This window comes from Erpetoichthys calabaricus, chromosome 3 (genome assembly GCF_900747795.2).
Source record: "Erpetoichthys calabaricus chromosome 3, fErpCal1.3, whole genome shotgun sequence".
Lineage (NCBI taxonomy): Eukaryota > Metazoa > Chordata > Cladistia > Polypteriformes > Polypteridae > Erpetoichthys > Erpetoichthys calabaricus.
The window spans coordinates 298,320,647-298,464,825 of NC_041396.2; the positions used below are offsets into that span (position 1 = coordinate 298,320,647).

Below are 144,179 nucleotides of genomic sequence, written 5' to 3' on the forward strand. Positions count from 1 at the left end.
ATAAAAACATGGGGTGGGGGGTTGTTGGAGGAGCTACAGTGCATATGATATACAATAAGATCCGGGGATTGCCACTAGACTCTAAAATAAGAGTGCCAAAACGGTTCTTAAGGGCGATGCCAGAAGAGAACCATTTTTGGTTCCCAAAAGAATCAGCCACAAGAAGGTTCCAGAAAGAACCAATGCGGTAAACTAGATCACAGGTGTCGAAATCCGGTCCTCGAGGGCCGCAGTGGCTGCATGTTTTTATTCTAACCACCTTCTTCATTAGTGTGTCGTTTTTACTGCTAATTAACTTCTTTCGCTTTAGTTTTAATTAACTTGACTGGGGCCCCTTAATTGTCTCTTTTTCGTTAATTGGTAGCCAAACATAAAACAAGCCACCATATGACAGAAAAAACAGAAAAAAATCAACAGATTTGGAAATGTCTGCTGTGGCAGAATGAGAGCAGCAACAAGCCATTGAATTAAATAACGGGCTTAATTAACAGCAAGAATCGGCTTCTCATTAAGAGACTGGTTGGAGTGAAATTGGTTGAAGTTTGAAATCCCAGTTTGGCTGGTCATCTGTTGGCTCGTTTCACGTCTCATTTCTGTTTGGCTGCCATTTAATGAAGAAACAAATCAATTCAGAGGACTGAATCCTTAAAAACAGGGCTATCTATCTATCTATCTATCTATCTATCTATCTATCTATCTATCTATCTATCTATCTATCTATTGAAATGAAGGGACAAGGAGTTAATTAGCAGTGAAAACTACTCACTGATTAGGAAAAGGGTTAGAATGAAAACCTGCAGCCACTGTGGCCCTCCAGGCCCGGAGTGCGACACCCCTGAACTAGATGATGCCATATTTATAAAATATCAGTGGGGTGCTTATTTTTTGGATATAAAATAACACAAGCTCACGTCAGGTTTTCTTGATCTATTCGTATCCTGCCTACTATACGCGTTAAACGTTACTCTTTTTTCCACATATTTGGAGCTTTTTTAACGACCAAAGAACCAACTTCATATATGAGGAAGTCTTCCCAGTTTGAAATGGTTGTCACAAAGGACCTATACGATGAACCACATCGCCTAGCAAAATGCCATTAAGGAACCAATTTTAAGAGTGTAGGTGAAGATCACTGCCCCCCGGAGTAGCCTCCTCCCGACGCAGCATTTAGTTTAACCTGGTGGACTTAGACGTGAACATGACGAGTGCTGTTCAAGCCGGTCAATCCAATAGGCGATCGTCAACATCTGAAGGACGACATTATTTAAACGTTAAGGGGCGTGCACTCCGGACACCGGGTGGGGGGGTTCCTCTCCCACGCCCCCCAGTCATCGAAGTCTGACGATACTGAGTGGGCGCTGTTAGTGTCAGGGCGCCGTTTATTAAAGTCCTTTAAAGTCCGCTGCATATAAACGGAGGGGCGCGCGCTCCGGGCTTAGAGTTCTCATTAGACTTCACCTGCCCCGGGTTCAAATCCGCGACGCACAAGCTGTAGGACTCCAGCGCGGTTCAAAAAACAGCGCTCTGAAATTGCAAGACGACGAGTCAACATGCGAGCTTTAAATAGTCGAGTCCCTTTGCTCTGGCTTATAAATATCTGATGTTACGTTTATATAATATCACTTTATATATATACAGTATATATATATCACTTTATTGGTTGTGTAAAGGGCGGCACGGTGGCGCAGTGGTAGTGCTGCTGCCTCGCAGTTAGGAGACACGGGTTCGCTTCCCGGGTCCTCCCTGCGTGGAGTTTGCATGTTCTCCCCGTGTCTGCGTGGGTTTCCTCCGGGCACTCCGGTTTCCTCCCACAGTCCAAAGACATGCAGGTTAGGTGGATTGGTGATTCTAAATTGGCCCTAGTGTGTGGGTGTGTTTGTGTGTGTCCTGCGGTGGGTTGGCACCCTGCCCTGTGTTGGCTGGGATTGGCTCCAGCAGACCCCCGTGACCCTGTGTTTGGATTCAGCGGGTTGGAAGATGAATGGTTGTGTAAAAAATACATGACAGCGACAAATGAGCGCAAAGTGGTGTGGCGCTGGAAGTCAAATCTTTACGTTGTGGGTTCAAATCCTTCTTCTGGCACTGTGTGACAACGAGTAAGTCACTTCACCTGTCTGTTATAGAAAGGAGAGAGAGGCTGGGAGCATGCGCTGATTTTACTGCGCGTTGCCGCACCCACCACACGACTATTCGGATTGGGACCCGAGTGCAGCCTTGCGATGGGTGTAATAGAATTGGATAAAAAAGAAACAGAACCCTATTGTATGTCAAATGTTGTAAGTCACCCTGGATGAAGGCGTTAGCTAAATAATAATGATAATACAATGCCTTTCATATGCATATAGTGTTTAGTGCCTTTCATACTCATCTACATAGTGCCTTCCAATCTATCCATCTCTCCATCAATTATAATAATAATACATTTTATTTATATAGCGCCTTTCCGATGCTCAAGGCACTTCACAGAGTTTAAGATAGAACGGCAGGGTATACAGTATATAGCATTGTACAAACCAGATAAATAAATAAAGAAGATTAAGCCCCTCCTTTAACCGCCACCTTACCGTGGTGGAGGGGTTTGCGTGTCCCAATGATCCTAGGAGCTCTGTTGTCCGGGGCTTTATGCCCCTGGTAGGGCCACCCAAGGCAAACTGGTCCTAGGTGAGGGATGAGACAAAGAGCGGTTAAACAAACCTCCTATGATGAAAAACAATTTTGGACGGCGTTTTCCCTCACCCGGACGCGGGTCACCGGGGCCCCACTCTGGAGCCAGGCCTGGAGGTGGGGCTCGATGGCGAGCGCCTGGTGGCTGGGCTTGCACCCATGGGGCTCGGCCGGGCACAGCCTGAAGAGGCAACGTGGGTCCCCCTTCCCATGGGCTCACCACCTATGGGAGGGGCCAAGGAGGTCGGGTGCAGTGTGAGTTGGGTGGTGGCCGAAGGCGGGGACCTTGGTGGTCCGATCCTCGGCTACATAAGCTGGCTCTTGGGACGTGGAATGTCACCTCTCTGAAGGGGAAGGAGCCTGAGCTTGTGCGTGAGGTTGAGAGGTTCCAGCTAGATATAGTCGGGCTCACCTCGACGCACAGCTTGGACTCTGGCACCAATCTCCTTGAGAGGGGCTGGACTCTGTACCACTCTGGAGTTGCCCCCGGTGAGAGGCGCCGAGCGGGTGTGGGTATACTTATTGCCCCCCGACTTGGAGCCTGTACATTGGGGTTTACCCCGGTGGACAAGAGGGTAGCCTCCCTCCGCCTTCGGGTGGGGGGACGGGTCCTAACTGTTGTTTGTGCGTATGCACCGTACAGCAGTTCAGAGTACCCACCCTTTTTGGAGTCCCTGGAGGGGGTGCTAGAGGGCATACCTTCTGGGGACTCCCTCGTTCTGCTGGGGGACTTCAATGCTCACGTGGGCAATGACAGTGAGACCTGGAAGGGCGTGATTGGGAGGAATGGCCCCCCTGATCTGAACCCGAGCGGTGTTTTGTTATTGGGCTTCTGTGCTCGTCACGGATTGTCCATAACGAACACCATGTTCAAGCATAGGGGTGTTCATATATGCACTTGGCACCAGGACACCCTAGGCCTCAGTTCGATGATCGACTTTGTGGTCGTGTCGTCGGACTTGCGGCCACATGTCTTGGACACTCGGGTGAAGAGAGGGGCGGAGCTGTCAACTGATCACCACCTGGTGGTGAGTTGGCTTCGATGGTGGGGGAGGATGCCGGTCAGGCCTGGTAGGCCCAAACGTGTTGTGAGGGTCTGCTGGGAACGTCTGGCAGAGCCCCCTGTCAGAAGTAGCTTCAACTCCCACCTCCGGCAGAACTTCGACCACATCCCAAGGGAGGTGGGGGACATTGAGTCCGAATGGGCCATGTTCCGTGGCTCTATTGTTGAGGCAGCTGACCGGAGCTGTGGCCGTAAGGTGGTTGGTGCCTGTCGTGGCGGCAATCCCCGAACCCGTTGGTGGACACCGGCGGTGAAGGATGCCGTCAAGCTGAAGAAGGAGTCCTACAGGACCCTTTTGTCCTGTGGGACCCTGGAGGCAGCTGATAGGTACCGGCAGGCCAAGCGGAATGCGGCTTTGGTGGTTGCTGAGGCAATAACTCGGGCGTGGGAGGAGTTTGGGGAGGCCATGGAGAACGACTTTCGGACGGCTTCGAGGAGATTCTGGTCCACCATCCGGCGTCTCAGGAAGGGGAAGCAGTGCAGTGTCAACACTGTATATGGTGGGGATGGTGTGCTGCTGACCTCGACTCGGGACGTTGTGGGTTGGTGGGAGGAGTACTTCGAAGACCTCCTCAATCCCATTAACATGCCATCCAATGAGGAAGCAGAGCCTGGGGACTCAGAGGTGGGCTCCCCCATCTCTGGGACTGAGGTCACCGAGGTGGTCAAAAAACTCCTTGGTGGCAGGGCCCCGGGGGTGGATGAGATACGCCCGGAGTTCCTCAAGGCTCTGGATGTTGTAGGACTGTCTTGGTTGACACGTCTCTACAACATCGCATGGACATCAGGGACAGTGCCTCTGGATTGGCAGACCGGGGTGGTGGTCCCCCTCTTTAAGAAAGGGGATCAGAGGGTGTGTTCCAACTACAGAGGGATCACACTCCTCAGCCTCCCTGGAAAAGTCTATTCAGGGGTCCTGGAGAGGAGAGTCCATCGGATAGTCGAACCTCGGATTCAGGAGGAACAGTGTGGTTTTCGTCCTGGTCGCGGAACAGTGGACCAGCTCTATACCCTTAGCAGGGTCCTGGAGGGTGCATGGGAGTTCGCCCAACCAGTCTACATGTGTTTTGTGGACTTGGAAAAGGCATTCGACCGTGTCCCTCGAGGAATCCTGTGGGGGGTGCTCCGGGAGTATGGGGTACCGGACCCCCTGATAAGGGCTGTTCGGTCCCAGTACGATCGGTGCCAGAGCTTGGTCCGCATTGCCGGCAGTAAGTCGAACCCGTTTCCAGTGAGAGTTGGACTCCGCCAGGGCTGCCCTTTGTCACCGATTCTGTTCATAACTTTTATGGACAGAATTTCTAGGTGCAGCCAGGGCGTTGAGGGGGTCTGGTTTGGTGGGCTCAGGATTGGGTCACTGCTTTTTGCAGATGATGTTGTCCTGTTTGCTTCATCAGGCCGTGACCTTCAGCTCTCTCTGGATCGGTTCGCAGCCGAGTGTGAAGCAGCTGGGATGAGAATCAGCACCTCCAAATCCGAGACCATGGTCCTCAGCCGGAAAAGGGTGGAGTGCCCTCTCAGGGTTGGTAGCGAGATCCTGCCTCAAGTGGAGGAGTTCAAGTATCTCGGGGTCTTGTTCACGAGTGAGGGAAGAATGGAGCGTGAGATCGACAGGCGGATCGGTGTGGCATCCGCAGTGATGAGGGCTCTGCATCGGTCAGTCGTGGTGAAAAAGGAGCTGAGCCGTAAGGCAAAGCTCTCAATTTACCAGTCAATCTATGTTCCTACCCTCACCTATGGTCATGAGCTATGGGTAGTGACCGAAAGAACGAGATCGCGAATACAAGCGGCTGAAATGAGTTTCCTCCGCAGGGTGTCTGGGCTCTCCCTTAAAGATGGGGTGAGAAGCTCAGTCATACGGGAGGGGCTCAGAGTAGAGCCGCTGCTCCTCCGCATCGAGAGGAGTCAGATGAGGTGGCTCGGGCGTCTGATCAGGATGCCTCCTGGACGCCTCCCTGGTGAGGTGTTCCGGGCATGTCTAACCGGGAGGAGGCACCGGGGAAGACCCAGGACACGCTGGGGGGACTATGTCTCTCGACTGGCCTGGGAACACCTTGGGATTCTCCCGGAAGAGCTAGAAGAAGTGGCCGGGGAGAGGGAAGTCTGGGCATCTCTGCTCAAGCTGCTGCCCCCGCGACCCGACCTCGGATAAGCGGGAGACAATGGATGGATGGATGGATGGAAGACAGTAAATTCAGATGGTCTCATACACACACACACACACACACACACACAGGTCACATGAGCATCTTGACAGAGAAGTAAACTGAGAGAAGGGTAATAAAGTCAAGTCGAGCTAAAAGCCTTCCTGAACAGACGAGTTCTGAGTTGTTTTTTAAAAGAATTCATGGAGTCAGCTGACCTGATTAATTTTGGTAGGTCATTCCAGAGTCTGGGCGCTATACAGCTGAAGGCCCTGCTGTCACCCATGGAGTGTAGATTAGTGAGGGGCACAACAAGATTTCCAGAATCAGAGGACCTTAGTGGGTGGGCAGGCACATAGTGATGGAGAAGGTCACTGATGTAGTTTGGCGCGAGGTTATTTAAGGCTTTGTATGTTATTAGTAGGATTTTATATTCGATTCTGTAAGACACAGGGAGCCAGTGGAGACGGAGCAGGATGGGTGTGATGTGCTCGCTGCTGCTGGTTCGAGTAAGGACTCTTACAGCTGAGTTTTGAATAAGCTGGAGCTGTGATATAAGATTAGAAGGGGCACCTGCCAGCAGCGAGTTACAATAATCGATGCGGGATGTGATAAAAGCATGGACAAGTTTCTCAGCATTAGAGAAGGAGAGGAAGGAGTGAACACGGGATATGTTACGGAGGTGAAAGTAAGAAAGTTTCTTAATGTGATTTATGTGGGCGGAATAAGAAAGGGAGGAATCACAAATGACACCAAGATTCTTTACAGTAGAGGCAGGTCTGATGAGATCACCGCCAAGATGGACTGGTGAAGGAGCTCATTTTATTAAGTTGCATTTTAGTCCCAATTTGCAGGAGTTCAGTTTTGTTGCAAGTTAATTTTAAAGAGTTCTGCTCCATCCAGGTTTTAATTTCACTAAGGCAGGTTGTGAGCTGAGAAAGCTCTGATGAAGTTCCACTTTTAACATTGAAGTAGAGTTGAGTATCGTCTGCGTAAAAATGATAACCCAGTCCATAGCTACGGATAATATGGCCAAGGGGAAGCATGTAAATACAGAAGAGAAGAGGGCCGAGGACAGAGCCCTGAGGAGCTCCTTGTGTGACTGGCACTGAGCTGGATCTGCTGTTGCCAAGACTAACAAACTCTTGCCTATCAGTCAGATAGGACTTGAACCACTGGAGGGCAGTGCCAGAGATACCCAGCATGTTCTCCATTCTGGACAGCAGTATGTCATGTCTGACCTGAGTGTCAAATGCTGCACTGAGGTCTAACAGAATTAATATGCTGGTTTGTTCAGAGTCTGCTGCCATAAGCAAATCATTGGTTACCTGTAGCAGAGCAGTTTCACAGCTGTGCTGCGCCCTGACACCAGACTGATTTCAAATTATTAGAGGTTAGGTAATTGGTGAGTTGGGAAGCTACAACACGCTCAAGAACTTTTGACACAAAAGGTAAGTGGGAGATTGTTAAGATTGTCAGCGTCAAGACCAGACTTTTTTAACATTGGGGTTACAGAAGCGATTTTAAAAGTGAGCGGCACAGAGCCAGTGTCAAGGGATGAGTTTATTATTGTTGTAACAGTCGGGATTATGGCATGAGGGCAGGATTTAAGTAGTGTGGAGGGGATGGGGTCCAGTACACAAGTAGTCGGCCTCATCTTACAAAGCAGATGTGACTGGTGAGAACTTAGAGAAGGAGCTGGATGGAGTGGGAAAACAGGGAGAGATATAAACAGATGATGTATTTATGTTGGTTGAATTATTTAGATCGTTAATTTTGTTACGGAAAAAGTGGAGGAATTCCTCACAGACTTCAGCAGAAGAGGTAGTTGGGCCAGATGCGGGTTCAATTAGTTTATTAACTACAGAGAACAAAACCCTTGGGTTATCGTGGCCACTTTCTATTATTCTGCCATAATGGGTGTTCTTGGCAGCAGTTAGTGCTTCTCTGTAAGCTCCTTGGTGGTCAGAGAAAGCCTGGATGTGCACGGTGAGGCCAGTCTGACGTGACATTCTCTCAAGGCGTCGGCCAGCTGCTTTCATAGATCGCAATTCTGAGTTATACCAAGGAGCCGAACGCTTAAAGGAAACCTGCTTGTGTTTTACAGGAGCTGTTTTATCTAATGCTGAATGAAGGGCTGAGTTATAGTGGTGAACAAGACTATCTAGTGTTGGTGGAATAGGTGCAGACAGTAAAATATCAGAAATGGGTCCAGAAAGGATAGAGGGACAGATATTTTTAAGGTTTCTGTAAGAAATTTGTCGTTTACAGGTAAGAGGAGGGAGAGATAATGAGACAGTGAAAAATACTGCTTTATGGTCAGAGAGTCCCAAATCAGTGCTGTAAATGTTGGCAACAGATAGTCCAGAAGTGCAGATCAGGTCCAGTATATGACCACCAGAGTGGGTGGCAAAATCAACATGTGGTGTCAAGTCAAAGCAGTCCAGTAAGGACAGGAATTCATTTCTCAGTTTAGATGTGGGGATGTCAATATGGATGTTGAAATCACCGAGAAGGACAATTCCCTGAGAGTGAGAGCTTATGCCAGGCAGGGCTTTGGATTTCAGTCCCTGATGTTGTGGGTTCAAATCCCACAAGTGACACAGTGTGACCCTGAGCAAGTCACTTCTCCAGAATATGCTCCAGCAAAAAAAGGAAGTGGAGGAATGGGAGCTTGCGCTGATAGCGCGTCGCCACACCCAGCACACGATTAACTACTGTACCTGGATTGGGACCCGATTGCAACAGGTGACACCTCAGCACCACACTGGAACAGTGGGAGGTTTTTGTTATGGAGGCTGGTGTGGCAATCCTGCCGCCAACCCCCAAACTTTCCCTGCAAGTTGGAGGACCTGCTTGGAGGGCTAAATGAAGATTAATGTCATACCCAGGATGGAGCAATTGCAGGTTAAGGGCCCTGCTCAAGGGGCCAACGGAGTAGTCACTTCAGCTGATTGTGCTCCAATAAAAACCAATGCAATCAATTGTATCTCAAAAAGTTGTAAGTTGCCTTGGATAGAAGCTTCAGCCTAATATTTAATTATAATATTGGGCAGCACAGTGGCACAGTGGTAGCACTGCTGCCTCGCAGTAAAGAGACCTGGGTTCCCTTCCCGGGTCCTCTCTGCGTGGAGTTTGCATGTTCTCCCTGTGTCTGCGTGGGTTTCCTCCCACAGTCCGAAGACATTGGCAATCTGAAATTGTCCCTAGTGTGTGCTTGGTGTGTGGGTGTGTGTGCCCTGCAGTGGGCTGGTTCTCTGCCCAGGGTTTGTTTCCTGCCTTACACCCTGTGTTGGCTGGGATTAGCTCCACCAGACTCCCGTGACCCTGTAGTTAGGATATAGCGGGTTGGATACTGACTGGATGAATTATAATATTTATTAAAAGTTCAAATTTATCTACCTATATTGTGCCTATCTACTATATAGTACTTTTAATATCTATCTATATAGTGCCTTTCACATGCATCTGCTATTTAGTGAGTTTCATACCTATCTATCTATATAGTGCCTTTCATATCTGTCCATCTATGTGGTGTAGTGATTACAGCTTTGGACTTCAAACCCTGAGATTGTGGGTTCAAATCCCACTACTGACACCATGTGTCTATGAGCAAATCACTTCAGCTGCCTGTGCTCCAATTGGAAAAATAAAAGAAATGGAACCAGATGGAAGTAGCCTTATATAAAGGCGTCAGATAAGTAATAAATAATAAAACTCATTGCACTGAATATGTAAAGCATACCGACACATTTCGTCATGTGCTATAATTAACAAACCAGAAAATATCTGGATAGCATAACATTCAGGTACATTCGGAGACTTCATTAGCTGGTTTGAAAGCTGAATTTTTTTTTTTTAATTTTCTGCTCCCTTCATCAAAGAGATTGTAATCACAATTCTGTTAGCAGTGACTCAAATTCCATCCATCTATCTTCAAAAATTACAAATGATTGGTGATAGGCGAGCGACACCCCACTTTTTCTTCCTGATTTTGATGGGAAACAGCCGAAGCTTCGAAAACAGCGACATCTGGTGGGTTTGAGGAATCATTGCAGCCATGTGCTGGACATAGCCCAGGTACTCATCTCCCTAGTTGATCGTGCAGTTTAAATCGGACAGGTGCACTAAAACGCTGAAGGCTGCAAGCACTTCTGTGTGTTCATTTCGGTCTTTTGATAATTATGGTGTCATTACTACTTAAGATGTCATGTGTTGCTGCGATGAATATTGTGGCACAGTAGCCACGCTCGCCTGCGCGGAGGGCCAATCTTGTTTTAGAAGGATCGTTTGCTGCTTTCGAACTAGTTGGAACTCATTTTGCTTTTTGGTTTTTCTACACTTCCCCTGCTGCCAGCTCTAAAGCTGTTCATTGTATGATGGAATGCCAACTAGTATTGCTGGTGGCTCCGCCCCCGGGCAGACGTAAAACGCTGTTACGATAACAATTTAAACTACAAAAACTCATCATATTCACCTTCGATGATTCAGTTACTGTATGTGACAGCTTTTTCATTCAGTGGGATTTTTGCTGTGAGACAATGTAAAAGATACAGTGGTGTGAAAAACTATTTGCCCCCTTCCTGATTTCTTATTCTTTTGCATGTTTGTCACACAAAATGTTTCTGATCATCAAACACATTTAACCATTAGTCAAATATAACACAAGTAAACACAAAATGCAGTTTGTAAATGGTGGTTTTTATTATTTAGGGAGAAAAAAAAATCCAAACCTATATGGCCCTGTGTGAAAAAGTAATTGCCCCCTGAACCTAATAACTGGTTGGGCCACCCTTAGCAGCAATAACTGCAATCAAGCGTTTGCGATAACTTGCAATGAGTCTATTACAGCGCTCTGGAGGAATTTTGGCCCACTCATCTTTGCAAAATTGTTGTAATTCAGCTTTATTTGAGGGTTTTCTAGCATGAACCGCCTTTTTAAGGTCATGCCATAGCATCTCAATTGGATTCAGGTCAGGACTTTGACTAGGCCACTCCAAAGTCTTCATTTTGTTTTTCTTCAGCCATTCAGAGGTGGATTTGCTGGTGTGTTTTGGGTCAGTGTCCTGTTGCAGCACCCAAGATCGCTTCAGCTTGAGTTGATGAACAGATGGCCGGACATTCTCCTTCAGGATTTTTTGGTAGACAGTAGAATTCATGGTTCCATCTATCACAGCAAGCCTTCCAGGTCCTGAAGCAGCAAAACAACCCCAGACCATCACACTACCACCACCATATTTTACTGTTGGTATGATGTTCTTTTTCTGAAATGCTGTGTTCCTTTTACGCCAGATGTAACGGGACATTTGCCTTCCAAAAAGTTCAACTTTTGTCTCATCAGTCCACAAGGTATTTTCCCAAAAGTCTTGGCAATCATTGAGATGTTTCTTAGCAAAATTGAGACGAGCCCTAATGTTCTTTTTGCTTAACAGTGGTTTGCGTCTTGGAAATCTGCCATGCAGGCCGTTTTTGCCCAGTCTCTTTCTTATGGTGGAGTCGTGAACACTGACCTTAATTGAGGCAAGTGAGGCCTGCAGTTCTTTAGACGTTGTCCTGGGGTCTTTTGTGACCTCTCGGATGAGTCGTCTCTGCGCTCTTGGGGTAATTTTGGTCGGCCGGCCACTCCTGGGAAGGTTCACCACTGTTCCATGTTTTTGCCATTTGTGGATAATGGCTCTCACTGTGGTTCGCTGGAGTCCCAAAGCTTTAGAAACGGCTTTATAACCTTTACCAGACTGATAGATCTCAATTACTTCTGTTCTCATTTGTTCCTGAATTTCTTTGGATCTTGGCATGATGTCTAGCTTTTGAGGTGCTTTTGGTCTACTTCTCTGTGTCAGGCAGCTCCTATTTAAGTGATTTCTTGATTGAAACAGGTGTGGCAGTAATCAGGCCTGGGGGTGGCTACGGAAATTGAACTCAGGTGTGATACACCACAGTTAGGTTATTTTTTAACAAGGGGGCAATTACTTTTTCACACAGGGCCATGTAGGTTTGGATTTTTTTTCTCCCTAAATAATAAAAACCATCATTTAAAAACTGCATTTTGTGTTTACTTGTGTTATATTTGACTAATGGTTAAATGTGTTTGATGATCAGAAACATTTTGTGTGACAAACATGCAAAAGAATAAGAAATCAGGAAGGAGGCAAATAGTTTTTCACACCACTGTAAATATTTTTTTCCACTAATTTTTTCAGAATAAGAGACTTGAGAGAATAATAATGCAGTTTGGGAAATGTGTTTGCGCAACTGGTTTATAATATTTCTTACATTTACATAACGCTTTGTTCACTACAAAAAGCGCTTCACATAGTGAGTGGGGGCCACTACAACCTCCTTCAACACCCACCTGGATGATGTCACGGCTGCCATTTTACATCAGTCCTCTCACTACACATTTGTCAGTGAGAGACTGGGGAAGATTAGAGGGCCAGGATGACCAGGCCATGATGATCAACATAGCCTGTCCATCAAGATACATCCTACTCTTTTTGAAAGATGCCCAGGGATTTATGTAGAAAACAAGTCAGGGATGCTAGGTGATTAAAAAATTAAAGCCCATAAACTGTTTAGACATAACAAATCTGCCCGAAAAAATAGCCCGATGTAGACAAAATGGCACACCGGAAAATGATGGGCAGCATCGAGAGCGAGAGGAGAAAGGGTATACATGCCATCAAAGCTGGGGGAGGTCCCTACTCTGAGGTATTGGAGAGAGATAGAATGGGTAAACACCACAATCTCCCCCTCGGAGATTTTGCAACGATAAAGTACCCACCCAGAGCAATGGGTGCCAAATGGAGGAAAAACATGGTGATAATGCGAAAGACGGTCGCTATACGTGACAAATAGTCTAAAATACCGTATTGTTTTTTTAAGAGTAGCCTAATTATCTTTCGCGGATGCCAATGAAAACTAGCACAATTGGGCGGGAAAACACCAGACCTGGCAAAGTTGCCTATAGTGGGTTAGAATATTAATTGACTGGTTATAAGTTCAGGTACAGAAAAGTGAATAGTATAGCACGACATCTACTTTATTGCTCCACAACGTCTGGACTCCTCTAATTTATTTCAATATCTTATTTGTTTACTATACGAGCTGCAGTTTCATATCCCCTCTCTTAGCTGGTGGAACAGCGCAAAGCGTTGTAGCAGTCAGAACGCGGCCGGCGCTTCAGTGACAGTTGAAGCTTCGGACGTCATCAGTCACGTGGGTGTTAACGCTTGGCTACACTGTTTCATTAATGCGATTTATGTTTCGACTTCTCGATATCAAACGTCCCACCCCTAAGATAAGAGAGGGATGACATGTAATGGTAACACACATAACGTGTTTAATCGCCTTTTTGCAACATCGTGTGGCCGCAGGTGCTGTAGTTTAACTGGATTATAGTTGACGTGTGAAGCCGTCGCGTTGACCTCACAGTAAAGCGTGCCTGCGACAATTACAGTTGTTGCGGCGCGTTGATATTCTCATAGGAAGCAAGTGCCGGCATTTGGTCAGCATCGCACAACTAATAACGTCTCGGAAGAGAATGCGAGACTCTGCAAACGTAAGAAGAACTGTGTCTGCTATTATTAACTTATGCCTGGTTTATACTTACTATGTAAAGCCGGCGCAGTGAGCGCACCACAAAATGCGTACGCGGCGAGTCACCAAAACAGAGTGCTGCGCGTTTGATCGGAGCGTTGATAGTCTCCTACGTCAATAAGTGACAGTTTTCGGTCAGTGTCGCATAGCTAAGAATGTCGCTGCTGAAAATTTGAGACTGCTGATGGAAAAGAGGTTCTGCCTGACTTTAACTACAAGAAATGAAAAAGGCAAACCAGTGAAAGAAGAGCGAGTGTAATATTCTTGTGTGTGGGAAACTTATATAATGTGTTCGTGTATTTTAAATATTTTTGCATACCCTCCTTGTGTTTTGATAAGCAGTCGCGTCATGTTCAGCACTTCGTTCATCATTCTGGCACCCACGTAACCAGCGTATCCTTTTAATTAACAAGTCGCAAATTTCGCGCACAGGTGCGTGTTTCCAAATCTGACGTTACTTTCGCCGCGCCGCCCTCGCGCCCAGCACGGGCTCGTTAAGTATAAACGAAACTTAATAGGAAATAAAGGAGAAAATCGAGTCTCCGACTCTTTGGCGAAACGCAGGGAAGGAAGGGCGATTATAATACTCTCGTGACTGGTGAGCATTCCCCCGCAGTGTCCAGAATGAGCGGCCGCTGGTGTCTATAGCGATCTTTAAAAATTATACGACCAAGAGTTCTCCCGGTGTTCTCATGCCTGGTGAATTAAAAAGGTACCCTGCCTTAGGCAGCATTATTTAATACGCTGGCCCTGGCATTCTGCTCAATAAAATGATAACTGTGTATTTATATGTCCGTCAGGACACTTTGACCGTCATTCCAATAGCAGGAGTGACACGACCTACTGAGCGCCGTTGGCTTGCCTTTGCTGGTGCCATTTCCCGATCGCTCGTCCTTCTCCTACAGAACCGGATCAGCCGCAATCCTACATCTGCCTTTCTCTCTTTCTTCGATTTTAATTTTCATTCTCCCTTTCATGATCTTTTTCTCGTCTCTTGTCTATCCTGCTCAGGTTCTTTTATACAGCTATGGGCATAGGGGCCTTAATTACAGAGCGCTGATGAGAAAATCACGCGTCTGCACCTGAATACGTCAGCGGTCCATTCCTTATCTGCACCTGGGGCTGCTCTGCCACACTGGCACATCATCACTGACCACCCATTCCCCCCCCCCCCCACCCCCCCCCCCCCCCACCACACTTTAGCACAGGGGAATAGTGAAAGAGGTATATTATCCTACTGTAGGTCCAAGTGTCTGCATTGCTCGAAGTGGCATAGTCGGTGTTGTTAATGCCTGGTGACTTAAAATGTACCTTGGCTCAGGCAGAATTATCTAATGTGCTGGCCCTGACATCAACCTTAATAAAAGGGTATCCGTATATGCGCTGCTCCGACAGATGGCCCATTTCAAACATTGATAGTAATAAAACACGCTGCATTTGTCATTTCAACAGATGGCACAACACAATTATTAAAACTACTTTTCAATAATATCCAACTGCGCAGCCACAGATCCACACCAGACGTTCAACACCAGCAGTTTCATTTATGAAGTTAATGTTAGGTGTTAGTGTGGTTAGAAAACGGTTAAGATTAGGGGTGACGAGGTTGGGGGGGTATGTGTGGTTAGCGTGCAGTACACTGCCCCCCGTGAATCTGCTGGCGTAGAATTGCTGCCTGGGCTCGGCCGTTGAATCTTCTGCTATTACTAATCCCATACCAATGGCAGAGATAGATGCATTGCATAATGTCAAACTTAAAATGTTTTCAGTAGGGTTTGTAACTTTATTAAAAATCAAATACCATAATTGCACACTCACAGAAGTATTAAGACCCTTGATGGAAGAAGTCAATTTGGCAACACCACCAGATTGGTCTTTTTAGTAAGACTCTACACATTTACCACACCTGGATTTGGCCAAATTACCCCACTCTTCTGGCAGATCCTCTCAAACTCCATTAGATTGGATGGGACACATCTGTGAACTGCCGTCTTCAAGTCTCTCCCTTAATGGGGTTTAACGCTGGGATTGGGCTGGGCCACTCAAGGATGTTCTTGAGATTTGTCCTGAAGCCATGATCACTTTGTCTTGGCTATAAGCTTCTGGTCATTGAACCGTTGCCCCGGTCTGTGGGGTTGTGCACTCTGGAGCAGGATGTCTTCAAGGTCCTCTCTGTATTTGGCCACATTCATCCTTTTCTCAGTTCTGACCAGTCTCCCCGTCACTGCATCCCTATACAATGATGCTACCTCCACTATGCTTCAGGGTAAGGAGGGTATAAGGAAGGCAATGAGCAGTGCCTGGTCTTCACCAGATATAGTGCTTGGAATTCTTCCCAAAGAGTTCAGTTTTTGTCTCATTAAACCAGAGAATCTTTTTCCTCCTGCTGTCAGAGCCTTTTAAACTGTCACTGTCTAGACATTCTACCATAAGTACCAGATTGATGACAGGTTCTACCATTTCAGCAGAGGACTTGTGAATCTCTGAGTGACCATTGGGTTCATGATCACCTCTCGGATGAAGGCAAATTTTTTCTGATTATTCAGTTTGGCAAGACATCCAACTCTAGCAAGAGTCTAGGTGGTTCGAAATCTCTTCCGTTTCACAATTATTGAGACCACTGTCTTCATAGGAATATTTAAAGCTTTAAAAATAGTTGAATCCCCCTGCCGATATTAATGCCTCACCACAGTAGAGGTCCTAAAAGAAATTTTCTTAAGTGTTTTAAGGATGGTGTAATAAATATACTTAAAATATGTACTTAGAAAAAAAAATACTTCAGACACCAGTTGTTGTACTTACTACTGGTTAGAACATCCATCCACCCATTTTCCAACCCGCTGAATCCGAACACAGGGTCACGGGGGTCTGCTGGAGCCAATCCCAGCCAACACAGGGCACAAAGCAGGAACCAATCCCGGGCAGGGTGCCAACCCACCGCAGCAGGTTAGAACAAGTACAGATAAATTCTTAGGCCACCTAGCCTGAGGAAATACAGATGGACTGAGATGAAGTGACATGAATAGGCTGTCGCTGGACTGGGCTGAAATGGGGGCAGTGACTGCCTTAGCAGGGTAATTGGGAACGGCACTCCCACTCATTTAAGACATGTGTCAAGAAGTCATACGATTCTTTTAAATTAAGGCTAACAGTCCTAGTCTCTGTGACTTTTTTGTATCCTGAGGAGACCATGTCTGTCTCTCGGCTTGTCCTATGCAGACATGCCTGTTTTTACCATTTTTCATCGTGAAGGTGGGCCATACAGGCCAAGAGACTAATTCAACCTTCTAAGACAGAGAGACACCTGGCAGTATATTGGAAACTAGATGAACTTCTTATTATCAGAATGCATTATTTTACCAACATTCATTGTATTCTGGCATTTTGAACGAATCTACCACCAGTACAAGCCACCTTAATAAAAGGGTGTCTGTATGTCCATCATGTTGCTATGTCTGTTATTCCAACAGATGGAAAATCACAGACGTTAAGACTGCTTTTACAAATCCAATACAAAATGGCACATAAGAGACATGTGAATTGCATTTGTCACCCCAACAGGTGGTGCATCACAAACATTCGTAGTAATGCATTTTATTACTACAAATGTTTGTGATACGCCATCTGTTGGAATGACAAATGCAATGCATTTTATTTCTACATGCATTACAAAATACATTCAAAGTTAACGCTGAAGTCTAGATCAGTGGTTCCCAAACTCAATCCTGTGGCTACAGGTTTTTGTTCCAACCAACTTCTTTTCTCATTGGACTCTTAGCCTAATTACGCGAGTCATTATTTCCCAGTTTCTGTGCTTTGGAGTCAATCTAGAAATAAACTAAGTCTGGTAGATTTTGATTAAAATGTAATAAGCAGTTATATGGGGAATATCTATTTTTTTACGTCAACAGTATTTTCAACCTAATTTTCATTCTGCTTTTCCAGGTGTTCTGGTTATTTAATTGATTTACTTACTAATTAGCGGGTCTGACACTGATGTTGTTGCTGCTTTCATCATCCCGGGTGTGCTAGTTTGTTAATTGTCACTACTTGGGTTAAATGAAGGAAGCAAACTATAGAGGAAAAGGGGAAAATTATAGAAAAACTACAAGAGAGAGTTAAGTATTTATAGCTTTAGAAAAAAAAACAAATATTTCTAAATGTCTTATAAATGTAAAAAACATACTGTTGTATTTTTCTGAATGCAGAATAAGAGAAGAGTAAAAAAGACCAGCTAATTAAATGAGATCAGTTGTTATCGATTATTATCACAGATTGTGCATCTGGTTGGAACAAAACCCTGCAGCCACAGTGGGTTCCCAGGACCGAGTCTGGGAACCGCTGGTCTAGATCAGGGGTGGGCAGATTCATTCCTGGAGGGCCGCAGTGGTTACAGGTTTTTGCTCCAACCCAATTGCTTAATAAGAAGCCCTTATTGCTCAAGTAACACTTCAGCTTCACTTTAGTTGTCTCGTTCGTTAAGATTTTGAACCCTTATTGCTTATTTTAGTCTTAAACAGCTGTATTCTTGGTTTTTAATTGCTCCTAATTAGCAATACCATGCAAATGACAAGAGAGACCAGCATTTCTCCATTTAGCTTGTTTTCATTTACACCTGTGTGTATTTATCACACACTATTTGGTTTAATTAAATACTTGGAAGGAAAGTGAAGAGAAAAAAGTGAAGCACTGAGAATTACTCATCTGTTTTAGACTTCAAATCATTTGGATGATATCCTTAGAAAGGAAAATAAATCTAGGATATGAGAATGACCTGACATGGCAGAGTTAAAACACTAGCAAGCCATGCAATTAAATAATTGACAAGGATTGTTTTTTAATTAAGCAACTGGGTTGGAACAAAAACCTGCACCCACTGCGGCCCTCCAGGACTGAATCTGCCCACCCCTGGTCTAGATGATTACTTAGATATTAGTGCTTGAATAAATGTGTGAGAAAGGACAAGAGTTAAACTGCAACAGCAGTCCACCCTGACAGTGTGCTAAGAGTATGGGCTTTAGGAGATTCTCTTATGGTTTACATAATAAAAAGAGTATAAAAGGGGAGAATAGGGTCACCCTAGGACTCAGTTTTCTAAAAAATATTTGAAGGCAACAGCTTTCAACTCACAATTGGTTTAGGTAGTCAAAAGATTATATGATTTTGTTAAATATTATGCTAACTGCAAGAAATCACTGCATACATAACATATATTAAGTGCCTTGAGCATGGGAAAGGCGCTATATAAATAAAATGTATTATTATTATTATTATTATTATATATTAACTGTGAGTCCTGAACTGTTAAAACAATTAAGCACAGCTAGAATTGGTCTCTGACCTTTTGGCTCATATTCGAGTTTTGACCTTTGGAAAAAACATCAAAGTCGTCTTAGGGGTAGAGTGACCAATATACCCACCAGCATCACACATTAGATCTGGTGATCTTCCTTCAAGCCGTGCTGCAGCTTAGACTCTTGCAGGAGAACGCTTCCATGATTCTAAAAAACAAAACTCAGAATTGTGGTGTCGGCAGATACACCTTCCAGGTTTTAATTACTACAAAGAAAGTCAACCTGGTCTTTACAAAATACAAAATTGATAATTAAAAAGTACAAAATTTATATCAAATACAGAACAACACAAGAAAAGACTGTATATACATTATATATATTATAAAAGGGCATTTTTCTAAACAAAGTTGTTTTCTATTGTCTCTCTCACCTAAGTGAATGTGAAAACCCGTTCTTGTCTCTGTTTTGCTGACAGATATAAGCACAGTATCAGTAAGGCCAAAATGTGTCCCTGTCCAGCATAACCACATCCCTTTGGTGGAGCCTAAGGGAGATAGTGGAACACACTCCATTGTAACAAAATAAATAAGAAAATAGAACTCTGTGCAGGACAGCCAGGCTGTTCTGAAAAATATTTGTCTGGTTGCTTCCCACCCTCCTCCCTCCATTTACAAATCAGTTCTCAAATCATCTTTTGTAGACAGGCACATGGTGCAGATTTAGAGGTCTCACCTCCTTAATTCACTAGAAATGCTTGGCACCGCGAGGCCAGCCCGCTGCCACCAAACTGCTCCAGCTTTAAGTATGTGTCCATCATGATTATTTAAAAATGTTTTTTTTAGCTGCAGGATTGTGCCCAATAAGGGCAAGCTGTCATCTTGGTTACCAAGAATGAAGCAGCAATTTTATGTTGTCCATGTATAAACAGATCTGACCAGTCAGACATCTCCTCAAGGTGCCGCATTCAGAGAGGTTGTCCTAAATGGCTAGAATTCAACGCTGCAATTTCACACGACAAGGCAGGGAAACCATCTCAGTCGTTACAACAGTTTCTTGTTCAGAATCTCCCAGACCATTCTTCGTCGAAAGTATGGCATGTGCTTCTAAGAAAAGGTTAAAAAAAAAAAAAAAAAAAAAAAAAATTATATACACAAAAATTGTATGTGTTTACAGGTGTCAGAACAGGGTCATGAATTATTTTTTAACAACATACACTGTATGTATGGTATTGAGCATCATGGACTTTTAAGTTCCGTATGGACAGTGTTACAAAGGAAGCAAACAATCTAATTTCTCTCTCTGATTTAAAAATGTAAATAGGAATAAAAACATTTACTATGAGGGCGGTTGTGCAGTCGTAGAGCTGCTGCCCTGCAGTTATGATACCAGGACTTGCCTCCTGGATTCTCCCCATGTCTGCATGGGTTTTCACTGGGTGCTCTTGTTTCCACCCACTGTCCAAAGACATGCCAGTTATGTGAACTGGTGATGCTAAATTGGCCCGTGTGTTTACCTTGCGTTGGACTGTTGCCCTGTCCAGGGTTCGTTTCTTTCTCGCACGCTATGCTAGCTAGGACAGGCTTCAGCCAAATACAACTACCCTGATGGTCTAGATCAGTGTTTCCCAACCTCGGTCCTGTGGTCCCCCTGCAGCTGCAGGTTTTTGTTCCAGCCTGCTTCTGTTTTTAATTGGACTCCTGGGCAAATTAAGTGATGTGTTATTTCCCACGTTCTGTGAAGTCCCATAACTTCATTTTAGTTTAATCCCGATGCTCTGTATATTCAATTATCATAACTATTCATGGTGGCTCCAAAATCTGTACTAACCCCTACTCTCTCTTCTGTTTTTTTTTTCCCCCCCAGTTTTCTGTAGTGGTGACCTGTGCCGCCACCACCACCTAATCAAAGCATTATGATGTTCCTACATTGATGGATTAAAAGCCAGAAGTCCACATGACCATCATCATCAAGTCCTTCCATGAGAACCCTAAAATACAAAGAGGACTGTTCATTTATGTTAGGTAGAATGCCCAGAGGGGGCTAGGCGGTCTCATGGTCTGGTACCCCTGCAGATTTTATTTTTTTTCTCCAGCTGTCTGGAGTTTTTTTTTTTGTTTTTTCTGTCCTCCCTGGCCATCGGACCTTATTCTCATTCTATGTTAATTAGTGTTGTCTTATTTTAATTCTTACTTTCTTTTTTTTTTCTTTTCTTCATCATGTAAAGCACTTTGAGCTACATTATGTGCATGAAAATGTGCTATATAAATAAATGTGTTTTGGGAACAATATAGAAATTAGAAAACAAAGTTTGGTAATATATATATATATTGTGGAGGATGGCCAGGGTTCATGCCTGGCCAGGACGTCCCTTCTACTTGTATTCCAGGGGAGCAGCCATGGACTCCTCAAAACCTCCCCCGGGACGCTTGGTGGCAGCCTCCATGGTTGATGATGCCTCAGTTTCCCACAGGGTTTCATGGGAGATGGAGTTCTTCCCAACCCTGTGGGGACCTAGGATGGCCGCCAGGGGGCGAGGCAGAGATGGTTAAGCCCAGCTGGTCTAATCATGGGCCCCACATGGGAATGCAATTGGGAAAAGGTGAGCAAGCACCAAGAGCACTCCCAGGAGGGCCATAAATGAAGCCAGCAACCACCACTCAGGGCCAGAATCGGGAGGAAGAGGTGCCTGAGAGGAGTGGTGGTGCCAACGGAAGGATTGCTGTCTTGAGAAAGAGGTACTTTGGGACTGTGTTATACCTGTGGGGTTCATGGGGAAGATGTGCCCCACAGGTGAAGAAAAAAAATTTGTGTTGTGTTAAGTGCTTGTGGGACTGTGTTGGGCCTGTGGGACACAGGGAAGACGTGCCCCACGGCTGAAGAGAAAATAAAAAGAGTTGTGTTCAATTTATACGTGCCTCAGTGTGAGTCTGTGCCGGGTCAGACGCTTATATAGCGCCTTTTTCACAATATATATATGTATATATATAGATTATATACAATATATATTAAAAATGTGCCAAGCAGTTATATGGGAATAATGTATTTTTTTTCTTTTTAACAATATTTTCATCTTGATTTTCATTCTACTTTTCTAGGTGTTCTAATTGTTTAATTAATCCATTATTTACTAATTAGTGGGTCTGATGCTAAAGTAGTTGCAGCCTTTGATTATTCAGTGTTTGTCAGCATGTCTGCTCCGCTCATTTATAAGATACAATGAAGGGGGAAAAACTGCACAGAGAAAGGGCAACATATAATGAAATCAACAAAAGAGAGTTAAGCATTTAAATCTATAGAAAAAGCAGAAATATTTCTAAATGTCTTATAAATGCAAACGTCATGCTGCTGTGCTTTTCTGAATGTCGAATAAAAGAATAATAATACCAGCTAATTAAATAAGATCAGTGTTACCAGGTGTTGTCACTGATTAAGAATCTGGTTGGAACAAAAACCTGCAACCACAGGTGGGTCCCCAGGACCGAGGTTGGGTAACACTGGACTAGATTAAGCAGGTTAGAAAATGACATGACATTTTCTTTGAAGAACCTGTGAAGAGTCTAGTAGACAACTAGTAAAGCCATAGGAGCATCCACCAACATAATTTAACCTTTTGAAATAAGAAAACCATCTTTTAGGATATGTCTTGTTTATTCAGAGAGTCCCATTCCATATTATAAAAATTGTTTTGGAAAACAGATGACAGTTTGTCTGAACTGGGCACTAAAAGACTGTGCTATAAATCTTGGTCCAAGAGGGTATCTTTAATCTCCCACTTTAAAGAACAATCCATAACTTCCTGGGATTCAAAAGCAGTACACAGATATTCAAGATAAAATATAATTACCCCTATTCCTCAAAAAACACAGATGCTACATTAGTATGCAAGTCTAAATTCCAATTGTCTGATGGGTCTATGTGTGTGCGAGTGTGATAGGCCAAAATTGCCAAATTGCCCAGCCTCCCCCAGAGATAGCACCTGTCTTTGACCAGACAATTCCAGGACAGGCTTCAATACACCACAACTATAAAATTGGGTTAAGTGCATTCTAATATATGGATGGATAGGTAATAAACATGATTACATTTAAAGAATATTCACTTTATTTTTGAAATATGACTTGGATATTTTGGAAAGGGGCGGCACGGTGGCGCAGTGGGTAGCGCTGCTGCCTCGCAGTTGGGAGACCTGGGGACCTGGGTTCGCATCCCGGGTTCTCCCCGTGTCTGCGTGGGTTTCCTCCCACAGTCCAAAGACATGCAGGTTAGGTGGACTGATGATTCTAAATTGTCCCTAGTGTGTGCGTGCGTGTGCCCTGCCCGGGGTTTGCTTCCTGACTTGCGCCCTGTGTTGGCTGGGATTGGCTCCAGCAGACCCCCATGACCCTGTAGTTAGGATACAGTGGGTTGGATAATGGATGGATGGATGGATATTTTGGAAAGAAACAGTGCCATTTCTTGAGAAATTAGAATTTTAACACTGCAGACACAAATAAGGCTTTGATGTCAAGTGTGAAAGATGAATCCAAATTACGAGGCTCATACCAAAATTAATGAGGAATGCTTTTTTTTTTTTTTTATAAATGGGAGTTTTGATGCTTGAAAGAACATGAGTGTCATCTTAAATAAATCAAGGTGTATACATTTTTTTTTTTAAACAAAGTTTCTAATTCTTTGGACAAATTTTTCCCCGTCATTCTGGTAGTTTGAATATTCCCTTATGGAAGATTGCCCTTCTGCTCTCGGACCTGCATCTGATCCTGCACAAATCCAGAAAGCTGGTAAATGGAGGGCACCAGATCAAAAGTTTAAAACAAAAGCACATTAATCCATTCCTTGTTGTGTTCAGTACAAGCTGTTTGATGGCAAATGCTATGAAGCTCATCTTGGATGTCAGTGCAACTATCTTTAAAATACTTCACCCACCTTATCACAGTACCAAAGACAATGCACATATATTGGGAGGGTTGGGGTTGGGGGAGAGAGATCTAAAAAATAAATGAGAATTTTTTTTCTGGAGGCTGGAGGGGCATTAGTTCCAGCGTTTGCCAGTTAGGCACGTGTACTAGACTGCCCTCTGCACCATTTGGCCAAGTGGCGTTCCTTGGGGAAAGGTTTATAAGGTCAGTGTAATTTTTTTTTCTATAGCCTCTGTTGTCGATTTTGTGATGGCAGACTTGAATGAATAAAGTGTTTGCATCAAATTCTGTTTCCTTTTGGGGAAAACAGCAGCAAAACCTGTCACAATGCTTCAAGAGACTTTCAAAGAAGCAGCTTTGAGCCAGGCAAGGGTTTTTACCTTAAGGTGCTCAAGCGATTGCATGATGTAGTGCAGAGAAAACGACCCGAAATATGGAGATCAGGCGAGTGGCTTCTGCATCACGACATCACTCCCGCCCACACAGCATTAAGCGTGTGGCAGTCTCTCACGAAAAACGGGATGACGACAGTTTCTGCTCCCCTCCCCAATCGACCTTGCACCCTGCGACTTTTTTCTTATTTCCAAGAATGAAGAGGGCCCTTAAAGGAAAGTGTTTTCAGGATGTAAAGGAGGTCATGATGCAAACAGCCGTGGCACTGAAGGCTATCACTTTGCAAGAGTTTCAGAACAGTTCTGAAGAATGGAAAAAGTGGTGGGACAAGCGTCCCAGGGAGAGTATTTTGAAGTCGATTACATTTTGGAAACGTTCAGAGAAATACATGATTTTAAAAAAAAATTCATTATTTTTGGGTGCCCCCTTCGTATCTTTGAGTATGTTGAAGCTTACAGTAAATGTTCAGCCATAAGAATTAGCAAGAAATTTAACCATCAAACTACCAGAAACTTGGGGTGTTAATGCACCCCTGGACGCCGAATACTTTTTTGCTGCACTTTTTAAAGGAAACGTCACAAGTCACCAAAAAAAAAAAGTGAAATTTTAATGGATCCCATATTTTTTCATGCAAAGAGCTTCATAATTACTTCAACAATGATCATTTTACACACTACTAATGAACTGTAAAAACTATAAAAAAAAAAAAAGGCACTGCAACAATCTATCATACGTACAAGGTGCAACTGATGCCATTGATGGAATTCAGTAATTCGCTGAGCCAACTGCGCTTGAACAGGCTGCACGCAAGGACACAGAGGCCAACGATGATGCTTGCAGGCTAGTCTAGTGCAGTGGCTGAATCCCAGGGTCAGTGATGCTGCAGTGGGGCGCCAGTGGTCTTGAGCAGGCTCCTCAACGAATGTATGGCACTGACTGAGCAGCTCCGGTGTGCTGAAAAATTGCACTGGGAACTGACTATAGCTGGTTGCGCCGGTTTAAGGGTTAATCACAGCACGTTGACGGAACAGTACATCACTGCTGACCATTTTGTCTAACATCTGTGTGTGTGGTCACGTGATATAACACTAGAATTACCAGAGCCTACGAAAAAACTCGTAGATCCGGCCCACCTTAAATCGCTTCTTAAAACCGTTCTCACCTCTCCGCCAGCGTCTTTTGTCATCTAAATGTACTGATAAAGACATGCTGCCAGCAGCCGGCTATTCAATCCCCCCAACAACTTAGAACGTAAACAGGCTTTTCCCAGCTCATGCCTTGATTGATTATCTGGGAGTGAAGTGGAGTTTTAGAGTAGAAATAATAGATTGTTATTTGGAACACACGCATTTCATATGTGTTGCATTTCTACAGCAATCTGTGTAAACGCATTGTTAAAACAGAAACGTTTTATATATTCTAGTAGCAAATGACAAAATGTAGGCATAAACTATATAATGTATGAAGCCTGAAGTCCAAATATCAAAGAACCACTTTCACAAAAGGTACAAAAAAAAAGCCACCGCCAAAAAAAGCCACCTTAGTGTGTGACATTGACACGCATTAGCTATCACTGCTTCCGTGGCGCAACAGTATCAGTCGCGGACTGGGAATCAGAAGGTCACGAGTTCGATCCTGCACAACTCCCTTTTGAGAAGTGTTCTTATTTTCACTATTTTAGAATAAAAAGATACATTTGATTTCAGTCTGTAACAGCCAGTGTCATTTATGATATTTGTAAAGGTTAGCTTTTATTTTTTTTAAATTCACTTTTCATTGTCTCAGTCGCATTCAGGATCCTTTCCTACCCCACCTGACACTGCTGTTTTCACATAAAGACGCGCTATAGCGCTGCAGTGTATCACGATACATACGACCGCGTGTTTTTTTCCCCTAATATTGCCAGTCCCCACGTGTTGCTGTATGCTGTTTCTTTTGTACTCCAGGACATGCAGAGGAAAGCATTATAAAGAGCAGTAACTTCAGCGCTATATGCAATCATCAGACACTCCCCATCTGATACTGCTGTTTTCACATAAAGACGCGCTAAAGCTCTGCAGTGTACTTGTGGCTGCATGTCGTACCAATGCTTGCGAACTGAAGTGTCTGCATGCACTTTTCGTGGCATTACACATGTATTTTTTGAGTATGCCCATGTAGCTCAAACAGAGGAACATATGTTGATGTAAAAGTATAACAAAACAAGTGCACTTTTATTCAAGACTATAACCGAAGAAAACAGAAAGCAAGTTACAGTAGGCGGTTGATATGACAGCTTGCGTGGTGGAATGCTAAGAACTGCTGATTTCCATTCCGTGCTATGTAACTGTTAACATTTGAATCTGATGATTGCATATAGCGCTGTCTTATTCAGTGTGCGCAAGAACATGCAGGTGGCCAGTTGCTGAGTGCTACAACGCACATTTTAAAAAAAGAAAGAGACAAATATATGTGACGTTTTGAAGAAATCATTTTATGACGCGAATAGTACCAATCAGAAAACATCGTCGAAGTAATGCAATATTATTTGAAAACGAACAGCGTCAGATCGGATGTGAAGTTATACTGGCGCTGTTCGAGTCAGATCAGAAGCTGAATAAGCTGAAAAAGCTCCTGTTCTGACTCTAAGTAAAAAAGCATGAATTAATCAACAGAAATAACCGCGATTGACATTTTAAAGTTAACGATTTACAGTGCATACCAATTTATAAATTTAATGTCCGTTTGAGGAAAAAAAAAACACTTTCTTCAAAGCTGAGAATCGAACTCACGTCTCTGTGCTCCAAGTCAGCAGGTGGCGCAGTGGTAGTGCTGCTGCTTTGCAGTAAGGAGACTGTGGAAGATTGTGGGTTCGCTTCCCGGTTCCTCCCTGTGTGGATAGCGCTTTGAGTACTGAGAAAAGCGCTATATAAATGTAATGAATTATTATTATTATTAAACCGTAGCGTTAAGCCACGGGAGCTGTTGTATCATCCTTGAACCTTTTGTGAAAGTGTTTATTTGATGTTTGGACTTCAGGCTTCACATATTCTATAGTTTATGCCTACATTTTGTAACATCCATCCATCCATTATCCAACCCGCTGAATCCAAACACAGGGTCACGGGTGTCTGCTGGAGCCAATCCCAGCCAACACAGGGCACAAGGCAGGAACCAATCCCGGGCAGGGTGCCAACCCACCACAGGACACACACACAAACACACCCACACACCAAGCACACACTAGGGCCAATTTAGAATCGCCAATCCACCTAACCTGCAGGTCTTTGGACTGTGGGAGGAAACCGGAGTGCCCGGAGGAAACCCATGCAAGCACGGGGAGAACATGCAAACTACACGCAGGGAGGACCCGGGAAGCGAACCCAGGTCCCCAGGTCTCCCAACTGCGAGGCAGCAGCGCCACCCACTGTGCCACCGTGCCGCCCTTTTGTAACATTTATTACTAAAATATGAAAATGTTTCTGTTTTAGCAATGTGTTTACAGTGATCCCTCGCTATATCGCGCTTCGCCTTTCGCGGCTTCACTCTATCGTGGATTTTATATGTAAGCATATTTAAATATATATCGCGGATTTTTTGCTGGTTCGCGGATTTCTGAGGACAATGGGTCTTTTAATTTCTGGTACATGCTTCCTCAGTTGGTTTGCCCAGTTGATTTCATACAAGGGACGCTATTGGCAGATGGCTGAGAAGCTACCCAACTTACTTTCTCTCTCTCTCTCTTGCGCTGACGTAGGGGGGTGTGAGCAGGGGGGCTGTTCGCACACCTAGACGATAGGGACGCTCGTCTAAAAATGCTGAAAGATTATCTTCACGTTGCTACCTTCTGTGTGCAGCTGCTTCCTGAAGCGACATGCTGCACTGTGCTTTGCATACTTAAAAGCTCAAAGGGCACGTATTGATTTTTGACTTTGTTTTTCTCTGGCTCTCTCTCTCTCCCTGCTCCTGACGGAGGGGGTGTGAGCTGCCGCCTTCAACAGCTTTGTACCGGCGGTGCTTCGCATACTTAAAACAGCCCTATTGATTTGTTTGCTTTTCTCTCTCTGACACACACTCCGTTGAAGAGGAAGATATGGTTGCATTCTGTTAATTGTGAGACAGGACTGTCATCTCTGTCTTGTCATGGAGCACAGTTTAAACTTTTGAAAAAGAGACAAATGTTTGTTTGCAGTGTTTGAATAACGTTCCTGTCTCTCTACAACCTCCTGTGTTTCTACGCAAATCTGTGACCCAAGCATGACAATATAAAAATAACCATATAAACATATGGTTTCTACTTCGCGCATTTTCTTATTTCGCGGGTGGCTCTGGAACGCAACCCCCACGATGGTGGAGGGATTACTGTACACAGATTACTGTAGAAACGGAACACACATGAAATGCGTGTATTCCAAATAACGATCTATTATTTCCATTCTAAAACTCCAGCAGTTTACTCACTCCCAGATAATTATAATCAAACAAGGCATGAGCTGAGAAATCTTAGTGAACATTCTGCGACGGTGGGGGATGGAACAGCGGGCTACTTGCTGCTCGTCTTAATCAGCACATTTAGAAGACAAAAGAGAGGTGAGAACGGTTTTAAGGTGGGCCGGATCTACGAGTTTTTTCGTAGACTCTGGTAATTCTAGTGTTAAGGTAATGACATCATTAGCAACTAAGGGGCATGAAAGGAGTTGGCACGATCTGTCAAACAACGTTAATTCTTCCATTGCTGAATGTATATGTGAAATGAGGCCTTGATCACAAATTTCAATACGACCCTTTGGTTGTGTACTTAGCTTGCCTCACATGCCTACTCAATGCTGTAATCATCAGAACATGAGAACAATCTGAACGAGAACAGGCCATTCAGCCCAACAAAGCTCATTGTTCCTATCCACTTAATTCTTCTAAAATAATATCAACTCTAGTTTTGAAAGTCCCTAAAGTCCTAATAAATGGTCTAACTGCAGGCTGATCAAGGTGAAGCTGGACCCTGCACTCTCAACTATCTTTTTTAATTCAAAATCTAAAAATACATATCCTTAAGATGCACATACATACAGTGGGTTGAAAAAGTATTAGACCCCGAAATCAAAGTTTCAATTTCATGTAATATTTCTCTTTGAAAATACATCCTTTAGTTTCATACTGTTGGGACAATAAATTTTCACTAAAAAATCCTGAAAATCAAATTATGCTGCAACGATAAAGAACATATCAGTGAAATCTGCTGTTGAATAAGTATTCGACCCCTAATGGCTTGGAGACTGTATGATTGTTAGCAATGCAATAAGAGTAATGAAACAGGTGTAAACCGTCAAGCAATGAATCCTCTAGCTTATTGACTGGTCTATAAGTGATTTTTTAGGCCATTTCTTAGGAACGTACAACTGAGAAATCAGTACAAGTGGCTTATTTGGTGAAACCTCAAAAACTGACAAAAATGAAGACAAGCGAACTTTGTAATGGCTTGTGAACCACTGTGATTAAGAAGTTTAAAGATGGCAATGGTGCCAAGAAGATTGCCAAGCTCCTTAGCCTCAGTGTGTCCACTGTGAAAGGCATACTGAACCAGCCTAGGTCCGGCCGCCCTGTTAAAATAACAAAGAAAATGTCATGAAAACTAGTCAGAGAAGTAAGAGCAAATCCTAAAGTGACTCTCAGTGACCTGCAAAGCTCAGTCTCTGCAGCTGGAGTGGGTGTGCACAAGACTACAATTTCGAAGGTTTTGCACAGAGAGGGGCAATATGGCAGAGATGCCAGAAACAAGCTACTGCTAAAAAAAATGTCATCTCAAAGCTCGATTAGAATTCAGGTGCAGAAAAATGGCAGCAGGTGCTCTGGACTGATGAGTCAAAATTTGAAATATTTTGCTGTAGCAGAAGGCAGTTTGTTCGTCGAAGGGCTGGAGAGCAGTACAATAATGAGTGTCTACAGGCAACAGTGAAGCATGGTGGAGGTTCCTTGAACGTTTGGGGCTGCATTTCTGCAAATGGAGTTGGAGATTTGGTCAGGATTAATGGTGTTCTCAATGCTAATAAATAGAGGCAGATACTTATCCATCATGCAATACCATCAGGGAGGCGTATGATTGGCCCCAAATTTATTCTGCTGCAGGACAACGACCCCAAACATACAGCCAAAGTCATTAAGAACTATCTTCAGCGTAAAGAAGAACAAGAAGTCCTGGAAGTGATGGTATGGCCCCCACACAGCCCTGATCTCAACATCATCGAGTGTGTCTGGGATTACATGAAGAGACAGAAGGATGTGAGGAAGCCTACATCCACAGAAGATCTGTGGTTAGTTCTCCAAGATGTTTGGAACAACCTACCAGCCGAGTTCCTTCAAAAACTGTTTGCAAGTATACCTAGAAGAATTGATGCTGTTTTGAAGGCAAAGGGTGGTCACACCAAATATTGATTTGATTTAGATTTCTCTTTTGTTCATTCGCTGCATTTTGTTGATTGATGAAAATAAATGATTAACACTTCCATTTTGGAAAGCATTCTTTGTTTACAGCATTTTTTCACACCTGCCTAAAACTTTTGCACAGTACTGTATATATATAGTAGATTCTGAGCAGCACGAACCACACAAACATGTTTCAAATAAATGCATTTGTGTCTTGGGTGTAAACGTGTTGACCAAAGACAGTCTTACTGAATTCAAAGAGTTTTCATAAAGAGGAAGATACTTGCGTTATACAAGGTTATACTACGACAGCTAATTCACTTCACATGCTGATAGATTAGATTAGATTAGATTAATAGATAGATAGATAGATAGATAGATAGATAGATAGATAGATAGATAGATAGATAGATAGATAGATAGATAGATAGATAGATAGATAGATAGATAGATAGATAGATAGATAGATAGATAGATAGATAGATAGATAGATAGATAGATAGATACTTTATCTATCTATCTATCTATCTACTAGCATGTGAAGTGAATTAGCAACACTGAATGTAAAAGGTATAAGGTACCCCCGTGAATTAAAGAGTACAGTATGTATAACTCAGGCAGTTTAAAGAATCTAAACAGCTTCCGGCTTGGAAAAGAAAAGAGGGGACTCCCCCCCCCCCCATTCAGGTCTTCAGAAGGCACCAATTAAATGAGTCCTGTGGAGTTCTTCTAGCTATGCCAAAAAACACACTGAAGAACAAGCTAGTGCAAATTAAGGGAAGTGCACTCAAGACCGACATGAGGAGGCACTTTAACTGCACCACTCAGTACATTGGCTCAGACTCTATTGACACTTTCACATGTTAAAGGAAAGGCGCTCAACAGCTTCTAAAAAGCAAATGAACCAAATTCACAAATCATTGACTACGCTAGCTTGATGCATAAAATGACCTACTGCCACTTGCTTACGCACCCCCCCCCCCCCCCCCCCCCCCCCATTTTTAAGTCTAAAGCATTTCAAAGCATAAAAAAAAAAAAGAAAATGTTAAGATAATCAAAAACATGAAAACGTAGTTATATTTAAATCATTTGGCAGTGTGCTCAAAGAAAAGCTACAAATGGTACTTTAATATCATGAATGGATCACAAGTTAACGAAAGGCACTTTGCAATTTGAATAAAAAGTATATTAAGGATATTATGTACTTACCAGGATTAATAATGAAATTTTAGCTGCACGTTGGAATTGGAGGAGGTGTGTGTGTGTGTGTGTGTGTGTTTCCTAATATGACAAGTTAAACAGCAGATGGGACAATCATGTCTCAGATTACTGTTGAGACCTAATAAAAATTGATAATCCAATAAGTCATATGATAATCCAATTCATGTTTATTATGTCATTATTTTCAAGCATACAAAGTAACCCAGCCACAGGGGATACACAAACCAGTATGTTTCTTCGTGCTGGTCCCAAGCCCCGATAAATGGGGAGGGTTACGTCAGGAAGGGCATCCGGTGTCAAATTTTGCCAGATCAACATGCGGACAACAACACAAATTTCTGGGTTAACAACGACTGCCACCAGTACTGTTAGACAACAGAGTGCTAAATATAAGGAACAAGATAATCCGTTGTGGCAACCGTTAACGGGAGCAGCCGAAAGAAGATTAAGATGATTTTCAGGCATACAAAGTATTATAAAATTATAACTTACATGTAAACCGCCTCCACCACCAATAAATCACCTACATTTACACATTATTTACTTATTGTATGCAACTATTTTGTAGTTTAAAAAGGAATTAACAGTTGTTCATTATCAAGCAGCTGTGCAGCACTGGCAGCAACCTAATTGATCACCCAGCAGCAGGTCCTCCATGTCACCATTCCTAACAAATCAGCATTTTTCAGTTTATTAGCAATATGCTTAGAAAGCATTTAAGTATTTAACTTCTCACCTGTGTAAATGTGATAGGTTTGTCTTTGGTGATGTAATCGGCATATTTACAGGTAAACATGCCACAGTCACTTCCATTCATCTGTTGAGGGATCTCCTGTATTAAATAAACAGAATTTAAAAAGTCACATGAAAAATCCACTTTCTACATGCTCTCCACCTATGTTGCACATTCATTCAATTAAGTCCTGAATCATCTATTTTAAAACTCACTTAGTTCAAGACCATTTTGAACAGAACCAATGTTTGACTAGCTGGCCTAGCAGTGGACTATTGGGCAAATTCCTAAATCTATATGCATAGGCGTCAGCTAGTTGAAATTAATTCAACAGAGTTTAATTGTAGTGTACAATACCTTCACGACACTCACCACATGACACTTAAAAGAAGTCATTCTCGAGATGCCCAGTCCAATGTGCTTGTCACATGTCCTACTAAAATGCATCACATTTTTCCTTCCAGCAGACGGCACATACAACTGATACTATAATGTTATAAAGGAAATTTTAAATAAAAAAATGATAGGAAAAAGGGCTTATTGAAGGAAGTCTTAATCTTATTGAAGCCCCGTGACTGTCACACAGAGGAAAGTGGCTGACATAATGACCAGGGGGATTTTAAACTTAGATCCTGGGAAGACAGCGTGCTCCCTTGATAACGGTTAACAGAGTGTGTTTATTTATTTTCACAATTTACTCCTGCTCTCATTTTCCTTCATTAATGGGAGTAGATGATCTCTATAGCTAATACAGATTGAATATCACTAATCCGAAACTCCAAAATCAGAAACTTTTCAGATACCCCAAGTGGAAAATTTCGGCACCTGACCACACATGTCTATGTGGGGCTCTGAACAATGTTCTCTCTAATTAATTTTACTAATGTGAATAAAACTTGAGCTGGTCCTTACTATTTATGAATAATTCAGTCGATTTCCCCTTTGACTTTTAAGCCATGTAAAGCATCACTGCACATACTCGGGTGACAGGTCTGGGTCCCCTGTGAAGTACTGAGGTTTGTGTAGCACAAACACACAGATGACGTTTGTGGGTAGGGGTAGTGGGGTGGGGTTGGGCGGAGTTCCAGGAGCTGCAGTTGCATTGCCAGAGGAGGAAAGGTACAATAACACCTTGGCAGCAGTTATCTCATTATGTATATGCAAATATTCTAAAAGTAAGACAATATATATATATTTTTTTATTAAGTTATGTGTCAGTTTGTCTGTTGCTTCAGGTAAACAGTATTTGCTATTGGATTCACAAACTTAGGGATAAAATTTGTGATGCACCATTTGTTGGAATGGAAAATACAATTTTATTACTATATGCATTAAAAGGATATACTGCAAACATTAATGCTAAATGCACCCAGCACACTGTTACTGACAGAATGACAGAAACTGGCTTCTATCATATAGGTACCACATATGCATTTACTAGCACACACATCTTATACAGTTAAGGGTAGAATTACTAGCTCCCAAAAAGAAATGAAAAAAAAAATGAGAGCCTTTGATTAGTACCAAAAGTGCAATTAACAAAAAAAGAATAAAGGCAAAATCCTCAAATATTTTACTGGTGCAATAATTTGACACAAAAAAACAAAAACAAATGGCAATGTCAGAATGATTAGCAACCTGCCAATGAATCAGCGATAGAGAACCTTTCTGACTGATAACTGGCACCAACCTCCCACTGTAATTTCTAACAAGATTAGCACATAACTCCTAAGGGATGTTTAGCCCATCCCTCCATGGCTTATTGCTCCACATCACCCAGGTTAGATAGTTTTCAAGCATGGATATTAAATCTTGAGTTCCCATCAAAGACTCTCAATAGGAATGAGATCTGTGCTTTGAGAAGGCCACTCCAAGACTTTGATATTGTCTTTTAACAAGTTGTGGGTGAACTTCAATGTATGCTTTGGGTCATTAGCTTGCTGGAAGACCCAACAGCGACCTAAAACCATGTACATTGCCATGATGCAACATACAGCTGTTCTAAAAACTGTGAAACACCTGGAAATGGCGGTACAGCCTTCCTCCTTCAGATAGACATCAACTACCTTCGTTCTGAGGCCCAGACTTGTTTCTTGGGTTTTTGGCCTGATGACATGACTTGTTACAAAGAATGTAAATCTCAATCTAGCCTTCAAGTGCCACTGTCCCTGCTTATCTGAGTCCATTTAGTATAGTTCAGTGTGGATTGATTGCGGCATTCAAGTCATATGGGGTCCAGGTTGGGTTTGAAACTTGAACTTGCTAGCTTTTCTCCCGAGGAATTTGAATGTGGAATAATAATTTTGACTGCCCAAATTTTCAAAACATGTTATACAGTAACCTTGGAGATTTTTACAAAGTCTAAAATGTACGAAATTTACACTGATGAATTTTTACTCTCGAATGTTGGTAGCATTGGACAGAACTTTAGGAAAATGTTCCGTTTCTACTGAGGGGGGGTGAGAAGCTGTTAATTTTGTCTTTAACTGCACATATTTATAAATACTGTACAGTTAAAATGAACCATAAAAGTAAGCAATAGAAATAACAATGGTGATGGGTGCTGCACCAATGTAGCCAACTGAAGGATAAAGGCAAGTCAAAATCTATCAGCTCTTTGACCAGGTAGATGTTAAGAAGACATTTTAATGTCAGTGATTCTGATCAAAACTCAAAGCCAAATGCTGAATTGGTGATTGAAGATGGCAAATTCATTCTGAGGTGTCAATGTAAAGTTAGCGCTCTAAGAATCAGTAGCCACTATTCTAAAAAGGCTGAATGAGGTACAGTAGCTAACTTTAATCTAAGAACATACGAGGTGAGACACAAAAATAACCGGATTGGTAAAAACAATATATAGTTATTGCTGAATTACAGCATTCTAAACATGGTCACCTTCTATATACTCCCCTTCCCGATCTCTACACCGCTCCATACGTATCTTCCATTGCTGAAACAGTGCTGGAAGTCTTCTTGCTTGAGGCTCTTCAACAGACTTGCCGTTTTTGTCTTCACTTCATCCATTGAAGAAAAATATGCTCCCTTCAGCTCACTTTTGATTTTCGGGGAACAAGTAAAAATCACAGGGAGCTAAATCAGGCAAACAGGGAGGATGATCGAGGACAGGAATGGTTTTGTCAGTAAAAACTGCTTTATGGAAAAAGCATTGTGCGCGGGAGCGTTGTCTTGTCTTGCTGTTCGCTTTTTTTTTTTTTTTACCCGACACTGTTATGGCAACTTGTGTAGCGATTGCTATGCAAATACTGACTGGGATATTCACAGGATATACCTTGCCGGTTGGCGGTTTGAGAGGGCGTGTAGGAGAGTATATAGTTCTATGGTTCATATCCGGCCGATATCCAGACGGTTTTCTAGGAAAGCCCCAAGCCCGGTTATTTTTGTGTCTCACCTCGTATAGTTCAATCAAGATTTGATTCCCATTTACTGAAGAACAGCGGAACTCTTGTCTCAGGATTTTCAACAAAGCAGGTCCTGAATTAGCAACATGGCTATAATCAATGCCTACAAAGTCAAAATCTCCACTTGCTGCAGGGACATCGAACTGTTGGCCGTAAGTCTGCGTCCCTATTACTTGCCCAGAGAGTTTGGACACGTCATTGTTGTCATCGTGTATATTCCTCCTCGGGCGGACGTGGAGATAGCGAGCGACATCATCCATTCTGCTGTTGCTAAGTTACAAACGCAGCACCCCGAGGCACATGTGCTAATCGCTGGAGACTTTAACCATGTGACGCTGGACAAAACATTACCTGCATTCTCCCAGTATGTGGACTGCAACACCCGGGGAAATAAGACTATTGATTTACTGTATGCAAACGTTAAAGACGCATACAGCGCCACCCCGCTGCCTGCGCTTGGGAAAGGAGATCATAACCTGGTTCTGCTTCAGCCTCACTACAAACCAAAAGTAAGAGTCCTACCTGTAACCACATGATCATTCAGGAAGTGGACCCCGGAGGCTGAGAATGCTCTGAGACAATGTTTTGGAACTACAGACTTGGATATCCTGCAGGGATCACATAGTGAGAACATTGAGGAGGTTGTTGACTGCACTACTGACTACATCAACTTCTGTATGGACACTGTAGTTCCAGTAAGAACTGTACGCTGCTATGCTAACAACAAGCCAAGGATTACAAGTGACATCAAGGGCCTTTTGAACCAGAAAAAAAGGGCTTTTAAAGACGGTGATCAGCATAAGCTCAAGCACGTGCAGAAGGAACTCCGAGTCCAGCTCAGGGCGGCGAAGGAGCAGTACAGGAGAAAGCTGGAGCAGAAGTTGCAGAACAACAGCATGAAGGAAGTGTGGGATGGGATGAAGATCATCACTGGCTGCAGCTCGAAGCGGGGTGCCACCATTGAGAGAGACGTGAAGAGAGCAAACCAAATGAACATCTTCTTTAACAGGTTTGACCACCCTAACCCACTCTCACCTCGGAGTACTGCACTCTCTACACATCCTTCTGCTGATACCAACATAGGAGAGACATCCCCACCCACAATTACAGCAGCACAAGTGAGCAGAGAGCTGAGGAAACTTCGTGCCAGCAAAGCAGCAGGTCCAGATGGAGTATCGCCACGACTGCTGAAGGTCTGTGCATCAGAGCTGGGGGGTCCTCTACAGCGCATCTTCAACCTGAGCCTGGAACAGGGGAAAGTCCCGAGGCTTTGGAAAACATCTTGCATCACCCCAGTCCCAAAGGTATCACGTCCTGGTGAGCTGAATGACTTCCGGCCTGTCGCTCTAACATCACATGTGATGAAGACCATGGAGCGGCTGCTGCTTCACCACCTGAGGCCACAGGTCCAACACGCCCTCGACCCTCTGCAGTTCGCATACCAGGAGAAGGTGGGAGCGGAAGATGCCATCATCTATATGCTACATCGATCCCTCTCCCACTTGGACAGAGGCAGTGGCGCTGTAAGAATTATGTTTCTAGACTTCTCTAGCGCCTTCAACACCATCCAACCTCTGCTCCTTAGGAACAAGCTGACAGAGATGGGAGTAGATTCATACCTGGTGGCATGGATCGTGGACTATCTTACAAACAGACCTCAGTATGTGCGTCTCGGGAATTGCAGATCTGACATTGTGGTCAGCAACACAGGAGCGCCGCAGGGGACTGTACTTTCTCCGGTCCTATTCAGCCTATATACATCGGACTTCCAATACAACTCGGAGTCCTGCCATGTGCAAAAGTTTGCTGACGACACTGCTATCGTGGGCTGCATCAGGAGTGGGCAGGAGGAGGAGTATAGGGACCTAATCAAGGACTTTGTTAAATGGTGCGACTTAAACCACCTACAACTGAACACCAGCAAAACCAAGGAACTGGTGGTGGATTTTAGGAGACCCAGGCCCCTCATGGACCCCGTGATCATCAGAGGTGACTGTGTGCAGACCTATAAATACCTGGGAGAGCAGTTGGACGATAAATTGGACTGGACTGCCAATACTGATTCTCTGTGCAAGAAAGGACAGAGCCGCCTGTACTTCCTTAGAAGACTGGCATCCTTCAACATCTGCAGTAAGATGCTGCAGATGTTCTATCAGATGGTTGTGGCGAGTGCCCTCTTCTACGCAGTGGTGTCCTAGGGAGGCAGCATTAAGAAGAAGGATGCCTCACGCCTGGACAAACTGGTGAGGAAGGCAGGCTCTATTGTTGGCATAGAGCTGGACGGTTTGACATCCGTAGCAGAGCAACGGGCACTCAGCAGGCTCCTATCAATTATGGAGAATCCACTACATCCATTAAACAGTGTCATCTCCAGACAGAGGAGCAGTTTCAGCGACAGACTGCTGTCACTGTCCTGCTCCACTGACAGACTGAGAAGATCATTCCTCCCCCAAACTATGCGACTCTTCAATTCCACCAGAGGGGGTAAACATTGAACATTATTCAAGTTATTGTCGGTTTTTTACCTGCATTTTTTATTACTCTTTAATATTTTTTGCTGCTGGAGTATGTGAATTTCCCCTTGGGATTAATAAAAGTATCTATCTATCTATCTATCCATCTATCTATCTATCTACAACACTGTCATATTTGATGTTCTGGCCAGTAATGCCATTCTGCTTCTGTGGCCTTCATTCTCAGTGCCACAGCTTAGTGAACATGCTCTTGCAATTTACACAGTATGGAGGGCTTACAGACTGACAGCAACAACAGGATAATAAGCTGACCTAAAATGCAATTTTTTTTTTTTAAGTTAGTGGCAACTGCATGCCACAAGTGGAGTGGTTTGCAAGAAAGAGACTGGATTCAGCTGAGGCGACTTTTCACTTTTAAACCATTTTCAGATATTTCAAAAGAGCACATATTCAGTTTAAGATTTTGGAAGTCGTCAAAGAATAAAATCCCAAACCAGTAATACTCAAAGCTAGGAAATCACGCAGAGGTAAAAGCTGTTGGTTTAAGTGACTTTATTAACGCATAATAAATCTGTGCTCTGTACGAGAAGAAAGCTGCTGTTTCTAGGCTCAAAGACATTTTTATACATAGCTTAACATAGGTAAGATACTTTGACACTCTTGCTTATGTTAATGGACAACACCTAATGGCATTTTGCAGCCTTTGTCCAATCATTTTCAGTCCAGCCCAAATTTCACATTGGATAATGCTTATTTATCAATGCCTATTATTTATTACTAGCCAACCCGCGGCATACCATACGCCGCATAATCAGGCCGCTTTTTTTAATGATTTTTAAGCACAGGGAGAAAATTAACATTTGAAAAATCGGAAATGTAATAAATCACCAAGAAAAGTAACATTTCATGTGCCCACCCCCAACTCGTCACCTGAGTCATTTTCCTCTTTGCACAGTCCATATGCACGTGTGAGTCACGTAGACTTTTCATTGTTGTTTGCGGTTTTGGCTGCTTTTCTATATATAATCCACCAAGTCATCCAACCATGGTAGTACCGAGGGGGGGGCGTACAAAGGGCAGGGACATAATCAGTGCGAGCGTATGAGCCGCTAGCCATGTTTTTGAAAGTTTGGCCCTGTGCCTTATTAATTGTCAAATTATCCGCGACAAACTGTTTTACACGCTGCATACCAACTCGCGCGTAGTATACGCCGCATAATCACGCTGCTTTTTTAATGTTTTTTAAGCAGAGGGAAAAAAATGAACATTTGCAAAATCCGTAACGCTGCTTTCAGTAAGTACAATGCACACACGTTTAATTTGTCAGCCACATTTTGCCAGCCGTCTTTTCTGGTTTGGGCCGCTTTTACAGTGTTACCGCTTGTGTATATTAAATCTTGAAATCCTTCGAGTAATTAATTAACTAACACCCACCCACCCAGCTTGTGTGAAAAAAATGTGCCCATTCTTTCATCATTTTGTTGCAGCCTATCAAAGACTTGCTGATCATGTTTTGTAGACTCAACATATATTGGCTTTTCACTCAGCGCGCATTCATCTCGGATTATTACATCCTGCTAGACTAATCTGCTACACGGCTGCGTTTGAAAAACCGACTTATCCCGGATGAGTTTCACCGGCATTAATGATTAGGAATCTGGTTGGAACAAAACCCTGCAGCCACAGGGGTTCAGCAGTGTTTGCCAAACTCGGTCCTGGTGAACAGAGACGAAACCGACTCAGGTGAGGAGTGGGGGCGGGCAAAGTAGTTGCAGCTATTGATTATTCAGTGTTGTTTGCCTGGGTGTCTGATCTGCGTTGACTGACATGGCTGTTTTCTGCGTATCCCATGGTTATCTTCCGGCAGTGTGAATGCCTCGAGAGACAGGGCGTCCTTGTGTGGTGAGTTGTTCCAGTTTGTGACCACGTCGTCGACATTATCCCAATGTTGGCAAACAAAGCCAACAGCCATGTTGCGAAGTTTGAGAGCAACAGTTTCGTCAATGACATTTTTACATCCAGCTAGTCTGCTAGACTAATGTGCTACACGTCTGCGGTTGAAAAACCGACTTATCCCGGATGAGTTTCACCGGCATTAATGATTAGGAATCTGGTTGGAACAAAACCCTGCATCCACAGGGGTTCACCAGGACCGAGTTTGGGAAACACTGCTGAACACAGACGAAACCGACTCAGGTGAGGAGTTGGGGCGGGCAAAGTGGTTGCAGCTATTGATTATTCAGTGTTTGCCTGGGTGTCTGATCTGCTCAACAGGATCATAAATAAAAGGAAAACAATGTGAAGGCAATGTCACAGGTGATCCTGTGGTATAGCGGGTCCACAGCTCCCCTTCAAAAGCCCATTTTTAAATAAATAATCATCGCACTCACAGTGTAGCGAGGGGCGTGGAAGTGTGGCTGAAACGGTTTCCGGGTGGAGTCGTGCTGCGGGCATTTCTCCCCTGTGCAGTGTGTGAGCGAGTGAGGAGAGAGAGAGAAAGCCGGTACGTTAGAGTGAGCGAGAGCAGGCTCGAAGGCAATGTGTTCCTGTGGTATAGCGGGTCCATTACTCCCCTTCAAAAGGCCATTTTTAATCAGGCAACTGACAGTAGTGGAGTCAGGCACAGAGAAGGTCAGCTGCAGAGAGAGCGTCTCGACTGTTGCAGGGCCTGAAGCAGGTGAGACGCTAATGAAAAAGAGGCACAGGGCTTATTGGTTTTTAAAGACTGCTTCCTTCATTGTGTTTTAACTTCAGTTTTAAAGGATTGCGCGGCTCTATCTTGCGCTGCCTGTGTGTGCCTCTGTCTCTCTGTGGCGCTGCCTCTGTGTGTGTGCGTGGCTCTCTCTCGCGCGCGCGCTGCCTGTGTGTGTGTGTGTGTGTGTGTGTGTGTGTGTGTGTGTGTGTGTGTGTGGCTCTCTCTCTCGCGCTGCATATGTGTGCCTCTGTCTCTCTCTGGCGCTGCCTGTGTGTGCGGCTCTGTCTCTCTGTCGCTGCCTCTGTCTCTGTCTCTCTGGCGCTGCCTGTGTCTCTCTGGCGCTGCCTGTGTGTGCGCGGCTCTCTCACGCGCGCGCTGCCTGTGTGTGAACCAAGGTTCCACTGAGGTTGACTAATGAAAAGTCAACGTGGCTCAGAGCTGCAAGTGGACTGTGGCACAGACAAACAGAAATGACGGCATGTTTTCCGAGGCGTCGCGTCCGAGTTGGTGGGCGTGGCTCTGTGATTTTTTTTCGTCGTATCCAATGGTCTAAGAGTTGGTGGGCGTGGCTCCTTCCTGCGTGCGCCATTGGCGTCTTGCTTGTCGGCGGTTTAGTGAATCCACGCCCCTTCCAGCATGCTTTCCATGGGTGGCTACTTGTCTCCCGGCTTATTGAATTATATATATATAGATGCTAATCCACCACTCACTCTTTGGTATCTGCATTCATGGTGTCAATTTATATTGATGGAGTAGTGCCATGTAAGACTTGGTGCATATCTACTCCTATGCATAACATCCCATGAATGAAGCCTTCATACATACAAACACTTCTTGTTTGTTGCCCCAGAAAAGGTGACAAGTAAAAGGCTAAACCAATCAATGAAACCCAGAGTAGCTCAATAGTGGAAAATGGATACATGTTTCCATTGAGCTCATTTAGGATCATATTTTTTTAATAAAGAGGATTTTTAATATGAATATATTATCTGATTAATAATATAAGTAATAAAATGGTTAAGTTTACAGATGATAAGTGGATTGGCAGATAATCTAGAATCCAATGCATCATCACAAAGGGACTTGCACAGCATACAGGCTTAGGCAGAGTTGTGGCAGATGAAATTTAATGTAAGCAAATGTAAAGTAGTCCCTGTAAGAAATAAAAAGGTTAGGACTGAATACATAACGGGAGGTCTGAAAATCAAAAGTACTCCTCGTGAGAAATATTTAGGAGTTATAATGGACTCATCACTATCAACTGCAAGGCAGTGTTCACAAGCCATTAAAAAGACTAAAAGAATGTTAGATTATATAGCGCCTTGATGTGTGGAGTACAAGTCACAGGAGGTTCTGCTGAAGCTTAATAGCACACTGGGGAGGCCTCATCGGAATACTGTGTGCAGTTTTGGTCACCAGGTTACAAAATGGACCCAGGCTGATTCCAGGGCTACAGGAGAAGAGCTATGAGGAAAGATTAAAAGAGCTGAGCTTTTACAGAGATGAAGAGGAGACCTGACTGAAGTGTTTAAAATGATGAAGTGAATTAGTTCAGTGGACTGAGACGGTGACTTTAAAATGAGTTTATCAAGAACACGGGGACACAGCTGGAAACGTAAGGGGAAATTTCTCACAAACATTATAAGTTTTTCTTTACACAGAGAGCCAAGGAATAAGCGATCAAGTAGTGGGGTAGACAGGAGGACGTGAGGGACCTTCAAAACTCAAAAGTCAAGTCAAGTTGGGGAGAACAGCATGTGGCCATACCCACCATACAACGAAACAGCTTGGGATCCTGGTGGGCAACCCCCCAGGCAGACACACGGTCCAGTCCCACTCTCCGGAAATGACCATCTATCTGCCGCAGCCAGGTGTTATGTAGGTGACCCCTTGGCCTGGTCCAGCCAGAGTTGGTTCCCCAACAATGAGGATCCTGCAAGCTGGATCGCCCTCGGGGAATCACGCTAACATGGCTGTAGTGCCGTAACTGATGCAGGTAATGTGCCTCATTTGGGACTCCGTCAGCAACACAAAGTCAAACCAGTGGCACCCAAGGATTCTCCGTAGAGACACAGTACCAAAGGAGTCCGTCTCAGGTCAAAACTCAACTTGATGTTATTTTAGAAGAATTAAGTGAACAGGACTGGTGAGCTTAGTTGGGTTGAATGGCCCAGTTTGGGCTAGATATATCGAATATTCTATAATTTTGACAAATGAATGGAATTTTGGTTCACACTAAGACAAGGTAATGCGTAAATTAAAACATATAGTGCTAAACTCTAAATAAAAAAAAGACTGATCAAAAAAGTCTTAGGTCTTTATTAATCTGTATATGAGCCATTCTAGGGGAAAGAATGAAAAATACAAGGATGGGGGTAATAGACCAAGCCAAACATTACAAAAAATTTGGATTACAATAGTTTTAACAACAAATTAATGGTCAGCAAATCATCAAAAACAAAACAAAAAAAAAATTAGATAACTTACTACAAATTTCCATAAACACTGAGACTCCGTTAATAAGTAGTGGAAACATATTTCCCAGTTCATTGGAATTTAATGCGAGATTCAGATTCCCTCTAGGGTTTAATTCTGAACTCCAATCAGGTCAAGCAAGACATGACAAACAGGGTGCAGTTTTGGCAGAGAACAGTGACTTTTTAACACCTCTGCTAGACACAAAACAAGAAAAAGACAACATTGTTGTAAACGTTCTTCTAGAAAGATTGTTGTCTCACTTCCAAAATTCTTCTGATACTTTCCACGTGTTTTTCGTGGTCTATTAGGGCCATACATTTCAGACAGAGGTCTTCCCTGCATGAGATGGCTTTAAACCTTCAACATCTTTTGCTTTTTACATCACCACCTGTTTCAAAATTTTACCTATTCTCTTAATTTCTCTGCCTTTACAGTTTTGTAAATTTCTGAATAGTTATAGTTGGCCTGACGAAGTGTCTAGCTAAACAATTCCAGACAGAAAACGAAACACGCTATTTTGTTATGGAGCAGTCAGCTTCTCTCAGGTCTTCCTCACTGGAACTCATCGCACTGCATGTTGTAGTCTCTCTTTGTTCTAGCACACAAGATCCATCTATAAGCTTGTTAGCAAGCCTATGATGAACTGCATCAGGATGTGTTTTGATCACTAAATAACACTTTTTTTTAGGTTATATTTAAAAAGCATCCATTATGTGTTATTTTAAAATTTTCATTACAATGATTTTACTTTTGGTTTTTTTTTTTCCAGTTTCTAGCTTTTGTTCCCCCCAAAACAATGCACAACAACAAATGTTTAAAGGCAAATGATAATACAGAGGCTCTCAGGAAGGTATAGCATGTGTTTTAATATGAAATATGTCCCAACATGCCACAGTGTGTGTTGTTAATGACTACATTTATTTAAGAAGATCCCTGGCTCATTTTTATTCCTCCCACAGTATGTATAAATATATATCACACCATCCTCTATACTCAAATGTACCTTTTCATGAAAACCCCTTGTAGTACAGCTTCCACTTCAATAGGTTAACCCCATTTCTCCTTGTTTGTAGAATATTGTGAAACTGTGGTTCACTTACGTTTCGTTTCTTGCAGTGTAGGACCCAACCAGTCGTATCCAACTTGGTGCTTTTTTTGTCCAGACTCTCTTGCTCCAGGTATTTCCTATTAGATATAACCAAACACTCATTAATTATTTCAAAGGTAAATACTATTAGACAGAAGAAGAGGGCATTTCCTCCTTTTATCACTAAAAATCTCTTACCTATAAAAGAATTCCTTTCCATTATTCTTGCAAAAGCTTCAAAGACAAAAATGCTGGTAAAGACTATATAACAATGGATTACTTTTCCAGCAATTTTCAGTTACAGCCTTCATTTACATAATCGTAGCCAGTCAAGAGACATTCAGTGGCACACTCTTGTGAAGCCAATCGTCTCATTTAACATGAACTAGTCCGAGATCGTCTTGGATAAAATCCAAATAAAACAGGCTTGATTTTCTCATTAGTCGGATTTGCGAATGGTAATTGGGAAGTACAACGTACAGAATGTTGTGACAAGGAATAAGGAACATGCGTGTTACTCTCACAAATAGAAGAGAAGCTTGGCTGTCTGATGTCTCGTATTTTACATGCCACAACAGAACGGAAAGGAGAATTAAATCGCAGAGATTGCTGTTGAACTCACTACAGCTGTTAAATTTCATAAAGCGTTGCTCTATGCTGTCAGAAAAAGGGGTGAGCACACGTGCTGGAAGATCAGTGCTCTGTTTGTAAATGTGTCAATGGCTGTGATTTTTAGTTGTGTAATTTAGTCTCACTGAAGCCAAATGCATAATATAAATGTCTGGAGACAATGAGGATGAGTGAATTTTGCTTAAAACTGGGTGTGAACTATTAGACGGGTCACCGAGTGTCACATTTCTAAAGCGATCCAATGCCTCAAGAAGGGGCGATGACTTTGAACTCCAAAGATCAAAGGTGCTCTTGTTAACCTGGCCTCACAGAGCAAGCTTTGATTTACAATGCACTGTCTGCAGTCATAAAAAGTCTCCTATTAAGGCTCGTTTATACTTCACGCTCAAAACGCGTACATGCCCGCATCATGGCTGCCACGCGTTCCCAGCGTTCATTTGACGCGTAATCTGAGCAGGTCCTCGGAAATTAACGCGATGCGTGCGCGAGTTGCAGTACCAGCAAAAAGTCGGGGGGAGCAGTGTGCTAAAAGTTGGAATGTTACGTCAGAGTCTCTGTCTACTATCTACATGTGACAGAAAGCCGCTTTGCGGATCCTATGAGATCGATGTGCCCACTTCGATGTTTGATTGGTTTGATGTGGTGAAGCAAAATGCTGACATAAAATGCATTTGTGGTGCTTTTATATTCAAGCGTCGCATATTCCGTTCGTAATGACATGATACATTTTAAAAGTCTCACATACCGTCTTGTGTGCCGTCTTTTTTTCTGGGGCTTCCTCCGGTCCTGACAGTAGTGGCAAACAGCAGTAGATCACCACACAGAACACATTAAATGTATGATATTCCAACTCTCTGCACATTTAGAATCCTAAGATTTATACTTGATATCACTTTCATGATGAAATGTATTAAAGTATGTGTGTTACATTTTACAGATAAATCGTTAATTTTGTGTAAATAATGAATGCTGTTAATAATGACACACATGGGGGTGACATGGTGGCACAGCGTTAGCACTGCTGTCTCACAGGGAGTCACGTCGCTGGTATTCCCTGCCTGGAGTTTACATGTTTTCCTGCTGGGTTTCCACAGTGTGCTCCTGTTTCCTTCCAAAGATATGGTGACACTAAAATGATGCCAGTGTATGTGTGCGCTTGTATTCACCTTGCGATAAGCTGATGCCCTGTCCAGGGATTGTTTCTGCCTCCTGCCCAACACTTGCTGGAATGGATAAATCACTGTATTGATGGATTTAATCATTAAACATCTTTTTCAGAGATATTGCGGTAAGGTGTCATCGGAATTTAATGGGTGTTTGAGGCAATTCACAACACAGCATTACCAAAACAGTTCTCACCGTGATAATATCTTGCACTGCCACCTGGTGGATTCCTCCAGATTCCCGTAAAGTACGCGCACAAGTATAAACAGTAAAACGCTTGCGTAGCAGGAGCGTCCAGCTGCAGCATGCGTCGTGTTGCGTGAAGTATAAACCCGGCCTTAGACATATAAATGTGTGTCACGTGTGCAGATGAGAACATGTTAAAAAAAATAAATAACCTGATACAAGGGGAAAAAAAAGCACTCTGTAGCATCAAATTATACACTGGGATTCAACGGCATCAATGGACAAATGGTAAACACGAATGATGTATTGTTGTAGGTGCTATGTGTGCTCTCTGTTGTTCAGCGTTACGACAATAGTGTAAGCATGAAAATATGAACCGCAAAATAACACAGTTGAAGTGAACGGTATGTCACACTCCGTCAAAAGGACTGGAGCTAAGAGAGGATAATGAAAAGCCACAGGTAATTTAGATTTCAGTGCCGAAAATATCCAAATCAACAAATCTGCCTAACACCATCAGCAGATACACAGATGAGGCTGTACGTCTAAATGAATACCTAAAGAAATCTAACATTACTGTCTAATTGGAAACACAAACATGCCATGAAAAAATAGCCACAGCATTTTGACACAAAGTAAACTGTGGACGAAGACACCAGACAAGACAGCAGGTGTGGTCAAATAGCAGCTTTATTTTCTCATCGTCACAGTGAGCAGGTTTCAGAAAAACAGGCAATCAATATTACTTGACAGCGTCAGGGCTCTTCTGAACCCCACCTAGTATGCGTGATTTAATATCATTATGAAATGCAACAGTCGACACTTTATTATACATAATCCTTGAGCCCCTCCAACACCCCTTTTGCAACTTGATTTATTGGCCCCTTTGTTATGGCATTCAGATGTAAACTAAGGGAAAACGTGATAAGGCAGTCTCAGTGTGGAATGCTTAGACCTTGAGTCCTTTGGACAAATATTTTTCTGTTTGCTCAGCAAAGCATGTTTTTAAAGCTTACTTCTGCTTAACTTTTTAGACAATAATTAGTACAAGGGAACAAAGAGAACATTCATCTTTCACAACAGCCACAGACCATAATGCTTATCTAAACTCTTTGTGCTGTTATTTGATGCAATCGTTAAAATGACAGAAAGATACTGTAGCAGACAGATGCACTCCTCAAATGTGTGGAGCCCAGTAGCTGCAGTGGTTTACTTTGTGCGTGTGTGTAAGAGAGTCTCAGTCTGCCTGCACTGTCACAGCACTCATTATAACTTGCAAATTAATTATTAATGTATCAGTGACCTCAGTACTACTGAGCTCCCGAATGGATAACAGAAATTTTTGCTTTTTATTTTCTCTCATCATTGGTCCAGTATAGTTTGCTCTCTCCGGCAGCGGTTTAAAATGCACAGACTGGAGGGAAACAGGTGGTGGGAATTTTAGGAAGAAGTCCTGGAGTTGTGGAGCCTTTATCAGTGTAAGATTTTGCTGCAATTCATTACACAATTTTCAACGGGTTGTCCCCAGATGTGTATTCTCATTTGAGAATCATGTCTGACCTCTCAAGACTACATGTAATTTGACGTGGTGCAACGACAAGATCAGAGACTACAATCAGCAAATCTGACACACCACCGTCAAAACCTTGTGTAATGTGACTTTGACAGGCGCAAGGCATGTCTTATAAGTGTATTTTTCGTCTCCATTATCGTAAAACTCTCTTCAGCACAAGAATGGAGCAGAATGGGACACGCTTGAAAACAAAAGAAAAGCAGCATACTTACTGTATTGTCTTGCAAGCCTCATTGTCGCTCCCACCCATGGAGTCAAAATAGGAGATATTCTTTTTTCTGAAGTCTACCACCTAAATATTAAAAATCAAAAATCCAACTTAATATACAAAATAATTAACTGCATTTTAAGATGCAACAGAAGCACAAGAGAAAACACTACGGCTACTAAGCTGATGGCAACACTTATAAAATAATCACAGAAGGAACAAGTGTGTCAATGTTATTGTTAATCGTTTTTCCAATAACCACTATTTTTTTTTTTTAATACACTAGGGGACTTCGTTCACAACCCCTTCCAACCCGCTAACCCAAAGGAGACACGGCCGCTCCTCAGAAACTCCTCTTAAACGGTGATACAATGAGAAACAAATAGTTCTTCATTTTTTTACCTCCTCTTTGATCGATCATCTGCTGGCTGCTGCCGTGCCGCGTGATATGCATCTCATGCAGTACTTCGAACGTTTAAAAGCATGTACAGCAGCTGTCCATTTGTCTCACTGCCTTGTCTCTCTTCTCCCCCAGACAATATTCGATCACTTTTCACTGTTCTGTTATTTCACCAAGTAATATTTTCCATTTGTCTGTGCTAATGTGATCCTTATTATCATTTTTTTTGAGCCTTTCAAATTTTCCTACTTCCATTATCTCTAACCTGCTCTGCATGTGCATCTCGCCAATGTTTTTGAATTCTTTAAAACATTCTACTTGGTCTTTTTCTAGCCCTGGCCGTGGTTAAATCTCTTGGCACAAAGTCTAGTCTCGCTTAAGTGCTGAGAGCACAGGAAGTGTGTCTGCCAAAAGCATTCCAACAACTGAAAGGTTAGATGACCGTGGTCTTGTTTGAAAATGGTTGTAAGTAGGGCGTGACTTGCAAAAGTCACCATCTCACGGGACTTGCTTCCAAAAGTTTGACGTGACTGGACCGTCTCGCGGGATGTGAAAGCGTCTCTCTTCAAAAGATCACGTCTCGTTGCAGGAAAAAAAGTCTCGTCTTATCCCAAGATTTTTTTTTTTTTTTTTTTATAATAGAGAGATGTGTGTCACAGACACAACACACGGACCAACATTGTGCTGAAAGTTGTCAAATTATGTTCCAGGATACTCAGAACACACATATCTACCTAAAACTCAATGTTGAAATACAGTGTGTATAAAACATTCTTTCCCTTAGAAGGTTTCACATATTTTTTTTGTTATGCAGCTATGAATCACCAGGGATTTCCTTTGGCATTTTTGTTACTGATCAACAGAAAAGGACTCCTTAATGTCAAAGTGAAAACAGATCAATGCAAAAAGATCCAAGTTAATTATAAATGTGAAACACAAGATAATTGCTTGCACCCCTAATTGGTTTAGCCAACTGGTTTTAGAAGTCACCGAATACGTTCAATGGAGGTCTGTCTGAGGTTTCAGCAGAGTGATTTATAAATGCACCTGCATCTGGAAGGTCCAACCTGTGGAGAGTCACTGTCATGGTTTCAATAGATGTATTTTTTATATTTTCGATTCTTGTTTTCATTTTATCACATCTTCGCACCCCCTTAGGGTGGCCCGTCCCACAGATTGAGAACCACTGGCCTAACCTACAGAACACTCCTAGCAACTCAGCGAAAAGGCAATTGAAAAGCACAAGTCATAAGACTAAGACAAGAAAATATCTAAGTCCCTGAATATTCCTTGCCATCCAGTTAAATCAACCAAAGAAGAGTACAGTAATCCCTCGCTATATCACGCTTCGACTTTCACGGCTTCACTCTATCGCGGATTTTATATGTAAGTATATTTAAATATATATCGCCGATTTTTTGCTGGTTCGCAGATTTCTGCAGACAATGGGTCTTTTAATTTCTGGTACATGCTTCCTCACTTGGTTTGCCCAGTTGATTTCATACAAGGGACGCTACTGGCAGATGGCTGAGAAGCTACCCAACCACGTATTACGTATTAAATAAAACTCCTCAACTATATTGTGAGCATGGGGGTTGTTCGCACCCCTAGAGGATACGGCCGCTCCTCAAAAAACGCTGAAAGATTACCTTCACATTGCTCTCTTCCTTGCTGGGCTTACATATGGCTGCTTTGTCAAGCGATATGCTTCCCGCACTGTGCTTCGCATACTTAAAAGATCAAACAGCACGTATTGATTTTTGATTGTTTGCTTTTCTCTCTCTCTCTCTCTCTCTCTCTCTCTCTGACATTCTCTGCTCCTGACGGAGGGGGTGTGAGCAGGGGGGGCTGTTCACACCCCTAGACGATACAGACGCTCGTCTAAAAATGCTGAAAGATTACCTTCAGGTTGCTCCCTTCTGTGCAGCTGCTTTGTCAAGCAACATGCTTCCCGCAGGGTGCTTTGCATACTTAAAAGCTCGAAGGGCATGTATTGATTTTTGATTGATTGTTTTTCTCTGACATTCTCTGCTCCTGACGGAGGGGGTGTGAGCAGGGCGGCTGTTCGCACACTGGCCTAGAGCATACGGAAGCTCCTCTAAAAAATGCTGAAAGACTACCTTCACATTGCTCTCTTCCTTGCAGCTGCTTTGTCCAGCGGTGCTTCGCATACTTAAAAGCCAAACAGCCCTATTGATTTTTGATTGTTTGCTTTTTCTCTCTCTCTGACATTCTCTGCTCCTGACGAGCACACCTTTGAAGAGTAAGATATGTTTGCATTATTTTAATTGTGAGACGGAACTGTCATCTCTGTCTTGTCATGGAGCACAGTTTAAATTTTTGAAAAAGAGACGAATGTTTGTTTGCAGTGTTTGAATAACGTCCCTGTCTCTCTACAACCTCCTGTGTTTCTGCGCAAATCTGTGACCCAAGCATGACAATATAAAAATAACCATATAAACATATGGTTTCTACTTCGCGGATTTTCACCTTTCGCGGGGGGTTCTGGAACTCAACTCCCGCAATCGAGGAGGGATTACTGTAATGCACAGCTGTAAATCTAAATAGATTGTGCACAATTATTCACTTTTTGTGGACAGCCCAAAGAAGAGTAGTGAGGGAGGCCAAGTAAAGACCTCTGATAACTCTGAAGGAGTTACAGGCTAAAACAGCCGAGTTTGGAGAGACTGAGCAGACAGCAAGCGGGTGCTTCACTAGTCACAGCTTAATAGAAGAAAAAAAAAAAAAAGAACACACACACACGGAATCCTGGCTAGAGTTTGTCAGAGAAAGTCCGCAAGAAGAAAGTTGGATGAGACCAAAATTAAGTTCTTTTGCCATTAAAATAAATGTCATGGTACGACTGCATATTTTAAAAACCACACTATTCCCAATATGCAGCATGATGGTGGTGGCAGCATCAGGCACTCATGAAGCTTCCCTGCAGAAGGCCCTGCAAAGCTTGTGAGGGTAAAGCAAAAGCAGTAAAATATGGTGCAATCCTCTGGAAAAACCTGATACAGTCTACAAGATTCCTGCAGCTTGGGAGAGGACCACCAAGTGAACTACCACAGGCATAAAGCCAAAAGCTACACAGGAATTGTTTCAGAAAAACAATATGAATGTTCTGGAGTGGTTGAGTTGGAGTACAGATCTCCATCTAACTGGGAATTTTGTGGTCGGACTTGGCAAAGACTTTTCACTAACAAACACAGTCATCGCCATTACACACATGCATGTCCTCATTGAAGTCTTTCTTTTGGCATTTAACTTTGTAGTCTACTTACAGCAAGACACCAATGAACACCGAGGTGCACTGGAATGAGAAGGATGTCCATTGCAAAAATGTCGACTTTCTTGGTCCACCGACGGACGGCTGAGAAACCGGCACTTTTAACTTTGGGAAAAAAGAAGGTATTGAAGGCGTGAACCTTGGGGAAGCCAGTCTGTTTGCTCCTCTCCACTAACATGTTCATGTAGAAGTTTATAACCTGCATAAAAAAAAAAAAAAAAGATGGAATTTTATTTGGTTTACAAAAGAAGAAAGGCTTTTCATAGCTTCCAGGAATGTTACATACTGAACACTATTCTCACTCTCTGCATTAAACAAACAGCGTTACTTTATTTGACTGGTTTTGTGTCAGCTAGGTCAGTAGCAAAGCACTTACCTCATCATTAAGCCAGTTCAGGTGACTCAGAGTCTGGATATCCTTGCGGGTTATTGTTAAACGGAAACCTTCACTCAGGATCTCATCGGGATTATCTCCCCTAAGTGCTTTCCGTACATCCTCCTCCATCTCCTGCAAATCATAAATAAAAACAAAATAGTTACATTTGCTGGTGCAAAGGAGAGAAAGAGAGAGAATTTGTGCACCCTGGTGCATAGGAAAAGCTCTCTGCATTCACTTAACAATACAGATATGGTTATAATGTATAAACACCTTTCTGGTTTTTGCTAGTTGATACAATACAAACCATACAAAGAAAAGCTTTCACATGCACAGAAGCTTAAAACTGATTTGACAACCTTTAGCGTTCAATAGAGATAAAAATTCTGAGATTTTACTCATGTGAATTATGTTGTCACTCAGACTCACAAAGGTACAGGCACCCAGCACCTAATGCACAACACCCATGTCCAAAAGGTAGTAGGTTTGAGCTCTGCTACAAGATTTCTGTACAACTCTTAAGTCTTCAAGGTACTTGAGGGCCTAAACAAAAAAAGAGCAATTGAACTATGGCTATTTTACTTGTAAAACACTTTGAGATGGTGTTCAATTTCTTGGATTAATGTGCAAACTGTAAGAAAACAGTCAAGTTTGTTAGTGTTTGAAACCTTAAGCATTCATATGTTAATATACAGTGGGTATAGAAAAGAATCCCCCCTTCAAAATATTCCCATTTTTATTGCTTTACAGCCTTAAATGAAAACACACAAATATTTTTCTAGCTTTACTTACTCAATGCAATCTATAACATCCAAGTGAAAGATATCACAGCTACAGTTCAGAAGAATTATAAAAAAATTCAAAAACAAGACATACTGAGATGAATAAAGGATCACTTCCCCAATGTCAATATTTTGTTGCATCACCTTTTGCTTTAATGACAGCCTTGAGTCTGTTGGGATACGTCTCCATCAGCTTTGCACATCTAGATTGATCAATATTCCCCCACCCCCCCTCTCTTCTTTACAGTTTAACTGTTCCAGTTCGGTCAAATTGGGTGGCAAACATTGGTGGTCTACTATCTTCAAATCTTTCCACAGATTTTCAGTGTGATTTAGGTCTGGGCTCTGTCTGGGCCACACAAGGACATTCACATTTTTCTCCATCAGCCACTGTGTGGTCAAGTTTGCTGTGTGCTTTGGGTTGTTATCGTGTTGAAAGGTGAACATTCCGCCCATCTTCAACTTTCTGGCAGAGGGTAGCAGGTTTTCCCTGACAAATTTGGTGGTATTTTGCCCCATTCATTTATCCTTCTACTCTAACAAGAGCCCCAGGCCCCCCACAACAGGATGCTGCCCCCTCCATGCTTTACTGTAAGTATGGTGTGTTGTGGATGGTGAGCTGCATTGCACTTCCGCCAGGTGTACCATTCGATTTTGGTCTCATCTGACCATAAGAACTTTTTCCACTTGGCATCAGAATCTTCAAGGTGCATTCTGGCAAAGCTCAAACGAGCCTTACTGTGGCCTTTCTTGAGAAGTGGCTTTTTCCTTGCGACCCTCCTGAACAAGCCACAATTGTGGAGCGCTTTTTGTGAAATTGTTGTCACATGCACACAATGACAACTCTTTGCCATTAAAATCCTGTAACTTCTTCAAAGTGGCCATTGGCCTCTTGGTAGCCTCTCTTACCAGTTTCCTCCTGGAGGTACGGCCGGATCCAGGGAGGGTCCTAGTAGTATCAAACACTCGCCACTTCTTTATGATGGACTTTACTGTGCTCCTTGGGATTGATAAAGCCTTTGAGATCTTTTGTCTCCATCTCCTGCCTTATGTCTGTCCACAACTCTATCCCTGAGATCTTTTCAAAGTGGCTTGCCACCCATAGTCAGTTGCACTACCAAGCAAGGGAATGAATGCTCCAGGAACAGCTTCACTAATCACATGGATTACAATTGAGCACAGGTGGAAGGAAGCCAGTAACCAAGGACTGCAATGGAAATGGTGGGCATTTACACCCGATTGATTTTAGGAACGGGGGATCCTTTATTAATCTCAGAATTTCTTGTTTTTTACTTTTTAAAATTCTTCTGAACTGTAGCTGTGAAATCTTTCACTTGAATGTTATAGATTGCATTGAGTAATTAAAGCTGGAAAAAATATTGGTTTGTGTGTTTTCATTTAAGGCTGTAAAGCAAGAAAAATGGGAATATTTTCTATTTCTTTTCTATACAAACTGTACATTTTTTCTTCCCTTTTTTTTTTAATTTCATGTGACAATTAAGGTGGCAGGTTGGCACAAATATAAAATAACTTATTTTTGTATAGTGCTCCTCAATCACTGCAGGCTCAGAGTGCTATAAACAAATTCCTAGGCAAAAATACAAGTATAGATTATAGTAATCAATAAATAATAGAGATGCTGGGGCTCCACAAGTCTTTTTTACATTTGCTTTTAGTAATTATACACACCTCGGTTCACACAGGTTAAAATTGTATGTTTTAAGTTCTTTATTGACCATATACCTATGGTCAAAAGTTTTAGAACACCTCAGTTCTTCCGTTTTTTTTTTTTTTTTTCAAAATTTAAGGAGTTTAAATGCAATGAATAACCTAAAATGGTGAAAAGGTAAGCAGTAAACTGCCAGAGGTTTAAATTTTAAGTTTATGTATGCAAAAACTGAAAAATGAAATTTCAGAATATTACAAATGGGCCTTCTACAGGGAGCAATTACTAGGTTAACAACCTACAGATGTTGTAAAGCAAAGTGAATTAAGCCTTTGAAATTGGAAGCAATTTGCAGAGGTGTCCCAACTTCTGTTGATTACTTAAAATCCCTCCGTCTGTCTTAAAGCAAAGCTGGAACAGACTGTGTTACTACACACTCTCTGAAGTACTACATGGACAAAATTACTCCGTAGAACGTTATAAATGCCCGTGATAATGGCAATCAACAAACAAAATGAGACTGAGCATTATTCCACTTAGAAATGGAAGCTTTTCATTTAGAAAAACTGCAAAAATAAAAAAAAAATCAAAGTGTCAGTGAGTCCAGTGGTGTCCTACACAATGCAAAGGTAATTGGAAACTAGAAGAAATTCTGATAGGAAGATATCTGGCAGACCCAAAGACATGCGTTTCTGAGGGTCACCAGCTTGCATGATATGCATTTCACAGCACAACAGCTTGAAGCAAAGCTTAACTGTGGTCGAAAAAAGCAAGTCTCAGTTTCTGCTGAGAAAAGCGATTTTGTGCTGCAGGTCTGATAGCATGAGTGGCAGTAAGAAAGCCATTACTTCAAGGACAAAATAGGGCCTTGACGAACCGGCTGTAAACTACTGCAGACTGGAAGAAAGTCTTGGACCGGCAAATCTAAATTTGAAATTTTCAGTTCATCACACAGGGTGTTTGTACACCATTGAGTTGGTGAAAGGATGGTTCCTGAGTGTGTGACACCAGTGTTGTTCCACTGTGTTTTATCAAGTTCAAAGTCAGTGCAACCGTCTACCAGGAAATTTTTAAAGTACTTCATGCTTCCCTCTGCTGATAAGCATTATGGAGAAGCTGATTTTATTCTTCAGCAGGACTTGGCACCTGACCACACTGCTAAATGCACCAATACTTGGTTTAATGACTATGGTAGCACTGTGCTTGATTGGCCAGCAAACTCGCCTGACCTATTGTCAAGAGGAAGATGAGACACACCAGACCCAACAATGCAGACGAGATGAAGGCCGCTATCAAGGCATCCTGGGCTTCCATAACACCTCAGCAGTGTTACAGGCTGATTCGCCTCCATGCCACGCCGCATTGATGAATTAATTCATGCAAAAGGAGTACCGACCAAGTACTGAGTGTGTACATGGACATACTTTTCAGTAGGCCACCAATTCTGTATTAAAAATCATTTTTATTTATTAGTCTTATGTAAAATTCTAATTTTGTGAGATGCCGAATTTAGAGTTTTCATTACCTGTAGGCCATAATCAGCAAAATTAAAAGAAATAAACTGTTGAAATAAATCACTGTGTGTGTAATGAATCTATACAATATACGAGTTTCACTTTTTGAATTGAATTACTGAAATAAATTAACTTTTTAATGATATTCTGATTTATTAAGATGCATCTATACAGTCTAAAAAGCAAACAATGGAGACTGTAGCAAGAAAGGGTCACCTTAGTAAGCTCAGGGAACTCCTCTTCTGCTGGCTTGACTGGCACTTCTTCTATAACTGCAGTCACTGGTACTTCCTTCTCTAGAGGTACACGCAGATGCAGCTCAATGTGGTCTTTGTCCCGTTGACCTTCCTCATGTAGTCGCTAAATCGAAATGGAGAAAAGATGAACCTGAATAATGAAAAGTGCTTGGCACATCAGCCTAAAAGAAGAGGTCACCATATAAAAAATTAACCTCACCTGCTTCTGTAACTTAAGAGTCAGTGCCTTTTGCTGTTCTATTTGCTTCTTCCTCTGACGTGCCCGAGAATCATGCATGCTGGAACTGCAAACATAAAAAGAGATTAGAATCACACGTGTGACCTAGCACACTGAAGGTGGTACTCAGGGAAGGTACTGTTGGAGGGGGCCAATTTAACCAACAGCACATAATAAAAGAATGTTTGACACTCTGTTCTCCTTCTGGATTTTGGCACTAACCCAATCAATCGCCAACCTTTGGTACCAACTGGAGTAATTCTTGTGTTCTCCTTTAAATTTTTCTATCTATTGCTTGTGATCTTTTATACTCCCTAATCACTCTCAAGTAGAGGTTGTCAAATAATTGCGTTTTATAAGTTGCCTTAGAGAAACAATATGGGTTGCATGCCAAACCAGTGCACCTCTAGGCTAACTAGTTTAAATTTCAAATCCAATTCCCTCTATGCTGTGAGCCCTCATGTACTGAGAAACAAAATTAAATTACAGTGCCAAGTCACTACCTGGTCACATGAGACTTTGTGAGTGCCCTGTAGAACACGGACTCAGGGAAAAAAATTTGGACGTGACAGTCAGTAGGCTTTGATCCCCAGGAATCAAGTTACCCGAACTATTCTCTAACATTTCAGTAATCATTTACCAATGCTGATCTTTCTGATCATGAAATAGGTCATTATGACAACAATTGATGAGAAGAATTCATACTTAATTGCAGAATCACGGTATTTGAATGTTCCTCTAGCGCGCCTCTTTCTCGTGCATGATTTGGTTCAAAAACTAATCAGCACATCATCATCTCATAACAGGCTTAAGTTTTGAGTTTGGTATTTTTACGTCTGGCTCTTTTAGCTCTATAACCATCCTCAAGAAACTGTGACACACAATCATCATCGAGATATCAATGTTTTCGGTATCAAGAGAACCTAAAATGTCGAGATCCGTTGAACACCGGAATCTAAAGCTTTCACTCCTTCCCCATAGACCAGAAGTGCCCAATACGTCGATCGCGATCGACCGGTAGATCGGAAAGGTAGTGCAGGTAGATCACGTTGCATTCAAAAAAAAAAAAAAATTTGTTACCGTTAGTCTATGGCATTCGTAGTATGAATCACAATCAGATTGTATGGGTGGTAACCTACCAGGTAACGCTTGTGGTTGGTCAGCAAGCCGGCTAACATCTGCCACGGTGCCCTCTTCAGTTGTGAAAAGCAAATCATAGAATGTTGCATAGTTACCTACCATACAATCAGATTGTAATTCAGACTACGAATGCCATGAATGTAATTACCCCGATCTACATGCTGTCAAATAAACGAACAACACGCCGTGGCGCAACGTAAAGAGGCTTCGCCGCTGACATCCAAGGTTCAATCCCCGAGAGGGGGTGCAGTGAGTGTGTACGCCTGATGAGTCCAGATTTGGGGCAAAACACGTGTCGCATACTCTTTGCATTATTTGGCAGTAGAACTATTAACGTTAGTCTATATACCCTCCCTATGGCATTTGCCACTTGATTGACATACAGGGCAGCCAGTCTGAGATCTCTTTTCTTCTAACACACTGGTCATCCCGCATGGACGATCAAATGCTCGAGCTACTGCAAAACTCCGGCTGTGATCTAGTTAGCCTTCCAATTTATATGGACTAAAGAAGGGATTTAAAAAAAAATTTGTTTGGAGAGGGTATGGGCTGGATGTGGAATCGGAAGAAGATTTTTTTTCTCACAATGTCACAATCGAAGTGAGTTTGTCTGATCTGTCAATCTATCATTGCTATTCCAAAGAAGGAAAATGTGGAAAGGCACTTTCGAACTGTTCATAAAAACTACGAAATTGACTTCCTTCCAAAAAGCGATCCAAGAAAGAGAAAGGAGAGGGAACTAAAATCGCAGTTAATCGGACAGCCGTCATTTTTCACTCAATTCACACAATTATTAAATCCAAATACTGTAGTGACCATAAATGTATTGAATTGTTATTGTGCCATAAAAGTTATTCAGTTATGCAAGGTACAACAACATATATTTTATGTATAAAGTATACTCTCTCTCTCTATACAGTACATTATATTATATATAGCTATAGCATTTTTAATGTAGGTAGATCATTTTGACCTGGTCATTTTAAAAGTTGCTCGCAAGCTGAAAAAGTGTGGGCACCCCTGCCATAGGTGATAGGTTATTGGGGGCACAAAGCAAAAAGTGTTCGGTACTGTCTATCAAAAACGTCAAATGATCAAGAAAATCGTTAAATATATATATATTTATAAACAGTAACTTACAGTTCTTTAATCCAGTGCTCTGCTTGAAAATAGAAAGCACTGTGTAAAAAAGAAATAAAAAGATGATGCCATCAGCCAAAATGTAACACACCCAACAACTGAACACAGCATGATGCACAATCAGATCACTACTCAAGCTGCATACCTGGACTCATCCTTCTTTTTGGCCTTCTGGGCTTTCACAAATATCACTGAGTCAGAGTCTGGGGCTGAAAAATAAATCAATCCATCAATAAATCAATAAATAAGAAAATAAAACAAACTAGTGAAGAAATTAGCAGGTAAAATTAAAAGCTTATAAAGCACACCGGGTAAACCTTCAACCTTCTAACGCTGTCTGCTGTTGTCTTAAGGTTCCCAGAAACTACAGCAGACATAAAGTGCACATGGCTACATCAGCCCAGAATGAAAATGGTTGTTCTTTCATATGTTTTAGCCTGAATTACTGCAGTTTGCCCATGCATAGCTCTTTCTGGGGATGTATATAATGCCTTATTTGTGTGCAAAAAGTTCAGCACAGACAAAAATCTTGAGTGTTGAGCAGACAGATCTTCAAACAGCTGTGATAATCTCGACTGATGAGAAAATACCACCACTCTGTCTGCATGTACAAATGAGGATCCACTGATGTGCCAAACATGAATTGGCTTTCAGAGAGCAGTTTAAACGAGCAAGTTAATAATTCAACTTAAGCAACACCACACACAGAGAAACCAGCCGTGAAAGCCATCATAAAGCACTTGGGCAGAAATAGTGGTGATGTAGAATTGGGAGGCTTTTCTTCAAATAGAATATCTCTTGGTGTTAAATCCATAACCAGAACTAGGTAAACAGAATTAAACATCATGATATACAATGCATGACACGAAAACACTATATACATTTATTGTGAAAAATACTGTACATTTCACAACACTATATAAAAGAAAATAGTAACACAGAATTGCACTCCTGTCCACAAATAAATCAAGTAATTTAGTAATTTGTAACAGAGAGGGCGAGTTTGTCATGAACTGTAGGGCCCTCATGCTGAAATGGCAACTCAAGTTATATTATTGAGGGAGTGAATGGCCAACACAATGGTGAGATGCCAGACACAGTTTTATGAAAACTCATAAATGTTAAGTGTGGAGTGAATAGACTCCTCTCAGCTGGAAAACAAGTTAGTATTCTGGTTGAAACATTTGATACTGGTAGCAGCTTTTACCAAACTGTATCTCTATATACAGCACCCTCCATAGTGTTTGGGACAAACACTAATTCTTCATTAATTTACATGTCTGCTCTAAAGTTTAAAATTACAAATCAAACAATTCAGAAGTGCACATTTCAGACATATGTCAGGGTATTTGCATACATTTTGGTCACACCATGTAAAAATGACACTTTTTACACATAGTCCCCCAACATTAGAGAGGACCATGTTTGGGACACAGCAAAGGCATGTCTACTGAAGCTGTCATATTTAGGACTTTCTCTCATATCCCTTGTATGCAATGACTGGTTGAAGTCTGTGATTCATGGACATCAGCAGGTGCTGAGGATCTTCTCCGGTGATGCTCTGCCAAGCCTTTCCCAACTCCTGCTTGTTTCAGAGGGCTTGTCCCCTCAAGTTCTCTCTTCAGCGTAAGAACTGCATGCTCAATTGGATTTAAATTGGGTGACTGCCTTGGCCATTCTAGAATTTTCCATTTTTAACTTTTGAAAAACTGTTTGGGTTGTTATCTCGTTGTAGGATGAAGCACCGTCCAAGGAGTTTGGAGGCATTTACTGGAGCTTGAGCAGATCAGATGTTTCTACACACCTCACAATTCATTGTGCCACTACCGTCAGCATTTACATCATCCATGAAGAGTGTGCCAGAACCTGTGGCAGCGATACATGCCCAAGCCATAATACCCCAGGCAACATGTTTAACAGATGAGGTGGTCTGCTTTGGAGCTTGGGTCTCCACACTTTGCTCTTGCCATAATTCTGATACAGGAATCTTTGTCTCATCTGTCCACGTCAGATAGTCGAGCCTCGGATTCAGGAGGAACAGTGTGGTTTTCGTCCTGGTCGCGGAACAGTGGGCCAGCTCTACACCCATAGCAGGGTGCTGGAGAGTGCATGGGAGTTTGCCCAATCAGTCTACATGTGTTTTGTGGACTTGGAAAAGGCGTTCGACCGTGTCCCTCGGGGAATCCTGTGGGGGGTGCTCTGGGAGTATGGGGTACCGGACCCCCTGATAAGGGCTGTTCAGTCCCTGTATGATCACTGTCAGAGCTTGGTCCACATTGCCGGCAGTAAGATGAACCCGTTTCCAGTGAGAGTTGGACTCCGCCAGGGCTGCCCTTTGTCACCGATTCTATTCATAACTTTTATGGACAGAATTTCTAGGCGCAGCCAGGGTGTTGAGGGGGTCCGGTTTGGTGGACTCAGGATTGGGTCACTGTTTTTTGCAGATGATGTTATCCTGTTTGCTTCATCAGGCTGTGATCTTCAGCTCTCTCTGGATCGGTTCGCAGCCAAGTGTGAAGCAGCTGGGATGGGAATCAGCACCTCCAAATCCGAGACCATGGTCCTCAGCCGGAAAAGGGTGGAGTGCCCTCTCAGGGTTGGGAGCAAGATCCTGCCCCAAGTGGAGGAGTTCAAGTATCTCGGGATCTTGTTCACGAGTGAGGGAAGAATGGAGCGTGAGATCGACAGGCGGATCGGTGCGGCATTCACAGTAATGCGGGCTCTGCATCGGTCTGTCGTGGTGAAAAAGGAGCTGAGCCATAAGGCGAAGATCTCAATATACCAGTCGATCTATGTTCCTACCCTCACCTATGGTCATGAGCTATGGGTAGTGACCGAAAGAACGAGATCGAGAATACAAGCGGCTGAAATGAGTTTCATCCGCAGGGTGTCTGGGCTTTCCCTTAAAGATAGAGTGAGAAGCTCAGTCATCCGGGAGGGGCTCAGAGTAGAGTCGCTGCTTCTCTGCATCGAGAGGAGTCAGATGAGGTGGCTCAGGCATCTGTTCAGGATGCCTCCTGGACGCCTCCCAGGGAAGACCCAGGACACGCTGGAGGGACTATGTCTCTCGGCTAGCCTGGGAACGCTTTGGGATTCCCCCGGAAGAGCTAGAAGAAGTGGCCAGGGAGAGGGAAGTCTGGGTATCTCTGCTCAAGCTGTTGCCCCCGCAACCCGATCTTGGATAAGCAGAAGAAGATGGATGGATGGATGGATAAATAATGCATAAATATTTTCTGTTACGTTGACTTACGTAAAGGCTGATCTTGTGTTATGAAGCAATGTGTCTCATTTTAACAATTAACAGTTTTATTACTCCTTCCAACCTAATGTTACAGGGATGAAGTTGCTCTGTGTGCTGCTGCATACAGTCAAATTTCTGCTCACCTGAGGACTGGGTGTCTTGAGAATTAGTGTCCTGTATTCCATCCCTCTCCAAAAGATGATTAGACTGTGAATATAGGCTCCCTGCGTCACTGGATGCCCAGAAAGGACTTGCCATGGTGCTTGACCCACCACTAGAGATTAGTTTAGGGCTTGGTGTTTCACTAGGCTCCGAAGAGTCATCGCTTATTTCCCCTTTGGCAGTCTTTCTTAACAGATAGGGATTAGGACTTAGGAAACTTGTTCTGGAATGAGAAAGGCAATACAAAATGAGCAATGTTTGCTTTTACTGGATAAAGTCAAACATACACACACACAAACATTATAACTACTAAAGAATAGTATACAACATGTTCTATATGTTTGTGAGCTCAATTCAGACAGTCTCACAGGAACAGATGTACAGTGGGGCAAAAAAGTATTTAGTCAGCCACCAATCGTGCAAGTTCTCCCACTTAAAAAGATGAGAGAAGCCTGTAATTTTCATCATAGGTATAACTCAACTATGAGAGAAAAAATGAGAAAAAAAATCCAGAAAATCACATTGTCTGATTTTTAAAGAATTTATTTGCAAATTATGGTGGAAAATAAGTTTTTGGTCACGTACAAACAAGCAAGATTTCTGGCTCTCACAGACCTGTAACTTCTTCTGTAAGAGGCTCCTCTGTCCTCCACTCATTACCTGTATTAATGGCACCTGTTTGAACTCGTTATCAATATAAAAGACACCCGTCCACAACCTCAAACAGTCACACTCCAAACTCCACTATGGCCAAGACCAAAGAGCTGTCAAAGGACACCAGAAACAAAATTGTAGACCTGCACCAGGCTGGGAAGACTGAATCTGCAATAGGTAAGCAGGTTGGTGTGAAGAAATCAACTGTGGGAGCAATTATTAGAAAATGGAAGACATACAAGACCACTGATAATCTCCCTCGATCTGGGGCTCCACGCAAGATCTCACCCTGTGGGGTCAAAATGATCACAAGAACGGTGAGCAAAAATCCCAAAACCACACGGGGGGACCTAGTGAATGACCTGCAGAGAGCTGGGACCAAAGTAACAAAGGCTACCATCAGTAACACACTACGCCGCCAGGGACTCAAATCCTGCAGTGCCAGATGTGTCCCCCTGCTTAAGCCAGTACATGTGCAGGCCTGTCTGAAGTTTGCTAGAGAGCATTTGGATGATCCAGAAGAGGAATGAAACCAAAATAGAACGTTTTGGTAAAAACTCTACTCGTCGTGTTTGGAGGAGAAAGAATGCTGAGTTGCATTCAAAGAACACCATACCTAATGTAAAGCACGGGGGTGGAAACATCATGCTTTGGGGCTGTTTTTCTGCAAAGGGACCAGGACGACTGATCCGTGTAAAGGAAAGAATGAATGGGGCCATGCTTCGTCAGATTTTGAGTGAAAACCTCCCTCCATCAGCAAGGGCATTGAAGATGAAACGTGGCTGGGTCTTTCAGCATGACAATGATCCCAAACACACCGCCCGGGTAACGAAGGAGTGGCTTCGTAAGAAGCATTTCAAGGTCCTGGAGTGGCCTAGCCAGTCTCCAGATCTCAACCCCATAGAAAATCTTTGGAGGGAGTTGAAAGTCAGTGTTGCCCAGCGACAGCCCCAAAACATCACTGCTCTAGAGGAGATCTGCATGGAGGAATGGGCCAAAATACCAGCAACAGTGTGTGAAAACCTTGTGAAGACTTACAGAAAACGTTTGACCTCTGTCATTGCCGATAAAGGGTATATAACAAAGTATTGAGATGAACTTTTGTTACTGACCAAATACTTTTTTTCCACCATAATTTGCAAATAAATTCTTCAAAAATCAGACAATGTGATTTTCTGGATTTTTTTTTTCTCATTTTGTCTCTCATAGTTGAGGTATACCTATGATGAAAATTACAGGCCTCTCTCATCTTTTTAAGTGGGAGAACTTGCACAATTGGTGGCTGACTAAATACTTTTTTTTATATACAGTCATGTGAAAAAAAAAAGTCCACCCTCTTCCAATTCAAAGGTTTTACGTATCAGGACATAAACAAAATAATCTGATCCTTAGCAGGTCTTGAAATTTGCCAAAAACAACTTCAGATGAACAACACATGACATATTACACCAAGTTATTATTTATTTAAACAAAAACTATGCCAAAATGCAAAGGCAGAGTGTGAAAAATTAAGTCCACCTTTACTGCTTCCATAGGAATAAAGACGGTAATTAGCTGCCAGGTGCTGCTAACCAAAGAAATTCCGTTAACTGATATTCAGCAAGTGTGACCACCACGATAAAAGCAGAGGTTTTGGCAGTTTGCTGGTCTGGAGCACTCTGGTGTGTGTTAACCCAATTCCAAGGAAGGAAGGACATCAGCATTGATCTCAGAGAAGCAATTGATGCCAAACATCAATCTGGGAAGGCTTATAAGGCCATTGCCAAACAGTTTGAAGTCCATCATTCTACAGTGAGAAAGATTATTCACAAGCAGAAAACATTCAAAACAGGTTGCCAATCTTCCCAGCAAATTCACCCAGACCATGCAAAGCTCAGACAAATTGCAAAAAGCCCAAGTGCTACATCTCACACTCTACAAGCCTCCGTTAGCAAGTTAAACGTTCATGACAGAACCCAATAGTGCTTCACTCACTCAGAATATGGAACCAATGTAGGAAGTATTTTAAGATAGATAAGCTTTCATCTGTGGCACCAATGCACAAGAACCACCTTTTTCCACCCTGTCAAAATGTACGCAGTCTTTAATATTTGGAAAACATTCAGGATTAAATCACTTAGAGATCCGTATATAGACAAAGTCTTTGCCTCCTACGAATAATTACGCTCTAAATTTAACTTTTCAGCAATACATTTCTTTCACTACCTTCAAATTAGAAACTTTGTTAAACAAAACCTGCCTAATTTCCCTCACCTCCCACCTACCGCTATTTCGGAAGAAATATTGATGAGCCTCGAGGACTCTGACAGCATTTCCGCTTTCCATTTTAAAGTCCCTCCCTTTCAAAGATTCCAGAGTACAGTGGGAAAAGGATCTCTCACTCAACATCTCAGAAAAGGAGTGGAGGGCAGCAATGCACAGAATTCACTCGAGCTCCATATGTGCAAAGCATACAATTTTTCAACTTAAAAGTACATATCAAGTGTATCTGTCTAGTTTAAAAATTGTCCAAAATCAAGTTCCAGCCTCACTAGGCCACATGTTTTGGGCCTGCACCAAATTCACATAATTTTGAACAAAAATCTTTTAACTGCCTATCAGACAGCCTTGGTGTCACAATCCCTTCTTAATCCACTAACAGTTGTGTTTGGTGGGCTCACAGAGGGGCTTAAAGTGGAGAAGGACAAACAAACTGTAATTGCCTGTACTTCACTATTGGCATGTAGGATTATTTTGCCCAATTGGAAGAATTCTAACTCACCTCTTTTAAGACAGTGGGTAACTGATGTTATATATTATCTAAAACTAGCCAACCCGCGGCGTAGCATACGCCGCATAATTATGTATTGATGGGTGAACACTTCCTGAAAGACACAGCTGTCCAAATGGGGTTGGTTTTGAGGATACGACTGTAGGTGAATGAAAAGATGTAACTCTGGAGAGGGCAACATACAATACAGCGTTTTACACGCTGCATACATCGATTCACATCGAAGTACAGACACTGCTAAGACCACGGAATAACCCTCGCAAACTGTTTTACACGCTGCATACAGCGATTCACATCCACAACAAATATGATTCTTCTTAGATGGTGCTGTTGCGTCCACCTTCGCTCTAGAAGCATAGACACTGCCTGGTCATGTGCCCGCTTGCAAAAGCAACTAAGAGAGACCCGCCCACCAACTGTAACTATATACATCGGACTTCCAATACAACACGGAGTCCTGCCACGTGCAAAAGTTCGCTGATGACACTGATATCGTGGGCTGCATCAGGAGTGGGCAGGAGGAGGAGTATAGGGACCTAATCAAGGACTCTGTTAAATGGTGCGACTCAAACCACCTACACCTGAACACTAGCAAAACCAAGGAACTGGTGATGGATTTTAGGAGGCCCAGATCCCTCATGGACCCCGTGATCATCAGAGATGACTGTGTGCAGATGGTGCAGACCTATAAATATCTGGGAGTGAAGCTGGATGATAAATTAGAATGGACCGCCAATACTGATGCTCTGTGCAAGAAAGGACAGAGCCGGTTATACTTCCTTAGAAGGCTGGCGTCCTTCAACAGCTGCAATAAGATGCTGCAGATGTTCTGTCAGATGGTTGTGGCGAGTGCCCTCTTCTATGCGGTGGTGTGCTGGGGAGGCAGCATTAAGAAGAAAGACGCCTCACGCCTGGACAAATTGGTGAGGAAGGCAGGCTCTGTTGTTGGCATGGAGCTGGACAGTTTAACATCTGTGGCAGAGCGACGGGCGCCGAGCAGGCTTCTGTCAAATATAGAGAATCCACTGCATCCACTGAACAGGATCATCTCCAGACAGAAGAGCAGCTTCAGCGACAGACTGGTGTCACTGTTCAGCTCCACTGACAGATTGAGGAGATCGTTCCTCCCCCAAACTACGAGACTCTTCAATTCCACCATGGGGGGGTAAACGTTAACATTTAACATTATACAAAGTTATTGTCTGGTTTTTTTTACCTGCATTATTATCAATCTTTAATTTAATATTGTTTATTTTATCAGTATGCTGCTGCTGGAGAATGTGAATTTCCCCTTGGGATTAATAAAGTATCTATCTATCTGTCTGTCTGTGTGTGTGCCTCCGTCTCTCTCTGGCTCTGCCTGTGTGCCTCTGTCTCTGCCCGTGTGTGCGCGCGGCTCTCTCTCTGGCGCTGCCTGTGTGTGTGCCTCTGTCTCTCTGTCGCGCTGCCTCTGTGTGAACCGAGGTTCGACTGAGGTTAACTAATGAAAAGTCAACGTGGCTCAGAGCTGCAAGTGGACTGTGGCCCAGACGAACATAAATGACGGCATGTTTTCCGAGGCGTCGCGTCCAAGTTGGTGGGCGTGACTCTGCGAGTTGTCGTCGTATCCAATGGTCTTAGAGTTGGTGGACGTGGCTCCTTCCTGCGTGCGCCATGGGCGGCTTACTTGTCGGCGGCTTAGTGAATCCACGCCCCTTCCGGCGTGCTTTCCATGGGTGGCTACTTGTCTCCCGGCTTAGTGAATTATATATATAGATTGGAAAATAATCAAATTCTCACTTACAGAATCTGTTCAAAACTTTTTCAAAAGTTGGCAGGATCTGATAAATAAAATTTTAGAATAAGCACTTAAAGCATTGAGGAACCGGATTCTCTCCCCTCTTTTTATTCTATTAATTTATTTATCTACATATTTTTACTATTACTAAAGTTTTACTCTGCTAACCTACTTCTCTTTCTCATGGGTGGGGGTCGATATGTTCTGAACCTAGTTTTGTTAAACTTGAATTGTTTGTACAGAATATTATTTGATTTTAATAAAATAAGTAAAAGTAAAAAAAAAGAAAAAGAAAAAAAAAGTTCATGACAGAACAATTAGAAAAAGACTGAACAAGTACAGCTTATATATATTATAATATATATATACTAGCCAACCCGCGGCATAGCATATGCCGCATAATTATTTATTAATGGGTGAACACTTCCTGAAAGACACAGTTGTCCAAATGGGGTGGGTTTGAGGATACGACTGTGAGTGAATGAAAAGATGGAACTCTGGAGAGAGCAACATACAATTGTCCGTGACTGAAAACTGGTTTTGGCAGATACAGACATATCTTTTTGAAAGTTTGTCCCTGCGCCTTATTAATTGTCATTGAAAAGGACAATCTAACAGGAAATTGTCTGCGTGTAAAAGTAAAAGGCAAATTTGAATCTGATGGGGTCATGGAAATCCGGTGAATATGGACAGTTTGTGAGGTAGCAGCTGCGATTGTTTTACACTCGAGTACACTGCGGTGAATGTTGGTAACTGTCAGTCTAGTGCCTTTACAAAGACTTTTTGCTGGCATGAGGTTTCTGAGAAGCATGACGACTGAACCAATTTTAAGTTTGAGTTTATGCGGAGGTATGCCAGTGGGAGTAAGACTGCTAAGAAATTCTTCGGGGAATGAAAGTTGATGTGCAGGATCGTCTGACGATGGAGTCAACGCTGGTGAAAGTTACTTCGTCAGTAGGGTTAAGTTTCAGTACTTTTTCATTAAGGTGTAGCAAGTCTTCATTGGTGAAGCTTAATATAGCTCGCGTACTGAGTTGTTCCGGAATCACAGTTGAGAAGTCGATGTCGCCACATAGTTGTTGAACGGGATCAGAAATAAAAAGAAAACAATGTGAAGGTAATGTTGCAGGTGTTCCGTTTTTCCCGTCTTGCGAAATCTTGTTTGTGAGGAAGAGCTGTCATATTTGTCATCATTGTAAGTACATGCATGTGACGCTACAAAAGGTTGCTTGTTAATGCAACCGGCGACAGTAAGTGCTAGAGTTGGCAGGCGGGGTTCTGTCTTGCGTGCGTGCGTATCCCAAGGTCGGGCGACTTGGTGTATTATATATAGAAAAGCAGCCGGAACCGAAAAGAACAATGGAAAATCAACGTGGCTCAGAGGTGCATGTGGACTGTAGCAGAGACGAAAGCGACTGAGGCGGTGTTTGGTGAGGTGCTGCGTGCCTCGAGAGCGAGGGTGGACTCTGGAAAAGGATTAGATTTGGCGGGCGGGGCTCTGTCATGCGTATCCCATGGTCTCTGTCTTGCGTGCCATGGTCAGCTGCTTAGTGAATTGTTGGTGGGCGTGGCTGTCTTGCTTGCCATGGACTTAGTGAATTAAATATTCTTATTATGTATATTCAGATTCTGTGTGTGTGTGTGTATTATATACATGTATTATATATATATATATTATATACATATACATACACACACACTGTATAATATACTGTTTGGACAAGGTGCAACTGATGCCATTGATGAAATTCAGTAAATTGGCGAGCCAACTGCACTTGAACTGGCTGCACGCAGAGCACAAAGAGGTAAGCGCCTGTGCTTGCAGGCTAGTCTAGTGCAGCGGCTGAATCCCAGTGATAGTGATGCTGCAGTGCTGCCGGGGCCAGCAGTGGTTATAAGTTGGCTGCTCAACAAATACGTCACTGATTGATCAACTCCGGCGTGCTGGCAAATTCCTCTGGGAAGCGACTATAGCTGGTTGCGGCGATCAATTAATGTATGTCGCCGAATATACTCTGCCCCTGTGCGCTGGCAAGTTGCACTGAGACATGACTATAGCCGGTTGCAGCATTCAATGAATATACATCGCCAAATATTCTTGGCTTCGGCGTGCTGGCAAATTGCACTGGGAAACAACTTTAGCCGTTTGCGGAGTTCAATGAATGTACGTTGTCAAATGTATGTCGTTGAAAATACTCGGCTCCGGCGTGCTTCCAAATCGTTCAGGGGCAACTGGGCGAAAAGACAACTCGGCGACATCCTTTACCAATTAGGTAAAAGTTAGGTTCAAAGAGATTTTTTTTAATGATATTTAAATGACTACGTAGGGCGCCAGAAAATCCACCTGCTTTATGAGAGTCCCAATACGTTGAGAGTAAAGATATTCCTTAAGCTGTAATTGCAGGTCACCTTTTGTATTCTAAATAATGTTATCATACGATTACAATCAATACAATTTATATAAAGGATTAGCAATTTTGGTTTCAGAAGATAACGTAAGATAGAGTTTGTTCCATCTGAAGAATAAAGTTTGTTCGTCAATTATATAAACTTATTTTCAACATTTTAAATCAAGTTGTCATTTAAATATAATTTAAAAATCTCTTTGAACCTAACTATTACCTAACTGGTAAAGGATGTTGCCAAGTTGTTTCTTCGCCAGGTTGTCTTTCCGCCAGGTTGACTGTCGCCCAGTTGCCACCGACCCCTTCCAAACTGTACTGGAAACCGACTTTAGCCGGTTGTGGCGTTCAACGAATGTACTTTGCCAAATTTACTCTTGTGTGCAAGGAGTAGAGGCGGCAGAAGAGAGGAAAGAGCATTACTGTGACTAGTTTGTGCACTGTGTTGTTGTGCTGAAAATAAAACGTGTGTGTTTTGGAACATTTGGAGTCCGTGTCTGTCTGTATCCAGGTTCAAGGTTCACAGTATATTCTGATTAAATGCCTAATCCATACACAAAGACACACACACACACACATAATCAATTACATCTTGCCTGAAGAAGGGGCCGGAGTTACCTCAAAAGCTTGCATGTTGTAATCTTTTTAGTTAGCCAATAAAAGGGGTCATTTTGCTTGACTTCTCACTACGTTCATTCATAACGGCTAACACAGTACAACACCCCTAGCACTACAGCCATACAAGTTTAAAATTGTTCCAATAGAAAGCACTAATGAATATAAACAAGTATTATTTAACGAAGACTTATGTTGCAGCTTGCAGAGAGCACAAGAAGCACCATATTGGTGTGACTATGAACTGAAGGGTTAAATCAAGCATTTATGAAGTGCTTTAAAGGAAATTTCAAAATATTGAGATATATATCGTGTATCGTGAAATAAACAAAAAAATAATGCAAAATTATTTATAGGCTATATTGTTCAGTCCTACCCTTTTTTTATACTGCATTCCCCAGAAGAGCAAAAACCAACAGTAGCAATTACAGTGCTGCATGGTGAGACAGTAAAAGTCTACTGGGTCAATTGATGACAGGCAAACCAATCACTATTGTCCCAGCATGGGACTGTGTGTTGTTTAAAAAAAAAAAATAAAAAGGACATACTTGAAGCATTGCCTTATAGCACTGGCCTTTTATGTTGGACAATGCACTAACCTGGTGATAGTATTGCTCACTGTACACCCACCATGGTTAGAAGTGAAACCAAGACAGGGTGTTAGGCCATCTAACAGCCTTAGTGAGTATGAAGGAGGGAGGAAAGAACTAAGAAATATTCATCTGGTGGGGAATATACAGTCTGTCCTCAACATTTGCGTGTTTTAACTTTTTCAACGTCAAGCATTTTATTTGTAACCTCTTTCTTACTCTAGTGTTGGAAACCTCACACATCTGCAGGGTTCATGGCTATGAGAAAAAAAAAAAAAAAGAAAGGCACAATGTGTTTAAGATTTGGGGAGTGGTTAGGAGCTTCACCAATCTTGTTCACCCTACAGTTGTAGAGTAAAGAACTTCCTGTGCATTTGTTGTATATTTTCATACTTTAGCTTCCAATAATCAAATTGCCCTCAAATTGTAGTGCAAATCCTTCAGGCTCTAAGCCAAAGCGTGTAAAGTCACTGATGTAGCTTTGTGAGAAAATAAAGCTGTTAGATAAACGTGCTCAAATGTCGGCAGCTGCTGTGGGCAGGGAGTTTGGTGTGAATGAATAGTGCAACTGGCTAGAGGCTTCAAGGCTACCAATCCCATCATCGATCACAGCCTTAAGGTTAAGTATCAGCTCGCCTCCATAGCAGATTATTCTGATGGATTATCTTAACTCTTTTAGGGCGGATGTCGACTTTTGTCGACAGGAGGGGTTGAAGGCGAATGTCGACAAAAGTCGACATCCAGGGATAAAGGGCGACAATCAGCTGTTAATGGTGACAAATCTCACTGTCACGTCACAGGCATTCCCTCTGTGCTTGGAGGAATGCTAGACTCGTTGACTTGGCAAATAAACATTGCGTGTGCGTGAGTTGCGAAATGTAAACAATGGCAAGATGGCACCGACATGTGAAAAGGCAGCGAAGCAAGTGCAGAAAAGAAAACACTTGGCAGACGTTGTTTTGCGCATTACCGCGGAGTCGGACTCTTGATTTTTCAGAATCGGACTTTATTGGCAGTGATCAGGAGATCGAGCAAGAGAGTTAGAAGCAGGCATCAGCTGATCAGACACCAGCCGATGCCGCGCGAGCGGATCTGCTGCCAGTTGAGTGCCTTCGCGCAGCCGAGGCATTTACGGCAAGGTTCGCATGGGATAAATACACATACATTGATCCGTTGAGAGCCGATATGGCTACCGGAGTTTACAAGACGGCATGGCTTGCTTTTGGACACGACAGATCACCAGCTGCTGTACTTCAGGCTGCTCTCTCCTGATGCTGCTTTTCAGCTACTGTCAGACGAGACAAACAGGTAGGCAGAGATTTTTTTTGAATCGCGGGCTGCGTTTGCATCGCATTCTCGTTATTCAAAGTGGAAACCCACAACGAAAGACGAGATGAAGCACGCTGTGGCATTACAAATAGAGATGGGACAGAACTGGTGAGATAACTTCAGGGAGCATTGGTCCAAACGTGTTTTGTCCCCTGGTGGCTTAGGTACGCGCTGCTGCAAAGTTTTATTCACTTCTGTAATAAACAGAAGCAAATCCCATGGGGTGAGCCAGGCTATAATGCCATACATAAAGTTCATAAAGTTTCAGAAGATGAAAAGAGGTGACAATACGGTTTTCATGCAGGCAGAAAACTTGGTGGCAGTGGCATGGCACGATGGCAAATGGGTGACTTGTCTCTCTACAGTACACACTAACAATATATGTTAGAAAATGCAGCAACAGACAATTGAAAAATAGGCATCAAAACAACACATAGAGAATTCAGGCTCATACAACATGCAAGACAGTAACATTTGTCAAAAGTAAATATTTTTTGTTGATTTGATATGTTAAACAATTGCTTTGTGTTCTTTTTTAAAAAATGTTAGTTTTTGGAAAAATATTCAGCCCTGGGAGAAAAGAAACAAAAAAAAAATTAGCCCTAAAAGAGTTAAGTCGCCGTGTCTCTCACACTCTCCAACTCCATTTTCCAATGTTGAGACTTTGTCAATCTCAGTTATTTTCCGACAGCAGTGACTATAAACCTGCGGTGGGCTGGTGCCCTGACCACGAATTTGTTCCCTGCCTTGCGCCCTGTGCTGGCTGGGATTGGCTCCAGGAGACCCCCGTGACCCTGTGTTAGGATATAGCGGGTTGGATAATGACTGACTGAGTGACTATAAACTTTTTTTTCCCCCCCTTTTTTAAACCAAGGAGATGATATTAGTATAAAAGGTCAGAGCATTCTAATGAATCCCTACTAAGAAAAATTTATTTTGCATGTTACCATTTGTATTTTGTGTACTGCATTTTATGGGTTATTTCATGGTTACTGTTTAATGAAACGTGCATCTGGTCAAAAAATAGTGCTTTGTTATAAGGAATATATACTATGAAGAAAATGTTGTGCAATATTTGGCGAAAGGTTTTTGGTGGTCATGGGAAGCTTACCCTCTCTGCTTTGTATAGGTTCATTATATTAATATTTGAATCTTCCACCTTTGTGCTGTTTCCTACAAACATTACTCCATCCAGGATTGACTGTAGTTTTAATTCAAAAGAGGTTTATAATCAAATAACACTGTTGACACATGGAAACTGGTGTTTGGGAGCAGCACTTTCCTGTACACAAGTTTTCAATCATTTACACAAGTCTACGTTAATTTTCTTTGTCAGATACTGAAATGGGCTTTTGGTGTTGGAGCCCCTTAAACACACAAACTTTGGAAATTTAGTTTCTTATCCACAATACTTACAAGTCCCGGTGTGAGCGAACTACAGAAAATGTTGTGTCCCCTTTGGACGGCAATAATGGATTTCCTGAGACCACTTTCAGCAACTGCCTGTAAACCTCCTTCTCCTCCTGACGGACACTCTAATGAAAGTACAAAAGAAAAAAATTTATTATTTGAGGTTTGTTTGTAATTTAATGCAAATTGATAGGAAGTGAATGTAAGTAACTTCTCATTTTTGAAAGCCTCCAATGTAAATAACAAGATCTCGTCTCCCAGCGAGGTGTGCCAATGATTGTTCCAATTGTGTTGCTTTGCTGTGTTTGCTTAATTTGACTAACGAGTCAAAATTTTTAAAGCTTCTCTTACATTTGCTTTGTCCAGCAATGTTTACAAATTATACTATGGTATCAAAAATCACAGGTACCATCGTATTTTTTTTTAATAAGTTTTGTTGAAATAAGTATATCTATACAGCAACTTTCCGTCCCAAGCCCGGATAAATGGGGAGGGTTACGTCAGGAGGGGCATCCAGTGTGAAATTTTGCCAGATCATAATACGGACAACAATAAAAAGATGATCTGCTGTGGCAACACCTAACAGGAGGAGCTGGAAGAAGAAGATGATCTAGCATCTTTCCACAGTGAGCATTACAGAAGTACAGAGCTTATAGTACAATTATTTACATGCATTTTTAACTACTATGCCTCAGATATATGAAGCCAACAGTTAAAAAGACAACAGCAGGACGGAGTCATCGTCAGTCTTAGACCAACACCTAAAAGAGACACTAGAGTACAAACAGCAGTCTTTATTTAAGCCTTCAAATTTTTCCCAGCAGACTGAAGAGATCAGTACTTCCAAGTATCTGTCTTTATTCTTTGCTGCATGGGATATAATTTTAGTGCTCTACGTGTGTCAAGGAATTAGATATTGGACAAAAATAATTTGAATCTTAAAAAAAAGTATTTTTTTTTTCCCATTTGCTGAATAAATCTGAATTATTTTTAAAGTATAGCCAGCATGTGGCAATAAACCAGGATACTCCGGTCATACCCAAAGCTTTACATTGATTGGTAACAAGCTGTGAGCTTGTGGTGTGTGCAAGGAGAATATCACCAGTGTTATAAAGGCTCTCATAAACCATTATTTTACACCCATTACAACAACAAAAGTGAAGGACACGAGGCTGTTACCTTCCGTTGTCACCAAAGAGAGAAATGATCTACTCTTTGTTTGCTACAATGGTAGTTTACAAATTCTTTTACCATACAACAGCCATATGTCAAGCACCTCAGGTCTGAATCAGTACTCATCATGCACCACTGTCAAAGGACAAAAGACCAAGTCAACTTTCACAAACAAAAAAACTGACAAGTAACCTGCAAATACATAACCACAAACAGTTTTTGATTGATGTTTAACAATTTCATTCAGTCTCTAGAAAAAGGTTTTATTGAACTCATACAGTACTTGAATGCTGCTTAAGAGAAAAGTTACAGGTCCTATCTACTTTCTCTTCTGTTCTTCTTCCGGTTTTCTGTGGTGGCGACCTGCACCACCACCACCTAATCAAAGCACCGTGATGTCCCTACATTGATGGATTAAAGGCCAGAAGTCCATGTGACCGTCATCATCAAGTCCTTCCATGAAAACCCTGAATACAATGAGGACTGGTCATTTATGTTCGGTAGAATGCCTAGAGGGGGCTGGGTGGTCTCATGGCCCCCTGCAGATTTTATTTTTTCTCCAGCCATCTGGGTTTTTTTTTTTTTGTTTTTTCTGTTCTCCCTGGCCATCGGACCTTACTTTTATTCTATGTTAATTAGTGTTCTCTTATTTTAATTCTTACTTTGTCTTTTTTCATCATGTAAAGCACTTTGAGCTCCATTATTTGTATGAAAATGTGCTATAGAAACAAATGTTGTTATAAAATTTCAGTTTTTTGGAAGCAGCAAGTGGGACTGAAGTTGGTTGTGGTGCTTAAACAGGCAGAGCTGTGATTAACGTTATCAGTGTAAGACAGCTCTCAAGATCAATAAAGGATTACTGAGAAAAGGCATCCCAAAAAACATTCTTCAGGAGTTTTAAATATTACACAATTACTCATACCGCATTACAGCCTCAACTCTTTCAATCTTGCCTCCTAACTCAAACCCTGAAGTCTTGGAATCAGTCCAGTCGCTTGTTTTTCTGCCTCTGTTGTGCCTTTATCTTTTTTGAGAACCGCACACAACATGTGTTGATCTACTTTGATTTGTACTAGACACATTACGTCACGTAACATCAGATTAGACTTTTTGATAATTTTTGTTCACCGAGCAAGGCAAGTTCTGTACAAGTGCTTAAAAACCAATTTAAATGCAATGTGTTATACAAAAGGGAAATGGAAAACTACAGTATAAACTATCAACTCATTCATGTTAATACTGCTTCTCTGATGTTAGAGTAAAATTCAGAAAAAATGTCTTGTTCCAAAACATAAGCAGTGGAAAAGCATAACTAAATTGGCTAGTGATCACAGGCTATCATCTTATATATAAACGTCTACGCGTGTAAGTGTGTGTGTCTGTCCGGCCCGGAAGTGCGAGGCTACAGCATTAAGCTCAAAGAAAGCGACTGTCGCCAAAATGAAACCGCGGAGAAAAGAGAAACTCACTTAGCCGTTAATACGCAAGCGAGGCAAGCACATAGGGAGAAAGAAACCTCCGAGGAGAGAGAAACTCGCTTAGCCGCTGACAGAGGCGAGCACATTGGCAAAATGAAACCGCAGAGGAAAGAGAACCTCACTTAGTCGCAAATGCACAACCGAGGCGACTGATTGATTGAAATGCCAGAATCCATTGTTTCTAGGAGCCCGGGATTTTTACAGCACGGGCTTACACAGCTTGTTTTCTATAAATACATAATGACATATAGCCGATTATTTGTCAGTTTTAATGTATAGAATGCAAGGTTCTAGAATGTTAAACAAATGAAAACAAGCCAAGGAAGTGTACACTGTACTGTGGTTTAAAACAAAAAACAGCGATTTCTTTTTAACTTTATGGATCTTACTAGCTCGCTCTTCTTAGACATGCTGATTACCATACATTAAAAAGTGGCAGCCATTTGATGCCAGCCATGCTTTAACCAACTCTTATTCAAATCAAACCCATAACTCCCCATTTGCTACAAAGATTTGGAATGGATATACTGTAGGTGCTGTAGTTGAGATGGACTGTAGCCAAACAAGGTACCATCACCCCACACGTGAAGGCACACAAAGTTTATCATGAGGCCACAGTGATGCTAACATGATCAATCTTAAAACTTAAGTACCACATATGTTCATGTATAAGTAGGGTCTTGAAACCCAAATAATCAATCATAAATTCAGACCCTGACTTATTCGCCTGTTGAAAAATGTGACACGATGTTTAAAAAAAAAAAAAAAAAAAATTTTCTTGCCTCCTCCAATCTCGCACCGGTTTCTCAGATGCATCAAATTTTGACGCACCAATTTCTTTCGCTGCTTCAACGACGTTTAATTTAAAACCAGCTTCATATTTTCTTCTGATCGAATGCTCCATCGTAGATAAGGGATGCTCTTACGATAAAGGTGTATGAGGGCGTGAGATACAAAAAACACAAATCAGTGCAAACGTCGCTTCTGAATAGTTCAGGTATTACCGTGTGGTCACGTAGGCACAATACATAGAAAACAAAAGGCTGTGTGCTCCGTGGTGACTCTCTTAGGTGGGCGTTAGCATATTTCAATCTTCTAGACCAATAGCGTGATTTTTCCGCATTCGACTTATACAACCGACATTATAAAATACCAGAAATTATACGGTAAAATCAAGTCTCTGTGGGAGAACTTATCTGTAAGTATATACGGTATTTCGTTTTTTTTTTTATACAAGAAAGGCAATGGCTGTCACTTCCCTTGAAGAACCGCCATGTCTTAGTCAAACCCAGCAGAATCAATTAATCTACTGCTTTTAGTCTAAAGTTTGCATAATCATTTGGAGGGATCTTTCTACAAGGGACTTTCAAAAAGTTTGCGCATTTTTATATTTTCATTGGAAACAGTGAAGGCGGAATGAGTAGTAATTGGGCATAAAAAAGTTGCTACGACGCTAGGAAAATTGCATTGCAAACGAAGGTGGCTATGTAGAAAAGTGATGTAATTTGCTTTTGAAATTCTTAATAGATAATAAAAAAAATGTGTAGAAACGTTTTGAACATCCCTCAGATGTATAATGGTCATGGAGAGGCTGAATGATGAGTAGGCTTAGGGTCTACTTCCATGTGGTACGTATCATTTTATTTCAACCTTCACCACTCTCATCAAGTTTTTGTCAAGTGTTACACATATTTTGTGCACTAGATATGCAAATGAATGAATTTCTCTACTGGCAGATGGTCCTGAGTGAGGTGGTGAATAGAGTTTTCCAAAACTAATGTAAAAATTATTAATAAATTGGAGAGTAAATTAATTTTACAAAAATTTAGCTCATACAGTCAAGATCATTGAATAATACCAAGTTGTCCCAATACCACGGCAATCACCATTTTAAAATCCATCATGGCATCCACACTTCAGCTATATTATGTGCTGTTCTAGATGCACTACAGACTTACTTCTTCCACCGTTGACATCTGTCTTGGCTGAATGTGTTTACTTCTCATTGGACTGCTTTGCACTGAGCTACCGCGAGACGGTAAACGAATGGGGAACGTCTTCTCGTACATTGTCGTGTAGGGCCGTGAGCTGGTGCTGCTGTTGCTTTGTAAGGATAAGTTTGACAAGCTGCCACTGTTAAATAAGAGAAAATGCAATATGTGAGAAATTAATTCGAAGAAGAAAAAAAAAAAAAATGGGCAGAGCACAATAAACTCAGTAACTTAAAAATTAGAACAAAATATTACCTCTGCAAACATCTGGATCCCAAATGCAAGCTCCGCCCTAACTTGGGTTTTAAGTTTTTCATTGACGATGAGGCAGCACTCAAAGAATGTCCATTTGACTTATGGGAGTTGCACACTGGAGTGCTGAAGATGGGTATCGAGAACTGACCCTGAGTCGTTATGACTGGCTTGTTTTTGGATACTTCTATAAAATACACAGAAAATATGGAATATCAGAAAGTGAACGATAAGTGCTTGGGATGAGAACTTGGTAAAGTATCATCTAATTCTTACCAGGCTTTGGAGCAATCTTCCTTGCCAAATCCACAGATGGAGTACGAAAGGTGAAAGGTAAAGAGCCTGACTTTTCTGAAGAAAACTGAAAGCAAATGCAAGAAGTGCATATTTAAGTCACACCTATATATAGATTAATCTACAGTATCTATCTACAATACAATCTACATACAGTCATATGAAAAAGTTTGGGAACCCCTCCCAGCCTGCATAATAATTTACTGTAATTTCAACAAAAAAAAAAAAAAAAAAAGATAACAGTGGTCTGTCTTTCATTTCCTAGGAACAACTGAGTACTGGGGTGTTTTCCGAACAAAGATTTTTAGTGAAGCAGTATTCAGTTGTATGAAATTAAATCAAATGTGAAAAACTGGCTGTGCACAAATGTGGGTCCCCTTGTCGTTGCTGATTTGAATGCCTGTCACTGCTCAATGCTGATTACCTGCAACACCAACTTGGTTGGATGAGCTCATTAAGCCTTGAACTTCACAGACAGGTGTGTCCAGTCATGAGATATAAAGGTATTTAAGGTGGTCAATTGCAAGTTGTGCTTCCCTTTGACTCTCCTCTGAAGAGTGACAGCATGGGATCCTCAAAGCAACTCTCCAAAGATCTGAAAACAAAGATTGTTCAGTCTCCTGGTTTAGGGGAAGGCTACAAAAAGCCATCTCAGAGGTTTAAACTGTCAGTTTCAACTGTAAGGAATGGAATCAGGGAATGGAAGGCCACAGGAACAGTTGATGTTAAACCCAGCAGGTCTAGCAGACCAAGAAAAATACAGGAGCAGCATATGAGCAGGATTGTGAGAAGGTTACAGACAACCCACAGATCACCTCCAAAGACCTGCAAGAACATCTTGCTGCAGATGGTGTATCTGTACGTAATTCTACAATTCAGCACAATCTGCACAAAGAACATCTGTATGGCAGGGTGATGAGAAAGAAGCCCTTTCTGCACTCACACCACAAACAAAGTCGCTTGTTGTATGCCAATGCTCATTTAGACAAGCCAGTTTCAATTTGGAACAAAGTGCTTTGGACTGATGAGACAAAAATGGAGTTATTTGGTCAGAACAAAAAGCGCTTTGCATAGCAGAAGAACAACACCGCATTCCAAGAAAAACACCTGCTACCTCCTGTCAAATCTGGTGGAGGATCCATCACGCTGTGGGGCTAGTTCAGGGACTGGGGCCCTTGTTAAGGTCGAGGGTTGGAGAAATTCAACCCAATATCAACAAATTCTTCAGGATAATGTACAAGCATCAGTCACAAAGTTGAAGTTACGCAGGGGTTGGATATTCCAACAAGACAATGACCCAAAACACAGTTCGAAATTTACAAAGGCATTCATGCAGAGAGAGACGTACAATGTTCTGGAATGGCCGTCACAGTCCCCTGACTTGAATATCATCGAAAATCTACGGGATGATTTGAAGCAGGCTGTCCATGCTCGGCAGCCATCAAATTTAACTGAACTGGAGAGACTTTGTATGAAGAATGGTCAGAAATACCTCCATCCAGAATCCAGACACTCATTAAAGGGTGTAGGAGGACAGCGTCTAGAGGCTGTTAGATTTGAAAAGGAGGCTCAGCTAAGTACTGATGTCATATCTCTGTTGGGGTGCTCAAATTTATACACCTGTCTGATTTTATTATGATGCATATTGCATATTTTCTGTTAATCCAATAAACTTAAAGTCACTGCTGAAATACTACTGTTTTCATAAGGCATGTCTTATATTAAAAGAAAGTTCAAAGAGAAACAAAAATCCAAAGAATTAAGAGGGGGTCCCAAACCTTTTCATATGACTGTATATTATATATACATATATATTTTTTATATATCTCTCTCTTATTATTTATACACATACATACAGTGGGGCAAAAAAGTATTTAGTCAGCCACCAATTGTGCAAGTTCTCCCACTTAAAAAGATGAGAGAGGCCTGTAATTTTCATCATAGGTATAACTCAACTATGAGAGACCAAATGAGAAAAAAAAATCCAGAAAATCACATTGTCTGATTTTTGAAGAATTTATTTGCAAATTATGGTGGAAAAAAAGTATTTGGTCAGTAACAAAAGTTAATCTCAATACTTCGTTATATACCCTTTCTTGGCAATGACAGGTCAAATGTTTTCTGTAAGTCTTCACAAGGTTTTCACACACTGTTGCTGGTATTTTGACCCATTCCTCCATACAGATCTCCTCTAGAGCAGTGATGTTTTGGGGCTGTCGCTGGGCAACACGGACTTTCAACTCCCTCCAAAGATTTTCTATGGGGTTGAGATCTGGAGACTGGCTAGGCCACTCCAGAACCTTGAAATGCTTCTTACGAAGCCACTCCTTCGTTACCCGGGTGGTTTGTTTGGGATCATTGTCATGCTGAAAGACCCAGCCATGTTTCATCTTCAATGCCCTTGCTGATGGAAGGAGGTTTTCACTCAAAATCTGACGAAGCATGGCCCCATTCATTCTTTCCTTTACACGGATCAGTCGTCCTGGTCCCTTTGCAGAAAAACAGCCCCAAACCATGATGTTTCCACCCCCATACTTTACAGTAGGTATGGTGTTCTTTGGATGCAACTCAGCATTCTTTCTCCTCTAAACATGACGAGCAGAGTTTTTACCCAAAAGTTCTATTTTGGTTTCATTCCTCTTCTGGATCATCCAAATGCTCTCTAGGAAACTTCAGACGGGCATGCACATGTACTGGCTTAAGCAGGAGGGCACATCTGGCACTGCAGGATTTGAGTCCCTGGCGGCGTAGTGCGTTACTGATGGTAGCCTTTGTTACTTTGGTCCCAGCTCTCTGCAGGTCATTCACTAGATCCCCCCGTGTGGTTCTGGGATTTTTGCTCACCATTCTTGTGATCATTTTGACCCCACGGGGTGAGATCTTGCGTGGAGCCCCAGATCGAGGGAGATTATCAGTGGTCTTGTATGTCTTCCATTTTCTAATAATTGCTCCCACAGTTGATTTCTTCACACCAACCTGCTTACCTATTGCAGATTCAGTCTTCCCAGCCTGGTGCAGATCTACAATTTTGTTTCTGGTGTCCTTTGACAGCTCTTTGGTCTTGGCCATAGTGGAGTTTGGAGTGTGACTGTTTGAGGTTGTGGACAGGTGTCTTTTATATTGGTAACGAGTTCAAACAGGTGCCATTAATACAGGTAACCAGTGGAGGACAGAGGAGCCTCTTACAGAAGAAGTTACAGGTCTGTGAGAGCCAGAAATCTTGCTTGTTTGTAGGTGACCAAATACTTATTTTCCACTATAATTTGCAAATAAATTCTTCAAAAATCAGACAATGTGATTTTCTGGATTTTTTTTTTCTCATTTTGTCTCTCATAGTTGAGGTATACCTATGATGAAAATTACAGGCCTCTCTCATCTTTTTAAGTGGGAGAACTTGCACAATTGGTGTCTGACTAAATACTTTTTTGCCCCACTGTACATACACGCACACACACACACACACACACACACACACGAGTCCCCTTCACACCTGTGGTTGATTGATTTCATTAAAAAATTTCCTGATGCGGAATTTACTTTTTCTCAGAATGAATTTACTTTAGCTGAAGGTAGGATTTCTATCATTTTTTCAGTGTCAGATTAGCTCACTGAATGAGTTTTTTTATAACCCTTTCTTACAAATCTTTAACAGGAGTGGACATAAATTGTGATGGGGCCTGTATACATACACACACAAGCACATATAAGAAGGATAAAATGAAGTTCCTGTCTAGTTCTTTTTCTTTACCTGGCTGTTATTTTGCTGGGGAACCAGTGGTGTTTGGCTTGGCTTGGGTGAAGCCTCTGGGGTGCTGTTTAAAGATAGGCTCACGGTGTTTCGCACCCAAGAAATCACGCTTGAGCTCCTGCTCCGAACTCCATTAGCAGCTACCTTCACAGAGTCAACCCAGTCTGCTTCAATAGGGGAAAAAAAAAAAAAGAAGAGGTAATAAGGGGTTTAGTCTTATCATGATATTGGTGATGTTAAATTTTTTTTTTTTTTAATCTTTTAACCCAAAAAATTTAGAACAGATGTTATTTTCTATGGACAATTTTTGCAATATTTAACAAGTGTGGTTTACCACTTGATATCTATAGTGGATCTCAGCCTCTTAAGTCCTTATCACAATTTGATATATTCTTTTTGGCTCTCTTGCATTTCAAGACACTCTAAAAAAATAAGGAAAAGCTTATAAACATGTAAGAACTCAAAAATGCACATATGAATAGTTATAGCTGAAGGGCTAAACTAGTGCTTTCAAACTTTTTCCACTGCAAACTTCCCGGTTTTCCAAATTTCTGCCCTATGCTCCCAGATTATTTACACACAGGGATAGATTTTAAAAGTATTTTATAACATTTGTATGTTTACAATTTTTTTTTATTCAGAGATATTCTACACTTAGTGACTCACATATGAACAGCTGAGTTTTATATTTTTTTCTTATGATAGATCAAATGCGACACACTTCAAACATTTATATACTTTCTGCATTTTCGTGTTTTTATTCAGTACCATAGTTTTCTTTTTGTTATGATGGGTTTAAAGTTACAATTTTAAAAAGCCATTCTGATGTTTAGCTACCTCATTCAATACGCAGTTAGCATATTTAAGGTGGTAGCAGGCTTGACACACAAGGTCTAAAAAAAAGGCATAATACAAAATAAATAATATGGTCACCTGCAGTACATTTTGGCTGGTACAGTAAAGAATGGCAAAAAACAAATCAAGTTTAGTAGCATGTGTTTTACATTCATTGAGCTGCAGCTAGTGCACACAGCACTCAACTGGTGTCCTGTGCTGAGAAGTATCACGCTGTATAAGAAAGAGGAGCACAAGAATTTTAATACCGCAGTCATGCTTTTTAACATGGACTTATAATGGTGAAGGGTAAAACAATATTTTGCAAAAGTTAGCTGTTTAATCCTTAGTAACCTAAGTTGCAGTGATGACCTGTTTTTTTTTTTATCAAATGTGTTCTTATGTTCTGTAACAAGTGATAAAGTTAGCTGCATAGATAGATAAAAATTAACAGCCAAACAAACAGCTGGCTGATATAATCAGTACACGCTGACATTCAGGAGGCCACTATAGGAAGGCGTGCGTGAGTCCAAGTCCCAAGATGATTCATGTATTTTTTTTAAGAAGAGCTTGTGACATTTGCCCAAAAGCTATAATGTTCATGGGATTCAGCTTCTGAATTGCAGACTTGTTTCCGCAAATCATTTATTGGTCAAGAGCCCTGTCTTCCATTTAAAAGCATGCGCTCACTTGAACCGATTCACATTCATGCACTACCTAATTTTGCAAGTATTCATTTTAAAATAACAAAAAATACTTGTGGTTTTTGGACTTTGTGTATTATGTATGATAGAAGCAACCCATGATTTTTTTTTTTTTTTTTTTTTTTTAAAGAAATGTTTTAATATTGCTTGCAGTTCTTCAGCATTGGCTGCCAATAAAGCATACTATGAGTAACTTAGAGAAAACATGAGATCATATTTTTCCTTGGCAATCACTACAAGCACCACAAGTAAAATATAACAAAATATTTTTGAGTGAATTATTCCTCTAAACTTTAAATGCTGTGTGAAATCACCTCTATTGTGGATTTATGTACTGTATGACTTCACTTATCTAAACCTCCAGCAATGGCCCGGCTGAATTTGATTCAACTTATTTGCACTGTAGAAGACCAGCCCGGCTAGACAGACAGACACTGAGGCACAACAATGTCCAAAAGCACACACTTTTTATTTTACAGTTCTACTGCATACACAACACAGTGCACCAACCAGCCACTATGCTCAATCCTGTCCTCTTCTCTTATCTGGCCGCCTCTACTCCTTTCGCAAGCTCAGTCCTCTGCCTCCCAACCCCAGCTCTCCAAATGGAGTGAGGCGGCCTCTTTTATACTGCACCTGTAAGTGCTCCAGGTGCTCCATGATCAACTTCCGGTAGCACCTATGGGTGTGGTGGAAGTGCTGCATGCCATGGCTCCGGAGCTGTCGAGGCGCCCCGTGTCGGTGGCCACGGTCACCAGCAGGGTTCAGCTTCTAAGCTCCAGTGCCCCAATGTAAACCGGGGGTTGGTATTGGCTGCCCTCTCGTGTCCCGGGGGAGGTACTGCTGGTGATTGTCCTCTCCTCAAAAGGGTGTCCCGAATGGGCAAGGTTCACAGCCGTCTATCACAGTACATATGTTTGTCCTTGTTGTGTGTGACATTTGTATACCAGCCTTTTATGTGAGTATATTTTAATTGCAATTTGTTTACAACTTTGTATACATTACTTTTCTATTTGTAAAAAGATATTTATTTATTGTTATTATTTATCTGTGCCACCTCTCAAAATACTGCAAAAAAATGCTTAGCTAAAAAATAAGATATAAACACTGCATTTCAGGAGAAAATTTCGTAAAATTAGTGAAATTATCTGTCCATGCAGCAAGATAATTTTACTTGCCAAGACATCTGAAAATAAGTTAGTTCCAGTCTAGAAATAAGAAAGCTCTGATAGGTGCTCCAAGGTTTGAAATAATTAGAAAATGCTGTTTTTTTAGAACACATTACTTGAGATTAGACTTTCTACAGTGGAAACACACTGAATATTAGAAAATAATTTTTAATTCCATTATTTTGCATTCTTAATTTTACCACACTTAAAAATGAAGGGCAAGGAACAAGAGAATAAATCACTAATATAAATGGAAAATAATTTTTATTACCAGTGGAGTTAACTCATCTTGAAATAGGTTGTGCAATATTTAATATCAGAGCATACATCTTAAAACAGGAAAATTATTTTACAAAAAAAAAATCACAGGAATGCAAAGCCACATCCACACTATTATGTTTTAATTTAAAACCAGTAATTGTAAATTAAAATGATCTTCGTCCAGACTAGTGTTTTCACATCATTTACAAAAGTACCTCTGCTCACATTAAAATGACCGAAAATGTACCGTATATACTCGCGTCTAAGTTCTCTGGCATATAAGTCGGGACTTGATTTTACCGTATAATTCCCGGTATTTTATAATGTCAGTCGTATAAGTCAAATGCAGAAAACTCGCGCTATTGGTCCAAGGGATTATGAATTGCTAACGCCCATCTGAGAAAATAACCACGGAGCACACTGCCTTTATTTTCTCTGTATTGTGACTATGTGACCACACGGTAATACCCAAACTATTCCAAAGCGACGTTTGCACCGATTTGTTTTTTTTGTGTCTCACACCCTCATACACCTTTATCGTAAGAGCATCCCTTACCTATGATGGAGCGTTCGATCAGGAGAAAATATGAAGCTGGCTTTAAATTAAAAGTTGGTGAAGTGGCGAAAGAAATTGGTAACTGCGCTGCTGTAACAAAATTCGATGTGTCTGAGAAACTGATGCGAGATTGGAGGAAGCAAAAAGACGGAAAAAAAATTTTAAATTGTCGTATTTTTGAATGGATGTATAAGTCGGGGTCTGATTTTATGATCGGAGTTTTCGGGTTTCATGACCCGACTTATACGCGAGTATATACGGTATGCAATGTAGGCATTCACCTATGTTGGGCGTGTGTGCATCGGTGGAAACCAAAAAAGGAAGTGTCCTCCACAGCTAGTTGCAACTTGTGTTTACACAGGGAGAACAACAATTGTGAGAATGAAAAACAAAAGATAGTTTTATATGCTACCAATTGTTATTGACAGAAACGCACAAGGATAATGCGAGCAAGGTAGCTGAGAATACAGAAACCAGCGTAGGGCCACATAACAAGCACAAAACAATCAAAGTGCAATTAAGAGTGTATATTGCTAAAACTTTGCATTTTCACCCATCCACACTGCAACGCTAAGCCAGAGTTTTCAAAAAATATAAGGCTCTGCTGAGCACTTTCAAAAGTCCACTTTTCTATCGTTACAAACACTAGGGTAATGTAGATGAAAGGTGAAGATGCAAGACTAACGTCTATGTTTTTATTTAAAAATGTAGTAGTGTGAACATTGCCTAAGATGATATATTAAGGGTCAGCAACCATTGTGATCAACTAATCAAAATGTTCAGGGGGAAAACTCTTCACTGATGCAATGAAGTGTCAGAAGAATGTCATGATTTTTCCAAAACAAAATTACAGTATGTTGTAAGACAGCTAAACTGCTGGCTTGGCTCTCCTGCTTCATCTCAAAGAACCCCAGTCATTCCATGAACACATATTTTAACATCGTGACAACACATTTTAAAAGTGCTCGGATAGTTTTCATACAGTAAACAACAATGGTGGTCTTGAACTTTAGGAGGAAAACATGCAAATGCACTGGACAGAAATAAATGGAGAAATCTTTGAACAAGTCACATAAGCAATGGCCTGGTGACCTTGTACATCTTGTTTTCTGCCTCACATGCTGTGCAGCTGGAACTAAGCTCTGGCACTAGTGACCCTAAATTGGATCATGCCACTTTAAAAATGTAAATATGTATATACTAGGGAGCTCTGCCCCCTGCTCATTTCGCTCACCAACCTCCGAAGCGGGCACTACACACTAGCCACTTTGCGGATCTGCTGCTCGTGTATGGGGAAGCGGATGTACAATTTAAACAGATAAGTTATTTTCATGGGAATTGTTACATATGCATAATAGAACTACATTACAGCGAGTAATGAACCATAGTAAAAAATAGAAAATGTAATAAATTGAAAATTATGTTTCATGTTGTGTTAGAGGTATTTGTTACGTTATACGTTTTTGTTCTGTTTGGCACTGATATTAACACGCAAATACTTTTTAAACTTGCACTTATACTGAAAAACTTCAGTAAAACATTTTTTTTTAATTACATTTTCGTTAATATCCCACTGAATTTTGATTCTGTGTTTGGACTTTCATCGTGACAATGCAACGTATAAGTGCCCGTGAGTGAATTTCATACAGAGTAATGGGGATTGTGGAAGAGAGGTGAAAAGGAGAGTGCAGGAGTATCAGGAGTAATTGGTGACAGACGGGTGTCAACAAGAGTGAAAGGGAAGGTCTACAGGACGGTAGTGAGACCAGTTATGTTATATGGGATGGAGACGGTGGCACTGACCAGAAAGCAGGAGATAGAGGTGGAGGTGGCAGAGTTAAAGATGCTAAGATTTGCACTGGGTCTGACGAGGATGGACGGGATTAGAAATGAGGACATTAGAGGGTCAGCTCAGGTTGGACGGTTGGGAGACAAAGTCAGACAGGCGAGATTGCGTTGGTTTGGACATGTGCAGACGAGAGATGCTGGGTAAATTGGGAGAAGGATGCTAAGGATAGAGCTGCCAGGGAAGAGGAAAAGAGGAAGGCCTAAGAGAAGGTTTATGGATGTGGTGAGAGAGGACATGCAGGTGATGAGTGTGACAGAACAACATGATGAGGACAGAAAGATATTGAAGAAGATGATCTGCTGTGACAACCCCTAATGGAAGCAGCCGAAAGAAGAAGTGTTATAGCCTGACGACTCATGAGGGAAGTGGTAGTATGATTTCACAGACTCCCACTGCTACATTAAGGCTGGCCACCTTTCTGCAGATTTCCCAGACTGCTGCCACCACCCTACACAATGCTTTGCCTTTTCTGCTAACTCGATCACTGCATGAAGAGAGAAAACACCTTTGCATTTTCACCCATGCTAAAAGTGGCAGATTGAAATGCTCCAATGTTGAATCCAGAGGATTATGAATTAGCTTCCGTAATTAAGTAATATATAAAAATAAAAAAATTGGGAGTGGTCTCCCCTAGACTTTCTTGTATACCAGTGTTTCTCAGCCTCGGTCCTGGGGACCCACTGTGGCTGCAGGTTTTTGTTCCAACCAGATTTTGTTTTTAATTGGACTCCTGGGCTAATTAAGTGATGCGTTATTTCCCAAGTTCTGTGTTTTGGGAACAACATAGACATTAAAAAACAAAGTTTGGTTAAAAAGAAATATTATATTAAAATGTACCAAGAAGTTATATGGGAATAATGTTTTTTTTTTCTTTTTAACAATATTTTAATCTTGATTTTCATTCTACTTTTCTAGGTGTTCGAATTGTTTAATCCATTATTTACTAATTTGTGGATCTGATGCTAAAGTAGTTGCAGCCTTTGCTTATTCAGTGTTTGCTAGCGTGTCTGCTCTGCTCATTCTTAATTCTCATTAATAAGATACAACAAAGGGGGAAAAACTGCACAGAGAAAGGGCAAAATATGATGAAATCAACAAAAGAGAATTAAGCATTTAAATCTATAGCAAAAGCAGAAATATTTCTAAATGTCTTCTAAATGTAAAAATCATGCTGCTGTGCTTTTCTGAATGTGGGATAAAAGAAAAATAATACCAGCTAATTAAATGAGATCAGTGCTATCAGGTGTTGTCACTGATTAGGAATCTGGTTGGAACGAAAACCTGTAGCCACAGGGGGTCCCCAGGATCGAGGTTGAGAAACACTGTTGTATACTCAGATATGGGGATGGATATTTGAGGAGTAAACCGTTAAACAATGATTATATTTTTGTATTATGTATATTAAAAGAACCATCAACGACAAATCAAATCAAATTAATAATACATTGAACAATTATTATAAAAGTAAAGCTGAATAAATCAGACTTTACAGCTGCATGAATAAAAAAGTACCACATCCGGTTAGTGGAAAACAGCCCAAAAATTTATACAAATCTACGTTTTATACCTAATACCTGTGTGCAAAATTTGGTTGACCTAAGTGAAAACATACTCAGGTTATCATGTTTATACACACACACAGTTCCAAAAATGGTATTTTCAGACTCAGGAAGGTCTAAAATATCGAGTTTCATCAAAATCTCGACATTGAATTTTTGGACGATTACAATACTTTCCCTACACTTTGTATAAGATAACGTACAAAAGTCTGCAGTAACTAATTTGCATTTTAAAAACCACTTGATTTTTTTTTCCCAGAAACAATTTATTTAGGTTCAATTTAAAAAGTAATGTTTACGCCAATTAAATAATGAGCAACTTTTGCTGCTTTCAAAATTTTCTACACTGAAAAGCACTGCATTTTGGTAATAACTGGTTATTACTTATCCCTACTCATTTTATGCTGTAGGTCACATATTCTTGTGATAAACTTTAATTCTTCCAAGGTCCCCCAGTGTAAGAGCCACTGGTCTATAATATACAACAGAATGGCTGTTGGTACACCTCAAAGTAGGAATGAGCTCAGGTACTCTATACTACTTTTGATCATCTGTAAGGTTTAATTCTGACTTTTTATCACCTTTGTTTATTCAGAGAATCAATTTAAGTCAAAATACCTTTTTGTACTTGGTTAGTTGTCATTTGTTAACTTACTTTATATAATCATTTAATATTCGATTATTAATGTTAAAAAATAAATTGTAAAGTTGAAATGTCTGTGTTTTATATTAACCAGACTAGCACTGTATAAAACAGAAATAATCATCCTTAAGCAATTGATTTAAATAAATGTATGAACTAATCCACAAGAAATGTACTTATGAAGAGCAAAATATAATTGAGATGGATGATCATGTGACAAAAAAGTCAGTGACATTTTCTAGGGTGGACCCTGACCACCCCACAACAGGGGAGCCCCCGCTGCAAGATCAGATTTTTATGAGAAGCATTGTACTGCAGATTTCATCAAATTGTAATCTTTGTGTTGTATGAATTATGTAATTAGTAATTTTTTAACTGGTAACTGCATTGACCTGTGAACTTTGTTCAAGGAACCTTTTTACAGCTCTCGGGTTGGCAATTCGTGAATAGCACTACAAAAATGATCAAATGAATTAAAATGGAGCTTGAATAGGAAGCACCCGAGTAAGTAATAAAGGAAAGCTACCAATGCTGTAGATTCAGCTGTCTTTTGTCTAAGCAAACCTTCAACATCTGATCTGAATGTTGTTCAGAAGAAGACATATCTCTCCATTATAAAAAAAAAAAAAAAAAATCTTGGAAGGAGACGAGACGTGATTTTCACGGAGACACACTTATACGTCCCACAAGAATGTTGGCGCGGTACACATTCAGAGCAGATTAGAGATAATGGAAGTATGAAAATTTGAAAATCTCAAAAAAGATAATAAAGATCACATTAGCGCAAACAAACGGAAATTATAACTCGGTGAAATAACGGAACAGCGAAAAGAGATTGAATATATTGTTCAGATTTAAACTTGTAAGTCAGAGACTTGTAGATCATCTAATTTCTGTTACCATCAGGGGAAAAAAAAAGTAGTGTTTCTTCCCAATGAAGAGGTGTATCTGCGAAAATTAAAAGATTCCAAAAACGTTGGCGTGACACACATGCAGAGCAGGTTAGAGATAATGGAAGCACGAAAACTGTAAAGTCTCAAAAAGCTAATAAAGATCGCATTGGCGCAAACAAACTAATTATTACTCGGTGAATACACGGAACAGTGAAGAGAGATTGAACATTTTGTTCGGATTTAAACTAAGTTGTAGATCATCTAATTTGGGTTGCCAGCGAGAATTAAAAGGTTCCAAAAACACTGACGTGGTATGAAGTCCCGTGAGACAGAGACTTTTACCATGAGATTCTTTCAAGTCATGCCCTACTTACAACTATTTTCAAACAAGACCACAGTCATCTAACCTCAGTCATGTGAATGCTTTTATCAGACACACATTCCTGCGCTCTCAGCTCCTATAAATTTTATCAGGACGATAATTTTATACGTTCCAGATGACATGTCAACGACAACGTGAAGAAGAAAGAGCATGGACAAACATTCAGAAAAAGTCATTTTATTTATTACAGAGAAACAAACGATATTCACTCACAGGCAGTTATACATTGCATTATCACGGTCTATGTCCAAACACGGAATCAAAATTCAACTTTTCTTGAAGACAAGTTAATTCCAAATATTATTTTTACTAAAGTTTTAAAGTAAAAGTGAAAATAATGCATATGTAACAATTCGAGCAGGGAGTGGAGCCCCTAATTTAAAAAAAAACAAAAAAAACTTACCCATTCGAAATCTTTTTGCCTGCTGGCCCTCATGTCCTGTGCTGGCTTCATCCTGGAAGCTGCAACAAAACAGCAGCATGAGACAAAAACCTCAATTCAAAGCAGTACTTTCTCAGTTATCCTTTCTATTAGTCTTACTAAGTGGGTTAACTAAGCTTCTCCACTATGATGAAAGAAAAAATAAATAAATAACGTCAGGAAAATCTGTATATGAGAACAGGCTGTAGAAACCAAACAGATTGTCAACTCCTTTTCACAAAGCACATCCTTAATAATTTCCCAGTTATATAGATCCAGATCTCATTATGCAATTTTCATTGCACTATAACTTAAGTTTATTACATAGAGAATTCACAGCACCTGCCCTGCACATAGAGATTTCACTAAAAATTCTTTTTGTTGCCGATAGATGGCAGCACCTGCCCTGCATCCCATAGTGGCGGGGATACGGTTGTCAGTCAAACAGTTGAATAATTAGATCTGGACCACTCTGTACTTGGAGTGGACCTTGGGGGCTAGTTTCATCTGCATGATGAAATCAAATATTTTGTGCATTTTTTGTTCTCTAGTTGAAGAAAGGTGCGTGTTTGTTTTTCAAGTTTAATTTAAAATTTTGTACAACAATGGGCTTCAACTATAGGGCTAATCAGGCTACATGACTAAGTGCTTTTCTATATACAACATTAGCAGTTTTTCTTTTTTGTTAACCAAGGGTAAATATTATATTCTGATTACATCTGCCTGCTAATAACTTTAATGTCACTGTGCTCTGTGCAAATATTTTAAATATTTTTCTTTTCTTTTTACATGCACAGCTGAGCCAGATTTAGTACAAAGGTGCTCAGCATTTAGAACTGCTAGGCCAAGCATAGGACAAGATAGACAAAGACAAATGGGCAACGTGCACTATTACTCTGTGTTAGAGTCAACATGAAATTGTATCCTCTCTTTGCCTTGTTTGGAATGGCATTATTTATCTAAGTAAAAGCCTGCACATGGAAAAAAGAGTATAAAGCCTTGGAACATTGCCCGGCACACCTCTGAAGCCGACAGACAGATGGGAGATAACGTCATCCGTTCCTGAAAATCCTTCCAGCACAGCCACGAAAATGGCAGCCTCGTCTATTATGCCACATCAACCGTCATTAAAAAAAGCTAAATTATTTTCTCTTATGTGATTTCTTACTGCCGTATCACTAAGGGAGGGGTATCCGGTTACTTAAAATGCCACAATTAAAAAGAACTTATTCCAACCAGGGAGCTAATGCCCCCTAGAGGAAAACAGCAGTGTGATATAATACAGTGGTACGTAGGTATATGTCTGCTTTGGAATAAGTCCAATTTGGTATACGTCCTGTTTGGACGCGAAAAATTTTGCTTGGAATACGACGCGCTACCCTTGTTTACCTCTCTCGAGACAAAGCCATGACTGCCCATGAGCGTAAGGCGCCAGTTGCTAGCATTCAGTGAACAACCCGCGTGCTACCCTTGTATACCTCTCTCGAGACAAAGCCATGACTGCCCACGAGCTTCAGCACACCAGTTGCTAGCATTCAGTGAATAACCCGCGCTACAACTCATGAGAATTTTCACGTGATTTTGTTTTATCGCATAAATTTGAATTGATTGTTGAAAAGTATGAAGGTGTTTAAATTATTTTATACAACCCCATCAATGTACAATATGCCAATAACAATAGGATTTTTTTTCATGGGAACGGATTCATCATTTTCCCTTTATTTCTTATGGGAAAAATGTGTTTGGTATACATCCTGTTTGGTATAAGTCAAAGGATCTGGAACGGATTAAGGATGTACACCGAGGTACCACTGTACTTAAAACTAGGACTTCAAACCCAGTGGTGTGGGTTTAAACCCTGCTGCCGACACTGTAACTATGAGCAAGTCGCTTCACTTGCCCATGCTCCAATTAGAAAAGCAAAAGAAATGTATCTCAAATGTTGAAAGTCGTCATTGTTCAAATACCGTATTTACGCGTGTACCACGCGCACATTTTTTCCCGAAAATTAGCATTAGAAAATCAGGTGCGCGTCATACACGAGGAAATTTTTTTCTGCAATGTTTACTTCTTCTGCTTGGGCTCGCGCGCGCTCTCTCTCGTTCTTTTGTCATGCAACAAAAACAGAAGGGCATTTTGCAGAAAACGTGCCCTAAACACATCATATACAATCACAACGCGCGTCGTACACGGGGCAAATTTTTTCGCGGTTTTCTTTGTAAAAATTAGGGTGTGCATCTTACACGAGGGTGCGTGGTACACGAGTAAATACGGTATTAAGTAACAGTAATATTATTAGGTCACTAGAACTACTTACTCTTGAACATACTATATACAATTATCCATTAGTAAAACATGCATTAGATCAGTCCCTGCTTTTCCTAGTGACTTGGCTTTTGTTGATGGTCATTGCAAAACACAATTTTACAGAAAAGAGTTTTAATTATTTTTATTAAAATGGGTAATCAGTAGGAATAATGTGAAATGTAATTATACATTATTTCCATTATTAGATGTTTACAACTTTCATTCGTATTTCTTTTCATGTTTTTCATAAGTTGTATGTTGTCTCTTTAAAGTTTGAAGATGCGAAGCAGTGCTTTAAGTAGATATACAGTACGGTGCCCTCCATAATCCATCCATCCATTTTCCAACCCGCTGAATCCGAACACAGGGTCACGGTGGTCTGCTGGAGCCAATCCCAGCCAACACAGGGCACAAGGCAGGAACCAATCCCAGGTAGGGTGCCAACCCACCGCAGGCCCCCCATAATGTTTTGAACAAAGACATTTTTTTCTTGATTTCCCCCTCTGCTCCAAAGTTTAAAATTACAAATCAAATCATTCTGACGTGATTAAAGTGCACATTGCAGACTTTCATTTAAGGGGATTTGCAGACATTTTGGTCGTGCTGTGGTAAAGAGAGGTCCGCGGCTAATTGCCTTTTAAAATAAATAATTGCCACACTCGCGGCTTAAGTAGGGGGCGTGGTAGTGTGGCTGGAGCGGTTCCACACTGAAGTGCACAGGTGAGGATTCGTCTGTGTCCGTAATTGATGCCAGGAGCTGCTAACAGCAACATCCGGCCATGTTCCCCCATATAAAATGAGAAGCGCGAGTGCAAGGTGGGCTGGGCAGAAGATGGAAAGGAATGAGAAAAGGAACGGACGTTAAAAGGCAGCTGAAGAGCAGTCTCGGTGAGGACGATCTGGCCACCTAGAGATGAAAGGCAGCAGGAACAGGGGCCTTGCGAAGGAGTGTAGGTTGTGGTGTTTTAGGGGCTGGCTCGCCCCACTGTTCATTGGTGTGGAGTGGGACGAGCATGGCGGATGACCTCCCCAGGGCTCTGAGGTATGACTGCGTGTGCGTGAAGAAGGATGACGGGAGGTGTGCCAACCTCAGGTGGTCTGGCTGCGGTGTGAGGAGGCAGCCAAGATGGGGGTTGGGGGATTAAGTTTGTGGCTGCCGAGTCTCCGACAGTTGCGTGAGTTATGGGTGAGCCAGGGAGACGAAGAAGAAAGTGGACTGGAATCTGAAGGATTTTAATGGATTTATTTATTGTGTTTTTATCGCTCACTAGTCACTTGTTTTTATGGATGTTTTTGAAGCACTGCACTGTGGACACTGTTTTTGGTTTTGTTTTGATTCTTTTTAATAAAAGCACGGAACACTTTTAACATCATCCCCTTGCTTCATGTGTGATTTGTCCCCATCAGCCAGCTCATTCGGTCACAGCTATCAACGGTGTTGGGTTCAAGAGGCTCCCAAATGTGAAGACGGAGCCTGGAGTGGACCTGCAACGTCGCACATGCCATACAGATATGACAATACTTTTTCTACATGGTCACCCCGCCCTCCCCCTCCCCCCAACTGTAATGCATGGGACAACTGGCATCACAGGTGTTTGTGACCACTCAGGTGTGTTTCGTTAGTTCATAAGATACTCCAGCTTGCTTCTACCCTTTGGAGTTTGCAGTTGCCATTGTTCAAGATAAGGACAACAGCTGTGCTAATGAAAGTCGAGGAAGCCATTATGAGGCTGAAAAACAAGAGAAAAACTATTGATCCACATATTATTATTAGCAAATGGTGCAACTCAAACCACCTACAACTGAACACCGGCAAAACCAAAGAGCTGGTGGTGGATTTGAGGAGGCCCAGGCCCCTCCTGGACCCCGTGATCATCAGAGGTGACTGTGTCCAGAGGGTGCAGACCTATAAATACCTGGGAGTGCAGCTGGATGATAAACTGGACTGGACTGCCAATACTGATGTTCTGTGCAAGAGGGGACAGAGCTGACTACACTTCCTTAGAAGGCTGGCATCCTGCAACATCTGCAATAAGATGCTGCAGATGTTCTATCAGACGGTTGTGGCGAGTGCCCTCTTCTACGCGGAGGTGGGCTGGGGAGGCAGCATTGAGAAGAGGGACGCCTCACGCCTGGACAAACTGGTGAGGAAGGCAGGCTCTATTGTAGGCATGTAGCTGGAAAGTTTGACATCTATGGCAGAGCGACAGGCGCGGAGCAGACTCCTGTCAATCATGGAGAATCCACTGCATCCACTGAACAGGATCATCTCCAGACAGAGGAGCAGCTTCAGCGACAGACTGCTGTCACCGTCCTGCTCCACTGACAGACTGAGGAGATCGTTCCTCCCGCACGCAATACGACTCTTCAATTCCACCCGGGGGGTAAACGTTAACATTATACAAAGTTACTATCAGTTATACCTGCATTGTTATCACTCTTTAATATTGTTTATCAGTATGCTGCTGCTGGAGTATGTGAATTTCCCCTTGGGATTAATAAAGTTTCTATCTATCTATCATGGATGATATGGGAAGGTGGGGCTTGATGGTGTTAAAACCTAAATAGAAGTCTACAAACAGGAGCCTCATGAGTCCTGATGCCCCTGATGGGAGTCACTTTAAGAATTGAAGACAAGACTCTTGACCAGTTAATGAGGGGTAGAAGTGGGTCTTCAATTGAAAAAGTCATTCCAATGAGGCTTTACTTTATGGTTTAGGATGTGTGCCAAGTATCCCCAAAGTACCTAAAAATATTTTAGCCAAAGGCATGAGTTTTCCACATTCTGAAAATACAACTGGATAACTGACATGTAGGTTTTACAACATGAATAATGCAAGATTTATTTATTTATTTTTTTACTTTTTTCCATAAATGTTTTTCAAATTGACTGATATTGTGCAGCATTGATCAATATTGGATTCTATATGTAATAATGTTTTGTCTGTCCATTCTGCATGAAAACATGAGACTGATCATTTTTCTCAGCCACCACTACAAAGTACATCAAGTAACACAAAGAAAAACTCATTTTTGGGTGCTGTACTCCATTAATACACAACGTATTTGCTAGCCAATGAACAGACAAAGCATCTCAGCAACCAAACTCTGCTCACATTTTGCTACGGTTTTATTTCCGAATTCTTTTCTTTCTTTTCTGTTTTTTTTTGTGTTCCATTTGAAAAAATGTACTTCAATAATAAAAGGATTTTTCATTAACTTACGGCTTCATGATTCCATTACATTGAAAAGGATAAATCAAAAGTGAAACTGATTTAATTTAGACCTTAGGCGATGGCACAAAAACAAATGTTCAAAAAATTATTAGGGAAAAAAAAATAATAATAAAACACATTTGTGACAGTGTTTTCTGAAATTTGGCTCCAGCCAAGAATTTCTTAATTTCAGTACATTACTAATGTAAAAGTATGCTCATTATTAACTGACTTCTGACGGGTGGCTCTGAACTGCCCCTTTCAGTGTCTGCACACACACACACACACACACACACACACGTGGTGTCCCGTGACAGACGGACATCCCACTGACTGATGCCTTTAAATTGAGTCTCTCAGGTTCTTCATGTGAGTGTGTCTTGTGGAAGACTTTCAGTGTTTCCACCAGGGTTGTCGAAAGTATCAATGTCAATGTTTTTTAAAATTGTTTCAATACTCATCTTTCGTAGCATTACAAATGCACTTCTGAGTATGGCTTTTGACAGATGAGCCTTCATAGGCGATCAATGAACATGGCTACAGTTACACCTGCTCACAGGACTTAATAAGACAGCACCATCAAAACCTTCACCAGCTCGCCTAACTAGCAAAGAGGACAGTTCAGGTGCCGTCTGCAAATACTGCTTCTTTGTACCGAATGGAACAGAAAAGCACAACATACTTGCAAACCCTATAGGCCAGATTTGCTATGGCACAATACCACCTGAAGAGGCTAACATAATAATAATAATAATAATTTTTTGCATTTATATAGCGCTTTTCTCACTACTCAAAGCGCTTAGCAATTGCAGGTTAAGGGCCTTGCTTAAGGGCCCAACAGAGCAGAGTCTCTTTTTTGGCATTTACGGGATTCGAACCGGCAACCTTCCGATTGCCAGTGCAGATCCCTAGCCTCAGAGCCACCACTCCGCCTGAAGGACCAACACACAAGTCAATACGAATTAAAGAAACATTACTAAGCCTGTAAACTGATGCACTTGAAGAGAGGACTTTGTTTTTTCCCTCTATAGGACAAAACATATTTTGTAGTCTTAAATGTTTAATGTATTAAAATAGGGGTGTTATTTATTTACCTGTGGGGCAGTTTTATTCTGCCCTGTTCATTCAGGGCAATGCCATTTAGCACTAATGCTCTGTTTTTAAACCCTTGCCGTAAACTGTGCATGTTACTTTATTATGTATTCTTTTAAAGTTTTATTTCATCATATCTATTATATAATACAATTCTAAGGTCTGTGTGTAACATTTTAGTGTGTGCACAATTGTGTCCCGTGACAGACTGGCATTATACTGACTGGTGGCTCTAAACTGAGACTTTCACTAAGTGGGCCAGTGTTTTGTTAAATATTTTGTGACAAACTTAGTGTAAATGAACTGTGACAATGCAAAGGAACTCCTTATATTACAATCTACTACAAGAAACCTCCGTTTTGCAAATACCTACCGCCTTCGCCCCCCTATGACCAAACTTCGTACAGTGGGTGACCGAGCCTTTGCAGTTGCTGCTCCACGGCTCTCGAATGCCCTATCTGAGAACCTAAAAACACAAGATTGGGGGCTGTTTTGAAAAACAGCTAAAGACTTTTTTATTTAGGAAAGCATATTAACAAGAATGCCACTAATTTATTGTTGTTTTATCTTTCTTAAATATTTTAATGTAGCACTTTGAGATTTACTAACTAATGTAAAGTGCCTTATAAATAAAATTAATTATTATCTATTCTAAACAAAAACAATAAGTGCTGACCCAGTGACTCGTGGCTCTAAATTAAATCTTTCAGCGCACAGTGACAGAATATAATCCCACTGACTGGTGGGTCCAAAATGGAGCTTTTAGTCTTCTCACACGATTGTGTCCAGCAACAGACTGACATTCTGCTGACAGGTGCCTCTAAATGGAGCCTGGCAGTGAGTACACACTTGTGACCGATGACTGACCAGCATCCTACTGACTGCTGAGTACATTAGAGACTTTTCAGTGTGTACACACAAATGTGCATCCCACTGACTGGGGGCTCCAAATTGAAACTTTCAGTAATAGCAGTCAGTGGGATAGCAGTCAACTTCTGAATTGAGTCTTTCAATGAGAACACAAGTGTACAGTATGAAGGGATATTTTGTACATTAAATTAACATGCAAATAAAATGTATGTACAGTGAAATGTGCCAATCTATGCATATAAAAGGCAAAGCCCTCCATGACTCCTCACTAATTCTCCCACTTTCCATATAGGTGGGAAACTCAAATTTCGCGGGCTCATTCCTTGCAGTGTACTTAACAAAAGTTAGGTATGTTTTATATCCTATTGCAACACCCAAGGGGGTTAAGAACAGGTGTAATCTCTAAACTGTATATATAGATAGGGGAAACCCGTCCTCACTATTTCTGTGACTTCAAATATACGTAGGAAGCCCAAATTTCCCATGCTCATCCTTTACACTGTACTTACAAACAGTAAGTATGTTTCATTTCACACCATGCCCCGTAATGAACTTTCGAAAATAACTTTTTAGCAGTCCTCACCATTATGCCATAAGAGAACTTTCGGAACTGACCTCTCCTTTTGGCAGGTTCTTGCATGCTCAAGAGTAAGCTCAGCAGACAGCTTGGTCATTTTACAGCCCGAGTGCAGAACTGTAAACATCGTTTATAAAGAGATCCTTACATCCTAAAAATGTGCATTTCTCATACACAACATTAACAATCATAAATTAAACTCTTTACAATCATCAAATTCACTCTCAATACTGAAATAAGCCTACGACAATTACATTGACAATCATGTTACGTTATTTTTATAATGTTTTCTTTATCATAACTTCTTTAACACACATTTCTCCACTGCGAAGCGTGGGTATTTTGCTACTAAATAAATAACACGTAATATGTGAGCATAAATTATTAAGTGATGACATGCTTATTTCTTTATGTATTTAATTATTTCTTCATTTATCATATTTACTCACGTTTAAGTTTTCCCGTGTATAATTCAGGACTTGATTTTACCGTATAATTTCCATCCATCCATCCATCATCCAACCCGCTATTTCCTAACTACAGGGTCATGGGGGTCTGCTGGAGCCAATCCCAGTCAACAAGGAAACAAACCCCAGGCAGGGCGCCAGCCCACTGCAGGGCGCACACACACACACACCAAGCACAAACTAGGGACAATTTAGGATCGCACCTAACCTGCATGTCTTTGGACTGTGGGAGGAAACCGGAGTACATGCAAACTCCACTCAGGGAGGACCCGAGAAGCGAACTCGGGTCTCCTAACTGTGAGGCAGCAGTGCTACCCACTGTGCCGCCCTATATAATTTCCAGTATTTTATAATGTTGGTCATATAAGTTGAAAGCAGAAAACTCAAACTATTGGTCCAGGAGGATTACGATATGCTAACGCCCATCTGAGAGAGTAACCACGGAGCACACAGCCTTTTTTTTCTCTATGTATTGTGCCTACATGACCACACGATAATACCTGAACTATTCGGAAGCGACGTTTGCAATGTTTTGTGCTTTCTGTATCTCACACCATCATACACCTTTATCTTAACGGCATCCCTCATCTACGATGGAGCGTTTGATCAGAAGAAAATATGAAGCTGGTTTTAAATTAAAAGCGAAAGAAATTGGTAACTGAGCTGCTGCAACAAAATTCAATGTGTCTGAGAAACTGGTGTGGTATTGGAGAAGGCAAGATGTTAAAAAAAAATAAAATAAAATAATGTGTCGTAAATTTGAACGGGCATATAAGTGGGGGTCTGATTTTATGATCGATTTTTCAGGTTTCAAGACCCAACTTATAAGCGAGTATATACAGTATTTATTTCAGTGACTCTGTATGCAATAAGAAACATGGTTTAAAAATTTGACCCATGAAAGTTGAGAGGGTGAGATCTAGCAAGTACTGTGCTTTGATTGGTGAATTGGCATTAAAGCATATGATCAGAGTTGTGATTCTAATATAAATTACTGGAACTCCTTTACATCAATGGCAATTCACCTTTATAATCCCTCACTGTGACTGCTCTTTTTATTTTTAGCAGGGTAAGAAGTTTCATTCTGGTAATTCTTGTACACATTTTTGTCAACTTATTTATTGAGCTTCTGTAAAAAGTCAAATTTCCCCCTTGGGACAAATAAAGTTTAAAGTTCAAAAAACTTCAAGCTCAAAGGTCTGTGGCAAATGAATGTACAGTAATTTCAAGCAGCTTTTCTTTGCAAAGTGGCTACTTTAATTCAAAAAGTTCCAGAATTCATCACGAGATGTCTGAACATGAAGTATCCACTGTTAGCACGACCATTGATGGCCAAATATTTACATCCACTCTACGGACGATTCAAAAATCAAAATTCAGTAACTCGCTGTAGCCCACCTTACTCAACTATCGACAGGTGACAATGAGACTTTTCATTCTGCATGTCACTGAAATAAATAAATGACGAAAGACAGTCATGTGAAAATGTTTGGGAACCCCTTTCAGCCTGCATAACAATGGACTCTCCCTTCAAAAAAAAAAAAAAAAAAAAAAAAGATAAGAGTGGTTTGTCTTTCATTTCCTAGAGACATCGGAAAACTGGGGTGTTTTCCAAACAAAGATTTTTAGTGAAGCAGTATTTAGTTGTATGAAATTAAATCATATGTGAAAAACTGGCTGTGCACAAATGTGGGTCCCCTTGTAATTCTGCTGATTTGAATGCCTGTCACTGCTCAATGCTGATTACTGTCAACACCAAATTGGTTGGATGAGCTCATTAAGCCTTGAACTTCATAGACCGGTGTGTCCAATCATGAGGTACAGTGCATCCAGAAAGTATTCCCAGCGCATCACTTTTTCCACATTTTGTTATGTTACAGCCTTATTCCAAAATGGATTAAATTCATTTTTTTCCTCAGAATTCTACACACAACGCCCCATAATGACAACGTGAAAAAAGTTTGAGGTTTTTGCAGATTTATTAAAAAAAAAACAAAAAAAACTGAGAAATCCCATGTCCATAAGTATTCACAGCCTTTGCTCAGTACTTTGTTGATGCACCTTTGGCAGAAATTCCAGCCTCAAGTCTTGTTGAATATGATGCCACAAGCTTGGCACACCTATCCTTGGCCAGTTTCGCCCATTCCTCTTTGCAGCACCTCTCAAGCTCCATCAGGTTGGATGGGAAGCGTCGGTGCACAGCCATTTTAAGATCTCTCCAGAGATGTTCTATCGGATTCAAGTCTGGGCTCTGGCTGGGCCACTCAAGGACATTCACAGAGTTGTCCTGAAGCCACTCCTTTGATATCTTGGCTGTGTGCTTAGGGTCGTTGTCCTGCTGAAAGATGAACCGTCACCCCAGTCTGAGGTCAAGAGCGCTCTGGAGCAGGTTTTCATCCAGGATGTCTCTGTACATTGCTGCAGTCATCTTTCCATTTATCCTGACTAGTCTCCCAGTTCCACAGCATGATGCTGCCACCACCATGCTTCACTGTAGGGATGGTATTGGCCTGCTGATGAGCGGTGCCTGGTTTCCTCCAAACGTGATGCCTGGCATTCACACCAAAGAGTTCAATCTTTGTCTCATCAGACCAGAGAATTTTCTTTCTCATGGTCTGAAAGTCCTTCAGGTGCCTTTTGACAAACTCCAGGCGGGCTGCCATGTGCCTTTTACTAAAGAGTGGCTTCTGTCTGGCCACTCTACCATACAGGCCTGATTGGTGGATTGCTGCAGAGATGGTTGTCCTTCTGGAAGGTTTCTCCTCTCTCCACAGAGGACCTCTGGAGCTCTGACAGAATGACCATCGGGTTCTTGGTCACCTCCATGACTAAAGTCCTTCTCCCCCGATCGCTCAGTTTAGATGGCTGGCCAGCTTTAGGAAGAGTCCTGGTGGTTTCGAACTTCTTCCACTTACACATGATGGAGGCCACTGTGCTCATTGGGACCTTCAAAGCAGCAGAAATTTTTTCTGTAACCTTCCTCAGATTTGTGCCTCGAGACAATCCTGTCTCAGAGGTCTACAGACAATTGCTTTGACCTCATGCTTGGTTTGTGCTCTGACATGAACTGTCAACTGTGGGACCTTATATAGACAGGTGTGTGCCTTTCCAAATCAGGTCCAGTCAACTGAATTTAGCACAGGTGGACTTCAATGAAGCTGCAGAAACATCTCAAGGATGATCAGGGGAAACAGGATGGACCTGAGCTCAATTTGGAGCTTCATGGCAAAGGCTGTGAATACTTATGGACATGTGCTTTCTCAATTTTTTTTTTTTTAATAAATTTGCAAAAACCTCAAGTAAACTTTTTTCACGTTGTCATTATGGGGTGTTGTGTGTAGAATTCTGAGGAAAAAATGAATTTAATTCATTTTAGAATAAGGCTGTAACATAACAAAACGTGGAAAAGTGATGCGCTGTGAATACTTTCCAGATGCACTGTATGAAGGTATTTAAGGTGGTCAATCACAAGTTGTGCTTCCATCCCTTTGACTCTCCTCTGAAGAGTGACAGCATGGGATCCTCAAAGCGACTCTCCAAAGATCTGAAAACAAAGATTGTTCAGTCTCATAGTTTAGGAGAAGGCTACAAAAAGCCATCTCAGAGGTTTAAAATGTCAGTTTCAACTGTAAGGAATGGAATCAGGAAATGGAAGGCCACAGGCACAGTTGCTGTTAAACCAGCAGGTCTGGCAGGCCAAGAAAACTACAGGAGTGGCATATGTGCAGAATTGTGAGAATGGTTACAGACAACCCACCAAAGACCTGCAAGGACATCTTGCTGCAGATGGTGTATCTGTACATTGTTCTACAATTCAGCGCAATTTGCACAAAGAACATCTGTATGGCAGGGTGATGAGAAAGAAGCCCTTTCTGCACTCACAACACAAACAGTCGCTTGTTGTATGCCAATGCTCATTTAGACAAGCCAGATTCACTTTGGAACAAAGTGCTTTGGACTGATGAGACACGAATGGAGTTATTTGGTCAGAACAAAAAGCGATTTGCATGGCAGAAGAACAACACCGCATTCCAAGAAAAACACCTGCTACCTACTGTCAAATTTGGTGGAGGTCCCATCATGCTGTGGGGCAGTGTGGCTAGTTCAGGGACTGGGGCCCTTGCTAAAGTCGAGGGTCCGATGAATTCAACCCAGTATCAACAATTTCTTCAGGATAATGTTCAAGCATCAGTCACAAAGTTGACGTTATGCAGGGGTTGGATATTCCAACAAGACAATGACCCAAAACACAGTTGGAAACCTAAAAAAGACATTCATGCAAAGGGAAAAGTACAATGTTCTGGAATGGCCGTCACAGTCCCCTGACTTGAAAATTATCGAAAATCTATGGGATGATTTGAAGCAGGCTGTCCATGCTCGGCAGCCATCCCATTGAACTGAACTGGAGAGATTTTGTATGAAGAATGGTCAACAATACCTCCATCCAGAATCCAGACACTCATCACAGGCTGTAGGAGGACAGCGTCTAGAGGCTGTTAGATTAGCAAAAGAGGCTCAGCTAAGTATTGATGTCATATCTCTGTTGGGGTGCCTAAATGTATGCACCCGTCTAATTTTGTTATGATGCATATTGCATATTTTCTGTTAATCCAGTAAACTTAATGTTACTGCTGAAATCCTATTGTTTCCATAAGGCATGTCATATATTAAAAGGAAGTTCAGCCAATGAGAAACAAAAATCCAAAGAATTAAGAGGGGTTCCCAAACTTTTTCATATGACTGTAAGTACACAAAGAACCAAATGTTTAATGAAATGTTTTTATTGCTAAATTTATAATCACATATCGTGGTTTTATTTGTTTATTGTTTCATTTCACAGTACATTTATTTGTGCATTGATTTTATTTTGTCCAAAATATTCCACCGTACCGGTGTTTCCAGAGACTATAAAATGAGACTCTGAATGTCGTGCCTGGAGAAAGAATGACGTCCCATGGAGTGAGGGTCTAAATTAATCCTTTCAGTGAGAGCACAAGTGTATGATGGAATATTTCAGACAAAATAAATACATACACAAAAAAAATGTTTTTACTGGTATAATGAAAGTAAATAAAAACACAGTATCTAAGCATAAATAATTAAATGTTTGATGAAGTTTGTTTTTTAGTCATTTCTTTCTTTATGCACTTAAATATTGATTTATTTATATATTTCCGAGTCGCCACATTCAACATGAAATATTTGTTTAAATGAAAACTGAGAGGACGGGCTCTAGCAACTACTGTGTTTTGATGGGTTCATCGTCAATGAAGCGCAAGCTTAAAATCGACAGGAACTTGAACTACTACAACTCCTTTACTCCACCGTTATTTAATTCCATGACAGTTTTGTTTTATTGCGTTATGTCACGGTGTGTGATGCGTCACTGAAATACACCCATATAGAAATAAATGCTTCATGCTTAATTCATGCTCACATTTTGTGTTTTTATTTCACAATATATTTAGTTGCATATATACTTCATTTTAATTTTATCCAAAATATTCCTCCATACGAGTATCCCCAGGGAGTCTAAAATGAGACTTTCAGAGTCAGACTTGTGTACCACTGACAGATGGCCTTAAATGGGGCTTCTCAGTATGAGCATGAGTGTGCCTGGTGGTTCAAAATTCAGCCCTTCAGTGTCTGCATGTGAATGTGCCCAATAATAAACTGAACAACTACATGTGTGTGCCCGATGACAGACTTGTGCCCTGGCGACTCTAAAACGAGCTTTTCAGTGTCTGCACATGAATGTGCCTGGAGACAGACTGGTATACCACTGACAGGTGGCCCTAAATGGAGCATCTCAGTGTGTGTGCAAAAGTGTGCCAACATCCCACTGACTGGTGACCCTAAATTGAATCTTTCAGTGTCGTATATGACAGATGCATTCAAGGTGGAGGTGGGATTACATCAGGGATCGGCTCTGAGCCCTTTCTTATTTGCAATGGTGATGGACAGGTTGACAGACGAGATTCGACAGGCGTCCCCGTGGACTGTGATGTTTGCCGATGACATTGTGATCTGCAATGAGAGTAGGGAGCAGGTTGAGGAGACCCTGGAGAGGTGGAGATATACTCTAGAGAGGAGAGGAATGAAGGTCAGTAGGACCACAAAGACAGAATACATGTGTGTGAATGAGAGGGAGGTCAGTGGAATGGTGAGGATGCAGGGAGTAGAGTTGGCGAAGGTGGGGTAGTTTAAATACTTGGGATCAACAGTACAGAGTAATGGGGATTGTGGAAGAGAAGTGAAGAAGAGAGTGCAGGCAGGGTGTCAGGAGTGATTTGTGACAGACGGGTATCAGCAAGAGTGAAAAGGGAAGGTCTACAGGATGGTAGCGAGACCAGTTATGTTATATGGGATGGAGACGGTGGCACTGACCAGAAAGCAGGAGGCAGAGCTGGAGGTGGCAGAGTTAAAGATGCTAAGATTTGCATTGGGGGTGGACAGCATAAGAAATGAGTACATTAGAGGGTCAGCTCAGGTTGGACGGTTGGGAGACAAAGTCAGAGAGGTGAGATTGCGTTGGTTTGGACATGTACAGAGGAGAGATGCTGGGTATATTGGGAGAAGGATGCTAAGGACAGAGCTGTCAGGGAAAAGGAAGGTCTAAGAGAAGGTTTATGGATGTGGTGAGAGAGGACATGCAGGTGATGGTGTAACAGAGCAAGATGGAGAGGACAGGAAGATATGGAACAAGATGATCTGCTCTGGCAACCCCTAACGGGAGCAGCCGAAAGAGGTAGAAGTAGTGTCCTATGCTAGTGTGCCCCATGACAGAATGGTGGCTGTAAACCTAAGCCTTTCAATGTCTGCACGCGAGTATGACCTGCGATAGCCCAGCATCCCACAGACTGGTGACTCTAAATTAAACCTTTCAGTGGCTACAGTACATGAGTGCCCTGGCAACTCTAAACTGAGCTTTTGAGTGTTTACATGTGAAATGTGCTCAGGGACAAACTGGACTACCACTGACAAATGGAGCCTCTCAGTGTGTGTGCACGAGTGTGCCAGGTGACAAGACCAACACCCCACTGACTTGTGACAAATTGAATCTTTCAGTGTGTCTGCACATGTGTGTCCCAATGAGGACTATAAACTGAAATTTTCACTGTCAGACCGAAATCCCACTGCCCCGTCTGCACACGAGTGTGTCCAAAGACAAAATGGCATCTCTAAATGAAGCCTCTCAGTGTGCGTGTCTATATGAGTATGCCCGGTGACAGAAAGGCATCCCCACTGGCTGGTTACACTAAATTAAACCTTTCGGTGGCTACAGTGCATGTGTGTGCCAGATGGCAGACTGGTGCCCTGCCGACTCTAAAACTAAGCCTTTGAGTGTCTACATGTGAATGTGCTCAGGGACAAACTGGAGTACCACTGACAGGTGGTAAATGGAGCCTCTGATGTAAGCATGTGTGTGCACAAGTGTGCCAGGTGATAAACCAACATCCCACTGACTTGTGACTCCAAATTGAATCTTTCAGTTTCTACATGTGTGTGCCCAATGACAAACTGGTGTACCAGCGACTGATGCTCTAAATCGAGCGTTTCAGGGTCTGCACATGTGCCCAATAACAAACTGATGTCCCAGTGACTGGTGTCTCTAAATCCAATGTTTCACCATTTTGCATAATTGTGCCCATAGACAGATTGTTGTACCACTGACTGGTAGCTTACATTTACAACATTTAGCAGATGCTCTTATCCAGAGCGACTTACAACAATGCTTAGTAGTCTACGACTGTTCTTCAGTCTTTAAGGCTAGGATTAAATCTACTGTCATTAAACAAGTTACCGCTGACCAAGTTGTACACAAAACCATGCTAGAAGAAAATAGAAAAAGGGTAGAAAAAAAAAAAAAAAAAAAAAGTATGGGGACTTTAGTCCCCCAAGTGCTGTTTAAAGAAGTGTGTCTTCAGACGACGTTTGAAGACAGTGAGGGTCTCCGCTGTTCGTACAGCAAGAGGAAGTTCGTTCCACCACTGAGGAGCCAACACTGCAAAGAGTCTTGATGCATGTCGTCCTCTTCTTTTAAGAGGTAGCTCTAAATCAGTGGTGTCCAACTCCAGCCCTGGTGGATCGCAGTGGCTGCAGGTTTTCATTCTAACCCTTTTCCTAATCAGTGACAAGTTTTCACTGCTAATTAACTCCTTTTCCCTTCATTTTAATAGCCCTGTTTTTAAATATTCACTCCTCTGAATTGATTTGTTTCTTCATTAAATGCCAGCCAAACAGAAATGAGATGTGAAAAGAGCCAACAGTTGACCAGCTAAACTGAAACGTCAAACTTCAGCCAGTTTCACTCCAACCAGTCTCTTAATGAGAAGCCGATTCTTGCTGTTCATTAAAGCCGTTACTGAATATCGTAACTTGTTGCTGCTCTCATTCTGCCACAGCAGACTGTTGATTTTCTGTTTTTTCGCTAAGACCACCGTCAAGATGTTTTGGTGACTTGAGCAGACCAACCTGACCGAGACCGTCGCCTTTCTTTATTTTCAGGTGAACTGGTCTTGTTTTGGGTCTCCTTATTGTTTGGCTGCTCATTAAGAAAAAAGAAACAACTAAGGGGTCCGAGTCACGTCAATTAAAACGAAGGCAAAACAAGTTAATCAGCAGCAAAAACGGTTAATTAAGAAGATGGTTAGAATGAAAACCTGCAGCCGCTGCGACCCATCAGGACCAGAGTTGGACACCCCTGCCCTAAATGAAGCCTCTCTCAGTGTGCGTGTGTGCGCAAGTGTGCCCAGTGACAATCCAACATCTCACAGACTGGTAACTAAACTGAACCTTTCAGTTTCTGCATGCAAGTGTCTCTGGTGACTGACTGGTGTCCCATTGCACCGTCTGAACGAGTGTGCTCAAAGACAAAATGGTGTCTCTAAATGAAGCCTCTCTGCATGCTTGCATGAATGTGCGAGGTGACAGAAAGGGATCCCCCACTTTACTGGTGACTCTAAACTGAACCTTTCGGTGTCTACATGATTGTGTCCGATGGCAGACTGGTGCCCTGGTGACTCTAAACTAAGCCTTTCGGTGTCTGCATGTGATTGTGCTCAGACAGACAGACTGGAGTACCACGGATTGGTGGCCCTAAATGGAGTCTCTCAGTGTCTGTACATGAGTGTGCCAGGTGACAGACCAACATCCCACTGACTAGTGACTTTAAAATTGAACCTTCAGAGGACTACACAAGTGTGCCCAATGACAAATTGTTGACTAATCTGTTTCTCACTGTAACTGGTGACAGACCAGCGTCCTACTGCAGTGTCTCACATGAGTGTGCCTAACGGAGCCTCTCAGTGCGTGTGCCTGGTGACAGACCAGCATCCCACTAACTGGCGACTCTAAACGAAGCCTTTCAGTGTCTGCATGTCATTGCGCTCAGACAGACTGGAGTATTTCAAGTCAATTTCCTCTTGGGATTAATAAAGTATCTATCTATCTATCTACTACTAAATGGAGTCTCTCAGTGTTTGCACATGAGTGTGCAGGTGACAGACCACCATCCCACTCACTGGTGGCACTAAACGAAGCCTTTTGATGGCTGTAAGCGAGTGTGCTCAGAGAGACAGACAGACAGGAGCACCACTGATAGGTGGCCCTAAATGGAGCCTTTCAGTGTTTGCACGTTGTGACAGACCAACATCCCACTAAGTAGTGACTTTACAGGTGCTGGTCATAAAATTAGAATATCATAACAAAGTTGATTTATTGCAGTAATTCTATTCAAAAAGTGAAACTTGTATATTAGATTCATTCATTACACACAGACTGATGTATTTCAAATGTTCATTTCTTTTAATGTTGATGATTACAACTGACAACTAATGAAAGTCCCAAATTCATTATCTCGGAAAATTAGAATATTGTGAAAAGGTTCACTATTGAAGACACCGGGTGCCACACTCTAATCAGCTAATTAACTCCAAACACCTGCAAAAGCCTTTAAATGGTCTCTCCGTCGAGTTCTGTAGGCTACACAATCATGGGGAAGACTGCTGACTTGACAGTTGTCCAAAAGACGACCACTGACACCTTGCACAAGGAGGGCAAGACACAAAAGGTCATTGCTAAAGAGGCTGGCAGTTCACAGAGCTCTGTGTCCAAGCACATTAATAGAGAGGCGAAGGGAAGAAGGACAAGATGTGGTAGAAAAAACGTGGACAAGCAATAGGGATAACCGCACCCTGGAGAGGATTGTGAAACAAAACCCATTCAAAAATGTGGGGGAGATTCACAAAGAGTGGACTGCAGCTGGAGTCAGTGCTTCAAGAACCACCAGGCACAGACGTATGCAAGACATGAGTTTCAGCTGTCGCATTCCTTGTGTCAAGCCACTCTTGAACAAGAGACAGCGTCAGAAGCGTCTCGCCTGCTGAGTGGTCCAAAGTTATGTTCTCTGATGAAAGTAAATTTTGCATTTCCTTTGGAAATCAAGGTCCCAGAGTCTGGAGGAAGAGAGGAGAGGCACAGAATCCATGTTGCGTGAGGTCCAGTGTAAAGTTTCCACAGTCAGTGATGGTTTGGGGTGCCATGTCATCTGCTGGTGTTGGTCCATTGTGTTTGCTGAGGTCCAAGGTCAACGCAGCCGTCTACCAGGAAGTTTTAGAGCACTTCATGCTTCCTGCTGCTGACGAACTTTATGGAGATGCCGATTTCATTTTCCAACAGGACCTGGCACCTGCACACAGTGCCAAAGCTACCAGTACCTGGTTTAAGGACCATGGTATCCCTGTTCTTGATTGGCCAGCAAACTCACCTGACCTTAACCCCATAGAAAATCTATGGGGTATTGTGAAGAGGAAGATGCAATACGCCAGACCCAACAATTCAGAAGAGCTGAAGGCCACTATCAGAGCAGCATGGGCTCTCATAACACCTGAGCAGTGCCACAGACTGAGCGACTCCATGCCACGCCGCACTGCTGCAGTAATCCAGGCCAAAGGAGCCCCAACTAAATATTGAGTGCTGTACATGCTCATACTTTTCATGTTCATACCTTTCAGTTGGCCAACATTTCTAAAAATCCTTTTTTTGCATTGGTCTTAATTGATATTCTAATTTTCTGAGATACTGAATTTGGGACTTTCATTAGTTGTCAGTTATAATCATTAACATTAAAAGAAATAAACATTTGAAATACATCAGTCTGTGTGTAATGAATGAATCTAATATACAAGTTTCAGTTTTTGAATGGAATTACTGAAATAAATCAACTTTGTCATGATATTCTAATTTTATGACCAGCACCTGTAATTTCATTGTTCCTTTGTAAAAGTGACAATGACAACAAAGATCTATCTAAATTGTTGATTCTAAACTATGCCTTTCAATGTCTGCACAAAATTGAGACTGGTGAGGGGCAAGCGTCCCACTGCAGTGTCTCAAGTGAGTGTGCCTGGTGACAGACCAGCATCCCACTCCCTGGTGGCTCTTAAATTGAATCTTTCCTTGTCTGCACTTGTGTGCCCACTGACAAATTAGTGTCTCTAAATGGAGCTTCTCTGCGTGTGTGCAGAAGTGTGCCCTGCAGTGTGACCCGATGAATCCGGATTAAGCCCATCAGTGTGTACCTGATCATAGATTGGTGTTACGCTAAGCAGAGATGCTAAACTGACCCTTGCAAAACGTGTACATTACTGAGATCTCTGAAGTACTGCCATCCCCGCAATGACAGACAATTGGTATAAAAGCGTTTCGCTTTCCTTGCCAATCCATCCGCGCGCACACACACACACACACACTAACTGACAGGTCCGATTTTTGGTTTTTAAACGCAGAACTCGCGCGTACGGTTACACGTGTGCAGCACACTTGGACCCCACGTCCACGCAGGACTGGACATCCTCCGAGCAGTTGCCGGTTCCATCACATTGTCACGCTTCCCATCACACTTTTCTGGTCGGTCCGCACCTTTTCACCATTTTTTTCCCCCCCACACTACTCGGTAGCTCCAGACGGCGCCCACTTACCTCTCCAGCGCTCGCTTGCCCACTCTGCAGCCCAACGCGCTCCGCTGTGCGTTGAAACTCCGCTTGTCCACAGATGGCTCGCCGCCCCGCTCTGCAATGGAAGCCCAGAGGCCTCGGTCTGATTGAGGAGCGCTTTCGGGACTCGGGCCGCCGAAACGGAGAAGATCACAGACTTTCTGTAACATCGTCCGAGTGCAGCCGCCGGGCGTCAGTGGAGGAAAGCGGGAAGCTGAGTCCGCTCGGCGTCCGGGGCGTGCAGCCCGGAGTCGGGCGCTCACACTCACTGGAGCGTCTTCTCGATGCGTATTCAAGATTAGAACAAAAAGAAACCCCCCAATTAAATAAAAAAGAAAACCGAAATTCCCGCCTGGAAACTTTCGAGAAAACGTCAGCTTCTGTAGCGGCAAAATGCGGTGGGGAGAATAAAAACAAAAGCAAACAAAAATCAAAACAACTGTAACAGCTCGACCTTATCGTCTCTCCCGCTCCTTCCCCGTTTAAAACTACAACAGGGCCACAGACACGCGCAGTCGACCGGAGGGCCGCCCCTCTCCACTCGAGCAACCGGCCCCCTCCATTGGGCGGCCAGGCCGGTACGAAGCACTCAGCCGTCAGTGTGCATCACAGGGATTGGCCGAGGCGAGTCGGGCCTGCAAGCGCGCTGCACTCGTAAAGACCGGGGGGGGGGGGGGGGTGGAAAGGGTCGAAGGTGTAGTAAGTTACACGTGAGCTACAGAAGACACGAGATGGGAAGAAAGTAAACAAAAAAAGAATGCAAAAAAAGTAAAGAGAAAGCAAAAACGCACGAAAAAAAGTGGACGCGTCTCGTTCGTCTTTCTAGATGCGGAACTGTTCGAACCCCTCGCGCGCGCGCGCAAGCCCCGTGTCACGTCACACGACCTACTGGTCGGGGGGGGGACTCGTTTTATTGTCATTCGTCTCATTCATCGCCGGGAGCTTCACTTACTGTCGCACACTTCGAGGCGGTTACTCGTGACTGTAATGTCGCCGTACTTTACTCGGCACCGTTACGATACATTTGTGCGGAATCTTATGAAGCGCCAAGCGTATTATAGTTAACTAGACAAAGAGCCCGTTTCGACAACGTAAGATGAAACGGGCACGAGTTTGTGTCAGTGTATGAAGAACAAATGATAAGTAACGAAGAAGTTGTTTTGTAATGATTGTAGTCCGCTTTACTCATTACTGTACAGGCTTGTACTGTTAGTTGATGAATTTTCCAGGCCTATAGTATAATATTGAATGATGAATGTTCCAGTACAATATGGAATAGTAATAAGTATAAGCACCACAAACCTGATATAGGTGTATTGAATAAATGCGAAATTGAATCAGAATGCGTAATTAGGCCTCAAGCTGTACTCGAAATCGCCTTTCAGGCCTCTAAAGCTTTAATCGAAGTCGCCTTTCTCTTTGAATTTTTGCGGCCGTAAATCTGCCGCGATGTTGGGGTTGGATGTCGGTCTCGTAAGGTTTTTCGGGCAGCTGCGCAGAAGGCGACTGCGTATTCGGCTTCGGACGGACGTGAGTGAGTGAGGAGGCAGGCGAATTATGTATTAAGATTGTAAAGAATCCTGGCTGCTTCCAAAGAATCACGTTTTATCCATCTTCGTAACCAGTGTATCCAGGTCAGTGTGCAGGCAGGGAAACTGGCATGAATCATGAATATCATCAATCATTGGGCACAAGGCCATCAAAGGCTGAATGTGCACACATACGCACACACACACACACACACACACACACAATGGATCAATTTAGCAACAGCCAGCAAGGCATGCTCCTAACCTCCTCCTCATTCCTCATTCAGTCTTTTGCTGTGTTCCATTTGAGATGGAAAGTCAGAATTTCAGAGTTCCAAGTCGGACTTTTCAAATGGAAGGCCTCCATGAGTTGGAAACTCAGAACTCTGACCAAAATTTTAAATCACGTTAGTCAGGTTACCAGGACAGCATTTTTTCACTTAAGGAACAGAGCAAAAGTTAGATCCCTTATAACTGTGCAAGATGCTGAAAAATGAGTTGACGCTTTTGTTTTTAGTCAACTAGATTACTGTAACGCACTCCTCTCAGGACCACCCCAAAAAAGACATCAATCAATTACAACGAGTGTAGAATGCAGCAGCCAGAATCTTAACTGGGAAAAGAAAATCCGAGCACATCACACCAGTCTTAGCGTCATTACACTGGTTACCTGTGCCATTTAGAATTGACTTTAAAATCCTGCTTATGGTTTACAAAGCCTTCAATAATCTGCTCCATCCTATATTTTGGAATGCCTTTCACCTTACACTCCAAATCATAATCGTAGATCTTCAAATGAGGGTTTGCTTAGAATTCCAAGAGCTAAACTTAAAAGAAGTTAGATAGATAGATAGATAGATAGATAGATAGATAGATAGATAGATAGATAGATAGATAGATAGATAGATAGATAGATACTTTATTAATCCCAAGGGGAAATTCGCATACTCCAGCAGCAGCATACTGATAAAGAAAATATTAAAGAGTGAAAACAATGCAGGTATACAGACAGACAATATCTTTGTATAATGTTAATATATATATATATAATATATATATATAAAAGAAAATCCTGGAATGGAAAGCAAATGCAAGGCTACGATACATGATAATCTCGAAAGACATTTTAAAGACCCGTGAGACCAAGGAGACTTGCCAAGGTGCGTCTTGCGGGGACCGTAAACATGAGACTTGGTGCCAAGAGATTGTCCCAGGGCCGTAGCAAAAAGGACAGCGGCTGTACAGGCTTTAAAAAGATCGAAGGGCAGCACGACAGCAGCTACCCCAACCGAACGCGAGCAGCGTTATACATCCTGCAAGAAAGAATTCAACCATGCCCGCGGCCAGAAATAAAAGACAGGTATTGCTTTTTACAATGTCACGCGAGACCAGGCAGTGAGCTATCATTTAAAACAAGTCAACAGACATCTAAGCTAGCAGTTGTTGGATTGCTTTTGGCAGGCAAGCATCATGTGCTACCAGCTCTTAAAACAACGACATGCGACAGGCAGAAGAGGCAGCTAGCAAGCAGCAAAAAGACAGCAAATGATCCAAAGGCATATCCTTAGCGTACGCTCAGCCGCAACACCCTTCACAACACGAGCAGTATTATACGTCTGGGAAGAAAGAGATGTTTCTTTATTTCATGCCTCGCGCGTGGTTACAAGTATTGTTTTTACAAAAGTTTTGAAAGTAAATGTAAAAATAATGCATATTATATTTACCTGCCTAAGGTAAAGTCATCCCTGATGAATGGGGACGTGGGAATGAGGGGTCCTTTTATAGGATTAGCGCTATTTCAGATGTGGAATGGCAAAATGGGGGAGGCAGCTTGATGAATGAGGTCTCCAGGACTTAAAACAAATCCAAATCATATTATGTGATATCATCTAATGTGAAATTCTACTCTGTACTTCTAGAATTTTTATTTTTATACTGTATTGAGGATTTATTCTGTTCTATGTATTGTACTGTATTGTATTGACCCCCTTCTTTTTGACACCCACTGCACGCCCAACCTACCTGGAAAGGGGTCTCTCTTTGAACTGCCTTTCCTGAGGTTTCTTCCATTTTCTCCCTACAGGGTTTTTTTTTGGGAGTTTTTTCTGGTCTTCTTAGAGGGTCAAGGCTGGGAGGCTGTCAAGACGCAGGGCCACTTCTTGTGTGATTTTGGGCTATACAAAAAATAAATTGTATTGTATATCCGGTAAACCAAACACAGGGGTTGGCGAGCGAAGCGAGCAGGGGGCGGAGCCCCCTAGTATATATATATATACATTAATCCCTCGCTACTTCGCGGTTCACTTTTCGCGGATTCACGACTTCGCGGATTTTATATGTAAGCATATCTAAATACATAACGCGGATTTTTCGCTGCTTCGCGGGTTTCTGCGGACAATGGGTCTTTTTACTTGCTTCCTCAGTTGGTTTGCCCAGTTGATTTCATACAAGAGATGCTATTGGCGGATGGCTGAGAAGCTTCCCAATCAGAGCACGCAGTTAAGTTCCTGTGTGCTGCTGATTGGCTCAGCGATGGAGTGTTGCATTAACCAGGAAGTCTCATCTCACTCGTTCATCATTAACGTGCTACTGCTTCAGGGGCTGTGTCCAAGCACCAACAGAAGATGCAAATGATTGCAGAAAAGGTAAAAGTTTTGGATATGTTGAAGGAAGGGAAACAGCTACACCGCTGCAGGACATCAATTCTTTTTATTTAAAAAGGAGGAAAAGCATATAAGATCTACGGCCACAGTGTCCTTTAACCAGGGTGCAAAACGAGTTGCAAGTGACGTGATAAGGCAGTAGTCTGGATGGAATCTGCTTTAGGAATCTTTGCAACAAGGTCGACGACGTCATGACCGCCTACAAGCTGCTACGTGTACTTCGCTATACAGTAAGTGTAAACTTATCTACCGATTTCATATTGCTTAGCAGTTGTCCCTGTTATTAATAGAGTAAAGGGTGGGTTGTAAACAATACAGGGAGGGTTTAAAAACGTCCAAATACACGTTAACTAATTAAATAAATATAGTGTCCCTACTTCGCGGAAATTCAGTTATCGCGGTCGGCCTTGGAACTTATCTCCTGCGATAAGTGAGGGATTACTGTGTATATATATATATATATATATATATATCCATGTGTATATATATATATATATATATATATATATATATATATATATATATATATACAGTATATATATATATATATATATATATACAGTATATATATGTATATATATATATACCAGACAAAGAGCCCGTTTCGACAACGTAAGATGAAACGGGCCCGTGTGGAATAGTATAATATATAATAAGTATAAGCACCACAAACCTGATATAGGTGTATTGAATGAATGCGTAATTAGGCCTGGAGCTGTAGTCGAAATCGCCTTTCAGGCCTCTAGAGCTTTAATCGAAGTCGCATTTCTCTTTGAATTTTTGCAGCCGTAAATCCGCCGCCTCCCGCAATGTTGGGGTTGGATGCTGGTTGAAGTCGCCTTTCTCTTTGAATTTTCGCGGCCGTAAATCTGCCGCCTGCCGCGATGTCGGTCTCGTAAGGTTTTTCGGGCAGCTGCGCAGAAGGCGACTGCGCATTCGGCTTCGGACGGATGTTAGTGAGTGAGTGAGGAGACTGGCGAATTATGTATTAAGATATATATATATATATATACGGCCTTCTGCTGTTATGCCCCTAAAGTCTAGAATAGCTGACCGATAGAAATTCACCAGGCTGATACAGTGGAGCAGTTTAACAAACTGATAAAAACTCATTATTGTAACATGGCTTTCTCAGAGCTTGATTTTAGTGTAATCCTGATATTCTGTATATGCATTGAATTATCATTTTTAATCACGGCTCCACAATCCGTACTAACCCCTACTTTTTCTGCTGTTCTTCTTCCGGTTTTCTTCTGGCACCACGCAGTCCCTACACTGATGGATTGAAGGCCCGAGGTCCACATGATCATCATCATGTAATTCTTTCACGTGAAGCCTGAAAACCATGAGCACTGATTGAGTTCATTGATGTTAAGTAGAATGCCCCGGTTGGGGGGTTGTTATTGGGTGGTCTCATGGCCTCGGAACCCCTGCAGATTTTGTTTTTATTTTTGTTCTCCAGCCCTCTGGCGTTTATATTTTTTGTTTTTTACTGTCCTCCCAGCCATCAGACCTTACTTTATTCATTGCCTAATATATTATTGCCAGGAAGATATGGAACAAGATAATCCGCTGTGCAACCCATAACAGGAGCTGCCGAAAGAAGAAGAAGATTTAATATTGCCTAATCTTATTTTTAGAACTTTTCGTTCTTCATCATGTAAAGCACTTTGAGCTACACCATTTGTATGAAAATGTGCTATAGAAATAAATGTTGTTGTTGATAGTAAGTGAAAGCTGTAGTATTATGTTGCATTCATCATACAGCAGAGGTGGGAAGTTGGATGTTGCAATTGGTGTTATTTGTGACCCCCTCGCATTTGTGTTACCCCAGTTGGAAAGTAAACATGAGTACCGCCATGAAATCTGGTGTTTCAGCAACAGACCCTAACTAAATAGTTACTGTGGACGAAAAAGGCACACTGACAACAGGCAGATAATATTTCTCAATTCTCTTTTTTATTCATTCGGAGTCACAGTAAGTAGAGATTCAAAAGAGCATAACTTATTGCTGCAAAGCTCAATTTGAACACCAAGAAAAAATTAGGAGGGGTTTTTATACTTCAGCATCTCATGATTAATAAGACAGAAAGAACATCCTTATCAAAACAGTAAAGTTAAACAATATGTCTGTTGAGCTAAGCATTATCTGTGTTTTGGAAGCTAAGCACAGGAGAGACGCCTTTGCATAAACTACATGTACTTTCTGCAGCCTTGTGACCTTGTCCCTGAAACATTCACTCTGAGAAAGGGAAAACAAGAAACAGCTTACATTTTATTCATGTGGACACTATTTCTCCTGAACCTTGGAATAACATATTTTTGTTAGTTCATAAGCCAAAGCGTCTCTCACTGGCAAGTTACAAAATAGTTATAGTAAAAATTCTAATTTACTAAACACACAAAATACATGGTGCTGAGGAGAACATTCTTCTTCTACATTACCTAGTGTGGTGTAGCGGGTCCACAACTCATGTCAAGAGGCCAGTTTTTAAAATAAATAATCACCGCACTCGCGGCTTAGCGAGCGGGTGTGGTGGTGTGTGGCTGAAGTGGTTCCTGGGATGATTTGTGATGCGGGTGGTCCTTGCTTAAGTGCACAGGTGAGGACTCGTCCGCATCCGTAATTGTTCCCGGGAGCCGCTGATTGCCACAGGTGAATGACGTCACCGTCATAAATAGAAGCGCGAGGCGGTTAGGGGGGGAAATGAAGGAAAAAAGAAATGGAGGTTGCAGGAAGCAGCGAGGAGAGACAGCCGGTGTGAGCGAGCGAGCGCTCATAGGCAGCTGGACAGTGAGCCCTAGCGGGGGTGTTTGGCCAACACCTAGGGCAGTTGGTAGTGGTCGCTCCCGCTGAGCATTCTGAGGAGCGGGAGTGACCAGCAGAAGAATGGCTCTCCGCAGAAGGCAGCAGGAGTCGGAAGGCTTGGAAGGAGAAGCCCCAACGTGAGCGTCCTGGCCGTTGGGTGAAAGCCAAGTCTCGGTCTGGAGAGTTCTAATCCGAAGCCAGGGATCGGGAAGCCTCCAGACCAGATGAGCAGAGAGAAGGTCAGCTGCTGGTAGGGTGACTCTCCTGTTGTGGGACCCAGATGGGAGAAGCAGGGGAGCCGCCAGGTAAAGAAGCACCAGGCTTACAATACAATACAATACAGTTTATTTTTGTGTAGCCCAAAATCACACAGAAAGTGCCACAATGGGCTTTAACAGGCCCCGCCTCTTGACAGCCCCCCAGCCTTGACTCTCTAAGAAGACAAGAAAAAACTCCCAAAAAAACCTAGTAGGGAAAAAATGGAAGAAACCTTGGGAAAGGCAGTTCAAAGAGAGACCCCTGTCCAGGTAGGTTGGGCGTGCAGTGGGTGTCAAAAGAAGGGGGTCAATACAATACAATACAATACACAGAACAGAACAATTCCTCAATATAGTAAGAAATAAAAAATATAAAATTTTAGAAGTACAGAGCAGAATTTAACAGTACAGTAATCCTTCCTCCATCGCGGGGGTTGCGTTCCAGAGCCACCCGCGAAATAAGAAAATCCGTGAAGTAGAAACCATATGTTTTTATGGTTATTTTTATATTGTCATGCTTGGGTCACAGATTTGCGCAGAAACACAGGAGGTTGTAGAGAGACAGGAACGTTATTCAAACACTGCCAACAAACATTTGTCTCTTTTTCAAAAGTTTAAACTGTGCTCCATGACAAGACAGAGATGACAGTTCTGTCTCACAATTAAAAGAATGCAAACATATCTTCCTTTTCAAAGGAGTGCGCGTCAGGAGCAGAGAATGTCAGAAAGTGAGAGAAAAACCAAACAAATCAATAGGGCTGTTTGGCTTTTAAGTATGCGAAGCACCGCCCGGTACAAAGCTGTTGAAGGCGGGCAGCTCACACCCCCTCCGTCAGGAGCAGAGAGAGAGAGAGGGAGAGAGACAGAGGAAAACAAACAGTCAAAAATCAATACGTGCCCTTTGAGCTTTTAAGTATGCGAAGCACCGTGCAGCATGTCGCTTCAGGAAGCAGCTGCACAGAAGGTAGCAACGTGAAGATAATCTTTTTAGCATTTTTAGACGAGCGTCCGTATCGTCTAGGTGTGCGAACAGCCCCCCTGCTCAATCCGCCTACGTCAGGATCAGAGATAGTCAGCGCAAGAGACAGAGAAAAGTAAGTTGGGTAGCTTCTCAGCCATCTGCCAATAGCGTCCCTTGTATGAAATCAACTGGGCAAACCAACTGAGGAAGCATGTACCAGAAATTAAAAGACCCATTGTCCACAGAATCCGCGAACCAGCAAAAAATCTGCGATATATATTTAAATATGCTTACATATAAAAATCCGCGATAGAGTGAAGCCCGCGAAAGGCGAAGCGCGATATAGCGAGGGATTACTGTAGATGATATATCCCATAATAAGATTTGGATTTGTATAGAGTCCTGGAGACCTCATCCTTCAAGCTGCCTCCCCCATTTGGCCATTCCACGGCTGAAACAGTGCTGGGCCAGCCAATCCGATGAAAGGACCCCTCTTTCCCACGATTCCTGTGATCCTCCATCTGGGATGACTTTTCCTTAGGCAGGCAAAACAACTTGGCAGGTGGGCAGTGGCACCAAGTGCCACATTTGAGTACCGAGAAGAAAAACAGAATAAGTGAGGGTTATTATACAATTATAACTGTCATGTTACTTATTTTTTACTACTAATGACTAACAACAGAGATGCAGTCTGCACAGTTAATCAGCAGCTCTAGTCAGGGTGTGCTAAACTGAAGTCGTGAGTCTTCAGCCGGGATTTAAAAGCTGAGACCGAAGGGGCATCTCTTATAGTAGCAGGCAGACCACTCCACAGTTTAGGGGCCCTGTAACTAAAAGCTCCACCTCCCACTGTTATTTTATTAATCCTTGGAATCATAAGCAGACCGGCATCTTGAGATCTTAATGCGCGCTCAGGTTTGTAAGTCATGATAGGCTTGTGTTTGTAAAGAGACCACTTCCAGCCGTTATTTTAAAGGATTTTCTGTGTTTTTTTTAACCTCCCCTTCACTTCTGTTTTTATGGATTTATTTATGGATATTAATGCACTACACTTTTATTTGAACACTTTGTTTTTGAGTGTTGATTTTAATAAAAGCACTTGGCACTTTTTTACACCATCCCCTTGCACCATTTGTTGTGCCTCACTGCCGAGCTCATCGGTGACATTACCAACTGTGTCAGGTTCAAGAGCTCCCTGAAGTAAGATGGGAGCGTGGAGCAGAACCTGCATCGTCACACCTAGTCCATATCGAGGTAGAAACCGATGAGTGAGAATGATGCAAAAAGTATGTCGTCATGCCTAAGAAAGATTTTTATCCTCTTGGTTGCGATAAATAGAACTTCGTCTGCTTGGCAGCTGCAATTTTTAAAAAATCACACAGCAATCATTGAGAGCAATGCATATCAAGCTTACATCGGTTAGTCTGTTACTGTTCATTCTAGTACAGTAATCCCTCACTTATTGCGGGAGATAGGTTCCAAGGCCGACCGCGATAACTGAATTTCTGCGAAGTAGGGACACCATATTTATTTAATTATTTAACGTGTATTTGGACGTTTTTAAACCCTCCCTGTATTGTTTACAACCCACCATTTACTCTATTAATAACAGGGACAACTGCTAAGCAATATGAAATCGGTAGATATACTTATTGTATAGCGAAGTACACGTAGCACCTTGTAGGCGGTCATGACGTCGTCGACCTTGTTGCAAAGATTCCTAAAGCAAATTCCATCCAGACTACTGCCTTATCACGTCCACTTGCAACTCGTTTTGCGCCCTGGTTAAAGAACACTGCGGCCGTAGATCTTATATGCTTTTCCTCCTTTTTAAATAAAAAGAATCGATGTCCTGCAGTGGTGTAGCTGTTCCCTTCCTTCAACATATCCAAAACTTTTACCTTTTCTGCAATCATTTGTATCTTCTGTTGGTGCTTGGACACGGCCCCTGAAGCAGTAGCACGTTAATGATGAATGTTTGAGATGAGACTTCCTGGTTAATGCAACACTCCGTCGCTGAGCCAATCAGCAGCACACAGGAACTTAACTGCGTGCTCTGATTGGGTAGCTTCTCAGCCATCTGCCAATAGCATCTCTTGTATGAAATCAACTGGGCAAACCAACTGAGGAAGCAAGTAAAAAGACCCATTGTCCGCAGAAACCCGCGAAGCAGCGAAAAATCTGCGTTATGTATTTAGATATGCTTACATATAAAATCCGCAAAGTCGTGAATCTGTGAAAAGTGAACCGTGAAGTAGCGAGGGATTACTGTAATGTAAACGCTTACCTTCTCAATATTCAGTATTTTGGATTAAGTTGATTTGTTTAAAGTAAATTTTTCTAATAAACATACCTATTGTGACAGATAGAGGCTTTGTCCACCTCTTGAACCCTCAGGTACCACTCTGAACACGAGGTAAAAGTACAACAATATTTTATTTTGTTGTCACGTGCACAAAGCACTCTCCACACCACACTCATATAAATAACCAACTCTCTCTCTAAACCAACCACTCCTCCTCGCCCAGACACTTTGCCACCCTACCTCCCAGCTCAGCTCAGTGTTCTGGGCTTCCCACAATCCTTTTATAGCCCCTGACCCGGAAGTGGTTCCTGGCCAAACCCACAAGTCCATTTTCCTTTCGGGTCAGGGCAAACAGTCCTCTTCTTCACCCCGGGAGCATGTCGCTTCCTCCATTCACGTGACTGTGACGCACTCCCAGGTTATAGGGCAAACAAGAGCCCACTAGCCCCCCTACAGCGACTCCCGGTGGTCCCCAAGGTATCCAGCAGGGCTGTGTATAGAAACTACAAAGTCCATGAGGCCCTGCTGGAACTCGGGGCACCATCATGCTGTCCGGAGGGCTCCTCCTAGTGGCCTGGGGGTGGCGACCGGAGTCCATAGCCGGTCGTCCATCACACTATATGGTGTTACTGTTCACGGTGTAGGTTGCCATTTTGGATTGACAATATAATCTGATGTCTGTCTTAACAGACCAGGGGACTCATGTATAAACGGTGCGTACGCACAGAAATGTTGCCCCTAAAACACGATGGCAGAAGGAGGGGCAGCAGCGCAGAACGTACTTGTGGACTACATGGAGATGTACAGTCATAAGGACCGTCTGATGACCTTTGTCGACTGGCCGTTCCTCGAAGACTGTCTCTGCACACCAGAAATGATGGCACGCGCAGGCTTTGTCCACTGCCCCAGTGAAAACAAGCCGGACGTTGTGCGTTGCTTCTTCTGCCTGACGGAGCTGGTGGGCTGGGAGCCGCAGGATAACCCCTGGCTTGAGCACTCCAAGCACAACCCAAAATGTGGCTTTCTGCAGTTGAAGAAGGATTACAAAGAGCTGCTAGCAGGTGGACGAGTACTTCATGCTGGAGATGGAGCGTCTGTGCATCTACATTAGGAAAAAGTGCCGACAGCAGATCCAGAAATTTGAGGACGAAGTGGAGCTTACCCGGAAAAACCTCAAGACCCTTTTTCAAATCGACAAAATCCACAAGAGTCCGCGGCAACAGCAGGCGGCTGTCCCAGAGAAGAATGGAAAAGCGGAACTCTCAGAACTGAAAGATGATGGACGGGTCAGTGGTGGAAAAATGAGGCCATCTTCCTATTTTAGGCTCCTTGATAACACGACATTGTGTCAGTGAAGTTTGTCGTATTTATGTGTCATAATAAAGTTATTTTAGAGTTAAAAAAAAAAAAAAAGAAATGTTGCGTACGAACATTTCCACGCTCAAATCGCGATGTTAAAACCTAAACTTGGCGTAAAGCCACACACATTTCCACGGTACCTCATACCCTGGCGTACGCAATTTCTCCGCTTGGTTTTGCAGACTGGCGGCACCCAGCGTCAAAGCAGTGCTACTGTTCCTGTGTGGTCACCCTTTCTTTCTTAGACCCACATTCCTGACGCGGCTTTATAAATACACTGAAATTAACTGCATATTGTTTATTAGTGTAATGCATCTGATTGTAATTAACCTGTAACAATATAATGGTCCAGGGAATAGCCATAGTATTCCAAATACCATAACTGCTTTAGCGTTGTTACGCTCACTGCATCTTGTTCTTCTTTCAGCTGCTCCCATTAAGGGTTGCCACTGCGGATCATCTTTTTCCATATTACTCTCACTGCACCACTCGGAGTATTTATATCACTGTAGCTGAGTGGGGAATCACAGCAGCAGATGATCGGAAAGAGAATTATCGGTACATAGTTTCAATCACACACTACCTCAGCCACGGCAAAACGCGTCAAAGCCTTTCCTGTATGGACCTCGCGTTTCAGAAACAGTTTCATCCCAAGAACTATAAACGCACTCAATCAGTCCATCAAGTGCTCCTTATAGAACTGTTAATACTTATAAGTACAATCACCTCACTGTAAACTTGCACTACAGTTATAATATTGCACAACCTGCGCCACTTTATGAAGCGCGTATTTACATATGATGACGATATCATTTTTAAGATGAAATGCAGCAAAATCTGTTGATTATATTATACAGATAAAACTTTAACTTCATTTAAATAATCTGTATTGTTAATAATTAAACATGTGAGGACACGGTGCCGCAGCGCTAGCTAGTTCACGGATTGTTCCTGCATTGCGCTGTATTCTTGCTGGTGCTGACATGACACTGGAAGGATAGACGGATATAATAATTAAACATGTACTACGAAGATATTTCAATGTTCCTTAAAAGTTTTGAAGAATCGGCGTTTTAAGCTTACAGATGGCTTCACGTCTATTACAGAGCTGATTGTGTGGCGATTGGGTAATTGGAGAAAGAAAAGTAAGGACAGGAATTGGAGTTTAGTACGTTTGAAAGAGACAATACTGCTGTGATAAATTATTTAATTGAAGGTTGCGCATGGTGCAGCAAGCCTCTTGCGTGAGATATGAACAATCACTGCGTCACCGTGTTCCCATGTTTAATAACATGCTTTCATTCCTATCATCATGAAAATGATATCACGTATACATCTCAGTGTTTTAATTATTCAGAGAGCTGTAATATCACGAATGTAATGGATTATGTGTCCTGTCGGAGAAAGAGAAAGAACGGAAGCACGTAGTGATTCACACATGTAGAGCACATAGAAGATCAAACACAGAACAAAGCATTTAACGTGCTACTTGAGAAACTAGTAAAATAAACGATTTTAAGATGAAGTTTATGATGTTCTACTTTAATGACAAAATAAACTACGTGATTAAAGTGGAAATTTCGAGATTAAAGTTGACATTTCGTGCTTTTTTCCCCACTGTGTGCCTATGTTTTTTTGTCTGTACCCTAATAAACTTTCATATGACACTCAGACGGTGGGCTACGACTTGCCTTTTCACACCGACTTTGATATGTGACTTCTTTTTTATTTCGGGCACTGTGCTACTTTGTGAACTTGACCTTTCAAGTTTCTCCGACACTCTGTCACTCGATCAACTTCCTTTTGTTGATTATACCACTGTTTAAACCAACAAATAGTACGTTTTTTCCTTTGCCTCCACTTGGTATTCGCTGAAATTCTTATATTTTCTCCCGTGCTTTTCCCATTGTCTTTTCACAGAAGGCTATTTATATTGATTTGCATATTCAAAGAGGCGTAATTCTGGGAGGAGTTGGGGCGGGACAGAAGGTGCGTGCACGTGCGTTACTTTTCACGCTGATCGGGATTTATGTAGTGGAAGAACGTGAAAGTTTGCGTACGCACAGATTCTGCATCTGGATTTTTCTGTGCGTACGCACAATCCCGCTTTTGTGCTTACGCCATGTTATAGTGTGAGTTCTACACACGGCTTTATATATGAGGCCCCAGGTCCGAGTTTACGATTAGGAATTCCGAGTTTGGGGCACGTTTACTTTCCATTTTCCAAGTCTGAAGTCATAAGTTACGAGTTGTAACTTTTAGTGGAATAAAGGATTATACTGTTTGTTAGCACTCCTGTCTATTTGTGTCTGTTAACAGCATGGCGGCGACATGTGTGCATCGTGACACCCTGCATCTTCCCAGTTTTCGCGAATTAGTAGTATTATGGTTACTATTTTTTCTTTATTTTTCCCCAATACAGTCGTGTGAATATATCGTATAGCCGACTAGAACTTTTGAAAATTGGCTTCCTTTGTAAAAACACAGCAATGGAAAACGTTCAACTACAGCCAGAGATAGCCAGAACACCACAGTCTAGCAAATCGGCACCGCCGATGGGAAGAGCCCAGCAGTGGCGTCGAAATCATAAACAAAGGAGAGGAATGCGTGGAGATATTCAGGCAAAGCTTCAGCAAACCCCCCCCACCATCTACCTCTGCCAAGCATTTTCCTCACCAATGTTTGGTCTAAACAGGCTATCATTCCAGATCATCTCACACTCATGTATTAAAGACTGCAACATCATGGTCTTAACAGAAACATGGTTAAATAACTGTATCTGGGACATCGCTATTAAGTTGACAGAACGACAGAGACCACCAGTAAGATCAAAGTGGAGGTCTACGTATTGATGTGAACAACGCTTGGTGTGCAGTCACTGTTGTAACGGAAAGTCATTGCTCTGCTAATCTACAATATCTGATGATTAAGTGTATGTATATATATATATATATATATATATTGTGAGACTTCTCAACTCTTTTGAGACCCTCCCCAATGGGATGACACGCAGAAGTGCGACTGATGCATCTGTTGAGGGTTGCTTGTCCATCACCAATGCAACCGCAGATATGCAGCGCCACAGAAACAACTACAAGCTGACCGCTGCCCCGCACAAAGTGCCAATCGCCAGATGGATGATGCAGGGAACATTATAACTTGGCCACTGACCTGGCCCCCCCGACCCTGCCTGTTTGCTCTGTCTGTGTATAGTACAGTGGTAGATCCCACTACAATAAATAATATATACAGTATATACTGCTCAAAGAAATGAAATGAACATTTTTTAATCTGAGTATAGCATCAAGTCAATGACACTTGTGGGCTATTGATGTGGTCAGTGAAGTAGCAGAGGGGCTTGTTCATCAGTTTCAGCTGCTTTGGTGCACTAGAGGGGCCACAATGAGACGATCCACCAAAACAGGAATGAATGGTTTCACAGGTGGAGGGAGGCCACGGACATTTTCCCCTCCTCATCTGTTTTGTCACTCGTTTCACATTTGTCTACGGTCAGTGTCACTACTGGTAGCATGAGGCCATACCTGGACCCTACAGAGCTGGCGCAGGTAGTCCAACTTGTCCAGGATGGCACATCAATACATGCCTCCCATTGCCAGAAGGTTTGCTGGGTCTCCCAGCACAGTCTCAAGGACATGGAGGAGATTCCAGGAGACAGACAGACAGTTACTATAGGAGAGCTGGACAGGGCCCCTCGTAGAAGGTCCTTAACCCATCAGCAGGACCCACCGGTGTCTGCTCCTTTGGGCAAGGAGGAACAGGATGAGCACTGGCACAGCCAACAAAATGACCTCCAGCAGGCAGGCAGGCCACTGGTGTGAATGTCTCTGAGCAAACAATCAGAAACAGACTTCATGAGGGTGGTCTGAGGGCCCGACGTCCTCTAGTGGGCACCATGCAGCTCGATTGGCATTTGCCTTAGAATACCAGAATTGGCAAGTCCACCACTGGCGGGTGCCCTGTGCTTTTCACAGATGAGAGCAGGTTCACCCTGGGCACATGTGACAGACGTGAAAGGGTCTGGAGAAGCCGTGGAGAACGTTATGCTGCCTGTGACATCATTCAGCATGACCGGTTTGGTGGGGGGTCAGTGATGGTCAGTCTGGGTAGGCATGTCCATGGGGGGACACGCAGACCTCTACAGGCTAGACAAAGGCACCTTGACTGTCATTAGGTATCGGGATGAAATCCTTGGACCCATTGTCAGACCCTATGCTAGGGCAGTGGCTCCTGGGTTCCTCCTGGTGCATGACAATGTCCGGCCTCATGTGGCGAGAAGATGAAGGAATTGATCCCATTGACTTCCCCCTCACCCCCCCACTCACTCGCCTGACCTCAATCCAATAGACCATATCTGGGTGGGACATTATGTTTCAGTCCATCCGACGACTCAGACTGTCCAGGAGCTCGGTGATGCCCTGGCCCAGATCTGTTGAGAAGATCCCCCAGGACACCATCTGTCGTCTCATTAGGACGTTGTCAGGCATGTGTGTGTCGGGGGGCATACAAACTACTGAGTACGATTTGGAGTTGCTGCAATGACGTTTCGGCCAAATGGACTCGCCTGCCTGCCGCATATAAGCTTGGCATATCGTTGAAGAATCTTCTTTGTGCAGAACAAAAGAAATTCTTTCCAACAATATTCACAGACATCCGAGTATACACTTTTTCATGGCAATATCGCAATTCCAGTGGGTCACAAGTGTACATACACTTTGCTAACTGGGCCATTGAACAGCTTGGAAAAGTCCAGAAAATGATGTCAAGCCTTTAGGCAATTCGACAATTAGCTTCTGACATCCAGTTAGCCTAATTGGAGTCAACGTGTGGATGGGTGTTAAGGCCAACCTTCAAACTCACGGCCTCTTGGTTTGACATAATGGGAAAATCATAAGAAATCATCCAAGACCTCAGAAACAAAATGGTGGACCTTCACAAATCTGGTTCATCCTTGAGAACAACTGACAAACACCTCAAGGTGCCACGTTCATCTGTACAAATAATAATACACACGTATAAACACCCTGGGACCACCCAGCCATCATACCACTCAGAAAGGAGACGCATTCTGTCTTCTTCAGAAGAACGTACTTTGGCATGAACAAGTGCAAATCGATACCAGAACAACTGCAAAGGACCTTGTGAAGATGCTGGAGGACACAGGTAGACAAGTCTCAATATCCGCAGTAAAACAAGTCTGATATCGACATCACCTGAAAAGCTACTCAGCAAGGAAGAAGCTGTCGCTTCAAAGCTACCATCAAAAAGCCAGACTGCAGTTTGCAGTGGCGCATGGGGACAAAGATCTGACCTTCTGGAGAAATGACCTCTGGTCTGATGAATCCAAGATCAAACTCTTTGGACATAATGACCATCATTATGTTTGGAGGAGAAAGGGTGAGGCTTGCAAGCCAAAGCATGGGGTGGGGAGCATCATGTTGTGGGGGCTGCAAGTGGGACTGGTGCACTTCACAAAATAGACAGCATCACGAGGAAGGAAAACGATGGAGATAAAAATGCGGCAACATCTCAAGAGCTCAACAAGGAAGCTGAAGCTCAGTCACAAATGGGTCTATCAAATCGACAAGGACCCCTAAGCAGACCTCCCAAATTGTGGCAAAATGGCTTCAGGAAAACAAGGTTAAGGTATTGGAGTGGCCATCACAAAGCCCTGACCTCAATCCGATTGTGTGAGCGAGGAGGCCAACGCTGTCTGGAGGAGTGGGTCAAAATTCCAGCAACGTATTGTAAGACGCTTGTGGAAGACCACCCCAAAACATTTGGCTCGAGTGAAACAATTTAAAGGAAATGCTACCAAATATTAACAAAGTGTATGGGAACTTGTGACCCACTGGAATTGTGATCTGCTCGATGAAATGTGAAATACTCTGAGGTCTGTGAACATTGCTGGAAATGACTTTTGCCCTGCACAAAGTAGACATCTTAAATGAACTGCCAAACTTACTGTATAGTCTGTTAGTATAAAATCTGTGGAAGGTTATAAAGTGATTTTAGAAGAATTCCCTCACAGTGCGCATAAACGTCTGACTTCAACTGTATCGTTATCACTGTCGTGTGTGTACCACCGGATGTCAATGCTTAGCTTGCAATGAAAGAACATCCAGATGGGGCTTTCAGTACTGTGAGCTTAATCAATCCTTGCAGCTTCAGAAGGGTATTCCCCAAGTTTCGTCAAAACGTCTCCTGCCCCACCTGAGGTGACAGAATCTTAGACCACCTAATATACAAACATTGCTTTCTGCTCCCCCACTTTGGACAATTAGATCCCCTCTCCCTGCTCCTCTGTCCTAAATACACACCACTTATCAGATGCGTGAGGCCTTCGGTGAAGAGGCAGACTCTGCTTTACAGCAAAAGTTTCGGCACACAGACTGGAACTTGTTTGCCACCAATGCCACTCGGGATTCGGAAGTGGATGTTGAAAGGTACACCACTTTTGTCATAGATTACAGCATCTCACAAAAGTGAGTACACCCCTCACATTTTTGTAAATATTTTATTCTGTCTTTTCATGGGACAACACTGAAGATATGACACTTTGATTCAATGTAAAGTAGTCCGTGTACAGCTTGTATCACAGTGTGAATTTGCTGTCCCCTCAAAATATCTCAACACCCAGCCATTAATGTCTAAACCGCTGGCAACAAAAGTGAGTACACCCCTAAGTGAAAAATGTCCACATTGTGCCCGATTAGCCATTTTCCCTCCCCGGTGGGTGTCATGTGATTCATTCGTGTTACCAGGTCTCAGGTGTGTTAAATGTGGTGTTCTCGCTCTCACACTCTCTCATACTGGTCACTGGAAGTTCAACATGGCACCTCATGGCAAAGAACTCTCTGAGGATCTGACAAAAAGAATTGCTGCTCTACATAAAGATGGCCTCGGCTATAAGAAGATTGGCAACATCCAGAAACTGAGCTGCAGCACGGTGGCCAAGACCATACAGCGGTTTAACAGGACAGGTCCCACTCAGAACAGGCCTCGCCATGATCGACCAAAGAAGTTGAGTGCACGTGCTCAGCGTCATATCCAGAGGTTGTCTTTTGAAAATCGACATATGAGTGCTGCCAGCATTGCTGCACAGGTCAGCCTGTCGGTGCTCAGAACGTACACCCGCCGCACACTGCATCAAAATGGTCTGCATGGCTGTCATCCCAGAAGGAAGCCTCTTCTAAAGATGATGCACACAAACAGTTTGCTGAAGACAAGCAGACTAAAGACATGGATTACTGGAACCATGTGCTGTGGTCTGATGAGACCAAGATAAACTTATTGGGTTCAGATGGTGTCAAGCGTGTGTGAGGAGTACAAAGACAAGTGTGTCTTGCCTACAGTCAAGCATGGTGGTGGGAATGTCATGGTTTGGGGCTGCATGAGTGCTGCCGGCACTAGGGAGCTACATGAATGCCAACATGTACTGTGACATACTGAAGCAGAGCAGGACCCCCTCCCTTCAGCAACTGAACATGATAACGACCCCAAACACACCTCCAAGATGACCACTGCCTTGCTAAAGAAACTGAGGGTGAAGGTGCTGGACTGACCAAGCGGACTCCAGACCTAAACCCCATTGAGCATCTGTGGGGCATCCTCAAACGGAAGGTGGAGGAGCACAAGGTCTCTAACATCCACCAGCTCAGTGATGGCATCATGGAGGAGTGGCAACCTGTGAAGCTCGTGTGAACTCCATGCCTGAGAGAGTTAAGGCAGTGCTGGAAAATAATGGTGGCCACACAAAATATTAACACTTTGGGCACAATTTGGACATTTTTCACTTAGGGGTGTACTCACTTTTGTTGCCAGCGGTTTAGACATTAATGGCTGTGTGATGAGTTATTTTGAAGGGACAGCAAATTTACACTGTGATACAAGCTGTACACGGACTACTGTACTTTGGATCAAAGGGTCCTATCTTCAGTGTTGTCCCATGAAAAGATATAATAAAATATTTACAAAAGTGTGAGGGGTGTACTCACTTTTGTGAGATACTGTATATTAATACTAGCATTAATGAACTTACAACATACAAACAGATTAAGACCTTCCCTAGATAGATAGATAGATAGATAGATAGATAGATAGATAGATAGATAGATAGATAGATAGATAGATAGATAGATAGATAGATAGATACTTTATTAATCCCAAGGGGAAATTCATATACTTCAGCAGCAGCATACTGATAAAGAACAATATTAAAGAGTAATAAAAATGTAGGTAAAAACAGACAACAACTTTATATAATGTTAAATGTTAACGTTTACCCCCCCCGGGTGGAATTGAAGAGTCGCATAGTGTGGTAGAGGAACGATCTCCTCAGTCTGTCAGTGGAGCAGGACGGTGACAGCAGTCTGTCGCTGAAGCTGCTCCTCTGTCTGGAGATGATCCTGTTCAGTGGATGCAGTGGATTCTCCATGATTGACAGGAGTCTGCTCAGTGCCCGTCGCTCTGCCACGGATGTCAAACTGTTCAGCTCCGTGCCAACAATAGAGCCTGCCTTCCTCACCAGTTTGTCCAGGCGTGAGGCGTCCCTCTTCTTTATGCTGCCTCCCCAGCACACCACCGCATAGAAGAGGGCGCCCACCACAACCGTCTGATAGAACATCTGCAGCATCTTATTGCAGATGTTGAAGGACACTAGACTTCTAAGGAAGTATAGCCGGCTCTGATCATTTTTGATCCCTAATCAGAAACCTTGGATGAATAGAGGGGTTAGACTCCTGCTGAAAGCCTGCAATGCCATTTTCAGATCTTGCGATGCTGAGACCTTCAGCACATCCCAGGGTCAACCTGAAAAAGGGCATCAGGAGAGCCAAACAGAAATTCAAGCAACAAACTGAGGATCATTTCAAAAACTCAGATCCCAGGTGTGTGTGGCAAGGCATCCGGACCATCACAGAATATGGGAAGGTAAATACAACCTTAACAATTTGTAATGTCTCCCTTCCTGACAAGCTAAACAACCTTTATATTCATTTATGCTCATTGCAACCAAAACTGCCCCTTCCCCAGACAACCGGCCCCTCAGACTTAACACCTGCACTGAGCAAAGTAAAGGCATGCAGGGCTGCTGGTCCTAATGGCAAACCCGGGCATGTGCTTAAGGCCAACACTGGGTGTGGAGATACAGATGTGTCTGCTGGCCAATCAGATGAGTAATATGTAAGCTACTACCACCTCTGGATTGGCAGGTTGGTATGTTCTGGGATCAATATTGGACAATGTGTGGTTGTGATGAGAGTTGGGATTAAGGAGTTATTAATTAAACTGTTGTCCTGAATTGTCCCTCTGTGCGTGACACTGGGCAACTGTCTGAGGTCTTCAGACCTCCCGCAGATAATTCGGGACTTGATTTTACCGTGTAATTTACGGTATTTTATAATGTTGGTCGTATAAGTCGAATGTGGAAAACTCACGCTATTGGTCCAAGAGATTACGACATGCTAACACCCACCTGAGAGAGTCACCACGGAGCACACGGCCAATTTTTTCTTCTATGTATGGTGCCTACGTGACCACACGGTAATACCCAAACTATTGCAAATCGACATTTGCACTGTTTAGTGCAGATGCTTTTATCTAAAGCAACTTACAAAAGAGGTCCAAGTAACGGGTGGGCTGGTTTATCTGGAACGGCAATAGAATGGTTTTCTTGTTATTTGTCAAATAGAAAATTTAAAGTGGGCTATGCAGTATTTTCCACTTCCATCTTAAATTACACACCATCTCCACTTCTTTCCTTAAAGTATTCAAATCCTAAATAAACATACTTAGGGTTACCCCTAATTGTTTTTACAACATTTAACTGGTAACTCTGCTGTTTGTCTCTTCGTAAATACTTTGCACTTGCTCAACTTGCACTATTTGATATCTATCGTATATGCTCGTGTTTAAGTTCTCCCGTGGATAAGTTGGGAATTGATTTTACCATATAATTCCCGGTATTTTATAATGTCGGTCGTATAAGTAGAATGCGGAAAACTCACGCTATTGGTCCAAGAGATTATGATATGCTAACGTCCACCTGAGAGAGTCACCACGGAGCACACTGCCTTTATATTTCTATGTATTGTGCCCACATGACCACACGGTAATACCCAAACTATTCCGAAGCAACATTTGCACTGATTTTGGTTTTTTTTGTATCTCACACCCTCATACACCTTTATCGTAAGAGCATCCCTTATCTATGATGGAGTGTTTGATCAGAAGAAAATATGAAGCTGGTTTTAAATTAAACATCATTGAAGTGGCGAAAGAAACTGCTGCAACAAAATTCAATGTGTTTGAGAAACTGGCGCGAGATTGGAAGAAGCAAGAAGTTAAGTGTTGCATTTTTGAACAGGCATATAAGTCGGAGTTTGATTTTATGATCGATTTTTTTCAGGTTTCAAGACCCGACTTATACGCGAGTATATACGGTAACAAGAAATTAATCAACAATTTAAAAGATCACAGAGCAAAGTTTCATTTTTTCTTCTTTGATCAATTCAACAGATTGTTATGGTGTATAAAATCTGCAAATTATTCTCTATATTTTCATTATATTTTGCACAGTCCCAAGAAGATGAATTCAGATGCAGGACACTTGAATAGGCACTATAACATCAAAAACATATCCTCTTCCCTTATACCTCACTTTTATAACAGTTGTTCACAACATAGGGCAAAATCAGTTTACAGCCTGGGAAAGGAAGACATGCCGATACCTCAGGCAACATCAAAAAAAAAAACTTTTATTATTTGGGAAAAGATAGATTAAAAAGTTTGAGCAAAATTCATCCATCTTATCGACAGACAGCCAATCAAGTGCATGCAACAATCAATGTGTTGGGAAAAACCCCGGCATGAAATTTCATAATAAATATGCCTCGTCTGAAAGCAGAAGAGAAACAGTGACGACAGAAGAGCGATGTCAGAAGAGAAAACAAAGACACGTGTGAGCAGTATTCAACAGATCGTCAGTTAACAGCATTTCATGAACATCGAATGCTAAATCATTCATCCTTGACATCACTAATTCCTTTCAGTAGGCTGTTTTAAGATTTTTATCCAGACTTTACTTTTGATCTTATTTTCTATTAGTTATTACTGTACTTTAATAAATCTTAACTTGTTTTCATCTTTCTATATTTTGTCTTTATGTGCAGAGTGACTGAAGTAATAAAGTCATTTTTTTATGAGCACCGGGAGCATCCAGAGGTTTGCTGTACTCTCTGGGCTGTGAGGTTTATTAAGGCCGAGGGTGTGAGCTCTACCCGATAGTAGGGAACAGGACGTAAAGTAAGACATCTTCCATCCATCCATTGTCCAACCCGCTGAATCCGAACACAGGGTCACGGGGGTCTGCTGGAGCCAATCCCAGCCAACACAGGGCACAAGGCAGGAACCAATCCCGGGCAGGGTGCCAACCCACCGCAGGTAAGACATCTTTGGTTGGTAAATGGCATATAACCAAAGATGTTGAGCTTTTGTATGTATAAATATATTCCTAGTATTTTGGTCTGAGATCTATTCAACACATCGTGTTGTTCATGCCGATAAGTCTCTTGAAGTGCTAAGAGAGTGACAGGCCGTGTTATTCCTAAGGCACTTGTGTGGTTTAAAGTGCTAGAAGTTAACCAGCTGTGTGTGTGTGTGTCATTCATAGAGCACTGTTGTGGTTAGGGTCTGAGTGTACGTGCATATCTGTCTAATATTAGGGTACGGGAGTAGACCAATCCAATAATGAACCTGACAAGTGTAAGGGGTAGACAGACGATACTCACAGAACAGATAAGTTTTCAATTTTTTCTTAAATGCATCAAGGGAGTCAACAAAATGGATGCAGGTGGGCAGCCCATCGCTTCAACTAGGAATTACACATGAAATGAGTCTGGAGTGAGACTTGAGGCGGCATCACCAGACGCTGTTCTACTGGCAGACCTGAGTGGGCCGAGAAGGAGCAGAGCACCTCACCAGTGTCTTCATAAACTCAGGTGCTGATCCATTGACTACTCTGTAGGCCAGCAATCAGGGATGTGAACTCAATGTGTGACGCGGGTTGGATGGTGGAGCTCAGTGATGTGGAGTACAGAGAGATGAGTAGAGGACCCATCATCAGTCCTTGTGACACCCCTGTACAAGTCTGGTTTGTCTTTGACAACTCTTCTCAACAGGACACGCTCTATGATCTGCTTGAGACCAACTGATACCAGAGACCATCTGAGAGCAGGCCAGTGATGCCAAGGTCAGCGTCGGAGGCAAGAAGGATGTCATGGCTGACCATGTCAAAGGCAGAGGAGAGGTCTAGAAGGAGCAGGACCGATGACATGTTGGTAGCTCTACCAAGTTGTAGCTGGTCAACCACAGCCAGTAGAGCCGACCAATAAGTCTTACTTCTGTACCATGAAAAATTATGGAAATTATAATCTATATCTAAGGGCGGCACGGTAGTGTAGTGGGTAGCGCTGCTGCCTCGCAGTTGGGGGTCCTGGGTTTGCTTCCCGGGTCCTCCCTGCGTGGAGTTTGTATGTTCTCCCCGTGTCTGCATGGGTTTCCTCCGGGTGCTCTGGTTTCCTCCCACAGTCCAAAGACATGCAGGTTAGGTGGATTGGCGATTCTAAATTGGCCCTAGTGTGTGCTTGGTGTGTGGGTGTGTTTGTGTGTGTCCTGCGGTGGGTTGGCACCCTGCCCGGGATTGGTTCCTGCCTTGTGCCCTGTGTTTTGGCTGGGATTGGCTCCAGCAGACCCCCGTGACCCTGTGTTCGGATTCAGCGGGTTGGAAAATGGATGGATGGATGGATGGATCTATATCTATAAATTGTCACACACGTGTGCTTAGGAAGCAGTCAACAAGCCCTAAAGTGAATGATCTTTCGCGAGATGAAGGGTTGTTTTCAGATACTAAGGCCCCTGACTCTCTTTTACTAGACCCAAAGAAGAACAATAACGATCCCATTCAATTACCTTCACCATTTCCGGGTTCTCAAAATGGCCGCCCAACCTCATATCCGCTTCCCACTGCAGAAGATGACATCACTTCCATCCTACATTTTTGATGTCCTTTCCTGCCATATCACATCGTGTCGACCATTCATTTCAGAGCTGTATTTTGTCAAATGCTTTGGTTTTTTGATCCATTGCTCAATTATTTTTCATCAAATCCACTGATTTGTTGGAGTCGATTCTTTCGTATTACAATATATATGTAAAATCCAATGTCTGTCTGTCAGTCAGTCTGTATGTCTGTCTGCTTTTCACGAGAGAATTACTTAATGGATTTAGATTGGGTTTTTCTTCTGTAATTTGCTTGAACATTCCAGTTGATTTTGTGACATCATACTTTGCATGAATCTGAGGGAAATGCTGCAGGCCGAGGGTTCCCTCCTCACTCACGCACCAGCCTCGGGGTGTACCTTACCTCTGCTTCACTAGCGAACGAGAGAACTACTTAATGGATTTAGCTCGGGTTGTTTTCTCTAATTTGCTTGAACTTTCCGGTTGATTTTGCGACTTCTCTCATCGCGCTAAGTACCAGAGTTCACTTGCGGTACCAATGTATTTATGCAAATCCAAGAGAGTGGCTGTGGGTGGAGAGCAGGGGGCGGGGCTTTCCTCACTCACACGCCAGCCTCTGTTCGAGTCTCTCTACCTGTCGCCACGTGTTGGAGTGCACCTCGCCTCCACTTAGCTAGCGCTACCTGTTTGTTCAGCAGACATCATCATCTAGAGATTGTCAAGGATTAACGTTTGATGTTTTAGAGAGAGAGATCAGAGCTCCATGTGTTTTAGAGGGTAGCTGCTGATTGACAAGAGATATCACGGCCATGTGCTTTTTTACCCAAGCGGGGAACGCTCTCCTGTCAGAGCTGAACACGATCAGATACAGTGCCAGTGTTTGACTCTGGAGTGCACCTACCTTCTACTTGGCCAGAATTACATTTTTTTTAATTGATTTTTAAAGTTTGTTCTGTTTCACGACTATGTGGGCAGAGCTGCGGGGGACAGCTAGTATGAAAAGTGGCCAAATGAAAATAGTACACTAAATAACAGCCACCGTGTGTTTACAACAGGAAGATCTGGCCAAACCAATCTTTTGAGTTGGCTTCTGCGGTAGATGATAGAATAAAAAAGAATATGACATCATTGTCTTCAACTTTCATAAAGCCATTGACTCAGTCGTCCCACACCAAAGATTCATTCTAGAACTCGAAGCTGTAGGCATTAGAGGTAACCTACAAAACTGGAGCTCACGTTGGACAACCAACAAGAAACAAAGAGTACAGGTAAGTGGAAAATGGGGGTCTGTCCTTGGACCGTTACGTTTTCTAATTATATTAGTGACATTAATTTTGGTAGAGTTCTGAAATTTGAAGATGACACTGTCACACGCGTGTGACTGGGAGGCAGCTAAAGGGCCTGAATAATAGTAGTTTCACCCCAGACCTGGGGGTGGCGAGCTGCACTGACTTTCTCTCTCAATCCCCAGCAGACCATCCATGGGAAATCCCGCTAGCTCCCTGCGCCATTGATGATGTCACTTATGGTACCCCGAAGACTAAACTTCCAGTTCTGGCACTATTGACGATGTCACTTCCTGTACCGGCCTTTAAAGCTGCCATGTTCTCGCACTCAAGTCAGTTCTGTTTTGGACTCAAACCTGTGAACATTTCAATAAAATGACCCATTTTGTTGCCAGGGCACAATATACGGGTGGATGCCCCCAAACCTGTTTGATGTCTTGTGACTGTTTTTGTGACAACCCTAAAATTGGAGGAATGGCAGACACTGAAGAGGCAGCAGATAGATAGATAGATAGATAGATAGATAGATAGATAGATAGATAGATAGATAGATAGATAGATAGATAGATAGATAGATAGATAGATAGATAGATACTTTATTAATCCCAAGGGGAAATTCACGTACTCCAGCAGCAGCATACTGATAAAGAAAAATATTAAATTAAAGAGTGATAACAATACAGGTATACAGACTGACAATAACTTTGTATAATGTTAACGTTTAACCCCCGGGTGGAATTGAAGAGTCGCATAGTGTGATGGAGGAATGAACTCCTCAGTCTGTCAGTGGAGCAGGACGGTGACAGCAGTCTGTCGCTGAAGCTGCTCCTCTGTCTGGAGATGATCCTGTTCAGTGGATGCAGTGGATTCTCCATGATTGACAGGAGTCTGCTCAGCGCCCGTCACTCTGCCATGGATGTCAAACTGTCCAGCTCCGTGCCTACAATACAGCCTGCCTTCCTCACCAGTTTGTCCAGGCGTGAGGCGTCCCTCTTCTTAATGCTGCCTCCCCAGCACACCACCGCGTAGAAGAGGGCGCTCACCACAACCGTCTGATTGAACATCTGCAGCATCTTATTGCAGATGTTGAAGGTCGTCAGCCTTCTAAGGAAGTATAGTCGGTTCTGTCCTTTCTTACACAGAGCATCAGTATTGGCAGTCCAGTCCAAGTGCACACAGTCACCTCTGATGATCACGGGGTCCATGAGGGGTCTGGTCCTCCTAAAATCCACCACCAGCTGCTTGGTTTTGCTGGTGTTCAGGTGTAGGTGGTTTGAGTCGCACCATTTAACAAAGTCCTTGATTAGGTCCCTATACTCCTCCTCCTGCCCACTCCTGATGCAGCCCACAATGGCAGTGTCGTCAGCGAACTTTTGCACGTGGCAGGACTCCGAGTTGTATTGGAAGTCCGATGTATATAGGCTGAACAGGACCGGAGAAAGTACAGTCCCCTGTGGCGCTCCTGTGTTGCTGACCACAATGTCAGACCTGCAGTTCCCGAGACGCACATACTGAGGTCTGTCTGTAAGATAGTCCACGATCCATGCCACCAGGTATGAATCTACTCCCATCTCTGTCAGCTTGTCCCTAAGGAGCAGAGGTTGGATGGTGTTGAAGGCGCTAGAGAAGTCCAGAAACATAATTCTTACAGCACCACTGCCTCTGTCCAAGTGAGAGAGGGATCGGTGTAGCATATAGATGATGGCATCTTCCGCTCCCACCTTCTCCTGGTATGCGAACTTCAGAGGGTCAAGGGCGTGTTGGACCTGTGGCCTCAGGAGGTGAAGCAGCAGTCTCTCCATGGTCTTCATCACATGTGACGTCAGAGCGACAGGCCGGAAGTGGTTCAGCTCACTAGGACGTGATACCTTTGGGACTGGGGTGATGCAAGATGTTTTCCAAAGCCTCGGGACTCTCCCCTGTTCCAGGCTCAGGTTGAAGATGCGCTGTAGAGGACTCCCCAGCTCCAGTGCACAGACCTTCAGCAGTCATGGCGATACTCCATCTGGACCCGCTGCTTTGCTGGCACAAAGTCTCCTCAGCTCTCTGCTTACCTGGGCTGCTGTAATTATGGGTGTGGGGAAACTCCTATGCTTGTGTCAGCAGAAGGATGGGTGGAGGGTGCAGTACTCCGAGGTGAGAGTGAGAGTGGGTTAGGTTGGTCAAACCTGTTAATGAAGTTGTTCATCTGGTTTGCTCTCTTCACGTTTCTCTCGATGGTGGCACCCCGCTTCGAGCTGCAGCCAGTGATGATCTTCATCCCATCCCACACTTCCTTCATGCTGCTATTCTGCAACTTCTGCTCCAGCTTTCTCCTGTACTGCTCCTTCGCCGCCCTGAGCTGGACTCAGAGTTCCTTCTGCATGCGCTTGAGCTCATGCTGATCACCGTCTTTAAAAGCCCTTTTCTTCTGGTTCAAAAGGCCCTTGATGTCACTTGTAATCCATAGCTTGTTGTTAGCATAGCAGCGTACTGTTCTTACTGGAACTACAATGTCCATACAGAAGTTGATGTAGTCAGTAGTGCAGTCAACAACCTCCTCAATGTTCTCACTATGTGACCCCTGCAGGATATCCCAGTCTGTAGTTCCAGTCTCTCAGAGCCTGCTCTGCCTCAGGGTACCACTTCCTGATTGAGCGTGTGGTTGTAGGTAGGACCCTCACTCTTGGTGTGTAGTGAGGATGAAGCAGAACCAGGTTATGATCTGCTTTCCCAAGCGCAGGCAGCGGGGTGGCACTGTATGTGTCTTTAACGTTTGCATACAGTAAGTCAATAGTCTTATTTCCCCGGGTGTTACAACCCACATACTAGGAGAAGGCAGGTCATGTTTTGTCCAGCGTCACATGGTTAAAGTCTCCAGCGATTAGCACAAGTGCCTCAGGGTGCTGCGTTTGTAACTTAGCAACAGCAGAATGGATGATGTCACCCGCTGTCTCCACGTCCGCCCGAGGAGGGATGTAAACAGTAACAACAATGACGTGTCCAAACTCTCTGGGGCAAGTAATAGGGACACAGACTTCCGGCCAACAGTTCGATGTCCCTTCAGCAAGTGGGGATTTTTATGTTAACATGTCCAGAGTGACACCACCGTGTATTCACATAGAGAGCGAGTCCTCCTCCTTTGTGCTTCCCGCAGGAACTCGCGTCTCTGTCCGCTCTAACTGTGCTAAACCCGGGTAGCTCCATGTTAGCATCTGGGATGGTGTTAGTTAGCCACGTTTCACTAAAACACAACAAACTGCATTCTCTGTAGGTCCTGACATTTTTCACCAGCGCAGCCAGTTCGTCGATCTTATTTGGTAGTGAGTTCACTCTCTTTTCCATTCTCTTTTTGATTTGATCTTTTTGTCTAACCCTTCCTGATTGGGCACTTTTGTGTTGCATCACTCCTTCCAAGCCAATAATGAGGTACTTGACTGGCGCTCGCATTAAACGTGCATACGCAATCAGTCAGACACCCCAACTGTCCCCGGAGTGAAGCACCCCCACAACTGACTGGAGCCTGCACCACACGGGGTGTGATTATTTAAAATCTGCACAGTGCCAAAGACCACTTATGACAGTCATATTCTTTGCAGATTTCATTTCAACAGATGGCGCATCAGAAATATTATAACTGCTTTTAGAAATCCCATACCAAATGTCATATAACAGAGTCACATGCTTTGCATTTGTCATTCCAACAGATGGTGCCTTACAAATATTAACACTGCTTTTACCAATCTCACACCAAATAACATATAACAGAGACATATGCATTGTGTTTGTCATTCCAACAAATGATGTATCACAAATATTAACACTCCTTTTACAAAGCTCATACCAAATGAGTTATAGCAGAGACATATGAATTGCATTTGTCATTCCAACAGATGGTGCATCACAAATATTAACACTTCTGTTAGAAATCCCATATCAAATGTCATATAACAGAGTCAAATCCTTTGCATTTGTCATTCAACAGATGGTGCCTTACAAATATTAACACTGCTTTTACCAATCTCACACCAAATAACATATAACAGAAACATATGCATTGTGTTTGTCATTCCAAGAAATGATGTATCACAAATATTAACACTGCTATTTCAAAGCCCATACCAAATGAGCTATAACAGAGACATGTGCATTGCATTTGTCATTCCAACAAATGATGTACAGTATCACAAATATTAATGAATTAGGTGAATTCCACTTATTGTATAATAATACAGTATATTTGTTGTTTGTTTTGGTGTGAAGCTATTTATTGTATCTATTTATTTTGATAAACCCTTCTTTCTCAAAATGGTATTGATTGATAAATGTAAGACAGAAAGTATATTATTATATGACAGTCATATTCTTTGCAGATTTCATTTCAACAGATGGCGCATCAGAAATATTATAACTGCTTTTAGAAATCCCATACCAAATGTCATATAACAGAGTCAAATGCTTTGCATTTGTCATTCCAACAGAGGATGCTTTACAAATATTAACACTGCTTTTACCAATCTCACACCAAATAACATATAACAGAGACATATGCATATTGTGGGGTCACAGAAGGCACCGGAGGCTTGTATCGCCACTTTCTCGAAAGATGCTTAGCCTTTAGCTTAGCGCCGGCTCTGCTGCCATAATGCTGTCTTCTTACCTTGTCAGGTAAATAGGGAGCCACACCGGCGTGGGCATTTGTTCTCAGCACTTGAAGTTCACTACTTGAATAGACGAGTCTCGGCGTGTAAAAATCCATGTCCATGTTGTAATAGTAAAAGTGTCCAGGGAACGAATCCACATAAAAGAAAGTGATAGGAGTGATCAATAAAGAGAAAAATAAAAGGTAGAACAATAAAGTCATACACGGAGCCTGAGTCATTGATATATATACTTTCCAACCTACTATATCCTAACACAGGGTCACGGGGGTCTACTGGAGCAATTCCCAGCCAGCACAGGGCGCAAGGCAGGAACAAACCCCGGGCAGGGTGCCAGCCCACCGCAGGGCACACATGCCCACATACCAAGCACAATTTAGGATTGCCAATGCACCTAACCTGCATGTGTTTGGACTGTAGGAGGAAACGTATGCAGACACGGGGAGAACATGCATTTACATTTACATTTACATTTACAACATTTAGCAGACGCTCTTATCCAGAGCGACTTACAACAGTGCTTAGTAGTC

General features: G+C 42.4%; 2 protein-coding genes across 2 annotated transcripts; one reads left to right on the forward strand and one right to left on the reverse strand.

Moving 5' to 3' along the window:
• Window positions 1–18,988: 18,988 nt before the first annotated feature.
• Window positions 18,989–113,670, reverse strand: senp1 (SUMO specific peptidase 1). Its single transcript, XM_028798574.2, has 18 exons — window positions 112,788–113,670; window positions 92,261–92,319; window positions 83,008–83,174; window positions 79,242–79,326; window positions 78,969–79,152; window positions 78,681–78,855; window positions 74,078–74,196; window positions 62,506–62,747; window positions 59,267–59,330; window positions 59,122–59,160; window positions 56,824–56,908; window positions 56,584–56,727; window positions 52,406–52,537; window positions 52,025–52,228; window positions 48,342–48,421; window positions 44,590–44,674; window positions 32,427–32,522; window positions 18,989–19,864 (listed from the first exon to the last, which is right to left on the reverse strand). The coding sequence occupies exons 1-18, from the start codon at window positions 112,970–112,972 to the stop codon at window positions 19,802–19,804; spliced, it is 2,208 nt and encodes a 735-aa protein (XP_028654407.2). The 5' UTR covers window positions 112,973–113,670; the 3' UTR covers window positions 18,989–19,801.
• Window positions 113,671–124,068: 10,398 nt separating this feature from the next.
• LOC114649581 (baculoviral IAP repeat-containing protein 5-like) lies at window positions 124,069–124,681 on the forward strand. Its single transcript, XM_051924784.1, is given in 2 exon segments — window positions 124,069–124,386; window positions 124,388–124,681. Coding segments are annotated over 2 exon segments (606 nt in total). The 5' UTR covers window positions 124,069–124,074.
• Window positions 124,682–144,179: the final 19,498 nt, after the last annotated feature.

Bases quoted from the DNA above. Each gene is read 5' to 3' on its own strand.
- senp1 (XM_028798574.2), bottom strand. From the start codon at position 112,972: ATGTTACAGAAAGTCTGTGATCTTCTCCGTTTCGGCGGCCCGAGTCCC. The intron at 78,856-78,968 runs GTAATATTTTGT...CTTATTTAACAG, and splicing joins GGATCCAGATGTTTGCAGAG to TGGCAGCTTGTCAAACTTAT. The intron at 59,161-59,266 runs GTATGCAGCTTG...TTTTTTACACAG, and splicing joins AAAAAGAAGGATGAGTCCAG to TGCTTTCTATTTTCAAGCAG.